Source organism: Zingiber officinale, chromosome 4B (genome assembly GCF_018446385.1).
Source record: "Zingiber officinale cultivar Zhangliang chromosome 4B, Zo_v1.1, whole genome shotgun sequence".
NCBI lineage: Eukaryota > Viridiplantae > Streptophyta > Magnoliopsida > Zingiberales > Zingiberaceae > Zingiber > Zingiber officinale.
This window is the reverse complement of record NC_055993.1, coordinates 130,660,475-130,783,332: the sequence shown is the minus strand read 5'-3', so window position 1 is coordinate 130,783,332 and position 122,858 is coordinate 130,660,475. Positions and strand designations below refer to the sequence as shown.

The 122,858-nt window shown below is 38.7% G+C and overlaps 6 protein-coding genes across 22 annotated transcripts; 3 read left to right on the top strand and 3 right to left on the bottom strand.

The window, feature by feature from the left end:
* Nucleotides 1-47,765: 47,765 nt before the first annotated feature.
* Nucleotides 47,766-51,040, top strand: LOC121976775 (phosphoribosylglycinamide formyltransferase, chloroplastic-like). Its single transcript, XM_042529113.1, has 5 exons — nucleotides 47,766-48,403; nucleotides 49,361-49,472; nucleotides 50,208-50,384; nucleotides 50,468-50,594; nucleotides 50,723-51,040. The coding sequence occupies exons 1-5, from the start codon at nucleotides 48,010-48,012 to the stop codon at nucleotides 50,834-50,836; spliced, it is 924 nt and encodes a 307-aa protein (XP_042385047.1). The 5' UTR covers nucleotides 47,766-48,009; the 3' UTR covers nucleotides 50,837-51,040.
* A 7,207-nt stretch (nucleotides 51,041-58,247) lies between these two features.
* On the top strand, nucleotides 58,248-62,104 carry LOC121976773 (glyceraldehyde-3-phosphate dehydrogenase 2, cytosolic-like). Its single transcript, XM_042529111.1, has 12 exons — nucleotides 58,248-58,311; nucleotides 58,410-58,436; nucleotides 58,547-58,647; nucleotides 59,093-59,208; nucleotides 59,289-59,388; nucleotides 60,041-60,187; nucleotides 60,267-60,327; nucleotides 60,421-60,518; nucleotides 61,086-61,228; nucleotides 61,389-61,472; nucleotides 61,566-61,655; nucleotides 61,839-62,104. Exons 1-12 carry the CDS (start codon nucleotides 58,308-58,310, stop codon nucleotides 61,882-61,884), a joined length of 1,017 nt encoding a protein of 338 aa, XP_042385045.1. The 5' UTR covers nucleotides 58,248-58,307; the 3' UTR covers nucleotides 61,885-62,104.
* Nucleotides 62,105-62,173: 69 nt separating this feature from the next.
* LOC121976772 (pentatricopeptide repeat-containing protein At5g66500, mitochondrial-like) lies at nucleotides 62,174-63,901 on the bottom strand. Its single transcript, XM_042529110.1, has one exon. It carries the CDS (start codon nucleotides 63,850-63,852, stop codon nucleotides 62,377-62,379), a length of 1,476 nt encoding a protein of 491 aa, XP_042385044.1. The 5' UTR covers nucleotides 63,853-63,901; the 3' UTR covers nucleotides 62,174-62,376.
* Nucleotides 63,902-64,554: 653 nt separating this feature from the next.
* LOC121976770 (uncharacterized protein At2g33490-like) lies at nucleotides 64,555-75,891 on the bottom strand. Of its 6 annotated transcripts, XM_042529107.1 has the most exons (13): nucleotides 75,811-75,872; nucleotides 75,562-75,741; nucleotides 74,925-74,997; nucleotides 73,484-73,558; nucleotides 73,156-73,217; nucleotides 72,999-73,067; nucleotides 70,657-70,685; nucleotides 70,332-70,539; nucleotides 70,026-70,259; nucleotides 68,369-69,379; nucleotides 67,128-67,245; nucleotides 65,885-66,041; nucleotides 64,555-64,782 (listed from the first exon to the last, which is right to left on the bottom strand). In XM_042529107.1, exons 2-10 carry the CDS (start codon nucleotides 75,661-75,663, stop codon nucleotides 68,405-68,407), a joined length of 1,827 nt encoding a protein of 608 aa, XP_042385041.1. In that variant the 5' UTR covers nucleotides 75,664-75,741; nucleotides 75,811-75,872; the 3' UTR covers nucleotides 64,555-64,782; nucleotides 65,885-66,041; nucleotides 67,128-67,245; nucleotides 68,369-68,404. The 6 variants fall into 6 exon arrangements, with proteins under 6 accessions (XP_042385041.1, XP_042385039.1, XP_042385042.1 ...); XM_042529105.1 differs by lacking the exon at nucleotides 65,885-66,041 and having other exon boundaries at nucleotides 75,562-75,737; nucleotides 75,811-75,891; XM_042529108.1 differs by lacking the exon at nucleotides 65,885-66,041 and having other exon boundaries at nucleotides 68,338-69,379.
* Nucleotides 75,892-78,722: 2,831 nt separating this feature from the next.
* LOC121976769 (transcription factor TCP20-like) lies at nucleotides 78,723-79,902 on the bottom strand. The gene has a single exon (XM_042529103.1). It carries the CDS (start codon nucleotides 79,755-79,757, stop codon nucleotides 78,810-78,812), a length of 948 nt encoding a protein of 315 aa, XP_042385037.1. The 5' UTR covers nucleotides 79,758-79,902; the 3' UTR covers nucleotides 78,723-78,809.
* Nucleotides 79,903-97,646: 17,744 nt separating this feature from the next.
* LOC121976767 (CTD small phosphatase-like protein 2) lies at nucleotides 97,647-111,421 on the top strand. 12 transcript variants are annotated; one of them, XM_042529101.1, is made up of 8 exons: nucleotides 97,647-97,816; nucleotides 100,254-100,672; nucleotides 102,410-102,519; nucleotides 106,739-106,838; nucleotides 107,970-108,104; nucleotides 108,240-108,479; nucleotides 109,987-110,324; nucleotides 110,930-111,421. In XM_042529101.1, the coding sequence occupies exons 2-8, from the start codon at nucleotides 100,525-100,527 to the stop codon at nucleotides 111,134-111,136; spliced, it is 1,278 nt and encodes a 425-aa protein (XP_042385035.1). In that variant the 5' UTR covers nucleotides 97,647-97,816; nucleotides 100,254-100,524; the 3' UTR covers nucleotides 111,137-111,421. The 12 variants fall into 12 exon arrangements, with proteins under 12 accessions (XP_042385035.1, XP_042385034.1, XP_042385031.1 ...); XM_042529100.1 differs by having other exon boundaries at nucleotides 108,234-108,479; XM_042529097.1 differs by having other exon boundaries at nucleotides 107,970-108,146.
* Nucleotides 111,422-122,858: the final 11,437 nt, after the last annotated feature.

Here is a 122,858-nt window from a genome sequence, read left to right as displayed (position 1 = left end):
AGCCATGATACCAATTGTAGGATCGAAAAGAATTTAGATATCTCCACAATAGCATGATATTGTCCACTTTGGGCCTAGACCCTCATGGCTTTGCTCTTGGGCTATCCCCAAAAGGCCTCATGCCAATGGAGATATCTTTTCTCTTATAAACCCATGATCTTTCCCATGTGTTTTCAATATGGGACTATGTTTGCAACCTTGCAACCCCAACAATCCCCCCCTCAAACAAAGGACCATGGGCTTCCCACGTCCGATCCTCGACCCACCAGGTCTTCCTGCCCCTCGGTCTACCCGACCTACTAGGACTTCCTGCCCCTCGGTCTACTCGACCTACTAGGACTTCCTTGCCTAGACGCAACTAGGACTTCCTGCCCCTCGGTCCACCCGACCTACTAGGACTTCCTGCCTGGTGTCTGGTCCTCTTGATCCGAACATAGGAGCCCCCACTTTTTTTTGTTCGAGGTCAATATTGTACTCACATGGTTCAATCAGACCATAGCTCTGGTGCACAGTCGACGGTTAAACCTTCTGGCAGTCCGGGCTCTGATACCAATTGTTAGGATCCTTTGTACTCGGCTAGAGAGGGGGGTGTGAATAGCCGCCCCAAATCGATCGCGTTTCTTCCTACAATTCGTTAGTGCAACGGAAATACAACGTAGAAAGAAAACAGAAGAAGAAATCAAACCTCAACACGCAGCGATGTAACGAGGTTCGGAGATGATACTCCTACTCCTCGGCGTGTCCGTAAGGTGGACGAGCCCTATCAATCCGTCGGTGGATGAGTCCCCGGAGAACCGGCTAATATCAACTCCTTGTGGGTGGAGAAACCTCGCCACAAACGTTTGCAACAGCAAACAAAGAGTACAAGTACAAAGAATAAGCAAGAAATACAGTAAGAATACACAAGCACTCTACCAATCTTGCTTTCTCATCGACTGGAGTCCGGATGAAGCAGCAGCTTCAAAAACCCTAACAGCAGCAGCTGTTCCAGTCGGGGAAGCTCACGCGAAGCTTGCGAGGAAGGAACTCAACAGAGCTCAACACCAGAACAGCAGCTCTGTAGCTGAAGAGAAGAGGAAAATCTTCCCTGTAGAAGCCCTCAGCCCCTTTATACCTGCGAAGAAGAAACAGCGAAGAAACTAGCCGTTGCGTCGCAACGGCTAGAACCCTGATCGGTCTGGAGACCGATCAGCCTAGGCGCGTGAAGCTTCTGTTTGTCACCTGATCGGTCCCCAGACCGATCAGGTGTCGCGATCGAAGCCCTGATCGGTCTGTGGACCGATCAGGGAACCTCCTGATCGGTCCATAGACCGATCAGGCTTCGGCTCCTCACGCCACTGATCTATGCCTGATCGGTCTGCCGATCGATCAGGCCATGGGTGGATCGGTCAGCAGACCGATCCACGGCTTTCTTCTCGCAAGTTGCGTTGCCTCCTGATCGGTCTCCAGACCGATCAGATTACAATCAGTGAGCCACTGATCTGATTCTGATCGCTGGATCGGTCACCAGTCCGATCCAACTCCTAGGTTTAGAGTGCCCTCTCTAACCTAGTTCGGAGAACGAGCTACCGAGCCCTCTCCGACTCCATATGCCAAGCTTCACTCACTTGGACTTCTCAACACCAGATGTCCGATCACCCTTGATCCATCTGGATTTTCCCTTGCCCGGCTTTACTCACCAGGACTTTCCACCTGGTTTCACTCACCAGGATTTCCACACTGCCTAACATCCCAGTTAGGACTTTCCCACTGCCTGGCTTCACTCACCAGGACTTTCCAACTGCCTAACATCCCAGTTAGGACTTTCCCACTGCCTGGCTTCACTCACCAGGACTTTCCCCGTGCCAAGTCTCCATACTTGGACTTTTCAAGTGCCAAGTCTCCATACTTGGACTTTTCCAGTGCTAAGTCTCCATACTTGGACTTTTCGCGTGCCAAGCTCCCTGCTTGGACTTTTCCGTGCCAAGTCTCCATACTTGGACTTTTCCAGTGCCAAGCTCCCTACTTGGACTTTTCCGTGCCAAGTCTCCATACTTGGACTTTTCCCGAATCAGGTCAACCAGGTCAACCCTGACCTACGGTTGCACCAATAATCTCCCAAACATCTATTCTTGTCCCACATCAAGAATAGAACTCTCTCACGAGTGTCAAACATCAACATGCAACACAACTAGGTCAACCTTGACCTAAGGTTACACCGACAGTTTTCCCAAATCAAACATCAAAATACAACTCGAGTCAAGTCAACTCGAGTCGGGTCAACCAGGTCAACCTTGACCTAAGGTTGCACCAACAATTGGGGGGCATTCCGAGAAATTGGATCAACCTTGACCGAGGCCGCTCTTCATCGGATCAACACCCGTGGGAGCAAAGCTAGAGATGGATCTCTATGGAGAAGATGTCACGATTCAACCCTTCTACGAGTCTCACGACAACTTCACATATTGGAAGGTAAGGATGATGTATTTTCTTAGGACTAATATGTTAAATTGGTTTTGTGTACAAGAAGGGTTTTCCCCTCCGATGGATGAGGAAGGAAAACCTATCAAGAAGAAGGAGTGGACGAAAGAGCAAATCCGACAATCCGAAATCAATGACGAGGTAACGAAAATCATTGAATTTTCTTTACCTAATGATGTTTTGTGTAGGGTAGAAGGATACAATAGTGCCAAGGAGTTGTGGAACAACTTGGCCAAACTTCATGAGAAGAACTCCACTTCAAGTCATGAAGAGGAGACAAGTGAGTCATCAAGTAGCTCACTTCATGGAGATAGAGAATTAGGAGTTGAGGGTTACTCAACATCTAAGGAAGAAGAGGAGGAGAGTTCTTCTTCAAGTTCGGAGCAAGAAGAAGAAGCTTCTACCTCCGGAAGGGATGAAGAAGAGAGCTCGCATCCACCCTCATCCCTAGGTAACTCAAGCATTTTAGTTTCAAATAAATTACATATATTATGCTTTGAGTGTAGGGAGTATGGACATTACAAGAGCAAATGTCCAAAGAGAGTTAGGAAGACTCCACCGGCGCCAAAGGTCAAGGTAGCCGGAGTCCCGACACGCAAGGGCAAGGAGCACGTGGTGTGCTTCCAATGCAAGCGAAGGGGACATTATCGGAGTCATTGTCCGAGGGGGAGGCAACCTCACAAGGGCAAGAGACCGAGCACATCGATAGGGGGAGCTAAGGCAAACCCTAAGGTAACCTCTAAGGTTCATTTTTGCAACTCTAATAAAATGCATGCTAGGAATTTTATTGCACTTGTCGATAATAACAAGCATGATAACCTTAGGAATCAATACATGTGCTTAGGAGCCAAGCATGTTAGCCTAGATAAGAACAATTCTAGAAATGCTAACCCTAGAATTAACTCATCTAAGGCTAAGGAGAACCTAGGTAGAAACCCCAAAACAACTAGACACATGCCTAGGAATACCTCAAAGAAAAATGACAAATCAAAATTGAGGTATTAGAGAAGGAGAATCAAGTCTTGAGGTCAAGACTTGATACTTTGGAAAAGGCTCTTAAGAACTTGGAGAAGTCATCTCTAGGGTTTAAGGGTCAAAAACCAAAGCCCAAGGACAAGAAAGGTTTGGGTCACAAACCTAAGTCCCAAGTGGTCAAGCCCACTTACCACAATGTTCCATTCGATTATGGAATAAAACCTAGGGCTAGGAAGACCATTACCAAGGTTACAAGGGGAGTCACCCCTATAGTTGACCTTGATGAGACCCAAATGACCAAGGCTTCAAAGCCTAAGAGGGTCATTAGGAGGGTTGCTAGGGAAGTCATCCCTAGTGAATATTTAGTGAACCCAATGAGCTCAAGTAGGTATTGGGTTCCTAGGAGCATCTTCTCTACCCCATAGATGGGTTAGAGAGTGTCAACTCCAATAAGAAGGGTAGTTAACCCAACTTTGAGGAAATTGACACTCAAGGAGCATTTTCAAGGTTTTTGGGAACCTTTGAAAATGAAATGAAATAATCTTTATCATTCACTCCTTGGAAGAGTAAAGTGTGTCAAAGTGAGAATATATTAATCTTACTTTAAATTGACACAATTTGGAAAAACCTAGAGAAATATCAAATTGGGATTTTGATATTCTCTTAGGTAATCAAGGCAATCCGGGCCTTAATTTAGAAATGCTACTCTTGTAGAATTTTAAATGGTATAAATCAAACAAGAGATCAAGAAATGCCAATTTGGGTTTTGACATTTTCTTGGAGCACTTTTGGCAATCTAGGATTAGAATTTAAGTTAGCTAAGTGATTAAGGATACTTAGATAGGTAATCTAGGTATTTTATTTGTGTTAACTTACCATGGTTGTTTGCCATATGCCATGTCATGACATCATATTTAATTTATGATCATTTGAAATGTCATGATAATGCTTAGGTTATTATATGTCATGCTCTAGTTAAGTTTCATACTTTATGTCATGACATCATGACATTGACACATGTTTTCCATTTATGATATCATTTTATGTCATGTCATCATCTCTTGCATTAATAATCAATTGAATTGATTTAAGGATGAAAAACACATTTTGATATTGAGATCAAATTTGTGTTTAGAAAATGCATGAGACCTTAGTCTAAGATACCTAAACCCATATCTCACATCAAAATTGACATGGATGTGTTTGATACACTTTAGATGTGTGTGAGATATTAGGATCATGAGTTAGGATCAAGGTGCATAGTTCTTGTACCTAGATGAGCCTAATTCAAGAAATGGAGGATCATAGGGAAAGCTTGTGTACAAGTCATGTACATTTAGCCCTAAGATTATGGTCCTAAATTAAAAGGTTTAAAATCATTTTGAAATTGATTTGTAAAACCTTGATGAAGCCATCTTAGTGATAGCATTCATCATTGAATATTGTGATACAAAGTTGAGTTAAACTTGAAATATTTCAAAGTTTTTGAACTTTGTATCAAGATTGAAAAATGGAAGTTATTTTCATAGAAAACTATTTTTCCATGATAATATATGATATGAGGAATGTATCCTCAAAGTTTCGTAATTTTTTGAATTTTCTGGAATTTTCTAGGAGTTTCTGAATTTCGGGAAGGAAATTTCAGAAATCTGCCTATCAGAGTCTGGATCGATCTGGGGACCGATCCAGGTAAGTCCTGATCGGTCTGCGGACCGATCCAGGGAAGCGTGGATCGGTCTGCAGACCGATCCAGTGAGATCCAGTAGCACGAGTGCGATCTGGTGAAAGGCTGGATCGGTCTGGGGACCGATCCAGAGGGGTTCTGATCGGTCCTGGGACCGATCAGGGCGTGCCAACCTGCTGAATTTCGACTGGTTGTCTGAAATTTCGGCTCGGGAAGTTGGTGCTTTTGGATTTCTAAAGGTTTGGAACTCTCAAAGACATTGTTGGTGCAATGGTCAAGGGGGAGTTGACCTTTAGGGGGAGTTTTACCTAATTGTCAAGGGGGAGTTGACTTTTAGGGGGAGTTTTTACTCCTTAAGACTTTTGAAGATTAGTGATATGAGATTATCACTAAGTTGATTGTTGAGTTTAGTATCAAGGGGGAAATTAAGAGTTTCAATGAAAGGTATGGGACTTTCATTAGGAAGAAACTCTTGACCTTGATGCCCTCCTTTTTCTTTTTGATGTGTGTCAAAAAGGGGAGAGTGTTCATTGGAGAACCCAAGTTAGGTTATCGGGTTAACCTAAGCTAGGGGAAGAATGTCAAGGAATGTTCAAGGAAGAACATTGGAATTCTTTTTTATGTGTGTCAAAAAGGGGGAGAATTATACCCAAGTTAGGTTATCGGGTTAACCTAAGGGGAGAATGTCCGGAGAATGTTCAAGGAAAGAACATTGGACATTGGAAGATGGTTGGAAAACCTAAGTTAGGTTATCGGGTTAACCTAACTTGATTATGGTTTTGTCAAACATCAAAAAGGGGGAGATTGTTGGTGCAACCTTAGGTCAAGGTTGACCTGGTTGACCCGACTCGAGTTGACTTGACTCGAGTTGTATTTTGATGTTTGATTTGGGAAAACTGTCGGTGCAACCTTAGGTCAAGGTTGACCTAGTTGTGTTGCATGTTGATGTTTGACACTCGTGAGAGAGTTCTATTCTTGATGTGGGACAAGAATAGATGTTTGGGAGATTATTGGTGCAACCGTAGGTCAGGGTTGACCTGGTTGACCTGATTCGGGAAAAGTCCAAGTATGGAGACTTGGCACGGAAAAGTCCAAGTAGGGAGCTTGGCACTGGAAAAGTCCAAGTATGGAGACTTGGCACGGAAAAGTCCAAGCAGGGAGCTTGGCACGCGAAAAGTCCAAGTATGGAGACTTAGCACTGGAAAAGTCCAAGTATGGAGACTTGGCACTTGAAAAGTCCAAGTATGGAGACTTGGCACGGGGAAAGTCCTGGTGAGTGAAGCCAGGCAGTGGGAAAGTCCTAACTGGGATGTTAGGCAGTTGGAAAGTCCTGGTGAGTGAAGCCAGGCAGCGAGAAAGTCCTAACTGGGATGTTAGGCAGTGTGGAAAGTCCTGGTGAGTGAAGCCGGGCAAGGGAAAATCCAGATGGATCAAGGGTGATCGGACATCTGGTGTTGAGAAGTCCAAGTGAGTGAAGCTTGGCATATGGAGTCGGAGAGGGCTCGGTAGCTCGTTCTCCGAACTAGGTTAGAGAGGGCACTCTAAACCTAGGAGTTGGATCGGACTGGTGACCGATCCAGTGATATTGCGTTTGCCCTGATCGGTCTGGTGACCGATCAGAATCAGATCAGTGGCTCACTGATTGTAATCTGATCGGTCTGGAGACCGATCAGGAGGCAACGCAACTTGCGAGAAGAAAGCCGTGGATCGGTCTGCTGACCGATCCACCCATGGCCTGATCGATCGGGCATAGATCAGTGGCGTGAGGAGCCGAAGCCTGATCGGTCTATGGACCGATCAGGAGGTTCCCTGATCGGTCCACAGACCGATCAGGGCTTCGATCGCGACACCTGATCGGTCTGGGGACCGATCAGGTGACAAACAGAAGCTTCACGCGCCTAGGCTGATCGGTCTCCAGACCGATCAGGGTTCTAGCCGTTGCGACGCAACGGCTAGTTTCTTCGCTGTTTCTTCTTCGCAGGTATAAAGGGGCTGAGGGCTTCTACAGGGAAGATTTTCCTCTTCTCTTCAGCTACAGAGCTGCTGTTCTGGTGTTGAGCTCTGTTGAGTTCCTTCCTCGCAAGCTTCGCGTGAGCTTCCCCGACTGGAACAGCTGCTGCTGTTAGGGTTTTTGAAGCTGCTGCTTCATCCGGACTCCAGTCGACGAGAAAGCAAGATTGGTAGAGTGCTTGTGTATTCTTACTGTATTTCTTGCTTATTCTTTGTACTTGTACTCTTTGTTTGCTGTTGCAAACGTTTGTGGCGAGGTTTCTCCACCCACAAGGAGTTGATATTAGCCGGTTCTCCGGGGACTCATCCACCGACGGATTGATAGGGCTCATCCACCTTACGGACACGCCGAGGAGTAGGAGTATCATCTCCGAACCTCGTTACATCGCTGCGTGTTGAGGTTTGATTTCTTCTTCTGTTTTCTTTCTACGTTGTATTTCCGTTGCACTAACGAATTGTAGGAAGAAACGCGATCGATTTGGGGCGGCTATTCACACCCCCCTCTCTAGCCGAGTACAAAGGATCCTAACAAGGACTTCTAGACACCTAACCTCCAGTTAGGACTTACCCAGTCAAGTCTCTTGTCATCCCTGACCTACTTGACTTGTCTTCTTCTCAACATGGTCAACCTTTTGACCATCTCCACAACCGGACGATTGCTCTAGCAATCTCCATATATTGTCAAACATCAAAACTCAAATCCTGACTCAAACTTAACTCAACTCAAGCTTAGTCAAACTGGTCAAACATGACCTAGGGCAATTGCCCCAACAATCTCCCCCTTTTTGATGTTTGACAATTCCTCTAAGTTAGGCTAAATCTCATAGCCTTAACCTCTTCTTTATACCAAAGCTAAATCTCATAGCCTTAATCTCTTCTCTATACCAAGGCTAAATCTCATAGTCTTAATCTCTTCTTTATACCAAGGCTAAATCTCATAGCCTTAATCCTCTCATAACAAAGCATGAATGAAAGCTTCCTTCATTCTCTCCCTTTCCTAGAGGGCAAACTCCCTCTGCTTGGGATGAAGACCTAACTTAACCATCCATTCTCTCCCTTTGTCACACATCAAATCAGAAAACAAACTCTTCTCCATAAGAGTTAACTCTTCATTATTTACAACCTCATATATTGTTAACAACCTCACAATAAAGATCTCATATTCTTCATTGTCTCCAAAGCTCCCCCTTGAGCTCTACTTCACTTCACAATACTCATCCTAGAGCATGCATCAACTTCCCAATGAAACTCCCATCCATTGTATCCAATGCTCCCCCTTGAGCAGTAATCTTATTCTCAATACTCATCCAAGAGCATGTTTCACTTTACCAATGAAGATCTGATCCCCTTCATTAACCCAATGCTCCCCCTTGAGCAGTAATCTTCTTCACAATGCTCATCCGAGAGCATTTTCCACTTAACCAATGAAGGTTTGATCCCCTTCATTAACCCAATGCTCCCTCTTGAGCAGTAATCTACTCCACAATGCTCAGTCGAGAGCATTTATCATCCTAGCAATGAAGATAACCAATCTTCCATTGCTCCCCAATACTCGACCCTAAGTATTAATTCATCACGAAGGTTTAACCCCCTTCTAAGATCTTTGAAATGATTTTTATATTTTCAAAGAGTAACTCTCCCTAAAAACATGGTCAAATTTCTATCATTGCACCAACAATGACTTGACGTTCCTAAATAATTAGGAAAACCAAGACTCAAAGTTTTGAGGTTCAAAATTCAATAAAGAAGCTAAACCTCAACCTAAACTTCACCTAAGTCTACCTTAACCAATCCATATTTGCTTTCAACATGAAAACTCCCCCTAAATGGATACAAGTGTATGCCAAAGGGTTAGGAATGGTTAATGACCCTTGAAAACCAAAACTTGAAGTTTTAAGGTTTCAAAATTCAGAATTGAAACTAAACCTTATCATAAACTTCACTTTTGTTTCTTTTAACCAATCCATACTTGTTTTCATCATGAAAACTCCCCTTAAATATCTACAAAGGTATTTCAAGGGGTTTGGAATGATTATTGGGACTCGAAGTGACTTGAAGTGCTGAAATCAGACTTTTCAGGTCAAAATCAGATTTCCCAATCGATTGAAGTTGGGACTCAATCGATTGAAATCACTTCAATCGATCCATTAATCGATTCCGCAAGCTACTGCTCACAGAAATACCCTCTGAATCGATCCACTGATCGATCCAGCCTGGGTCAATCGATCGGCTGATCGATTCAATACCCTTCTGTTCGCGGGAAATGGCTTCCCAATCGATCAGCTAATCGATCGAACCCATCCCAATCAATTAGCTGATCGATTGGGTTTCTGATTTCTTGAAATTCAATTTCAGCGAAATTTAGAAACTCCCCAAAAATTCTATAAAATTCTAAAAATCATGAAAATTCATGTAGACGTTATTTAGGGTATACTTTATCAAGGAAAAATAGTTTCTATGAAAATACTTCTTATTTTCAAAGATTGACACAAATTTGAAAACTTGTAAAAACTTTAGTGTTTTCTTCAAGTTTGTGTCTAACTATTCAATGATGATCACTATCAAAAGATAGTCTTCACCAAGGTTTTCCAAAAGTATTTTAAAAGATTTTCAAAACCAATATCCAACCATGTTCTTTGGGCTCAATGCACATGACTTGTACATTAGCTTTCCCAATGATTGGAAGACACATAACTATGTGTTTTGATGAACCAAAAACTCAACAAGATGCACTAAATCAACATCTTGAGTTTTGTTCACCATCCTAACATCTCACTTGTATCTAATGTGTACTAAAACACATACAAGTCACCTTATGATTCCTTGTGAGATGTATATTTGGTTTTGCCCTAAACTAAGGGATCATGCATATCTATCTAGGCATTAAGAGACTTATGATCATCCACCTAGGATGTCATTTGGTATAATCCCACTTATTGGGATGTTACCATTCTTAATAAATGTCTTTTGTCCTTAATTACAAGGAAATTAACATAATGCATGATAATCAATAGCATACATCAAAATAAGCAATTTTCAAAAGCAAAGCATGCTATAGCTACATGATGTATGTATGATATGATATGGTATTTTTGTATTTTTCATAATAATCATAAATGCAAAAATAAATATGATGTCATGACATATGATGGGCAAATAATCATGACATTTTAGCACAGACAAAATATACCTAGATAATCTATTTAAGTATCCTCAATTCTTAACTAAACCTTAAAATTAAATCCTCGATTGCCCAATTCCATCAAGAATGTGCCAAACCCAATTTTGACATTTCTTTTTCCCTTTCTAAATTTGTGTCATTTTAAACTAAACAAATTCCTCAAAGTATGGCACATTTTACTCTTTCAAAGAGTAAATGAAATCAAATTAAGGCTTAGATTCGCCTTTAGCCTTCTAAAAAAATGTCAAAACCCCAACTTGGCATTTCTTATCCTTTTCTACATTGTGCCAATTTAATTCAAACATAATTCCTTAAGATTTGGCGCATGTTACTCTTTTCAAGAGTGACAATTTGGATTAAGGTTTACATTTCCCTTAATTGCATAAAAAAATGCCGAATTCCAAATTTGGTAACTTCTCAAACTTTGACACATTTTTGCTCTTCAAGGCTTTAATCACATTTGATTAAAGCATGGGTTTTCTCTTAATTCCTTAAGAAAGTATCAAAGTTCTAACTTAATTTTTCTTATACTTTTCTTAAGTGTGTCAAGTTAGATTAAGTTCAACTCTTCAAATTTTGGCACATATATTACTCTTTCAAAGAGTAACCCTACAATCTTTTTCATTTTCAAAGGTTAACAATAACCATGAAAATGCTCTCAAGTGTCAACTTTAACAAGGTTGGGTTAACTACCCTTCCAAATAGAGTTGACACTCTCTAAACCCACCTAGGGTGTAAAGAATATGCTCCTAGGAACCCAAAATCTATTGGTGCTCCTTGGATGCTCTAGGTATTCCCTAGGGATGACTTCCCTAGTTACCTTCCTAAGGACATTTCTAGGCTTCTTAGAAGCCTTGGTCACTTCTACTAGGTCACTCCTAAGGATAACTTCCCTTGTAACCTTATTTGTGACTTTATTAGGCCTTTGGAGCCTTAGTCACCTTTACTAGATCAACTTTAGGGATGACCTCCCTTGTGATCTTCCTTGTGACTTTGTTAGACTTCTTAGAAGTCTTAGCCGCATTGGTCTTGCCAAAATGACCTTTAAGAATTCCTTCCCTAGTATCTTTGACTTGACCTCTAAACCTAGAGTTGGTCTCATAGCTATATGGAACTCTATGAAAGGAAGTCATATTCTTCTTAACTTTAGGTTTGTATCCCAAACCTCTATAGTCATTGGATGACTCTTGTCTAGCTTTCCCTAGAGTTTGCTCATTTTGACCCTTAAGCATATCTTCCATTCTTGCTAGGGTCCTTTCTAAGTTATCAAGTCTTGACCTCAAGACTTGGTTCTCCGTCATTAAATCCATAGATTTGGATTTTTCTTGACCCTTATGAGCATTTCTATTTTTAGGCATATATCTAAAGTCCTTAGAGTTATTGCCTAAATGGTTATCTACCTTCCTAACCTTAGGTGTGGTAGTTCTAGCATGAGGAGGAATGTATTTACCCTTAGTGTCATCATGCTTCCTACTTTCATGATAATTAGCATTAAAATAATAAGAATTATTTCTAGCATGCTTCTTATCATATGTCAAAGGAATAGGTTCATTAAATGATACCTCAGTTTTTACCTTGGAAGCTCCCCCTAGACTTGTGCTTCCTCCTTTGACTTTAGTTGGCTTCTTCTTTTTAGGACATTGACTTCTATAATATCCTCTTTGATTGCATGAGAAGCACACAATATGCTCCTTGCTCTTGTGTTCCGTGGGACCAACCACTTTAGGCTTCTCCTTAGCCTTTATGTCGTTTGGCTCTTCTTCTTAGCCAATTTGGGGCACTTACTTTTATAGTGCTCATGTTCCCTACACTCAAAGCAAATGATATGATTTTTATCTTTAATAATTTAAATCTTTATACCTTTGCTTGTAGGGTTGATGCTTGATCCTCCATTTGATTTTTCTTGTAATGTAGAGATGGAATCATCTTCCATTTCTTCCTCTTCACTTGAGGATGTGGACTCTTCCACTTCTTCATCTCTTGAGGGTGTGGAAGATCTCTCCTCTTCCACCTCTTCCTTCTCTTTCTCTTTCTCTTTCTCCTCTTCCTTTTCCTCCTCGAATTTGATCTCTCGTCAACATCGGATTGCATCTTTTCTTCCTCCTCTTCTTCGGATGTTGACCTCGTGTCAACATTGGATTGATCCTTCTCTTCTTGGACCAATGAGTCATTCTCCTTGGGCTCTTCCACTCCTTGGACTTGTGTAGGGTCTTCATGATAGGCAATGATCTTTTTCCAAAGATTACTTGCATTTGTGGTTTCACCTACACTCAACAAAATATTAGAAGGTAGTAAATTATGCAAAATTCTCGTTACCTCCTTGTCTGCCTCCGATTGCTCTCGTTGCTCTTCGGTCCAATACTGAGGTCGGAGGCGTTTACCCTTCTTGTCCATAGGAGCTTCAAATGGGTCACTCAAGACAACACATTGGTTCCACTCCATTTGGAACCATGTCTCCAGCTGATTCCTCCAAAAGGCGAAGTCTTCCTTGTCATATGGCGGAGAAATCCGGATGTCCCATCCAAGTGGACCTCCCAAGTTCATCTCCTTCTTCCTCTAGCTTCTTGCTCTTTTGGCGGTTAGTCTGTAGAAGAGCGACCTCGCTCTGATACCAATTGTTGGGACCGTTGTGCCCGCTAGAGGAGGGATGAATAGCGTTTTGTCGCACACTTGTGCTTGCTTTGTCTTGATATGCAGCGGAAAATAAAAACAAACACACACAATGCTAACACCTAGGGTTTACTTGGTATCTACCTCAAGATGAGGTGACTAATCCAAGGATCCACACACCGACTCACTCCTCCACTATAAAACACTCCTTCTCGATCGTAGCAGGAGGCGAAGAAGCCTCGTACAAACTCACACAGCACTACAATACTCACACAAGAAGAAAATACACGAATACAAATGAAATATACACTTCTTCTTGCTTACTTGTTGCTTGTTGTGGTTGCCTCTTGAATCTTGGAGATGCACTCCAAGAACCCTCAAGAACTGGCAAGAATCTTGGAGAAGATTGCTGGTGAAAATCGCTGAAGAGCTGCGCAAAAGATCGCAAAGATCTAGCGAAGAAAACGCTCCGCCCAGGCTATATACAGTGCTTCCAATCGATTAAGATCAACCCCAATCGATTGTCACGTCACATCCGCACAATCCTAGCCGCCCATCACCTGCATCCTGCGCAACGGTCGAATCCCAATTGATCGACCGATCGATTGGTAACATCTGGATCGATCGGTCGATCGATCCAGAAGCATTCTGTGCTTCTCGCGATCACGCGAGAACACCCCTGCCCAATTGATCGACCGATCGATTGGCAGCTCCCAATCGATCGCCCGATCGATTGGGAAGAGCTCTGTGCTCATGAAATATGGTCTCAATCGATCGATCAATCGATTGGGTCATTCCTTCCTTCGCAGCACACTCCAATCGATCCATTGATCGATTGGTCTCTGGTTCAATCGATCGCCCGATCGATTGACCAGCCTGGACTTGACTCAAACTCAAGTCCAAACTCCCAAACTCAACTCCCGGTCAACCATGACCTGTTGGGTATCCATGTCTAGCATTTGGCCAACACCCGACCGACCTCGAACTAGCCTTCTAGCTTCCTCCATCAGCCTTACGTCCCTCGGATATCTCCCATCCTTCACGCCTTGCCTTCAGGAGCTTCCTTCGGCCTCATCCTAGTTGTCGGATTATACGTCACACTCGATCAACATCGAACTAGCCTTCTAGCCTCCTCCATCAGTCTTGCGTCCTTCGGATATCTCTTATCCTTCACGCCTTACCTTCAAGAGCTTCCTTCGGCCTCATCATAGTTATCGAGTTTTCCTTGCCAAGTCATACTAGGACTTACCTTGCCAAAACCACATGCTTGGACTTTCAACCTTTGCCAAGATCACACTTGGACTTTCCCAATTGCCTGGCTCCTCACTAAGACTTTCTCCCTTTGCCAAGACCACACTTGGATTTTCCCAATTGCCTGGCTCCTCACCAGGACTTTCTCCCTTTGCCAAGATCACACTTGGACTTTTCAATTGCATGATCTCACTTATCAGGACTTTCACCACCAAGTCTAGTCAACACTGACCTACTTGACTTCTCTCTTGCCTAACCTCTAGTTAGGACTTTCCCAGATGCTTAAACTCCAGTTAGGACTTTCCTATTGCCTAAACTCCAGTTAGGATTTCTAGACACCTAACCTCCAGTTAGGACTTACCCAGTCAAGTCTCCTGTCATCTCTGACCTACTTGACTTGTCTTCTTCTCAACCTGGTCAACCTTTTGACCATCTCTACAACCGGACGATTGCTCTAGCAATATCCATATATTGTCAAACATCAAAACTCAAATCCTGACTCAAACTTGACTCAACTTAAGCTTAGTCAAACTGATCAAACATGACCTAAGGAAATTGCCCCAACACTTAGTAAATCTTATTAAATCACAACATAGTTTAATTTTGAACTCTTTGCCAATATCAAAACTAGGTTCGATTATTTAGTGCTTCCAACACCAGTAATATCTCCCTTTTATATTATAGCAATATAGTTCAAAGTTAAGTAAAGCATATAAAACAAGCATATTATTTTCAACAAGTTATCTTTAAGAACAAGTTAAAGAGTAAGTTTAAGATTTTCAAAAACAAGTTAAATGCTCCCCCTTAGTCAAAACATTAAAAATATTTTAACACAACTTAAAGATTTTCAAAAAGACTCCCCCTAATTAAAGCTCTCCCCCTAAAATTGTCATTTTAAAAAAAAATTGTGAATACTCTTTTGAAAACCTAGTTTAACATTTAACTTTATTTTTTAAAACACTTTTAACTTATCCCCCCCCCCCCCCCCCAACATATATATAAAAAATATTTATTAGAGAGAAAATAGAAGTTTTGGAAATGATGCGGTGATAAAGAGGAGCCTACCTGACACGAGTAAATTTGTGACGATATATGTCAAAGTCAAGGTGGTCAACGCTGACCGCCGGGGCTTAAGTAAAGCTCGGCCGCACCCGAGCGAGAAGTGATTCATCGGTCGATCAAAGGGATCATTGTCCGGTCAGCCACCTGAGTAAACCAATGTCTGGTCAACCCGATCGACAGGAGAGCAAGCTGAGCGGGCTAGGACCTCGAGCCGAGCGGGCTATCCATCCAGCTCATGGTATGGTGTTGGCATTGTACACATAATGAATCAATAAAACAATAAAAGAAGAAAAGATAGATAATTAATAAGGGAAAGAGAAAAACAAAAGAGAACACTTCATTTATCATTAAATGAGAAGAAGTCAAAACACAGATGTCTTCCATCAGTAATTAATATCATTAAATAGAGGAAGGTGGAGGGTCACTGAGAAAAGCATAAAAGAATATGTCAGGTATGAAGAAAGGCAAGTTGAATTTCTATCCTTAGTACTTTCACTTTCTCTTCTTCTTCTATTCTTAACTTGAGCGTCGGAGAGCCAACGCTAGAGACCCCTTCCTTAGTTTTAGTTTTGTTTTGCATAAAGGAGCGAAGTCTTCATTTAGTCAACGGAACTGCCACCTCCCCGGTTTTTTAGCTTCACACTATCGGACAAGATCATTTTGGCGTCATCTATGGGAACATAGCCTGCATCCAAACGAGAAGATGGAAGACGTTGGACGACTCACAACAGTGACACTGACGCAAGAGGATCTCGACACACTAATACAAGCTCAAGTGACGAAGATATTAGAGCAATAACAACAACAGGCGCTAGCTGATCGGCAAGCGCAGGAGCCTACAGCTTCCCCGGCAGGATCCAGGCTAAGCGAGGGGACCGAACGGAACAGCTTTCCATTCGGGACTCGAACAAGAGGTCGATCGGCACCTATGGGGAAGCACCTCATGCGCTGGTCCCCTTGGACCGAGAGCCGTTATGGACTCCAGCAGAAGAGAGGGTCCAAGTGGACAGAGACCGGGGATCTTCCTCGGATGAGACACCCGCTCGAGATATAAGGAAAAGGAAGGCATCCAGAAAGGATAATTCGCCTTAGCATGTCAATCAACAATTTTCGATGGGGATTCTAAAGGACCCTCTACCAAAACATTACACCCCACTGGCGATCGGGAAATATAATGGAGCAACTGACCCTGATGACTACTTGGCTAAGTTTGATAATGCAACCACACTTCACTAGTACACGGGATGGGGTGAAATGCATGTTAGACTAGTTAGGGTCGGCGAGAGGGGGTTGAGTTTATCTATCAAAAAGTAAAACAATACCTTTCTCTATCGTTCAACTCAAATTAGCAGCAATAGTATAATTAAAATGAACAACAAGAAAATGAAGGAAGAGGCATAAGGTTTACTTAGTTACAACCTAGGTGGCTATTAATCCAAGGACAATGAAAGTTCTAAAAATCTCTTTTGGTGAAGACGGAGAAGCCTCTTATACTCATTAATTGCTCAGACTATTGCTAGGAAAAGAATACAAGAGTTGATCTTTATTTCCTAGGTCCAGGGGTCTTTTTATAGCCCCTGAAAAATTTTATCCATGGCTTGAAGGCGCCGACTCGGTCAGCTTGTCCCGACTGATAACCTTACTTGATAGAGCAGAGGGGAGGTAGCCGCCTTCCTTCAGTTGAGTGAGTGTCTCGTCGATAGCAAGGTCGAACAGACAGAGTGCCCGATCGGTGACTTTGTTGTTAAAATTGTCCGAGCGGATGTAGGCCTGCTTCATGAGATCGAACCCACTAGACTCAACTCCCTGATAAGTCTCTAAGGCCACTCAAGAGGCCTTCAGCTCTTCCTTCAACTTGGCCAGCTCTTCATCTTTGGCGTCGATCTGGATCTTCGCTGCGGTCTGCTCGGTCGATCGTCCATCCCGCTCGGCCTTCAAAGCGGCCTCAACCTCTTTTAGGTTTTGGGCCAACACCCGGGACTCCTTATTTTTGATCTCCAAGTCCTCGATGTCCTTGAGCTTCCTGGTGTTGGCCAAATTGAGCTTGGACTTGAAGGAGCTGACCTGTTTATCAAGCCGAGCCAATTGTACAGTCTGCTCAGTGTCTTTTCTCTTCTCCGCCTCCAGCTGCTCGGAGCTCTTACTCAAATCGGCCCTTAATTGAGACATCTCAGCACTCATTTGCTCTAGCTGCGCTTGAAAAGCCCCTATTTGGTCGCTCGGACGCGCAGCTGCTTGACTTCTTGTTCCAAAAGGTGAGTCATTGTCACATGGCCAGGCTTTCTACCCAATACTGCAAGCAAAATAATTTTTAGTCTCGAGCGGCAATCAATAGGAACATGCAAGTAAAGAGCTCACCCCAGTGGACATCTAGGTATGACTATCGGCGAGCACCCCTAGAGGCATGACTGCCGCACGGGCTCGGGCGTCGGCCCATATCTGTGATAGAGCCCCTGGATAATTATCTGATGCTCCGAGGCTTGGGACTCAGCGCTGTTAGAGTCACACCACTCGTCCGTAGGCAGATGGATGACCGTCGTTATGTGGTACTGGCCACTCGGAGCAGACAGTGTTGAGGTTGCTCTGCCAGCCGACTGAGATGTTGACACTGGCCGGATGTAAGACTTTTGAGTCTTCGGCAGTGGAGGTGCACAGATTATTCCGGCCAGTGTCAACATGGGCTGGTCCTTTTGGCAGCCCGGATAAAGATGGCGTTCGATCGGATGAAAGCGAAGTATGTAGGACGGTCATTACTTGCTCGGGAGTAGGTGTGGAGGTTTCACCCCGCTCGAATGAAAGACGTGGGTTGGTCCTGGTTGGGGTCTGTGTTGCGGAGGTAGTAGATCAGGCGGCAATCTCCATGCGGCGCCTCTTTTGGCTTATCAACGGCTCCCCAAAAGAAGTTGATTTCGAGTCCTCGACGACTGGAATTACCGGAAGACACTCGGGCAAGGAATTCACTGTGACAATCTCTTCACCACCAACCGTCCGGCTGGCTACTCCGTCGCTCCCTTGAGCTGGGGCTCCTATGCTCTCTCCGAGAGGATCCTCATGAGAGTTGACCGTCTACAAGCCGCAGGTCTCCAACTCGGCCACGGCCACAGCATTGATCTCTGCATCCGTGAGTTTGGACTTGCCGGCCAGACGTGCATGCAACATGACTCAAGCTGCAAAAGAAAGAGATAAATCAATTAGATTCAAAAGTTAGACTAAGAAAGAACATCCCTAGGCTAAATAGAAGCCTTGTGTGGATCGGGCTCAGGCCGAACATGTAGAGGACACCCTCCAGCAGTAACTTGTGTATATGGTATTTCTGACCGGTCAAGCTGGAAGCTGCATGAAGGTAATCCGAACGGCTCTTGTATTTCTTGAGCTTGGGAGGGTTCGACGCCTCTAATTGCCACCTGGTCGGGAAGTTCGACCGCTCAGGAAAGCGAACAAAGAAATAGTAGTCCTTCCAATACTTGTTAGAGGACAACATCTTGTCAAAAAAGACTAGACCCACTGGGCTTGGAAAAGAAAAGTCCCCGGCTTGGATAATTTGGGATAATATAAATAATAGAAGAGTCGAGGAGTAAGGGGAATATTGTGCAGACGGAACAAAACAATGATCTCATACAGCAACCGAAAGGAGTTCGACACTAGTTGATGGAGAGAAATACGAAAATATTTACAAGCGGTAGAGAAGAAAGGGTGGATCGGGAGCCGCAGACCGGTAGTGAATTGGTCCCTAAAGAAGCAAATAAAATCCGGAGGCGGCTCGTTCGGGCGGTTAAAAGCCGAAGGAAGACCAATTTGATAATTGGAGGGAATTTCAAAGGCATCTTTCAAACTCTTAGCATCGCCTTTGTCGAACCTGGATTCGATGGACGTGTACCAGAGCCCAAGGACAGAGATAGGAGGTTGAGAGGAGCTTACCTTCGAAAATAAACGACGACAAGAAACAATGAAGAAGTTCGATTGAAAAGATGCTAAGAACAACAAATAGAGTTGGTTGAAGGGTACAGAAAGCTTACTAGAGAGATCACTACGACCGCTAGAAAAGAAGAAGAACACAGTGTCGCTGAAATGTTCGAAGATGAAGACGCAAAGTGAGGGAGACGAAAAACGTTGAGTGAGGAAGACAATGTCGCACGCGAGGTTTATAAACCTCACGGTCGATCGACCTCAGCCGTCCGATCCAAAGCTATGGAAACCTAGAAGCAGATCTCATGTTGATTTTGAAAAGGTGCACACCTCGCTACAAGAGAATATCTGTCTGTCACGTCAAGCGTGCGACCGTAGTTAGAGGCACGTGTCCTTCGATCACTGGGTAGCATTTAATGAGCTTAATTAAAAGGGTATGGTCGCGTGCTCGGACATAATTATCAGGGATTTGCATGGTCTTCAAGAAATTTGGATGACGTCAGTCACGATCGATCTCGCCCGAGGACGCATAGGGAAAAAGAAAAACATGTGTCAAGTATTGCTGCGCATCATCCCGATCGGTGCAAAGAACGGGTCACAGTTGAACTTGGCAACTGCAGAATGAAGATAAAAGTGGCATGGGCTTGTAGGCCGATCAGCGATTAAAGACCAAACACATGCCGATCGGCATATGGGCCGAACAGACCTTGAAATCGCCAAAGACACATCTTCTTGTCTAGTCAATCGGACTTGCAACCTCCTTCGACTAGACTTGAAGGGGAGGCTTGTGATGCGGTGATAAGGAGGAGCATATACCTAGCACGAGTCAATTGCGACAGTGTAGATCAAAGTCAAGCCGGTCAACGACAGGGCTTAAGTAAGGCTTGGCCGCACCCAAGCGAGAAGTGGTTCATCGACCGATCGGGGATCATTGTCCGGTCGACCACCTGAGTAAACCAATGTCTGGTCAACCCGGTCGACAAGAGAGTAAGCTGAGTGAGCGAGGACCTCGAGCCAAGCGGGCTACCCATCCGGCTTATGGTATGGCGTTGGCATTATACACATAATGAACCGATAAAATAATAAAAGAGAAAAAGACAAATAATTAATAAAGGAAAGAGAAAAAAAGAGAGCGCTCCATCTATCATTAAATGAGAAGAAGTCAAGATAAAAATATCTTCCGTCGGTAATTAATATCATTAAATAGGGGAAGGTGGAGGGTCACTGAGAAAGGTATACAAGAGTATGTCAAATATGAAGAAAGGCAAGCTGAATCTCTATCCTTAATCCTTTCACTTTCTCTTCTTCTTTTATTCCTAACTTGAGCGTCGGAGAGCCAACTTCAGGGACCCCTTCCCTGGTTTTGGTTTTGTTTTATAGAAAGGAGCAAGGTTTTCATCCAGTCAACGGAACTGCCACCTCCCCGGCTTTCCAGCTTCACGCCATCGGACAGGATCAGGAAACTTTGTTGATAAGATAGGTTTTGAATTCTCTTTTTAAACACAAATAAATTTTGAAAAATTTTGAGGCTAGACAAATTTTGAAATTTTCCAAAAAAAATTAAAGAGAGAAAAAAATTTGAAAGCATTTGAACTCATATTGAAATTTAACTGAAAGTTTTATTTTCAAAGAAATTTGTAACTTAAACAATGGTACTTTAGAATTTTAATACTTGCAATATTATTGAAAAGAAATAACAACACAAGCATGAATACTAGAGTCCAAGCATGATTTATTTGAAAATGAAAAAAATACTAACTTTGGAATATAATATTTTTAAAAGTAATTCATCTATTTTTCCTTAAAAGAATATATAACCTTTAGTTACTAGCTAACAACAATAAAAGAGTAATTTCACTTGGTTAATCAAGTAACAATATTCAGATAGTTGTTTACTATAAAGAATTACTTCACTTAGAATTGGCATTTTTAGCATAGACTTATGATGATGACTAATATAAGTATCTGAAATTCAGTTTGATCCTAAGTATCTCACACCATTCTAAGTATTTTCAATACACAAGTAAGGTAATTCTAATTTTTATGAGATGTTGGCTGCCTAAATCTATAGGTTCATGCTTTCTAAGGGGAGACATAGGCTAAGTCTATTCAAAAACATAGTTTTTGAAAAACATGGTTTTGTAAAACATAAGTTTGAAAAACATAGGTTTTGAAAGATAAGATTTGAAAAACATAAGTTTAAAAAACATATATTTTGAAAAACATGTAGAAAAACATTCTATTTTACTGAGCACATTTCTAGTTGTCTTCTAAGTGTGATAAACTTAGCTTTAGGTAAGGGTTTAGTGAAGATGTCTACTAGATTTAATTTGAATTCAATATAGTCAAGTATAATCTCACCCTTAGCTACATAATCTCTAATAACATGGGATTTTACTGTTAGTATTAGCTCTAAGAGTCAATTATGAGATAATTGATACATCCGGATTAGAATCATTGAGTTAAACTCAAGTGAATCCAACCATATGGATTCAATCTAATCCGAATTAGACTTCATTCACTAAAGAGGATTAATGGAGATTAATGAAACATTAGAAGAGTTAATTTCAAAATTCATTCAATTTCGAATTTGAATTTAAAAATGAAGAGTTCAAAAATAGCCTTAATCGAGTGTTAATGCTCATTAAGTTTCATTAAGTGAATTAATGCTCATTAAGTCTCATTAAGTGAATTAATGCTCATTAAGTATTTTCATTGGATGAAGTACAAAAGTATTTTTTTTCTCTCATTTTTGAGTGAATTCATTCATCTTCTTCTCCTCTCTTTCTTTGGTTGAAACTCATTAGAGGGTTGCTAGCACAATCTTGAGTGTTGGTCTTCTCCATTTTCTTGTGTTCATGTGGATATCGAAAGAGACACGGACACGTGATCGTGCTGAAATCCTAACTATCATGAGATCGAGTACACGTATCAAAGGTATAACTCTCTATCATGTTAAAACCTAGTATATGTTTTTCTTCCTTCGCATGAATCTTCTGATAGGAACTCGATATTTTTCGTCGCGCTTTCTGCGTGTTTAGCGTCCTAGTTCCTTACAATTACTTCTATATGTTTGGTCCTTGAATGGTGAATTAAATTTTTTGTTAAATTAATTGAGTTGATGATTTCAATTAGGACTTTATTTGTATAGTTTAATTGAAAGTCCTTTAGTATATGCATCATCCACAATAGTTGAATTACACATTCCCCATTAATAACTAATTTAGGTTAATGTTCTTTACATGGTGTTATTATTTTGTATTAGTTATTAAGTTGTTAAGTTAAGTTAAATTTAAATTAAGTCATTTGAGTTTTGTTTGAGTTAAGTGTTTAAGTTTAATTGATCAAGGATTATTTAATTAAGGTTTACTTAAGTTTAATTGATTAAGGTTTACTTAAGTCTAATTGATCAAGGATTATTTAATTAATCTTTACTTAAGTTTAATTGATTAAGGTTTACTTTAATTGATTAAGGATTGAATTAAATTGGATTTATTAAATTAATTAATTTAAATATTAAATTAGGATTGAATTAATTGGGTTGGAGTAGTTTGTCTGTGTTTAGTTGATTAAGTCAAAAGTTGATTAAACTAATTTTAAATAAATCCTAATCCATCTCATCCTTTTCTAGATTTTCAATCAAGGAACCTTATAGGTTTGGTGATATTATTATTTTATCTTTATTAATTTAATTTGATTTCTAATGATTGATTCACATTTGAATTAGATTCAGATTTAATCTTTAGTCAATTAAATACATATTTCAAAAATCGACTTCTAGGTTATAGTGAGGCACAAGGGCTTTCTTGGATATCGGAGCAACGATCACTTCTAGACAAAACCTTTTAAAAATATATACACTTAACTTTCTTCTTAAGAAATCCTGGTCTAATTAGTTTAGGATGTGATGAGGTAGATTCGATTAGTTCCACTTAACTAAGTAAACCAAGTAGGGTATGTCTTACCCTACTTAACTCCCTAGATCAACCTTTTCTAATATACTATCATCTCGCCCTATCCTGGTACTAGGTTGAGCAAGTGTTAAACAAACCTAAGTCATTATCTAATCGTTCTAAGTTAAGCAGAAAAATAAGCATACAAAGAAAGGTGTAAATCAAGTAAACATGCAAATTTATATAACAAGAAAAATAATTTTTCTATTGGCTTCCCCTAGATTATAACCTCAATAAGGTCTATCTACATAATGAATGTGACCCTTGGGGATCTAATACTAGTTTGGTCCAACTTAATTAATCAAGATTGATTTGGGGGCCCATGCTTGGACTTTATTTCTAGCAGATTGATTTATAATTGATAAATATGATTTAAATCGAGTCTTAGCTTTGTATCCTTGTTTGGATTGATTGTATATAGTCCTTTGTTTTTAAATATCATATCAAGATTTTTTAAATCCAAAGTGAATTGTTCCAATGATTCTTTGAGTTCTTTAGACTTTTCAAGAGGGAATTCTCTTCCTCAAGCTGTTGGACTTGAATTGAGGTTCCATTGTGAACATGTTCGATTAAGGAACTTGGGTTAGTCTTCTCCTTAAGGATCCAACTTCTTTAATGAGTGACTTTACCCTAACATTAGACTTAGCCAAATTTCAAGTTAAGTGAGAAATCATGCTATATAACTTATCAACTAAAGTAGGACTTATAGTGTGGTTTGGATCTTCTGAACCGGATACGAATTTGTGGCTTGTCTTGAACTCGAGTTTGGACTCATGATCAGACTTAGTCTCAGCCACTTGTTCAGGATCAGACTTAGTCTCAATCACTTCACTTACAAGGACTTTTCAACTTAAAGTAGCACGAAGATCGTTTGAGCATAGATTGATGTTGTTCTTTGCTGCTGGTCGAACACTAGTTTTATAAGGCATTTGGGGCACCTTGAATGACCTAGGGCGGCTCAAGTAAGCCTTACCTGATCCACTATCATTGCTCATTATCTTCTTGATAACATTTTTGGTCCAGGTCGCGCTAGATATTCCGGGGCACCTCCAAGCATCTTGGAGCTCCTCCAATCATCCCGGGGTGCTTCCAAGCAGACCAGGGTGTCTCCAATCCACTAGTTCAACACATCAATCTTTTAGAGGTCATAACTTTTTATTTGGTACTCAAAATCAGGCTTTGTCGATGGTCACGCGTGTAGAATTTGAATATCTACGTATGTCTCTGCAACACAGAGTTAGCATACAAGCATAATATAAAACATATGTAAAATAGTTTTGACAGTCTCGAGATTATCTAGTCTGACTTTTGGATTTCCCATGAAACCCTAGGTCAGACCGACACCTACTGTTCATGTAGGTCCCTTGGCGGCCGGCTAGAGGGGGTGAATAGCCCTGCAAAAGAAAAAAAAAAGTCTTTCTTGAACTTTACAACTTAATTAAATCATACACTTGTATAAAAGAAATAAGAGACTAATTAAAGAAAAAGAAGCACAGATATTTTACTTGGTTTGCAATCAAATGATTGCTAATCCAAGGTAATTGAAGCACATTATCAAAGTCTTCTTCAAGCGGATAAGCCTCTTACAGTGTTGATGGCTCACAAACAAGTATTAGAACAAAAGATAAGCATTTACAAGTGTTGTTTTGACCTTCTAGGACCAAGGATGTATTTATAGCCCTGGTTGAGGCGCTTGGAAGGATTCCAGTCACTCGAAGGGGGATAAACTTTTATCCCCATCACAATGAGATGCGTCATGTCGAGTTTGGATAAAATTCCTGGTTCGGGCGCCCGGAAGGGTTTCGGGCGCTTGGACTAGGTCAAGGTGCCCCAGACTAGGTCCGGGTGCCCGAACCAAGAAAGTCAACATTTTATTGACTTTCGATCCCAATCTTTTGCTCTGGTTCCTCTCGTATTGGTCCAGGTATTCCACTCCGGCTATACTCACTTGGGTGATTTCGGCCATCCAGAATAGGGCTCACCCGACCCCCTTTTCCAGCCTTCAAGCAGTCTTCCACTCCGACTTCTCATCCCTCGGAAATGTTACGTGCCTCCTTCTCATCCGCCTGCATACTCTTCCACAGCACCTCGTCTCTCGGACGCACTGAGCCCATCGACTCTCTCCTATGTCGTCCTTATCGCTAGTTGCGTATTTCGCTCGACTTCCTGCTTCTAAGTTCCTGCACACTTAGACACAAGGGTTAAATACCAACATGACCTAACCTGACTTAGTTGATCACATCAAAACTATCTTGGGGTACTGACCGTTCCCTTTAAGGAAATGCTTCCTCACCTACTTCTCTTAGGAGAAGTTACCTAACTTGCTAAACATCTAGTCTTCCAGACCTATTTGGACTTCCTACTCAACATTTGATCCTCCGACCCTAGAACTTCCTCTCGATGTTTATTCCTCCATATCCATCGAGACTTCCCACCTAGTGTACTCGATCTGCCAAGTCTTCCTGCATAGTCCCACCGACCAAGACTTTCTTACCTAGCCTCAACTAGAACATCCACTTGCCTAGCCACAACTACTTTGCCTATTCTCTACTAGAACTTTTGCCTTGTCCTATTATCCAATCAACTTGACCTACTAAGACTTTCTGGTTGAGTTATCTGTACACTTAGTCAACCTCATTAAATCACAATGTAACTTAACTTTAAACTATTTGTCAATATCAAAATCAAATTTGATTATATGATGTTTTCAGCACTAAAAAAATCTTCTTTGATTTAGATTGCAATGTATTGTATTACATAGCAAGATTCTTTACTTTAATAGGTTTTTCTCTAGTCTATCTTAGGCTTTAATATAGAAGTATTCAGAGCTCCCCTTCTCACACTTTGTCTTACTCTCACACTATGATGGTAAAAGATAAAGTCGTCATCTTAATGACATGACGATGGTAAAAAATAAAGTCGTCATCTTAACGACCATGTCTCTCCGATAGAGAGTCTTGCACGAGTACCAATTTAGTTACACCTATAACGACTTTGTCTGAGTCTCAATTTAGTTACACCTATAACGATTTTGTCTGACTCTGACACAATATATTAAGAAGGAAAAATTCAAAGGTAATTTGTGTTATCATCTACAGGCATTTTATTGGAGTTCTTTTGATAAAAAAAAATTATTATAAGGTAAAGTAAAATTATTTTAATCTGATCAAAATTATTATCATTGAATATTATTGTATTAAACTATTTTTTCCCTAACTTATTTAATTTATTTTAATACTATTGAAGTAGTTTTGTTCAAAACTATTATAATATAGAGCAATTTGATCCAAATTTCTTTAATAGTTTTGGTACTATATATCATAACAATTTAAACAAATCGTTATAATAATATTATTAGAATAAGAATATTTTTAAATAAAAATGATATATATTATTTAAATATTTTAAAAATTAAGATGTCTTTTGATACAAATTATAATAAAAGGGACTCTTTTATTATTATTTTTTTCCATAAATTAAGCTTCCATATTATATGAAACATGAATCTTTTTTTTTTTTAAGGTGTTCTAATTTTGAAAGTAGATGATCTTTCCTCTGTTCGCCTATTAGATAAGTTCATATCACAACTTATATATATTCAAAGGCCGACGTTTAAAATATTTATCATGGGATTTGAATTATAATGCTCTTATTTATTCCTCTTAGTGATTTACCATTGTACCACACCCGTGGGAGCTTGAAATTCATTTATTTTTATATTTTTTTTACATAATTTAGGTGTCCAAGTTTTGCCTGAATAATTTTGGAGGCAGACGATTTCCCCCTAGTATGTATATTAGATAAATCTAAAACATAACTTATGCACACTCAAAGGTTAACCTTCAAAATATTCATCTCTATTAGAATTTAAATCATGATCCTTTCTTCCGCGGGATATCATCTTTAGCATGACATGGATCTCTCTCTCTTTTTTTTTTTTTAGATAATTTAGGAATTCATGCTTCGCCCGATTAATCTTAGAGATAGATGGTTTTCCACTAATTCTGTCGCTAATTAGCAACAGAATATTTTTTCGCTAATTAATGACAAATGTTAATTTCCATCACTAATTAGCAACAGAAATAAACTTTCGTCGATAAAATATAGCGATAGAAGTTATTTTTTATCGCTAATTAATGGCGGAAATTAGTTTTTGTCTCTAATTAGCTACAATAGTTAATTTACGTCACTAACTAGCAATGGAAAATATCTCCCGTAGCTATTTGGGGATACACCCTAATTTTGATTCTGCCTGATCTACTCCTCCCATCATCGCTCCTGGTTGCCACTCCTCTCAATCTTCGGTATCAACTCATCTCCGACAAACTCCTCTCCGTCGGTACGTTAGCTCCTCTCCTCTCAGCTTGGCCGGCCATGAGTTCGCAACCACGAGCTTGTCTGGTCGTGAACTCATGGCCGCAAGCTTGGTCAGATGTGAGCTTGCAGTCGTGAGCTTGCAGTCGCGAGCTTGGCTGGCAGCAAGATCATGGCTACGAGCTTGTCTGATCGGGAGCTTGCAACCATGAGCTTCCCAATCACGAGCCCGTGCCCACGAGTTTGGCGGCTCAAGATCACGTTGACATCTATGGATTTTGTCTAGTCGGTCGCTAATTCTATCAACAACCTCAACTAATCTTGTCCATGATTTTGGCTTATCGCGAGTCCGCGTTATTGTATATCTTATTATATTTAAGGTATTATGGAATGTGATTGATTTAATTAGCAAATTTTGTGGTGTTTTTTCGTTGTCATCGTGTATATGGCATTTTCAGACCTACACGAGTCAAGTTGTGAAGGCGACGCTAGCTTTGTAGGTCAAGTTGTGAAGGCGACGCTAGCTCAACTCTGATCTTTCTCTTTCAGTGCTACTACACATCTTTTAAGGTTCAAACTCAAACTTAATGTTTAATTTAAGTTTAAGTGTTATTAATAGTATTACATGTCATATATGATTGTGGTCGCGAGTGGAAGGAAAAAGACCTCCGCGCTCTACAGTCTTGGCTCCCAAGCGAGAGTCATATATGATTGTGTGATGACTCCTAGGGTCAAGGGTCATCCTAGTAGATCATCTACTGAAGTACAAGTCTTAAGAGAAGAAAATCTAGATTTAAAGAATCGACTCTCAACATTAATTAGAGCAATAATTTGAAGAGTCTCGATAAACTCAAATAACATATGAGCAAATTGGATGAAAAATGTAAGAATTCATGGCTCGAATTAGTCAAACACCGTATGATTTTAACTCTCAGGAGACTCATGACTCTCACGATATTGATCAATAGCTGACTATGAGGTATATTGACCTTTAACTTTTCTTGTTTTAAATTTATTACTCATGAAACATACAAAATAGATTTATTAATTTTCATATTACATATATCTCTAATTGTATTACATTTTTTTCAAGAACATTGTAGATAATGATATATTCTATAGTATTAAGTATCTTTTTTGTAAAATTATGGTCTAGATAACATTTGTTTATTTTAGTATTCACCTTGTTTAGTTTAAATTCAATTTATTGGTCACAATTATGATGATTTATGCTAGTTTTTTTTTATTAATCACCTATCGTATTATACTTTGTATAGGATTAGATACTACTAACTAGTTTTGGAGTGAAATTGGATGTGTTCGCTAGGAGGTTTTTATTATCGTTGATAATATATTTGGATTTATTAGATTTAGATGTTTATTAGTAAAATTTGAGATGTCTTGATATTCCTCTTTAGATTGGATTTGATATATTGTTGGATTGAATTTAATATGTATCATTTGTTATGTTGTTTATGTGTATAATATGAATATGTGGATTTGTGAATGAATTGTGGTGTTATGTTATGAGATTATTGTTTGTGTGGATCTATAAACATGTTGTGTTTGTATAGTTTGTTATGTTATGTTAATTGGTTATATAATGTGAATGTGTTGTTAAAATTATTGTTTGTAATGATGGGTTGATTTATACTTTATATATAAATAGGGAAATAAAACTGGAAAAAAATTATGCAATTTAGTGATGGAGATTTAAATTTCCTTCCCAATTTAGCGACAAAAATTTAAATTTTCATCTTAATTTAGTGACTGATATTTAAATTTTCATTGCAATTTAGCAATGGATATTTAAATTTCCATCGCAAATCATTGACAGAAATTTAAATTTCCGTTAAGGATTTTAACAATAGAATTTAATATTCGTCACTAGAGTTATGGCGGAATATAACATTCCATCTATAAATTTAGTGACGAAATTAAAATTTTATCATTAAAAGATGTCAGTGACCCATTTTATAGTGACAGAAATAATCTATTACCGATCAATTGCTATGCCCATTCAGTAGTCGATTAGCGATGGATATTTTTGTCGGTAATAAGGTTTTTTATAGTGTGTCTCTATTAGAATTTGAATCTTCTTGTTTATTTGCCTATGTAGGTGAGAGTGATTTTATTCCCCAATGAGTTATTACTAAGGATTCTCATGTGGCAGTAGGGGTATCAATTCGGATTGGTTAGATTGGTTTGGGAAAAAAAAATCTCAACCTAAACTCGACCCGAATCCGACCAGAAACTGAATACAATTTGAAACCCCTAAACTCGAACCTGAACCTAACCAACCCGAATAACTCAATTAAAAATGATTTTTTTTACTATTTTTCTTAGAATTTTTCACTTTTATCTTAATATTCCATTATTATTGATCCTGTACGAAAATCGTGAAGAATGTTAGCTAGGGATGTGGCTTCTCAATTGATCTCGCGAAGACTCCGCTCCGATCTGTAACACAAGAAACGTCAGTGTCGGGCCAAGGAAGGGGTCCGCGGTGTTAGCCCTCCGACACTCAAGTCAGTCACTAGAACAGTAGAAGAAGGCGGAACAACGTAGTAGCAATGAAAGCACTAGCGTGAATAATGAATAACACATATCACCGCAGGTGCATGGACCCCCCTTTATATAGTGCTACAGTAGATGACATGCATGCTCCTCAAAGCACGGACACGTTTTTCCAATCGTCCTATGAAAGGACATATCAGAAAAGTGTCTTTGACACCATACCTTAACAGGACATGCAAATCTCTGACATGACCGTAGAAGCTTTTATAGTACGATTTGTCTGTTGACCATGCCCTGCTGTCAGCGGCATAACCTCCCAAAGAGATATTATGAGATATAGGAGGGCCCCACTATTTGGCCGAGCATGGTAGCCACTAGCTTGGCCAGGACCCCCCCCCCCCCCCCTCTCCTGGTCGATCTCAGTTGCTCTTCTTCGTTGTAGTTTGGTTCGGCTGATTGTCTCTAACCCGACTAAACATGAGCTCCGGTCGGCCCGGTACTCACTTGGTCAGTTGTGTGTCATCTGATGTTCTTTCTATATGACCCGTCCGGACGAGTAATATGCTTCGATGAACCTATTGGCCGATCAAACCCTTAGAGCCCGATCGACAGCTGAAGTCGACCTCCACTCGGCCCACTTTTGGTGAGCCCGTGAGTTCCTTGGCATTTGATCGTCTTAACTTTGACATCCACGTCGATTGCTTTCTCTATCTTTGACCCACACTTGGTGGACCCTCCTTATCACCACATCAATTATCATACTAACATTGATATTGATATACATAAAAAAAAAAAAAATCTTAATTTTTAAGATAAAATTTAATTTAATTTAAAAAATCTACTAAAACCTGATCCAAAAATCTTCAATATGAAACCCCTCCAATCTAAATCTGATCCTGAACCTAAAAATCTCTAATATTTTTTTCAAATCTAATTAGATAATCGAATCATATTCATTTTTTACACCTTATATGACAATCTACCATTAAAGTAGCAAATCGGCCATGTCCTTGGGGACGCAGGTGGTGGTCATATCTGACATATATAGTTAAAAGTAAATTGAGTTTTATGATTTCATTGAAGTTGGACTACGTCATGCATGAATCTCCACCAGAGTTATGTTGGTGAAGAACAGTGTCAAATCGTATAGAACATTTTGGCGCTAGTATTTTCTTCGCTAAGAAAAATTGCAAAGTAGTTTTGACTTTTATTATGACAACATTAGATCATCTATAATTATCGCAACATTAGATCTAGTATTATCGCAACATTAGATCTCATCACTCTGCCGCCAGTGTCCAGGTCATCATCGTAAAGAAATTAATTTTGCATTACGCTTCAATTAGAAATTGATCCGTTAATACCTGATTAACTGCTGTGGAAGAGTTTTATCGTTGCACATGAAAGACACTCGTGAAAGAATGAATCAACACTACAAATAGATCCAATGTTAGCATAACGATATAGATAAGTTGTTAAAACATCTGATAATATTAGAATAAGGAAATCACTATCACAATAAAAGGTTATGACCTTGTCGCGCTCTTCTGCGATATGAAATGGATAGAGATTTCTCTCGATAGAGTGACCCTTTTGCATGGGGTCAAATGATCCACAACACATTTCACATATGTTAGGAATCGACCTCATAATCTATTACAGTAATATCATATGTAAACACCAACTATGTTAGTCCATTAGAGCGATCGCTATCGATCATAATTAAAATGGTGAAAGATAATTAAACTATACTATCAATTGTAGCTTTTGTGATAACCCTAACACCGGAGGTCACTCCACAACTGTCTCATATGATTTAAAAGAGAGGTAAATTACAAGATGTTTCGTCCAACACAATGATCGAGCCTTTGCATAGCGTTAAGTAACTCGCGATACATTTCGCACATATTAGGAATTGACCCTATAGAGACAATATCTTTAGAGATAATATCTCATGTAAGCACTAATTATCCCTGCCTGTGAAACTTAAACTAATCATCAATGAATACATGTAATTAAACTAATATAGTAGAGCACATAACAAAAGGTATTATACCTTGGGTAGTGAATTGAAATTGAGAAGGAAAAAAATAGAGCATATCGAAATGTTGATACATCTTGATGATTAATTAATTATTATTATTATTTTATTTAAATATTAGCATGGTGCATTTATTTCAGTGCGCCTCCAACAAATAGATGGAACTTTGATTTAGCAGTTAATGCCCTTCAATTTCATAACGAATTAATTGACATAGTTCAAAAGAAAAAACATTGACTTTGTTAAAGCTTATTCTGTCGTTTACTTAAATTTTCATTTTAGCCCTTTGAATTGTAGAATTTGTATGTCAGTTAAATTATATTAATAATTGAATTCCAATCCTGCAACAAATGAGAATAATTAAAACGGTGTCTTTTTTTATTAAAATCTTTGATATTATTTTATTTTATTTTTCTTATGAAATGAGCGCTTCACCCCCCGTCTTCTGTGAAATGACATATCTATCCTAATATCCGAAGTATACTATTTATTATTATTATTTCATATCACCCATATTAAATATTAAATCGATCCAACCTGTTATAATAGTTATAATTTCCTAACTATTATAAATATTATAGCATACTTAATATATTTAAAAATATTTAAATTTAAAATAGTTATAATTTCGTAGTTACTATAACAAAAATTTATCATTATCTTAGGAAATTAAAATTGATCCGGTGATGAGGACGGGCCCGGTCAACAGGGGGGCAAGGGCATGGTGGAGGTCAAAATCAAGTTGGTCAACGCATCGGTATTATCATCCGATCGGGCAACCCCCTTTCCCGACCGGGAGGAAGAATCGCCGAGCCTACATGAAGCAGATGTTAGCATAGCTCGGTCATGTACCGAGCTTCCGGCGCTCAAACAGACAAGGTATGAGCCGAGCGGCCAGCCCGCTCAAACTCACATCGGCAAAACAGTGACGATCGAGCGGACTACATTCAGACACAGCTCCTTCGTTCTGCATAAACATCGGAGCTCGGACCGTGGGATGTTGGTCGAGTGGTCATTCCGCTCGACCCGAGGACAAGATCGTCCGGGCGGTCGATGGCTGGCCAAGCGGCTCTTCCGCTCGGCCTGTAACCGACGAAAGGAGGATCAGAGGGTATCCTTCTAGGAACCCATGCCGCAGACAAACAGCATGCTTGGCGATATGGTCAAGCAGAAGATCGTACGATAGAAGCTTCCGCTGTCTTATCAGAGATATGCTCGGGTCGTTAGGGTAGGGTGTCAGGGACACTTTTCTGACACGTATTTTCAGGGTATGATTTGAGGAGCGTGCGTGTATTGGGAAGCGTACGTGTGCTCCCCGGGAGTCCTATATAAAGACCCCCAAGCTTCGACGAAGGTATGCATAATCTCTACTGTAGCTATAGTTACCTTGTCATTTTGCTTCCTCGTTTCTCCTACATCGTTGGTGGTTGACTTGAGCGTCAGAGGGCCATCGCAAGGGAACCCCTCCCCGGCTCGGTACTGACGTTGCTATGGTTGCAGGTTCCACTGACGAGAAGTCCACCAACAATCAACAGGAGCGCCACATCCCCAGCATCCATCGCCTCGACTCTAGGACATGATCAAATTTGGCGCCATTTGTGGAAACACACCTGCATCCGAATCAAGAAGATGGATGACGCTGGACGACTTCACACTGTGACGCTCACTCAAGAGGAGCTCAACGCACTAATACAAGCGCGAGCGACAAAGATAGTCGAGCAACAGCAGCAAAAGGCACTAGCCGACCGACTGGCGCAACAAACAACGTCGCCCTCTGGAGGCCGAGCGGCTCACGACGACCGACCGAAACAGTATTCTATTTGGGGGCAAAATAGACTGCTGACCGACATGCATGGAGAAGCTCCACCCATGCCTATTCCATTCCACCGGGCTCTGTTCCAAACGCACTCAGAGATTGCGCAAGCAAATCAGGAGAGGGGATCTTCTTCAGACAAAGCGCTCATTCGGGATGCAAGGAAAGGCAAGGCGCCCCGAGCTGACGCATCTCCCGAGCGGATTAACCTCCAGTTCTCCGAAGCAATACTTCAAGACCCATTGCCAAGGCACTACGCTCCATTGGCAATCGGAGAATACAACGGATCGACTGATCCGGATGATCATTTGGGAAAGTTTGACAATGCTGCTACACTTCACCAATACACGGATGGGGTGAAGTGCCGAGTCTTTCTCACAACGCTGTCTGACTTGGCCCAGCGATGGTTCAGGAGGCTGCCGGATGGATCAATACAAAGCTTCAAGGATTTTCGAACGGCCTTCCTCCACCATTTTGCAAGCAGCAGACGCTACCAAAAGACAAGCGTCAGTCTATTCTCTTTGAAGCAAGGGCCGAGAGAATCCCTCCGAGCATGCATCCAACGCTTCAACCAAGTAGCTATGGATATCCCCTCTGTCTCATCTGAGACCATGATGAATGCCTTCACCCAGGGGCTCGTAGAGGGAGACTTCTTCCAGTCGCTCATCAGGAAGCCACCCCGTGACTACAACATATGCTCGAGAAGACTAATGAGTATATAAACGTGGAGGAGGCTCAGGCAGCCAGAAGGAAGGAGGCACCATCCGAGCCCTCGGTGCCAATCGAACGACGATCGCCGAGCAACCACCAACCGCCAAGGGGGTCGAGAGCTAGAGGCTAACTGCACCAAGAAACGAGGGCACAGGTCGTGCAGCATGTGACTTCCGATCGGCCAAAGATATATAAGGACAAGATATGGACACCTATGTTCTGTTCCTTCCACCAATCGGCATCCCACAACACCCGTGATTGTCATGGGTTGATGCCAGTCGCCCGACCGACACCAAGGGGTTATCGTCACCGATCGCCTTCACCCGATCGGCAACATGGGCATCAAACCGCTTAGCGACGAGAAGATGCCAGGCGATCACCCGAGTGGCAGCACCACCATCAACAGAGGAGCAATGACCATCCCCGAGCTTCACACGAGCAACATAGGTCGTCCGCTCGGGAGAAAGAAAACAGAAGCAATGCCACTTGAGGAGAAATAAGCATCATCGCCGGTGGACCAACCAGCGGTGACTCTAACCGAGTCCGAAAATCATACGCTCGGCGCTTAGAAATTCACACCGTGAGTTGTAGTCAGGAGAAGGCGAGCGGGCCTGAAATCAGCTTCAGACCCCGGGATCTCGAAGGAGTGGAAGTCCCTCACGATGACACCCTCATCATCCGAGCGGTAATCGCCAACTATACAATTCACCGGATTTTTGTTGACAGAGGGAGCTCGGTGAATATAATTTTCAAGAAAGCTTTCGATCAGCTCCAAATCGACCGAGGCGAGCTACTGCAGATGACGACCCCACTATATGGGTTCACCAGCAACGAAGTTTTGCCGATCGACCAAGTCAAGTTGGTCATATCACTCAGAGAGGAGGCGCTCAGAAGGACCAGGACCACGAACTTCATTGTGGTAGATGCCCCTCAGCCTACAATGTCATTCTGGGCTGACCGACCCTCAACGAATTCTGAGCGGTAGTCTCAATGTACCGTCAGAAGATCAAGTTCCTTGTAGAAGACCGGGTTGGAGAGGTCAAAGGCGACCAATTGGCCGTTCGACGCTTTTATGTCGAGATGGTCAAAACCAAAGCCAAGTCCGCTCGGAAGACGCCCCGACTAGAGGTAAGTGTCATCACTAAAAAGCCTCCTACTCTAGTCTATGAAGAAAGGAAGAAGTACAGATCCACCCCTGTCGAGCGGAGGCAACAACTTTCATCGCGTCCGACCTGGGAGCTGAGCAGAAGGCAGAGCTAGTCGCCTGTCTCCAACAAAATCATGATGTATTCGCGTGGTCAATGCACGAGTTCCCTAGGATATCACCGAGCAACACACAGCACGAGCTTCACGTCCAACCAGACGCTCGGCCGGTGAAGCAGAAAAAGAGGGACTTCAGCGCCGAATAAAATTTGATCATCCGAGCAGAAATAGAGAAACTCTTGAAAGCCGACCACATACGTGAGATTCAATTCCTGAGCTAGCTCGCAAATACAGTACTGGTCTCAAAGTCGGGCAACAAGTGGCGAGTCTGCATTGACTTTTGGGACCTCAACAAGGCATGGCCGAAGGACTTCTATCCGTTACCTCAGATCGATCAGATGGTAGACTCCACTGTCGGGTGCGAGCTAATATGCATGTTGGATGCGTATCAAGGGTACCACCAAGTGCCGCTCGCCCGAGAAGATCAAGAGAATGTCAATTTCATCACGACTGATGGAACATATTGCTACAATGTCATGTCATTCGGACTAAAGAACGTTGGTGCTACTTATCAGAGATTGATGAATAAGGTGTTCCGACGGCAGATTGGTTGCAACATGGAGGTATATGTCGACGATATATTAATTAAATCCCTCCGAGCAACTGACCTATGTGCAGATATCAAGGAGACCTACTAGACACTCAGGACGTACGGAATCAAGTTGAATCCAAGCAAGTGTTTGTTCGGCGCAAAGAGCGGACGATTCCTGGGTTACATCGTCACCGAGCGAGGCATCTAAGTGAATCCCAGCAAAGTAAAAGAACTACAAGATATGTCACCGCCAAGGAATCTCAAGGAAGCCCAACGTCTCATCGGTCGGATAACTGCACTATCTTGGTTCATCTCTAAGTCAACCGATCGGAGTTTGTCGTTCTTCAAGATATTACGCCGAGCCACCAAATTTCAATGGGGTGAAGAGTGCGAGCAAGCGTTTAAAGAATTGAAGGAGTACCTCAACTGATTGCCTATACTAGCTAAGCCAATTATCGATGAGCCACTCCGAATTTATCTGTCATCGACCGAGCACACGGTCGGCTCGGCACTAGTTAGGCCGAGCGACGAGGAACAACCAGTGTACTTCTTAAGTCATATATTGAAAGATGTTGAATCTCACTACACTGGTCTCCAGAAGTTGGTTTTTGCGTTGGTGGTCGCCACTCAGAGGCTTCGCCCCTACTTCCTTGCGCATTCCATCATCATGATGACCAACAGCCCTTTGAAGAGGGTCCTTCTCAATCCAGAAGCATCCGGACGGCTAATCAAATAGACGATTGAGATCAGCGAGTTCGATATCCAATACCAACCCTGAACGACCATCAAAGCGCAATCCTTGACGGATTTCGTCACTGAGGTACAGAATCCTGAACCAAAAGCCATTTGGAGAATATATGTAGATGGTTCGGTCACTCGGCAAGGGAGCGGGATCGGAATACTACTCATCTCCCTCCAAGGGGAGCGGATGCAGCTATTCATTCAACTAGACTACCAGGCAACCAACAATGAATCCGAATATGAAGCACTTATAGCTGGCCTACAAGCTGCCCCGCACGTCGGAGCCGTCAAGATCCTCATCCACTTGGACTCGCAGTTGGCCGCTAGCAGCTGGCCACGACGTTCGAGATAAGAAACACGCGGCTCAGGCTCTACGCTGAGGCTTTCAAAAAGCTAAAGGCCAACTTTCAGGAGGTCGTAATACAGAAGATCCCCCGAGCGAAGAACCAAGTTGCAGAAGAATTGGCCAAACTGGCCAGCTCGTTATCGCCAATCGTCATATCGCAGTCAATCAAGCAGGTGTCTTTAGTGGTCCACATTGATCAGATGGAGGGACTTACCTTCCTGGACGACTGGAGGATGGCACTGACGGGGATTTTGCGATCGGGAGCAACACCGTTTGATCCAGAGAAGGCCCGCTTATTAAGAAAGAGGGATGGTCGATTTACCCTGATCGGAGATCAGCTCTACAAGAAGGTTTTCTCTAGGCCCCTACTTAAGTGCGTCGGGTCGGAGGATGCCGACTACATACTACAGGAGGTACACCAAGGGTCCTGTGGAGGACACCCGGGTGGCCGCTGATTGGCAAGGAGATTTTACTTGCCAGATACTTCTGGCCGACCCTCCAAGAGGACGTCGCTCGGAAGGTTGCCACCTGCTTGTCCTGCCAGAAGTATCACAACCTCTCGTACCGGCCGACCGAGGAGATGAGGGCGTCCACAGTGGCTTATCCGTTCGACCAGTGGGGCATGGACATCGTAGGGCTATTCCCCATAGCGACGGGTCAGAGGAAGTTCCTACTTGTCGCGGTTGACTATTTCTCCAAATGGGTTGAAGCTGAGCCGCTGGCGAGGATAACCAAGCAGATGGTCATGAAGTTCATTTGGAAGCACATCATTTGTCGATTCGGGATCCCGTGCCGGCTCGTCTCCGATAATGGGAGATAATTCACGGGTCAGAAGCTCAAGGAGTGGTGAGAATGGTATGACATTCAGCAAGCCTTCACTTCGGTAGCCTACCCTCAGAGCAACGGGCAGGCGGAGGTCGCCAACCGCGAAATACTTTGGATCCTGCACCTTCGGCTCGATCACGTCGGAGGAAGCTGGGTAGATGAACTCCCCAGCGTGCTATGGGTGATCTGCATGACTCCCAAGGAAGGGACCGAGGCAACACCCTTCCACTAGGTATATGGCGGTGAAGCGGTCGTCCCCGTCAAAGTCGGGGTTGAATCCGATCGGATACAGCACTATAACGAATACAACGCCGAGCAGAAGCTTCTGGAGCTGGATTTGGTGGACGAAGCGCGCGCTAAAGCGGTCGTCCGATTAATGGCATACCGACAAAGAATGAGGCAGAGCTACAACCGAAGGGTGATCCCAAGATCGTTTCAGGTCGGCAACTTGGTGTGGAAGAAAGTAAAGCCGGTCGACGACATCACCAAGTTAAAAGCCCCATGGGTTGGACCCTTCATGGTCGTGGAGAATCTTTGTTCGGGTGCCTATTATTTGGAGGATGAGGATGGGCGACGACTGGATCGACCATGGAGCGCTAACCATCTCCAGCCTTACCGAGCCGAGTAAAAGGTGCGCTGATGTAACATCCAAATGTATCTTTATATCCCTATTCTCTTGGTGTGCAGGGCAGAAATAAAAAACTCAAATTTCGAGCTCCATGCTGAATGGCCTAACAAATCGTCGAGCGGCGACGTTAAACGCGGGATCATCATCAAATCGTCGAGCGACGACATTAAACCCTTGTCTCCATTTGTGGTCGAGCGACGACCTTAAAGCCTAGACTTCATCAAACCGTCGAGCGGTGACATTAAACCCTTGTCTCCATCAGAGGTCGAGCGGCGACCTTAAACCCTAGACTTCATCAAACCGTCGAGCGACGACGTTAAACTCTTGTCTCCATCAGCGGTTGAGCGGCGACCTTAAACCCTAGACTTCATCAAATCGTCGAGCGACGACGTTAAATCTCGGTTTCCACCGACGTTCGAGTGGCGACCTTAAACCTAGGAGAAGGTATGAACCTTATTGAATTCGTCAATGGTCGATCGACGACCCACAATTCGTCGGGGTAGACCGAAGACAGGCCATGATTATAGCCGAGTGGAAAAACTGGTGCCAAGCATGGAAACAAACAAATCATAAAGAAAAGCCCTGCTGAGAGGGCAAATCGTTCATTTCACAAAAGGATACTACCGAGCGACAGAAATACATTTAAGCTTTTCAACTTTTACAGGACTCCAGCTCACTCTATATAGTCAAATACATCATCAGGCATGGAGTCGTTCAACTGACTGCGGTTGATAATGTCGTCCGTCAGGGCTTCGGGGAGATGACCGCCCGCCTTGAGCTACTGAAGGGCCCCATCAATGGCTAGCTTGAATGCTCAGACGATCCGCCAGACAAATTTGTCTGTAAACTGGTCAGAGCGGAGATACTCTTGTTTCATCAGTGCAAATCGGTTCGGCTCGTCCTGTTAATAGATCGTCAGGGCAGAACGGGAGGCCTTTAGGGCAGCTTCGGCTCCTGGTTCTTTAGCTCCATGTCGGCGATGGCTCGCTATTTCCTTATGGAGGCCAGCTCGAGCATTTTGTCGTAGGTCTTCTGGCCCAGCCTGATAGCCTGATCGGCCGACTTCTGCTGCTCGGTCACAAGGAGTTGTTGGGCCTTCTCCAGATCGGCCTTTAGCTCGGCGACCGATGGCCCTTGGGAAGAATACGCTCCACCAGAGATCTTGAGCTCGTCCTCTACAAAAGCAAGGCGCTAGCACATGGCCACGCTCTCCGCCTAGTACCGCTAGCACACAAAAAAATTAGTCCCGATCTGAGGTAAGGCGTAAATTGATTATTGAAAAACGTACTCCCGTGGACATCTGCAGATGGTTGTTACCGAGCTGCCCGGGAGACATCGTGGCCGCTCGGGCCCTCGCCTCCTCCCAAATATCGACGAGTGGCCCGCGGATCAGAATCTTGTGTTCAGGGATGGTCGGGCGGGCACACTACTCAAGGTAGTCCTCCATTGGAAGTTTGAGAGTCACTGTCACTGATCGTCGGTCGCTCAAGTCTGACGAGGAGGAGACCGTCGGACCCGAAGGAGCGGCGGCAGATGCAGGATCGATCCTGGACACCAGTGGTCTTCATAGGGTTGGCGGCGACAGAAATGAGACCGGGGGAAGCAACGATGGCCTCTGACGGCAACTCGGCTAGAGATGGTGTCCGATCGGACGAAGTGACTTCCATTATTGGGACAGCCACAGGGGAAGAAGTGCCAACCCGCTCGACGGTACCCACGGGCGAGGTGACGGATCGGGAGGTATTTTCCGTGCGGCGCCTCTTGCACCTGACGAGTGGCAACCCATCATCTAAAGACTCGGTACCTTCGGTCCGAGCGGTGGGTTGTGCTTCGAGAGTTGGGAGCGGCACAGCAACTTCTTCGATGCTGGTTATCTGAACAGCGGTAGGGGTCTCTTCGCTCTTGACTTGTGTGCCTTCGTGGGAATCGATCGACGTCAGGCCAAGGCTCACCATTTCCTTGGCAGAGGCTGCTTCGATCTCAACATCCTTTATCTTCGTTAGGTAGGCCACACGCGCTCGCATCATGATTTTGGCTGCAAAAGAAAAAAAAAAACAAATCAATTAGACTCAAAAGAAAGGAGCCAAGAAATTTCATACCTAAGCCGCTCGGGAGCCTCGTGCGAATAGGACTCAGCCCGAAGATATACATAACACCCTCTAGCAGCAGCTTGTGGATATCGTATTTCTGACTAGCCAGCATGTTCACGGCGTGAATGTAATCCAGTCGGCTCTTGTACTTTTTCAGGTCAGGCTGAGGTGGTAGTCCGACCTGCCATTGGGTTCGGAAGTTTGGTCGTTCGGGTAGTCACATGAAGAAGAGATACTCCTTCCAGTGTTTATTTGAAGTGGACATCTTATTAAAAAATACTAGACCGACCCGAGATTGAAAGAGGAAGGTCCCCAGCTCGGATTGCTTGGGATAGTAAAAATAATGGAAGGCGCGTGGAGTCAAAGGGATGTCGTGCAACCGGAATAGCACCGCAATGTCGCACAACAATCAGAAGGAGTTTGGGATGAGTTGCGCAAGAGGAACATGGAAATAATTACAAACTTTGATGACAAAGGGGTGGATAGGAAATCGCAGGCCGGCCACAAACTGGTCTCGGAATAAGCAGACGGTGTCGTTCGGCGGGGAATTTAGCCGATTGGACGAAGAAGCCAAAATGACCTCATAATCATAAGGGATTCCAAAGGCATTTCTAAGACTTTCAACATCGCTCGCATCGAACCTGGTCTCCATGGTAGAATACCAGAGCTCAGGCGAGGGGTCCGATGGCTATGAAGAACTGGCCATTTCAGGAAAATAAGAAAACAAAGAGTTCGACGAAGAGAAATACAAACAGAAAACACCGCGAGCACGGGAGAAATACAGAGAGCTACGAGGGTCGCAACAGATCGAAGGTAGGAAGCAGAGAGGATTCAGAGAAGCTTACAGAAGAATAGTCGATGCTAGGGAGAGCAAACGGTCGCCGGAGTACTGGTCACGTAGAGGAACGCCAACAGCTATCGCGGAGGATGCAAAGTAAGAAGATGAAACCACCGCCGCAACTTTATAAAGCTTAAGCTCAGCCGACCGGGGCCGTCCGATCTAGGTCACGGAAGGGAGCGCAGATCCAGCCGTTGAATTCAAACCGCCAAACGTCACATCAACGTCTGTCGCTTCGGGCGTACGGTGACGGCGGCAGTGACACGTGGCACACACCTATACCCGAAGATATACATAACACCCTCTAGCAGCAGCTTGTGGATATCGTATTTCTGACTAGCCAGCATGTTCACGGCGTGAATGTAATCCAGTCGGCTCTTGTACTTTTTCAGGTCAGGCTGAGGTGGTAGTCCGACCTGCCATTGGGTTCGGAAGTTTGGTCGTTCGGGTAGTCACATGAAGAAGAGATACTCCTTCCAGTGTTTATTTGAAGTGGACATCTTATTAAAAAATACTAGACCGACCCGAGATTGAAAGAGGAAGGTCCCCAGCTCGGATTGCTTGGGATAGTAAAAATAATGGAAGGCGCGTGGAGTCAAAGGGATGTCGTGCAGCCGGAATAGCACCGCAATGTCGCACAACAATCAGAAGGAGTTTGGGATGAGTTGCGCAAGAGGAACATGGAAATAATTACAAACTTTGATGACAAAGGGGTGGATAGGAAATCGCAGGCCGGCCACAAACTGGTCTCGGAATAAGCAGACGGTGTCGTTCGGCGGGGAATTTAGCCGATTGGACGAAGAAGCCAAAATGACCTCATAATCATAAGGGATTCCAAAGGCATTTCTAAGACTTTCAACATCGCTCGCATCGAACCTGGTCTCCATGGTAGAATACCAGAGCTCAGGCGAGGGGTCCGATGGCTATAAAGAACTGGCCATTGCAGGAAAATAAGAAAACAAAGAGTTCGACGAAGAGAAATACAAACAGAAAACACCGCGAGCACGGGAGAAATACAGAGAGCTACGAGGGTCGCAACAGATCGAAGGTAGGAAGCAGAGAGGATTCAGAGAAGCTTACAGAAGAATAGTCGATGCTAGGGAGAGCAAACGGTCGCCGGAGTACTGGTCACGTAGAGGAACGCCAACAGCTATCGCGGAGGATGCAAAGTAAGAAGATGAAACCACCGCCGCAACTTTATAAAGCTTAAGCTCAGCCGACCGGGGCCGTCCGATCTAGGTCACGGAAGGGAGCGCAGATCCAGCCGTTGAATTCAAACCGCCAAACGTCACATCAACGTCTGTCGCTTCGGGCGTACGGTGACGGCGGCAGTGACACGTGGCACACACCTATACCCGAAGATATACATAACACCCTCTAGCAGCAACTTGTGGATATCGTATTTCTGACTAGCCAGCATGTTCACGGCGTGAATGTAATCCAGTCGGCTCTTGTACTTTTTCAGGTCAGGCTGAGGTGGTAGTCCGACCTGCCATTGGGTTCGGAAGTTTGGTCGTTCGGGTAGTCACATGAAGAAGAGATACTCCTTCCAGTGTTTATTTGAAGTGGACATCTTATTAAAAAATACTAGACCGACCCGAGATTGAAAGAGGAAGGTCCCCAGCTCGGATTGCTTGGGATAGTAAAAATAATGGAAGGCGCGTGGAGTCAAAGGGATGTCGTGCAGCCGGAATAGCACCGCAATGTCGCACAACAATCAGAAGGAGTTTGGGATGAGTTGCGCAAGAGGAACATGGAAATAATTACAAACTTTGATGACAAAGGGGTGGATAGGAAATCGCAGGCCGGCCACAAACTTGTCTCGGAATAAGCAGACGGTGTCGTTCGGCGGGGAATTTAGCCGATTGGACGAAGAAGCCAAAATGACCTCATAATCATAAGGGATTCCAAAGGCATTTTTAAGACTTTCAACATCGCTCGCATCGAACCTGGTCTCCATGGTAGAATACCAGAGCTCAGGCGAGGGGTCCGATGGCTATGAAGAACTGGCCATTGCAGGAAAATAAGAAAACAAAGAGTTCGACGAAGAGAAATACAAACAGAAAACACCGCGAGCACGGGAGAAATACAGAGAGCTACGAGGGTCGCAACAGATCGAAGGTAGGAAGAAGAGAGGATTCAGAGAAGCTTACAGAAGAATAGTCGATGCTAGGGAGAGCAAACGGTCGCCGGAGTACTGGTCACGTAGAGGAACGCCAACAGCTATCGCGGAGGATGCAAAGTAAGAAGATGAAACCACCGCCGCAACTTTATAAAGCTTAAGCTCAGCCGACCGGGGCCGTCCGATCTAGGTCACGGAAGGGAGCGCAGATCCAGCCGTTGAATTCAAACCGTCAAACGTCACATCAACGTCTGTCGCTTCGGGTGTACGGTGACGGCGGCAGTGACACGTGGCACACACCTACAGGGCAGCATCTAATGAACATCATTAACAGGCGTGGGCGTGTGCTCGGCTTTAATGGAGATTATTTACACGAATTCGGAGGGGATTTGGGTGATGCCAGCGTTGATCACTCTCGACCAAGGATACAAATTGAATTACTTGAAGTGCAAATATGCAAAGCGCCGATCAGCCTCAAGGAGCAGTCCCAGGGTCATCCGACACCCTTCGACAAACCGATCGAAGTCCAGACCAGCATCACGGTTGATCGGCCAATCTAACTCAGACTACTTGTCAAGTCAGTCGGATTTATAACCTCCTTCGACTAGACTTGAGAGGAAGACATGTGATCCGGTGATGAAGACGGGCCCGGTCAGCAGGGGGTCAAGGACATGGTGGAGGTCAAACTCAAGCTAGTCAATGCACCGGTATTATCGCTCGATCGTGCAACCCCTTTCCCGACCGGAAGGAAGAATCGCCGAGCCTATATGAAGCAGATGTTAGTACAGCTCGGTCATGTACCGAGTTTTCGATGCTCAAGGTATGCACTGAGCGGCCAGCCCGCTCGGACTCACATTGGCAAAACAATGACGACCGAGCAGACTACATTCAGACACAGCTCCTCCGTTCTGCATAAACAGCGAAACCCAGACCATGGGATGTTGGCCGAGCGACCATTCCGCTCGGTCCGAGGACAAGATCGTCCGGACGGTCGATGGCTGGCCGAGCAGCTCTTCCGCTCGGCCTATAACCGACGAAAGGAGTATCAAAGGGTATCCTTCTAGGAACTCGTGTCGTAGATAGACGACATGCTTGGCGGTATGGTCAAGCAGAAGATCGTACGATGAAACATTCCGCTGTCTTGTCAGAGATATGCTCGGGTTGTTAAGGTAGGGTGTCAGAGACACTTTTCAGACACGTCTTTTTAGGGCATGCTTTGAGGAGCGTGCGTGCCTTGGGAAGCATGCACGCGCTCCCTGGAAGTCCTATATAAAGACTCCCAAGCTTCGACGGATGTATGCATAATCTCTACTGTAGCTATAATTTTCCTACCATTTTGCTTCCTCATTTCTCCTACATCGCTGGTGGTTGATTTGAGCGTCGGAGGGTCATCACCGGGGAACCCCTTCCCGGTTCAATATTGATATTGCTATGGTTATAGATTTAACTTATGAGAAGTCCACCAACGATTAATAAGAGCACCATATCTTACCATTCATCGCCTCGAAGTTCGGACCTGATAAAAAACGATTACAATTTAGATTTGTTCGGTTCAACAACTTTAATATTATAATAGTTTTTGATTTAGTAATTGCTAAAATATATCCGACTGATTCCAGATTTGATACTCATGATAGGAGATAAAAATATAGAACTATTTAAGAATTTTATAAAAAGAAAGGTAAAATACCCTTGATTAAAAAAAGCCAAAAAGGTATCTCCTATAAATTTCAAAAAATGAAGGTGTTTTTTTAATTTTTGCCCATATAATTTTTGGTAGTTTGGAAAGTTTTGATTTAAACACTTTCGACGGTTTAAAACGAACGGTTTGAGTCTGTGATTATCAAAGTTTTTGACGAATAAAATAAAATCAGAATTTTAAAGGACAATTAGGTAAAAACAGACGTATTTTTATTACGTTAATGATAGATCACAAGTGGGGCGAAAGCGACGGAGGAATCACAATTATGCCGCTGTATGATATCTAAAAAAGTCCTCTTAAAAATCCAAATCTATGGAGATTAAAATAAGACATTTATTTAATATAAAAAATTGAAAATTTGAGCAAAATAGAAATTAATATGAAGGATTGAGCGAGGAGAAAATAGATATGATGTCAAACCTTGGTTCTAACCACTGTCAATTAAAGTGTTGTGTCATGTAGTGCAGCTGTTGAATTTTAATCACCTTCTCCAAGTAGAGTTTAAATTAATAAGCTTAATAAAACCCAATTTTTTAGGTCAAAACTTATATTTAAAACTCAATTTACAAGCCTATATATTATTCATGTAATAATTCATTATACAGTTCTTATATGAGGATTTAAAAGGGCATGATATAACATCATATCAGGACCAACTTGGGCCTGATATACTCCCATATCAGGCCCATATTCTGGCTGAAATGTATCGTAAGTTTCGATCGCTTTCGGAGAGATCTAAATCAACAATAGATGACACCGTTTGAGTCCTTGAAGCATGAGAAAGCAACAGAAATTGATTTGGGTGTAATCTGACATCTCTAGGTCCATCAGTGGATTTTGACAAAAATCCATTGATGGATATAGAGTAGTCAGATTTCACCAAAATATCGATTAATGGGAAGGGTTGAGTGAGGAGAAGGTAGATATGGTGTCAAACCTAGGTTCTAACCATTGTCAATGAAGTTCTTGTGTCATGCCATTTGCCACGGAACAGTGCACATGCTAGAATTTAATGAACAACACACACTTTCAAGCTTTAACTTAGAGTTTAAACTCAATTTACAACCCTATTTATTATTCAAGAGATAATTCAACTATACAATTCTCACATTAGGATTTAAAATGACCTGATATGGTCCAATATCAGGTCCACTGTGGGCCTAATATGGTCCAATATCAGACTCAAATTGGGTCTGATATGGTCCAATATCAGGCCCAACGTGGGTTTGATATTTTTCATATCAGGCCCAATGTGGGCCTGATATTGGAACATATCAGGCCCAATGTGGGCCTGATATTGGACCAGATCAGGCCCACATTCTGGTTAAAATTTATCGTAATATTATATCAACTCCAGAGATATCTAAATCAACAATAGATGACATTGATGGAATCCTTGATACATCAGAAAACCACATGAATTGATTTAGGTGTAATCTGACCTCTCTAATCGAATGGACCTAGGGTTTTTAGATATCAACATAATTACAATTTATAACAGTAAGGGTTGAGCGAGGTGAAGGTAGATATGATATCAAATATTGGATTTGATTAAAGAATAACATCCTAGTCTTTCTTGATATTACATACCAATTTATAGCAAATACTATACGTACATAACTAAACTGTATCTCTCTTCTTCTACCAAATGTAATCTTGCTTGAAATTTGTCCTTCCACGTCGATTTTCTTCAAAGCAGTAATCCTTCAAAGTAGCACTTTTTAATGCCTCTTCAATGCCTTACGATCAAACCCAAGCTCTCTACTTACTCTATTGCAATCCGCCGCATAAATGCATGAAGAGGTTCGTATTGAAGTTGTCAATATAAGACCATGAAGAGGAAAGAGAGAGATACGGTGAGACCTATGATGAGATGACTTATATCTGAATCGTACAAATAACTTTTGATTTAAATATCTTAAATTGTGACTCGGATGCATTGAAAAATGACGTTCAGAGAGAGGAATTTTAGGAGGTTGGTGGAAAAGGTAAGAAATAAATGATACTCTATTTGATAATTTTAAAATTAAAAATTTTATTTTGATAAATAAGGAACCTGGATACTCTTTTTCCTAAAAAAAACCGTAGTCTTTAGGAAGAGAATTTAAAATTTTGACGGCGACTTGAATATGAGTCTTTGATTGAACTGGGTTAAAAAAAAAAAAAAATTGACTGATCCGACCCGGATTTTAGGAACAAACCCTAAGAGACCTCGCGCGCCGCCCTCATTTTCGGCGGCGCCAACGCACACATCCGCGGTGCGATGCGCCGCCCTCTACATCTCTTCTTGGCAGCGCACCACCGCGACATCACCGTTGCGCCGCCCTCTGCATCTCTCCTTGGCAGCAGTTTTGGTTCTGGCAGTTCGCTGGCGTAATAAACGGAACGGGTTTCATTTGTCAGGATTAGCTTGTTTTGTTCGTTTCGTTGAATCATGGAGGCCTTGGCGTCGAGTATCAGAATTATACTTTCTTCTCCTCCCGGTTTCATGGAGTCGTCACCCAAATGCTTGGTCCTTAGATCGGCTTCTCGAGATGCTAGCTCTAGTTGTTTGGGCCTGAAACAAAGACAAACTCTAAAAAAGACTTCATCTTTTAATGGAGTGTTGCAGAAGGCCGATAGGAAAAATTTGGGCTTCGAGTGCCGATGTGATGCTTCCGAGACTGAAAATTACGTGGAAATGAAGAAAACATCAGGAAGCTCAGCTCGAAGGAAAAGGTTGGCAGTTTTTGTCTCTGGTGGAGGTTCAAACTTCAGATCTATTCATGAAGCAATCAAGGGAAAGTTGGTGCATGGAGATATTTCAGTTTTGGTTACGGATAAGCCAGGTAAGTCTTTCTCTTTTTTATATGCGATGCTTCATGAGAGGATTGACTTTTTCATGCTCATGACATTCGTTTGCTGATTCACTTTTTGTGGTTGTTCTGTGTCTTTTACGCCTCTAGTTTTTCACTAGCGGCTTTGACAATCTACCTTACGATCCCATGCGATTCTTGATCTTTAGAATGCTCAATGTACATACAATTATCATCATCAAGCTATATTTGTCTCAATTATTTGGCATTGGCTACTTATATCTTCTCCGCCCATTAGCTCTATGAAGTGATTTGCATTACTGCAATTAGTTGCGGTGCATTTATTCTTGTTCAGATGACAATTTTTATTTAAAACGGATGAGGAAAAATCACCATAAAAAGGTTTTTAAAAGGAATAATAGAGGTGTTTGAAAGCATCTATATGGGCTCGTATACTGATATACATTGTGGGCTGATATCAAGGGCTTCAGTCCTTCCATGTTCCTACCGTTGCATCTATGATGAAGAAAAGTTCCTCAGAAGTAAAGAACTGTAGAAAACGAATATATAAATATGGAGTTGTTTTAGTTCCAAACTCGTGCATTCTTTAACTGCTAAATCAACAGTCTTTTCTTTTGCTTAGATTCAGATTGTGGAATATATCTCCTCACAATTGCTCGGTGAGATTATTGCAGTTGGGATTAAAGTAGGTAGTTTGTTTTATTTGTTGATGGCCTCTAAACTAAAAAAGTGCAATCAACTTGCTCTAGCATACTGTGTTGGTGTTTAAGATTCAAGTTGATATAATTTGCGATAATTATAGTAGTATGCATTTGGTGAGATAGAGTTGGTGACCACAACATCGAAATGAAGACAAAGGATGGAATATTATCTTTTCTGGAATTTTTGCACCAGATAACCATGCTGGAATTTGTTTTTCCACTAGTGCTTTAATCACTGATATATTTTTTTTCCTTTGTATGCCTTCAGGTTGTGGTGGTGCTGAATATGCAAGAGACAATCAAATTCCAGTTGTTGTATACCCTCATTTGAAGTCCTCATCTGATGGTGTATCAACTTCTGACCTTATTGCAATTTTAAGGTGAATATTCTTCTAGAGCTCACCAATTCATCTCCTCTTCGTGCTCATACTTGATTGTAGATTTTTCCTGTCTTATCAATTTTTCCTTTTTTACCTGCAACATCACATTCTGTTAATGTTTTGCTGGAGAAAGAAAGAATTGTTTGATTCTCTAATTTAGATGGTGTAAATGGCATAAAATTGGAGGGAATAGAATGAGTGAAGGAGAAACCGATTGTCCAAGTGCTATGACCATATGTCGATAGAAATAAGTCTATTAAATATCATTATTATGCTCATTGCCTATATCTTTTATTTTATCGGCTAATCAAATGACCCTAATTATTATAATTCAATTTAATTAGTTAATTTTTTATCCTGACAGAGGAAGAAGAGGCATGATTGGAAGAGGGTTTGCTTCTCTTTGTAACTTGTAACAAATAAGCTCTAGAACTTAATAGCGTGTTTTTCATTTTGAATCAACTTAGCTTTTGGAACAAAATGCTAATTGTGGCCAGATTGTGAGACTATAGTCAGTTATTATAATGCAATCTCCCGTCACTTGTGCATTCCAGTCACCATCAACAGTGAAAATACTAGATAGTGATAAGATATTTTGCTTAATTACCAGGTTTGTAAAACTTGTCCACTGTTCTCTTACATTGTGTGCTCTTTTCATTATTATCTTTTATTTTCACGAGATATTAAATATAGTGTTTTTTGGCCTTATTTCATGTATTTCCTTACTGGTGACAGGAAATGTGAGGTCGACTTTATTCTTCTTGCTGGTTTCTTGAAGCTGATACCTGTTGAATTAGTTCGGGAATATCCAAAGTCCATAGTGAACATCCATCCATCTCTCCTCCCTGCTTTTGGCGGTAAAGGATTTTATGGCTTGAAGGTGCACAAAGCTGTTATAGAATCTGGAGCAAGGCATGCACTTTAACCAAAAGAAGTCACCAACGCAATGTCACCATGTATTTTTGCAATTTTACCAACTAGAATTCAACTTGCAGGTACTCAGGCCCAACAATTCACTTCGTTGATGAAAACTACGACACTGGTCGTACCCTGGCTCAGAGAGTAGTACCCGTTCTAGCAGATGACTCTGTTGAAGACCTAGCTGCTAGAGTCCTTGAGCAGGTTGTGATGTGATTCAGTGAATGTCATACTTATCGTTTAATTTGATCAGTCCAATTTAAGTGGGAATAGCCATTTGGTTTTGCCACAGATAATATCAAAATTCATAACTATTATTAAATTCATTGCAGGAACATAAACTCTATGTGGAGGTGGTTTCTGCTCTATGTGATGATAGAATTGTTTGGAGGGAAGATGGAGTCCCTCTTATACGCAGCAAGGAGAATCCAGAGAAGCTTTATTAGTCAGGAAGTGGAAGAGGATGCCTTTCAGCAAATCGCATTCCGGATAATCTAATTCAATAATATGAATTTTTTATCTAACTTACCAATTGCAACTCTTTTTATTTGCAGCTGCAAGTTTGCTTTGGTTAATTTGGTTGCTCAGGTAACTGAGTTCCTAACATAATAAGATTTCACACTTGAATCCAAGTATTGCTTTGTTTACTAGGGTACCGACTAATCCTTGATGCTTCTGAGTCATGTGTGTCTTAGTGTTAGCTCTAATATTACTATAAATCGAATACAAGTTACTCTTAAACTATTGTGAATCTTACATATCATTTTTCATTAATAATCCTCTCATTGATGTTATTTGAATGCATTGTAGGCCTGCCAGACATTATCCTAGCAGGCAAATATTTTAGAGATTTAATATTTTTTAAAAATTTAATTTGTATAGCTGTAGAAATGACAAAATCCACTATTTATTATTTGTAAATTTAATTGTAATTTAGTAAATACACAATTTAGTCATGCTGATGAGATATATTTGAATGGATAAGATGAATTAATGAAGTTTATATTTTTTGGTTATTTGTAATTCATTTATATATTTTCATAAATTTATGGTCAATGTTAAGTGAAAGCAGATCTTCTGGTCCGTAAATTGCGAATCAGGAGATGATCCATTATATGAGGATTTTTTATTTAGATGGACCCCATCTATTTAAAGATGGGGTTCATCCAAATCAAAGATCCTTATCAGTGGATCATCCCTTGATTCGTAATTTGTGAATCAGAGAATCCCTGATGTTAAGTACCCTCAAGCTATCAATGGCATTAAGTTTTTTTTTTTTTTTCAAGTAATAGGTTTGATCCACTTGATTCGTAATTTGTGAATCAGAGAATCCCTGATGTTAAGTACCCTCAAGCTATCAATGCCATTAAGTTTTTTTTTTTTCAAGTAATAGGCTTAAGTGAGTGTGTTCTATTTGGGAAATTATATATTATATAATCATTATAGTTTTTGCCACTTCAAAATTTTGAAAATATAATTATTATTACTTAAGACTATATAGTTTTTATACTCTCAATCCTTTTATTTTTTTTAATCGGACTATAGCAATAACAATTAAATTTTTATCTCACTAATCGATTGGAAATATTTATTAGACGTACGTTCAAGTACGGTGGCATTATTTTATATGATATTAAAGTTCATATATATTTTAGATATATATAAAATTGAAAGATAGTTGATATTTGTACGATTTTAGATATATTTTATATGAATTATACTGTGAACCCAAATTAATTATTTGCAAAAATAATATTTGCCCATTGAAAGTTTTATTTGCAAAAAATAGTAAAATTGATATTCTTGAAAATATTAAAGTTCATCCAAAAGAGGATTGCGATGCGTCATATGTTACCTGATTTGAGTCTATTGTTACTAAATTGTTTATATAGGGGCGAAATCATAGTCTGGCTCTTTCAGGTAGCCTTTTACTATTTAAAAGGAAAATAAATCATGGTAAATTTCATCTAATAATAACAACTCATATAAATAAAAATTTAGATAACCAGTGGAACATTAGTAAGACATAGGTCATTAAGTCCCAATAAAATTGAGATCCATTATTATTAAAAAAATAGATTTGGTAACTTAAATTTACGCTTAGACTTTAGTATAATATTTGGTTTTATATTGAAGATTGCTTAAAAATGAAATCATTGATCAAAATTTACAAGTAAAAAACGAATAAGATTAAAGAACATTGGAAGAATGTATTAATAAGAATTATTGTTATAGTCATAAATTTTGTAAAAAATAATTTGATATTTTGTGGTACAAATGAGAAAATTTATCAAAATAATAATGAAAAATTTTTATGTTTAGTTGAAATGATTGTAGAATTTGATCCTATAATGTAAGAACACCTTAAACTATTCAAAATAGTAAAATTCATAATCATTATCTTGGTCATAATATACAAAAAAAAAAAAAAAAAAAGTTAATAAATATATTAGGAAAAGAAGTAAACAATATTATAATTAAAAAAATAATAAAAGCAAGATGCTTTTCAGTTATAGTTGATTGTACTCCCGATGTATGCCATCAAAAATAAATATCTCTTATATTAATATATGTACATATTTCAACAAGTAAAATCAAAATAGTAGAATATTTTATAGAATTTTTAAAAGTAGATGATGTTAGGACCCGTGCGGCCGGCAAAAGGGGGTGAATTGTCTGTTAAAAAACAACATGAACCTTTCTTAATCTTCCAACTCAGATTAGTAACACACTTTATTAAAAGAAAATTAAACAGCTAATCAATTAAAGACACTAAACAGTTACTTGGTTACAACCTAGGTGGTTGTTAATCTAAAACAGAAAAGAGCACTGAAAAGATCTCCTTCATGTAGGTGGTTGTATTACACTCATTGAACGCTCAAAAATATGTTAGAAAATGAATACTGGAGTTGTTATTGATTTTCTAGCTTCAAGGGTCTTTTTATAGCCCCTAAAAAATTCTATCTGAGGCTAGAAGGCGCATCTAACAAGCTGGAAGGCGCCTCCAGCTAGGCAAAAGAGGATAAGACTTTATCCTCTCTAACGATCACTTTTTGCCCATTCTAAGGCACCTTCAAGTGATTGAAGGCACCTTCAAGTGATTGAAGGCGCCTTCCAGGAAGGCTTGAAGGCGCATTCCAAGAAGGCTTGAAGGCGCCTTCCAGGAAGGCTTGAAGGCGCCTTCAATAGTTTGAAGGCATCTTCCGCCAGAAAGGCACGAGGGTGCCTCCAGGAGTTCCATTTTGCTCTTCCGCTACTTCGTTCGCCTGGATGATTTCATCCATCTGGAATTAGGCTCACTCAGACCCATATTCCGATTTTCTTCTCAAGCAAACTTCCTCCCCGGCTTCCCATCCCTCGAACGTCGTGCACGTCCTTCTCGTTCACTGGTGTACTCTTCCGCAACATCTCGTCACTCAGATGCACCAAGTGCGTTGGCTCCCTTCCTGTGTCATCCTTCTCACAAGTTGCGTCTTCCACTCGACTTCTTTTATTCTTAAGTTGCTACACACTTAGACACAAGGATCAAATACACATGACCTAACTTAACTTGGTTGACCACATCAAACTACCACGAGGTACTAACAATCTCCTCCTTTTTGATGTGCATCAACCCAAGTTAAAGTTAGGGTCTAACAGAATAATAACAAGTTGCAAAAAAAAAAAACTTGCAGTATAGAGAATTAACCAAGTTAACAAAAATCAATGGTAAAAAAATTCTTACTCCCCCTTAACTTATACTTATTTCTTCCCTTTGATCACATCAAAAAATATGAAACACTTTTCTAGAGGTATCTTAAAAAAATTTATAACCATTAACAGTCTTAACAGTTAGACAATTAAATGTTAATTTTAATAATTGGCTTCCAGGCTGTGGCTAGGCACTAGGCCTTCTTGGGTATTGGAACAACAACCACTTCTAGACAAAGCCTTTTAAAGAAAATAAATATTTAATTTTCTTTCTGAGACTTCTAGAAAAAAATATCAATTTAATCTAAGCATGATCTTGGAATCCAGTATAGGTTCATATCTACTAGATTTACTAAAAAGTTGGCTGGTACATAACTTCTGGAGATTTTTCTAATTTATCCTCGGTGATTTCTAACGTACCAGTTGATTTTACCATAAGTTGCGTCTTCCGCTCAACTTATTGTGTTCCTAAACTCCTACACACTTAGACATAAGGATCAAATATACAGGACCTAACTTGACTTGGTTAACCACATCAAAACTACCACGGAGTACTAACAGATAATACATTAGGAAAAGGTCTTTTTGATACGCTTATTAATATTATAAAGAAAATTGAACTTAAAGTAAATGACATAAGTAGGCAAGGATATGATAATGGGGCTAATATGAAAGGTATATAGGGATCTTATGCGAAAAACAACACATAACGCAGCAGAAAAGTGGATCCCCTCCAGAAATCCCTACAAATATGATATACTCATTCTTGCAACTCTATCACATAGAATAATTACCTTTGTTGCATGAACAAAGCAATCACAGCAGCAACTTGATTTTGGTAGATCTCAGCATAATTAGAACGTTCATGCCTCTACGGTATCCACACGATCATGTTCTCCATCCATCTCATAAGCTCACTACTTAGAAAAGAAACAACCTTTGTTGTGCTAGCAACAACTCAAGGAAGTTTCGGCCAAAGTAAGAAGAAGACTAGAATACCAATACTCAAAAGTCATCAAAAAAAATCCTTTTGTACTCATCCAAAGAATACCAAAGGTTTTTTGTCTTTCGATCTTCCTTCTTCAATGCATGATTAATTCAGATTAATCATCACTATTCTTCTTTAATGAGTAGATTCAATTGAGTCTAATTCGAATTAGACTCAATTCAATGGTTGGATTCATTTGAATCTAACTCAATGAGTCTAATTCGGATTAAACTCAATCCAATAGTCCAATGGTTCATCATATTTTAGTCGAACTAAAATTAAAACTATCTCCAAATTAACATGTTCTTTATGTGTGACTCAATAGGTTCTTATAACGTTAGTAATGTTTTTAAAATAATATTTTATATACATAAACAATGAGTGACATCTAGCAATACATCATTGCTACCCAAGTGACGAGAATATCGAGATCTAACCTAACCTTTCTGTGCCTATTATATTATATGATTTGGTCCTTCTATTCTCGATATTTAAATTGATCAATGAGGCATAGACTGTGTTATCCTCTTATCAATCTTTATGTTTCTTGATCTCCAAATAGACTCACTTAATCAAATGAGCTCAATATCTCATATTGACTTATTTGAGCATAATTATATGCATTTTAGTAGTTCTACTTAATCAAGGGGTTCACAGATATCACTTCCGTTTTATGGAAGGAATAGATTACATCTACATCACTTGCATCCCTTCACATAACTTATTGCATATCCAGTGATCGACTTTATAATCCATTTTGTTACAGGTGACATTTGCCAATACCAAAGTACACAACTCTTTATGTAGAGAACCGTAGTGACTTCAGGCCTAAGGACTTTTCATACCAATAGTCATTATGAGAATGTTTATGACACTGGTATAACGATCCATGAAACATTATCATAACATGTCAATTTAGTATATATTCTTTAATATATACTCATATGTCAACTTGATATCTTATATCCATGACTTATGAGATTAAATCATCAATTGACCTACATACTATCAACGTACTAATATTATCCTTATATATTAGTGTTTGACTAGGAATAGTTTAGGGTAATGTTCTATATATATTTACAGTCTCCTACTACCAATTCAACCAATTGATATATTGTAGACTAAAACATACTATTCTAAGACATTATTATACTTATTCATCTGATACAGATCTGAAGTAAATATAATAACCATAACCTTTGTCTTTTATTAATGAAATATGATACAATATGTCTTAAGTCAATTAACTTTTGATTGACTCTTAGGGCTTACACTAACAAGGTAAACAACAAGGTATACAAAAGAGATTATTAGATATAAATTTTATAGCTTTTTATACACCATACGGTTATCATAGTCTTAATTTAGCACTATGTGATATAGTTAATTCTTGTCCTAGTGATATAATATTTTTTAGTGTGATACAACGTATTTACTCATTATTTTCTTCTTATACAGAAAGATGGAAAATTTTACATGACCATGTTTATAATTTAACACTTAAACCATTATTACAAACAAGTTGGAAAAGTCAACTTGAAAGTATTAAAGCAATAAAATATCAACCTCCCCAAGGCGTAGCACAGACAGTGGACGCATGACATCTCTGGCCTAATGGCGCTAGGGGTCAATTCTTAGGAACTGACAACCTGGGGTTTACCCCACCATACGCCTAATACCTGTGTACCTCCCTCCATGTCCATGGAGTCGACACTAGGGGGGTCGTTAATATAACAGATCTACATTTTTTATATAAATTTGTAGAAAGTAGTGATGATCCTAAAATAAAAAGTGAAACAAATTTTTTAGCAATATATGAGTTTGAAAATTTTGAATTTTTATTAGGTATGATTATTTGGTATGATATATTATTCGTAGTTAATACTGTTAGTAAATTTTTACAATATAAAGATATTAATATTGTTATTACATTAGATCAATTAAAAGCTCTTGTTTCTTTTTTTATAATGATTATAGAGAAAATTGGTTCATATCTATTATGATTTATGCCAAAGAGATTGTAAATAAAATAAATATAGAACCAAAGTTTTATGAAAAAATATGTAATTATAAGAAATAAATAATTTAATGAGAGTAAAATTAATGAGATGGAATTTTCATTTCAAAAATCTTTTAAAATTAATTACTTTAATTATATTATTGACCATGCTATTTCTTTACTTCAAAGTAGGTTTAAACAATTTAAAATATATAAACATAAATTTATTTTTTATATGACATAGAAAAATTAAAATTGTTTGATGATGATTTTTTATAAATAAAATATTTATATCTTGAAAACTTTTTAACACATAACATGTTGTATTGATGGTTTAGATTTATTTTTAGAATTAAAAGTGTTAAAAGAAATAATAAATTTAAAACTAAAAATCACACTTGAGGTATCGAATCTTATAAAAAAAATTAAAATTTTTTCCTAATGTATGGATAATTTATAGAATATTATTAACTATATATGATAGTGTAGCTTTAGCAAAAAGAAATTTTTAAAATTAAAATTAATAAAATCTTATTTACCTTTAATAATATCTCAAAAAAAGATTAAATAATATAATATTTTTATCAATTGGGGAAAAAATTATTAACAAAACTTGAAAAAAAAAATTAATTAATAATTTTAGGAAACTAAATTTTCTATAAAAATCTATTTTTAAATTAATATTTTTTTAAAAAAATAATACTTTTACATACCCATTAAAAATCAATCTCCGATTTACTTTTATATGAATCAATAACACTTTTGGCTTATTGAAAAACAACAGGCCTTTGGCTTACTAAACACCATTAACAAAGGGCAAAAATAATGAAAAGAAAACGTTTATACGACGTGGCAATCGAACGGTGGCCTCTCTCGGGTTCTCCGTTACGGAAATCAAGTGGAGCGCCTTTCCCGTGCCGGAGGCCCACGCAGGTGAGGCACACGTGAGATCTCGATCTCGACACTTGTCACGAGCAAGGCCCCGCATCCTCTGTCTCTAGAGTCCCTCCGGAACTATGTGTAACTAACTACGTCCTCTCATGTTGATGGCGTCGAATGACTCGCATCTGACGGTGCAAAACGCTTGATCTTGATCTTGACGGCCACCACGATGTTTTAGAGAAGCCCTAGTGGACCTCGCGCCTATATAAACGCTCGCATCAGTATCTTCGCCTCCTGGTCCATTTCTCAACGCTCCTCGTCACTTCCAACTCGATTTTTTCGGATCGCGATAGCTATGGGTGAGATTTCCGAACTTAATTTTTGTTTGGCCTTTTTGGCTCTACCTAGTCGCTTTTGCGTGGATCTCATGTTGTTTTGTTTTCGTTTGTTTTTGTAGCTGGGAAGATCAAGATCGGCATCAATGGTTTGTCTTTGATTTCTTTTATTATTATTATTATTATTGTTATTATTATTATTATTAAGTTAGTGGATGTGATGGCCTCCGGTTGACCCAATCTGATGGCTTTTTGATAGGATTTGGAAGGATCGGGAGGTTGGTCGCGAGAGTTGCACTCCAGAGCGATGATGTGGAACTCGTTGCCGTTAATGATCCATTCATCACCACCGATTACATGGTATTGTTTCATTTTGGTAATCTCGTTGCGGCTTTGTCGAGATCTACCCTTTGCTTTAAGCCTTTAACCATGCTTGCGTTTATTTCTCTTCCTGGGGATTCATGGTGAAATATGTTGTTCCTAGGGTATGTTTTTATGTGAATAATTACAAGGCAGACACTGTCCGTGTTTTTTTTTTCATGCTGATATGCGCCGATCTTTGTCTTCTGATTCTTATATTTGAAACGATTGAGCAGATTATCGTATATTAGACATTTGGTACAATCATGATGCTGTTTCCGTTTGTTTTTATTTTAAGTAGTTCTGATATTGTCTCGTTTATGTTATTTTAGTTATTTTGTTTTTTAGTGACTTTATAGTTCTTGTTGAATATTGAACATTACTTTTCTGTTCTTTGGATAATAGTTCTCAATCTGATACTTTCGGTTGGAAAAATGCATTGTAGACGTACATGTTTAAGTATGATACCGTGCATGGATTATGGAAGCATCACGAGATCAAAGTGAAGGACTCAAAGACACTTCTTTTTGGCGAGAAAGAAGTTACTGTTTTTGGTGTGAGGTATTATTTCTTTGTTTAAAAAGAAGACGTTAAGCTTTGTTTGAGATTTGTTTGTGCACTGAGTTTATTATTTGTTTCAGGAATCCTGAGGAAATTCCTTGGGGTGAGACTGGTGCTGAGTATGTTGTGGAATCCACTGGTGTCTTTACTGACAAGGACAAGGCTGCCGCTCACCTAAAGGTAACTCTTGTTGGTTTTACTATTACAACTACTACTATTCTTATTCACTAATAGGACGGATAGTTTTTGTTTGCTGACCAATATATGGTTCATATGTCTCTCAAAGGGTGTTGTTTAATTTGTATATATGAAATTTCTTTTATGTTAGTGCATTTGTCTGTTTGATTCGCCACTGACTGATAGTCTTGGTTAGATCATGCTCCACTCCGGAAGCTGTATGTTCTAGCAAACAATGGATCTCCAAATCTCCCTACATATTGTATTTGTAATTTTTCTTATGTATGCAACTGTGCAATCTTGATTTTAAAATTCATGTTTTCATATTTTATATTTGAGAAACAAGTAAAATGTCAATTTAGAACAAAGAAAGATAGTTTAGGTGTAAAACACTTTTATCCTTTTCTTCCATAACCTGGATCATAAATATTGACAATTTGACAGAAACAAACTGTGTTGATTCGGATTTGCCTTTACTTGCAAGTGAATTATTTTGGCTCTACTAATGCAGCTTATGTTGTAATATTGTCATCATCTCAAATGTAAGGATTGTGCTGATTACTATTGGTTATCCTAATTTCAATGCACGACTACATAGTTTGAAGTAGTGGTAGTATTTGGTTTTTCATGATGAATTCTTGCGGTTTAACTACAGGGTGGTGCCAAGAAAGTCATTATCTCTGCTCCCAGCAAGGATGCCCCGATGTTCGTTGTTGGAGTAAATGAAAAGGAGTACAAGTCTGACATTAATATTGTATCAAATGCCAGTTGCACCACCAACTGTCTTGCTCCTCTCGCTAAGGTAAATTTCATTATATCTACATATGCCTTATTCGAATTTGAATTCAATATTGATAAAATGTGAACGTTTCTTATGCTAGGTTGTCCATGACCGATTTGGAATAGTTGAGGGTTTGATGACAACTGTTCATTCTATCACTGGTAATTGTTGCTTCAGTAAACATATGTATGACCATATACTGATGCACAGCCAAATGTTTCCTTCAAGTTGTTAATATGACTTTGTGTCATCAGCTACTCAAAAAACTGTCGATGGTCCATCTAGCAAGGACTGGAGAGGTGGACGTGCTGCAAGTTTTAACATTATTCCTAGCAGCACAGGTGCTGCCAAGGTATATTTATTAACAAATATTGTAAAAATTTACAATGCATTTTAAAATAATTTCATCTGCCCAACGTTTAGACATTGTATGTCTGTATCTATCATCTTTGAGTTGTATAAATACAAGCTTAAACAACATACAATAACCAAGCCTTATCTCACTAGTTGAGGTCGGCTATATAAATACATGCCTAATTGTAGCATATATTTCCAGAAGTATAAGCACATTTGGAAATTCAAAACAATTGCTAGTGAATATTTATCAGTTAGTAACTGAAGAATATCTGATTTAAAGCTCTAGTTCACTGTTGATGAGATCCTTCCAACTAAAGTCTCATGCATAAGATTTTCCCAGGAAAAGTGAAGAGTGGTTGTGCTCTTTGTGAATGATGCATCTCTACGATGCCTTTTTTTAAAAAAATTTACTTTTTTGGCATGTGTAGTATATAATGATTATTATATATTTGATATGTTCTGTACCACATTGGTAATTGCTCTTTTTTTATTGACCTATTCTATTTGATGAATTACTATTTACTGTGAGGTTTGATATGAATGCACTATGCCAATGATGCAGGCTGTTGGAAAAGTTCTTCCTGCATTGAATGGAAAGCTAACTGGCATGGCATTCCGAGTTCCCACTGTAGATGTGTCCGTTGTGGATCTTACTGTCAGGCTTGAGAAAGCAGCCACCTACGATGAGATTAAGGCTGCAATTAAGTATGTAGTGTTGGTGATTCAATTCTCTTAATTACAAAGGATACCAATGACCTGGCTACTGATTAGGACTCTTAAGTAGTTGCATAATTTTTTTAACGCACGACATAAGACCTATTATTTTGTGTGTTCGGTATGCTACAATTTCTTTGTTGCATTCCAGGGAGGAATCTGAGGGAACCCTCAAGGGAATCCTAGGATACGTGGAAGAGGATTTGGTTTCCTCCGACTTCTTGGGAGACAACAGGTACCATCTGTGTTTGGCTTTCAATTTTAGAACATTTTACATTTGATTGGTTTTGCAACGCTAATTGACTGATTTGTTTACTGGCAACTCTAGGTCAAGCATTTTCGACGCCAAGGCTGGAATTGCCTTGAATGGGAACTTCGTCAAGCTTGTGTCTTGGTACGATAACGAGTGGGGCTACAGGTAATCAAGTCTTGTTCACCATCTATTTCCATGGATTTAAGTTAAATATGTGATCCTGGATTGCTTTATGTTCTGTCTTTCTCGTTCACCATCTATTTCCATGGATTTAAGTTAAATATGTGATCCTTGATTGCTTTATGTTCTGTAGTCCAATTCGAAACTTACCTTCTTTTTTTTCTGCAGCTCGCGTGTTATTGACCTGATCCGCCACATTCACAAGACTGAGTGATTCATCGGTAATGCTTTAATCGTTCCCTCTGTGGTCTGTAGCTTCTGGCATCCTTCTCTTCCAGTTCTCGAATAAAACAACTGCTTACTATTTTCAACCCTCGGTCTCAAGCATTGTACTTCAGTTTTGTTTTCTTCTTTGGTTCAGCTGAATACGAAGCCAGAAGTGTAATTTGACTTGGTCTACAAATTTTCAAGTGTACTCAGTTGCGTTGTCTCTATGAATGAATGTGTTAGTAGTCCTAGTTCAGCATTATCTTTGTTATGGGGAGGGGGTTAGCTAAAACACTCGAAGTTACTTGATTTAAGATGAGTTGAAAACCTCAATTGCACCGGGTCTGCATGATTCTGAAATGCTATAGAATGTGACATTACATTTACTTCCAGCTATACTATAGCTACAAGTACAAAGATTAAAAAAACATTAAACCGACTAGAAATACAATTAAAATAAGATCTAGCCATCATCCGATTTCAACTGCAACTCATGACATCAAACAAACTGGCTATTGCCTACCTCCTTTTTCAACTGTCTATTCCTCATCGCCCTTCTTAAGCTCTCCGCTCTCTCCCACTTCCCGGCAGCAGCATAAAAGTTCGAGAGAAGTATGTAACTTGCAGGATTACTGTCACCTAACTCTAGAAGATGCTCGGCCACCTGCTCGCCTCTCGCTAAATCCATGCTAGCTCTGCAAGCATTCAGCATAGCTACACAGACAGCATTCGTGAGCTTCTTCGAACTCCTCCTCCTTAGTTCGCCATAAAGATGCCATACCTCCTCGATTCGACCTGCCCGACCTAACAGGTCGATGAAACTAGAACAATGCTCGGGTCCTGGATCGATCCCGTACTTGTTTCTCATCGCGAAGAAGCTCTCCCGCCCTTCGTCCACCAAGCCTGAGTGTCCACAGGCAGACAAAACCGAAAGGAACGTGACGGCATTCGGCGAAAGTCCATTGCTCGATTCTTCCTCTTCCATCTTCTTAAACAAGTTCCAAGCTTCGACACCGTGCCCATGACTGCCATAGGCTTCGATGATGCTCGTCCAGGAAACGACGTTCTTGCGATGAATCCGTTCGAAGGCGAGACGGGCAGAAGATAGTTCCCCACACTTGGCGTACATATCCACGATCGCATTGCACAAGGTGGTATCGGAATCGAATCCGTGACGGATTGCTGCACAATGCGCCTGCTTTCCGTAGTGCGGATTTGAAGACCGAGAGCATACAGAGAAAGCACAAGTGAGCGCGACTGCATTGGGCGTCGCCGATCCTAAAATCGAGAATGCTTCCTCGAACCGCCTGTTCTTGACGCACGCACTGATCAAAGAATTGTGGATGGCAGCGTCCTTGTCGCAATCGACTCCGGCGAACACATCGAACGCGTTCTGAATCAAGCCGCAGGCAGAGTAGAAGTCGATGAGAGAGGTGGACGTGATGAGGGAGTCATCGCCTTCGCGGATAGCCCGAGCGTGGATCTGCTTGCCCAGCCGAACCGCGCGAAGCGATGCGCAAGCTTTCAGGGCGGCGGACAGCGTGACGCCGGTGAATGCGACTCCGTCCTCCGTCATTCTGCGGAAGGTCGAGAGGGCGTCGGCGGCGAGGCCTTGGCGGAGGAAGCAGGAGAGGAGGGCGTTCCAGGCGATCGGGTCCCGGAGGGGCATTTCGTCGAACACGCGGAGGGCGTCGCGGAGGAGGCCGCGTCTGCCGTAGAGATCCAGGAGGGCGGTGGCGGTGGCGGGGTGGAGGTCGGCGGCGGACTTGAGCGCGAGGGCGTGGATTTGGCGGGCAAGGGAGGGGAAGGAGCGGCAAGCGGCGAGGAAGGGTGGGAACGCATCGGCGGAGAGGGCGGCGCATCGGCGCTGCGCGCGACTGAGAAAAAGGCGGAGGGATTCGAGTTGGTGAGCACCGTGCGGAAGGGAAGAAGGCGAGAGGAGGCGGGAGACCGCAGAACCAGAACCCTTCTTCATGCACACAAAATCGAAGACTACTCTACAAAAGCGAACCACTTATTCGATAACCCCTACTATAGCATACACTGCTCTCTTTGTTTTTTGAAAATAAATAAATAAATTACATTTAAAAATATTTAAATACAAAATTTCAAGTTATTGACCAACTCAAATTTAAGTAAAATACAAATTTTTAAGTTATTATCAATATCAAATCACAACTTCTAAGCATGGTTTCCAAATTCCAAAGTTGTCTATACTCATTCAAATCTTAAACTTCTTGATAATTAATTTTTTTAGGATGGTACTTTGATCTTCGTGGTGCTCATTCAAATCTTGAACATTCGAAACACGTCTCAACAACCTTTAGATATATTCGCTCATATTTTATGATTCTTCATTCTAAAATCTCAAATTGGCATGCCCAGAAGCGTGCACCTTCCAAAGCGATAATAGTTCAATTACCATTAACCAATACTTATGGTATAAAGATAGCATTTGTACTAATTATGAACATCGGAATGAATCAGCACTGGTGTTATCTGTATTGCCCAACTTCTGCATACAAGTTAAAGACAGTCATCAGTTCCACAAATAAGTGATATAAATATATAACAGATAACACTTGCACAGCACGAAGGTAAAACAAAGTTTCTGGTAAGATTTTGCTTTATTTAGGATGCTGAAATTTTCTAATAGCGCGGAAAAGAAGGCCGATCATATTAACAAAAAGGATATTAACAACTAGGAACATCCAACATTTTCCTTGACATAGCACTGCAGTTGCAAATATGAACTCATGAAGTTGCCAGAAGACAACTGTTAACAGATTCTCAACCGCGTTAGTCAAAAACACGCACGGCGAGATTAGCCACTACTTTAGGTACATCACCAAAGTGAGGAACACATCTATCGACTTGAGCAGTACAAGACACTACAAGCATGGGCCTGCACCAAAAGCAGAACAATCAAAGTGGAACATATTCAAACTGAAACAAGTGAATTACGATGAATGAAATATACCAAAACAACAAGGACAAGCTATGGGTACTTGGAACCGACAGTTTAAATTTTATCATGTCATTTCTGTTAAAAGTTTATGATAATATTTTCTTTCATGTCCCATATCCCTATCAAAATATCTAAAGTATTCAAGAATCTGATCGCTTATTTTACTTGAAAATGTTATGATTGGTCTGCAAAATTCTAGTACTACATGTTTATGCAAGAATCTGATCTCTAAAGTATTCAAGAATCTGACTTCTTATTTTCTATGCAACATCAGTGATACATTGTAATACATCATCGTCAAAATATCATTATAATTTTATCAAAAAATAGGTAAGAGGATATGAAATATAATGGAAAATATTAAAAAATCGCATATCACGATCTGTGAAGTTTATATATTATAAGGGGTATAATTGACCCAAAATTATAGGAAGAATACAAGAAAAAAAGTTGGCAAAGAATCTAAATGTCAGAATAAATGAATAATTCCACATAATTCTTTTATTAGAAAATTATCTAAAAATAATAACTGCTAAAATATTCTTGAAGCCCTTACTGTGAGATTTTGTGGATATCACTAAATACATGAAAATGTGGAAAGAGTAATTGAAAAGATATATTTGCAAAAAAAAAAAAAAAAAAAATCTGAAAACTAATATTCAGTATTGAATAAATATAGATGAAGACTTTCACTAAAAACTATAGATAATAATATAATTAATAAATTTAAAAATTAAGATAAATTTAGAGATTTATGTGACAATCAAGTATACAAATAAATTAACTAAACTCATGGCGTTATTATATATTAACACACTGATCATTTACTTTTGAGTATCAGAGTCTTTGGAGAGGATAGGAAGTGTATGAGACATCAACTTCACCTATATGATCATTTAAAATTTAAGAGAACAAAAATTTGTTCATACTGTCATGTCATTGACGAGCTTGCCACTCACGTTGCACATGGGCATGTTCAATGTTAACCACTTAGTCAGCATGCAACGTATATTTTTTTGTAAAAACAGGAAAAATCTACCTGACAAGCCTCTAATGGCGCTCAAAGTTCCTGGTGTGAGACTCTACATGTCTTCGTTGCAAGGACACATGGCATCCCTTGCTTCACGGTGAAAAATGCAAGCACATCAAGCAGAACAAGTCATTGAAAAATTTGTCCCTTGCTTCGCCTGAGAGGCCTGCTTCACAGTGAGATCCTTGAGAGGCCTACTGTAGAATTTATATGGTAGAATCATGTTGGAATTCACATTATCGTCAGTTAGCCAACCAATCTCCCACTGTCCAACAGTGATCAACAAGTTGCTGAAGCAAATGTTATCAGGGGTGTGATTGGAGGACCAACATGGTGATGTCATCAAAGAAGCCGTTGAGGGGGATAAATTAAGATGTTGATAGCAAAAAAGGAAACTGTAGCCGCTGAAGAAGTATGATTTGGGACATGATCAGCGATGTGGGTAGAGGCAACATGGCTGTCAGCAGGAGATTCAAAACATTGAGGTTGAGGGGGATGGTGTTTCATTGAGTCATCCGCCAAAGTCAGCAAAATGCAGTTTAGATATACTTGAGAGAGACTTTAGTGAAAAAAATGGCCAGAGGATTTGATGGGAGGTGAATAGAAGGGGAAGGATTTGGGCCATTGGGATAATTAACGCTGTAGTGATAAATGGGAAACACATGGACAGTGAAAGGATATTGAATAAAAAATAGTAGCGTGGAGAAAAAAAAAGAAAAAGAAAGGAAACCACCAGAATGAAAAGGAAAAAAAAGCACCAGAAATTTGCAACGCAAAAAAAAAGACCAAAGTCAAAATTTCTTTTATAATGGTAGCAATATTGCCAAGAGCACATCCATAACCTAAGTTCTACAAATTTCCACGCTTAGGTAACATAAGAGACTCTTGAGACAGGTCTAGGTCTTAAATCATAAGCAATATGTAAGATACTCTATGTTATAGTGTTTCACTTGCAAAAGGATAAAGAACAATAAGAAAAACTAATTTCATTTTTTTCAAAGATATAGAGTTCTGCACATCCTTGAAAGCTCTATTACTCTTACCTTAATGTTATCATGCAAGCAAAGTGTACAAAATTCCAACTAAGCCAACCTAAAGCCAACCCAATCAGAACAGCCAGATCTAATCAAACTAAAATTTATACAAGACAATGAATCTGGAGAATAGGCATAAAAAAAACGCTAACTTATCTCCTTCTGATCTTTTGAACAAAAAATATATAAATCTAAAAATCAAAGAATTTGAAACTAACCTGGTCATACTGGAGATATAAAAAGGACTAAAATTTCCCCAATTAGTGAGGCATTTTTTCTGAAATCAAAAACACGAACTCCTGGTGAATTTCTTAGAGAACTGCCACCTTTACACCTCTAACCAAACAGAAGAAGAATGAATAAGCAAGCATACATACAACTGAACTTTCGGATTAAATGGATAATGATTTCAACAATCTACTTAATTCTAGTTTTTTTATGGCAATAACTGAAAAATTCTCCTACTAGATCTTGTTATGAATACATAAAATGAACATCATGAATGTCAGTTAGAGGTACTATGACATCATAAATTTATGTGTGATAACTATCTTAACCAGTACTAACTTCATAGAAATAGTTATCTCAAAACTTCCAGTTGTTCCATAATTCTCAAATAACTTGAAATGGTCATCTCCAACATGATCTTTATTACTTTAGATGACAACTAATCTTAATGAACTTTTAACCTACAACTAAATCCAATCCAACCTAGTACCATACACATACTAATCATAATATCCTCTCAATAATTCCAAATAAGAAATACATACAACCATAAAATTTAAAACATAATAGATAATAAGTCATATTAATCAATAATGTAGAATACATCAAATAAGCAGAATGCAAATAATTGAATACATGCAAAATGTGTTATATTAATGCTTACAAATTACCCCCAAATAATGTCTTTTATGGTTAGAAAAGCTAATCCTATGCTGAGATGAAACAACATCATAAAAGCACTTATTTATAATCAGGATAAGTAATAATGAGTTTCTCAAACTGGTTCTAATGCACCATAATTTTGTTTTTTTTCATGTCTGCATGTGAAGTCACATAAACCACTTGATCTTGCATATTAAAGCCAACCACACATGCCAAATGTGATACTCTCTTGGCACATACACATGAGTGGTCGCATATCAAACTACTTTTTAAAACCTTGAAAGTGAAATTCTCAAATATTATAAGTTAAAAATAAGATAAACCAGTAACTAGCTTTCCAAATGATTCTTAATATTAAGCCCTATTCTGTGTGAGATTTGTTTCAACGTGTTGCATCGATCTACCTCCACCATTTAAGAAGTGTGTTGTGACAAAATACCAAAATTAAGTAAATACAAATTGAAATAGCTATTAAGCATCCAAGAAACATAAACAGACTTAGAAAGTAAGCTAACATTATAGTTTACAAAATGATACCTAGTTTGCTATTTGAAACCCTCCTCTTTACCTTTAGTTTTGTAGGTGCAACTACTCTGACTGAAGCTCAGGCTAATTCATCATTTACCAAAGGTGTATGAGTAGATGAAGTGTGTGTAATTGTCTTTTGACTATGTGGAAGATCCAACGGCTTAGCAACCTTTGAATTAGATTTTTGAACAGTAGATGGAATAGAAAAGCTGCGAGCCATAACACCAGGGGGTTTGGGCAGTGGTGCTGCTGTGTATGACAAAAAGGATGTTGGTTTGCTTGTTGCACAAACCTCTTGACCTCTAGATACCAGAGGAGCTGAATGACCAATCGAAGTGGATGATCTATGTTTTGCATAATCAGTCGGAGGCCTTGGAAGTTCATGAAGCTCATTTATTCTCGGTGATGTTAGTGGAGAAGAGGCATTTGGAAAACCTTTCCGTGGTACAGATAGCTTAGGTGTTGAAATATTTTTGGGTTTTGCAAATACTTCAGGAAGCACTTCCATTGATGACATGGACTTGGATGCAAAGAGAGCTTGTTTGCTTGATAATGGTTTGCTAGTCAATGGAACTGAAAAAGTTTGTGTCTCACTTAGTTTTGAATCAAATTCATTCATTGGAATCAACTTAGATAACACTCCTTTGCTGATAGTAGATGGCATTCTGGTTGGGTTACTAATACTGTTGCTCTCTTTGAGCACTGAAGGCTCTCTAGAAAAACTGGTAGGGCTTGGAAGCTCAACATCTTGGCTGTCTTTGCCGATCATATTTGGCGGCAAAGGGGATGAATGCCAGTGTTGCGTTGTCCGACCACCTTTAGATTCTGACAAAGTCCCATAGAGTGAATTGCCTGAACTAGTTGAGGTTGAGCTCCTAACATCCAGAGGAGTAGGTAGAGCATATGTGTAGGCTGTCTTTGCTGAAGGATAGATCTGAGTTATCCTTTCAGATGGTTTACTTGCTTTAGTGGAGAAAAGAGGTGCCGATATACTGGAAACTCTTGGATTGTTGCTTCCAAGATAATTGTCTTGAGCTCTCTCTAAATTTTCCTGAAAAGAAAGTTGGGCTCTACTAATTGCATGAATATAATGAAATGGCTGGGAAATATCATTTTCAAACAGCAATTTCAAGTAGTTTGCTAGAGGGAGAAAATAAGTATGCAAAATGGTCACAATAGATTCTAATGGCAAAAAGAACCAAAACAATCATTGAATGAAAATGTTCAAAACTTGTAACTAATTGTGGAAACTAAATCCTAGGCAATCTGTAGAGGATAATTAAATCATCAATTGAGCTGAATTTTTTAATCCACGAATCTCTCAACAGCTTAAGTTTTCAAGCAAATGTTAATGAGTTTGAATCCAGATCTCATTCTTATTTTGTTTATTCACCCATCTTCACATGTTCGAGCAAAGACACGTGTCTTTAGTATGCACTCTCAATTGTGGTTTAAGCTTAAACTTAAAATGTCAAGGGAAATTTATCTATGAATCTAAAGATTTGTTATTTCTTCATAGCTTAAACATTCTAGTTAATCCTTTCAAAGACGCTAAACAGAGAAGCAAAAGTGAAAAGTTGACTCTAATAATTGTTGCATCAAATAGCATACTTAGAAGCTCCTAAAGGTTAAGCAAATTATTTTCAGAAGTATAGAACCTCATGAGGCTGACTATGAACAACTAAACATTTACTTACCTCAATTGAGTTTCTAGAAAAAGAACTGACGTCACGATGTTGATTGTGATGTTCATAATCAAAACTCAACTCTCCATCATTGTCATTAGGATTGCATTCATGATCAGCATATTCTTCCAATTGATCATCCACCAGTCCACTAAACTGATAGTCAATGTGTTGTTTCTCAGCTATAGCTTTGACACACGACTCAAGAACTTCAAGAGATTTAACTCCTCTCCGGAAGAAGTTCAACTGATTCAACAAAGAAAAACTATACAACAATGATCCTTCTACAAATTATGAGCATTGGAATTTTGAAACTACCTGTGATGCATAGTGCCTTGCAGCTTGAGTCAAGAGACTCCGAGATTGTCCTTGCTTTAATGATTTCAAGCGAAAGAGAAAAAGAGTTGCCTCCTCTTCATAATCATTTTGAGCTGCCTGCAACTGCTGTAGGGAGAAACTTTCACCTTTTGCATTTTTTGACCTTCCACTTTCTCTTTGTGAGGTTAACATTAACTTATAAATGTCTCTGAAGAAAGATACATGAAGCAGACTAAAAGTTCTGTACAGAAGCATTCTCTAAAGAGACAAAACAGATTAACAAGTATTTCTTCATGAAGAATATCAATGAACCCCAAGGACACACCTTTTATCATCACATTGACGTTTCATTTCCTGCATATTGGTGCAATTCATGTTAGAAACATTGAGTAATTATCATATTATAATTACTGAAGGGAGGAAAAAATGCGGACTCCATAATAGTTAGAGTTAAAGAATTAAAGATTGTAGATGGTAAAAAGATGAGGGCATTTGAAAAGTTAAACACATTCTAGATGGCCCATTAATCTAAATATGGATAATACATAGAACATAAATATGGACTAGAAGGCCAGTTAGCTTACAAATGGCATGCCAAATGTCACTAATATTTCATTAAAAAAAAAGTAAAGGCATTTCATCAAGCAATTAGTGGAGGACTTAATGGTGATAATCATGCCAGGGGTCCTCCTCAAGCTACTGCAGTCCATAAACACCAAGACTCAAGTCGCTGGCAAGCACTGCTATGCCTGATGCAAGCAATAAACATCATACTTTCAGCACTCTAAGCCACCAACTCCACCTGCATCATCCTCTTCGACCCTGATGTTTCCTCTTGAACAACTCTCAGCTCAGCCTGCCAGTCACATGGACCACCTCTAGTTCCCCTAGCCTTGTGTCCTTTTGCCTCCACCATCCAAGGCACTCAGATCCATCCATCCAATGTATCCCAAGGACCCCATTATCATTTGCTTCTCCCTGACCATTGAAGCTTTGTAATTTAGCTTATCTTAGTTGCTAACTTTAGCTCTCCCATCCAACTTCCATCTACGGGAAGAAAAGAAAAGGAATCGTCTGCCAAGAACTTGATCAAACCACACTGACAATATATAAAAGCCACAATGGTTCTTGTCTTCCCCTTAACAACACTATCTTCCAGCAAAGGCAAGGTGAGATCACTTTGACACCAATGACAAATATAGGTCAATACACAGTGGTGAAGCATTCATGAGCATCATCAGCAGACATTGCAAAATAACCTAGCAGCGCTATGGGGAGTTTTACCTAGATGTATCCACTCACCTTCAAGGGTGACAAGATCCAACAGGTCGGTCATTCCGCCTACAATAGTGCTTGGTAGGGAGAGAAGGTTACTCTAGGGGGTTCTAAGGGGCTTGTTCAAATTTATTCTTATTTATTAAGAGAGAGAGAGAGAGAGAGAGAGAGAGATTATGGAAGAACATAGCAATCAAAAGGAGATTTAACACAAGAGGGAAAAAGCAGAAATATTATAAAAGCCACAATGGTTCTTGTCTTCCCCTTAACAACACTATCTTCCAGCAAAGGCATGGTGAGATCACTTTGACACCAATGACAATTATAGATCAATACACAGTGGTGAAAGCATTCATGAGCATCATCAGTGGACATTGCAAAACAACCTAGCGGTGCTATGGGGAGTTTTACCTAGATGTATCCACACTCACCTTCAAGGGTGACAAGATCCAACAGGTCAAGGTCATTCCACCTACAATAGTGCTTGGTAGGGAGAGAGGGTTACTCTAGGGGGTTCTAAGGGGCTTGTTCAAATTTATTCTTATTTATTAAGAGAGAGAGAGATTATGGAAGAATATAGCAATCAAAAGGAGAATTAACACAAGAGGGAAAAGGCAGAAATATTAAAGATGGCCTTGGAAAAGTGGGATTAAAAAGGAGATTACACCAGGAAAAAAAAACAGAATATTCTCAATCCCTCCCAGCTAGCAATCAAGGTTTTGAAACTACAAGCCTCTCTTTATTTCAAACCAAAATATGCTCGGCGTCTTCATGGACTCTCTTCCATCCATGGAAGACAAATCCAGCCCCTCAAACTTGTTTTTCATACCTGTACTTGTGCCATGTCATTCATGTCGACCCAAAAAGGAGGAAAAAAGACAAGTCCAAGTAACACCACCTCCTAAAAATGAGGATCTACCAGAATAAATTTTTGCGACGTGTTAAAACTTAAAAATTTAGAATCCCTAATCTAAATTTGCATCATTGAATGCTCCCATGCATATCGCAATGTGGTAACAACTACTAGAAAGAGGGAAACTATATGGAAGAACAGTGTCATAGACACATCTATGTAAAGTCAAACTGCATCAGGTGTTTGAACCCACTTCATCTGGATAGCTTCATCAACATTTTGCTAGAATCTCATGTCAAGGGAAGACTGAGAAAATAACAGAACCTCCAAATACAAGCACATGGTCTCCTTGATGATAAATGTATGTCCAAATACAGAATACAAATCCCAGCATTTCTACCAGGCACCATATTTTTAACATTTGAATGATCTATATTTCTCAGGCATTCTGAAGCAATAATGAACAGGTTGTTAAATTGACTATCAAAAACTACAACTTTAGCAGCTGTCAATTGTAAAGTAGATCCAAGGATGCGAACCTCTACAATGTGCAGTTCCTTGAGAAGAGATTCTGATGGAGTTGTGATAGTCTGGACAACATGGGCCCTCTGGGAATGAAATAGATAAAAAGTTATTGTAATTTAAAAATTAAAATAATGGATAATTTTTAGAGTAGTGAGTGAAATTAAGACTCACATAGATATTAGCAATTTTTTGAAGTTCAAGCTGTGCTTTCCCAAGCATTGACAAAGCTTTACCTGCATGCATTTATGAGAAAGCATTCCATAGTGTGCAAAGTAACCAATTATAGTAACAAATTGCAGGTTCGCCAGTCATCTAGTGCATTCAAATAGTAAAATCTTTTTTAAAATTTAATATATGCATCTTGAAGTTATTTTTATGGTTTAAAAACTGAAATACAAAAATATGCCAAATAGATATAAAAATGTGGTTGATTTAAGAGTAAATGTTTCAATAAAACCTAAGAATTAGATTAATCTGTAGAATTATTATGCATACTCACCACTTGTTTCATCATCATTAAGCGCAGTTTTCTCAAGCAGACAAGTGCCATACTCCCCAAGGGCTTCTGAGAATTCTGGGGAAAAAACAACACTTAATTTTTTTTCTATAATAGGCAATGCCACCTATCAATATATCTTCTGTAAAAAAATTTACATATAGTTCCAAATCAGAACAATCATATAACCATCCAAATGATATAGAGATGCATTACGATTTAGCTTTCTGGTGTAGACTGTTCACCGTAGATCACTTCTCAACTTGCATTTTGATAAACACCAAAACCTAATCACTATAAGAAAGAAAGTTCAAGATAGGAATGAAGATGGACCAACCAAATGTGGAGATAGTGTATCTAGTCTCCAGACAGTCGTATTCTGAAAAAAATTGATGCATAACAACTAGGGAACCAGTGAAAAAAGAAAGAGATGGTTGAAGAAAAGTGGAGGATCAAGATTCAAGAGAGCATCATCAAATCATATGTTGTTAACGATATTTAGAAAAGAGCAACTAATTGCATCACTTGGATGGAAGGGATGCTTAGATTAGAACACAACCAGATAAATCTGCATACATAGATAAAGGACGATAGACACAGCTCAAGATCCTCCTATTAGACTCAGCCAGGCATAATTATTCCTTGGTAGTATTATGACATCTGTTTGGACATGTACACTTGAAATCCAATGGCTTAGGCAAAAAAATCAAGACAATAAGCAAGAATGCCTTAAATATTATAGACAAACTAATCAAGTCCTAAATCTTAATATGTTCAGATTGACTCAACAAATGCATGTATTCATGCTTAAGAAATTGTCTCTTGAAGAACATCAGCTAAGGTTTTCTTTCTGTCACATGAATTTTAGATTGGCTGTTCTAGTGCGTTCTTTTTCTTTTTTTAATAATATTCTATAACAAACATGACTACATAACTTGATTGTATTTGATGACGAATACATTATTTAAATGATAAGAACATTGAAAATTATATATAGCATTGGCAACCAGCCAATTAAAATGCATGTTATGATCAGTGATCACATATCCCACTTACTAAAGAGAAGTTATCAGGTATTTTCATAATCATATGGCATGTTACACCAAAAGATTGTTAGTAAATAACCTTTTGGTGGTCTACTTCATGAGCAGCTGATTCTAGTAATCATCCATATCTAATCAACTATCCCTGATAACATATCCTGTAGATGATAATATGACCATGTGTCTGATTCACGATTCGGAATAAGGAATCACTGCAAGGTGATTTACTCAAGTCCATTGTAGACAGTGTAAGGATCATAAGAGAAATTAACTAGGCATCAACTATCTTAGTTGCACTGGTCATGTACAGACCAACAATCCATTAAAAAAAATCTCTAAGTAGAAATCCAGAATATTTACAGAATTCAAAAGAAAAAACAAACATATAACAAGAATACTACCGTATGCACTATTTGTTGCAACTGCTGCTGCAGACAGTAAGCTGTCATAGAAGCTCCTAATGCCATGAATATCCTTAAAAAGACAATGAGCATGATAAGTACAACACTGATCATTGTAAATAGCATATATACCACTAAATCTTCAAGCAAAAAGCAACCATTTAACCACTATTATGGTACGATCTAGCTCTAAAATGATTTACTCCAATCATCAAGCAGAAAACTATTTCCATCTCTAGACAGTAGAAACTTAATATTTTATGACATTTTTATCAGAATTTCCACCCTAAAAAACAAAACACTCAGGCAGAAAATAAAAATTATAATAATAATCAGAGAAGAAGCTACATTAATAATCTCTCCATCACCAGCTATCCACGCGGATGCTGAGGCAAACAAGGCCGGAGGATTTAATGATCAGGATCTTAATATCAACCAAAAGCCCAAGGCAGATCTATATATGCCAAGTGAGAAATGTACACAAAAATGAAGAAGACTCTTTCACATAATTTTATACAGAAAAAAGAGTATACGAAGGCAACCAACTGCAGTGAAAATCCTCAGCAGCGACAAAGGAAAACTCTTAACCTAGACAGAAAATCTAGAAGGACGGAAGGTAAAGGGAGTGAGACGATACCTCGGCGGCTCTGAGGAGCTCGTCCTGATGCGCTACTAAACCTTCCTCCCTCCTCTTCTTGTGGAAACCGAGACCCCTTAATCGTCTCAGCGAAGACTTCATCCTCTCGACGAAAAAATAAAACACGACAGGAAGAAGAATCCTCAAGCCAAACCCAGCCCAAATCCCTGATTGATCTATCTAAATCCAACTATCGAATTAACTAAAAAAACACACGAGAGAATAGCCAACAAAAAACTAGAAAGATACCTGAAAACACCAACGATCGATCACTCCCTCTCCCTCTCCCTCTCCCTCTCCCTCGCCCTCTATCTTTCACTCCGGTATTTCCTCAGCGGAGTTAGTGAAGCAATAGATCCATTAAGAAGGCGGAGAAGAAGATAAAACTTCACTTTGCCCCTGAGTTTACTTATCCTTTCATTTTACCCCCTCATTTTATTAAATTAAAAGCTATTATTGTAAAGGGTGCGATCATACTAGAAAGAATTATAATCACTACACTTCTTAATAGACATTTTTATTAAAGCTATTTTTTAGTATTTATTTTTTGTCAGGTAGCTATAATAGATATTTTTGCCCATAAAGGTGTCTTCATGATTATAGAATTAATGATCGAGTCTTCAAGATTGTTGGAAGAGACACAAAAATCAAAAAAAAAAAAAAAAAAAATGGATGTAAAAAAGTAAATACTAAAAATTTAGCTAACCCGAGAAGAAATATGTGAGGATATATTCAATCTTCAAGGACAAATTATTTGTTGAATAACAATCTATTAAATTCCATCTTTGATTTGCGAGAAGTCTTGATAATTGACCATTGAATTCTCTTGTTGAATTCTCTAGATTAAATTAGGTCTACGTCAAACCCACGTTATATAAAATTTTATCGTATGACAATTCATTGAAAAGTTAGACAAAGGAAGTCGAAAAGCCCTATATTTTTCTCATACTTTGAACTAAATATTTTTTATATGATTTTTCAGTATGAAAACACAAAGATGATATATTCCCTTAATCTAAATCCACTACTGTGATATAATTTCACTATAGCGATGCTTTATTATTATTTTTTTTTTATTGTAATGGTGCCCATCATAATTACCAAATACAATATTATAATAGCTGCTATAAAATTTTAGCCCAGATAAATTATAGTAACTATGATTTAATAGTTACTATAACAGTTTGATGTGTGGTTTAATCATATTATAGTAGGTACTATTTTATAACTACTTATTAAACCAGCATATTGTAACAACTAGAACATGACACTAGTAGAAAAATAGTTTAGAATTTTTAAAATTTTGACAGGAGGCTACTGTAGTAGAATATATATATATATATATATATATATATATATATATATATATATATATATATATAGTCATTTTAATAATAATTTCCAGAGAGTGGCAAAAAGTCCACGGAGAAAATGACAAGATGGAATTAAAAGATCAGAGTTCATGATTCTACAGAATTATTCAAAACGAGATAATTGTCAATCATTGGTCAACATCAGCTATTGCTAGTCGTCGGCCTTTTTTTGGGTCAAAGTATAGAGGACAGCACTACCGCAGCACCCATTCAATCAGGAAATTTAAGAATTGTCAGCGTTTGAAAAGGAGACTCTCATAAGAGTCAAAACATGAACAAGTTACAAGTCAAAGGATCGCAAGGATACAAATTACTATCACTATTGTTGGATGGGAAGAACATCGATCTGTTACCGGTTACCGGTAAATTACATGTGATTACTGACCATTAATACAGATGGTCAAGATATGAGAGAAATATATTTGGACATGTCGAATTTCAAAATTCAAGATCTTATATGAATTTCAAATCCAAGACCTTATATGAATAGCTCATGTCTCCATCATCGCACCACCCCTAGAGAACGTATCGATCATGTCATAAATCAATTATTTTGTCATGCTCACTGCCCAAAAATTTAAAATAGTTGTTTTCAGTAAAAGACCTAAATGAGCATCCTTTTGCAACGAACTTGAGTCGATACAGAAGACTATAAGAAACTCTACGAATGTTCTAATAAACCGGGTACAGAGAAAGTCCATCAAGGCATTGTGATCCAAACGAAAACAAGGATATGCCGCTCTCGAACCCATCAGAATTCAAGCGATACTCGTACAGAAAGATGGAGAAAACAAATAGAATCTCACTTCGAGAATTCTCGAGCAACAAAAGCACTTGCTAGAAAGATGATGCTCCTCACAATGATCTCCGAGAGTTGACATGCGCAAACTAAGGAGCCACACAAGCTCATCACTTCACCGTAATAGAAACCCGAGTCGCTATACTTGCGAGAGCATAAACTCTTAGTAAATCGTCTCTATGACAACTTTGTTTTCACGTAACAAGCGAAATAGAAACTACAAAAGAGCTTTTGAACGCGTCCTCAGAAGGTCAGCAAAGAACGATCAGCGTCGAAAGGTTCCAACTGAAGTGCCGATATTCGATAAGCATTGCGGTAACTAAATACATGATACAACTTATTCCGAACAATAACAAGAAATGTATAAATTCGACTAACCCCTTTTAGATGATCGTCACCGAGGACTTTGTCGTCAGTCAGTCCCCTTTTGGTATCGCTGAGACCGACTTAATATCGTCTCAAATGTTAAGGTAGATCCAAGGGTTGAACGAAATTGTCCAGCTCATATGCTTATGACTCATAGACAACCATCACTCAAGATACAAGCAACCTTCTACTCAAAATAGGAGCACTCAACAGTCAAGATTCAATAGCAAGTGATAACTAAAACAAAAGTATGAACTAGCAATCTAGTATTATCATGTTTAGCTCAACCAACAAATGCAAAACTTAAAGGCATCTAGATGTTATTTGATACAAATCATGCCAATCATCGATATAAGATTACTATTACAAACCTTGAACTAGTTTTAACCTCGCAGAAATCCTTCCAATGGATTCAAGTCCACTGATAATATACACTCACCTGCACGTTTGATCCTGGACCATATCATTCGTTAGGGAAGATTGACAATGTCAAGATTTAAGATGAACAACAGAGAAAAGAATACCTGAATGCAGTGAATAATGGAAGGAAGCTGCCAGTGCGATCTCACTTTCTTTGACGTCAATTTTGAAGGCACACGCAGAAGCAAACTAATGTACTGAAATAAAAATGAAATCTTGCTAATCTCGTTGGATTGATAAAGCGATTTCCTTACTACTCGGGGACGAATTCAGCTTTTGAACTCCGTTTTCTACTCTTCGGATCCCTCGGAATCGTTCTCCGGCGATGCAACTTGTTTCTGCTGCCGTTGCTGTTTGTGATGATTGTGATGTGGTTGTGCATTTGCACTGCCGTCGGCAGCGTCTTCTCCTCCCTGCCCTGGCTGCGCATAGAACTGGCTCAAGATCGGAGGGTTCAGTGCTCCGATATGGCCTTCCTGGGAGAGCCCCAGCTCCAGCCCTGGCAGATGCTGCCCGTGCCCACTCAGCATCTGGGCAAAGCTCATACCGCCGAGATTGACGCCGGCGAATTCGAGTCCGTGCGCTCCGATTCGCTGCGCGAAGCTTCCTACCGGCCCATCGACGCCGCCTCCGGCCGCAAGATTCGAACTTGAAGGCGCTGCGTGCAAGAATCCGGAGCTGAACCCGCCTACCGGGGGAGGCCACATGCCAGGGTAGGAGCGTCCGAGGCCGGCGGCCGCCGTCACGGCCCAAGCGGTCCGGGCGGCGCCGGCTCCCGCTTCCTGACCTAGGTCGTCGAATTGCTTCTGGTGGAGACCATCAGGGTCTGAGGCGGCGGCGGCGGCGGTAGCTAGGGCTGACGCGGGGATGGTGCCCGTGCCAGTGGCGGCCACGATGGAGGGCTCCGCTTGCTGGAGCAGCCACTGGATGGTCTCCCCTTCGGATTTGTGGCCCAGTTCCCTTGTGAGCTGGAAGATCCTGGCGGCGCAGAGGGCGGGCATCCTTATCCTCCGCCCTCTACCCTCGACTTTAGTGTGCCGGTCCTTGTTCGAGCTCCTTTTGGGCGCGGGCGCAAGCTGCTTCCTTTGTTCACCCTTCCCCACCGCCGCCACTCCCAGCCCACTCTCTGCCGGCAAAAGGTCTCTTCTTTCCTCCGCTCCCGCGGTGGACGGCAAGGATTCCTCTTTATCCAACTGCCGCCGGGGCTGGAGCAACTTGGAGGCGCCCTTGCGATCCATGAATCAGAGGAGGGAAAAAAAAAGGAATTTTGGAGAGGAAAAACGCGCAGACGAGGCGGAAGCTAGATTCTCATGGGTGGTACTCCTCGCCTGAGGAGGATGGTAACAAACACAGGGGGAATCAATCAATACAGAGTTGAAAATCGGCAAGAAGCACAGACCCATAATAAAGTTTGGCAGGCAAAAGTACTTTCTCTTATTTTCTTATTTCTTCAAAAAAAATTTGAAATCTTTTATTGAATTTATAAATAAAATAAATAAAAATAGAATCAAAATAACTAATTAATCAAATAAATTTAAGGACAACAATCAAAAATACCCTTTTCATAAAATAAAATCAAAACAGCATAAATCATCAAAAGGGCATCCTTAAATATTAAAAAAAAAAAATCAAATGATACACAATTAGAAATTTAATTTTCGTAATACCTCCCATCTAACAATGTTGTAGCTATTATCTATAGCTACTACAATAGATAAAATTTGCCCCGGTATAATAGTAGAGTATTCATACTATCATCCAGATATTCGTAATTCGAGTCCCAGTTATGATGAATTTATAGAAATTTTTCCTCCAAATGGGGCACGCAACTAAAGGATGCTTGACTCCTAGGTTATCCACTGCGAGCGCTTTCCGATTTATCCTGATGGTCGGTGGAAAACTTCTGTGGGGCTGGGTCGGTCACTCTAGGCTCGACGTTACCCAGCTTGGTTAATCATTTTTTTTACAATAGATAAAAGTTACCCCGGGGCTATGGTACAGCGGCAGGTATTCAAGTTGTCACATAGGTACCCGCGATTCGAATTTTTCCTCTTATAGAGCATGCAACTAAAGGATGTTGGACTCCTGAGTTGTCCGCTGCGAGCGCTTCCCGATTTATCCCGCTGGCCGGAGGAAAATTTCTATAGGGTCAGACTGATTATCCCAGATTCGACGTTACCTAACCTGATTAATTGTTTTTTTACAATAGATAAAAGTTACCTAATAGCTGTTAAAATTATTGTCAAATGATTTTAGTATTTAGGATATATGATTTAGGGTTTAAGGTTTGATTTACACTTTAATAATTATTCTAAAACAATTTTAGTTAATTTAAATGATTTTTAATTAAGTTTAAATATTTTTTATTGGTAAAGAGAATTTTGATATAATAATAATTATTATTATTTATATGCAGTAATTTTGAATAAATTGAATAGTTGAATTTTACATTTTAGTGTAATCAAGTACCTTGTTAACCATTGGTAGTTGTTATATAGTGATCCGGATCACAGGTGATGGCATAGAAGGGATTAGGGAGAAGAGAGGGGGCATATGGGTCATTTCTGAGGTGGAGGGTTTTGGGGGTATTTGGTAGCCGGTTCGTGAGAGAAAAGAGGGGTTTTTTTCTTTCCGCCGCCAGCCATGGAAAGGCTGGCTCCTCACGCACTTCGCCAGCTAAATCGCCGGCGCTACCGCCCTCCTCTTCTCTACCTCTCTTCCACTCCCACACTGCCGCCAGAAGAGGGGAGAGAGCCGTGTTGGACCCCCGTGGTAGTTTTGATGTGATCAACCAAGTTGGTTAGGTCCTGCTGTGTTTGATCCCTGTGTCTGAGTGTGCAGGAGCTTAGGAGCACAGGAAGTCGAGCGGAAGACGCAGCTAGCGAGAAGGACGACACGGGAAGGGAGCCGACGGGCTCGGTGCGTCCGTAGGACGAGAGAGCTGCGGAAGAGTACTCCAGTAGGCGTGAAGAGCGTGCGCGGCGTTCGAGGGACGTTAAGCCGGGACGGAAGGCTGCTCGAGGAAGGCCGGGAATTGGGTTCGGGTGAATCCTATTCCGGTTGGCCGCAATCACCCAAAAGAACGGAGCGAAGGAAGCTGGAAGCTTGGAGGCGCCCTTGAAGGTGCCTTCAAGCCTGTTGAAGGTGCCTTCAACAGGTCAGTTTTGACCGTTTGCGTGCGGATAAAGTTTGATCCGCTGACCGAGCTGGAGGTGCCTTGAACCTTGTTGGAGGCGCCTTGGACCCTCGGGATAGACTTTCCAGGAGCTATAAAAAGGCCCCTGGAGCTAGGAATTTAATAACAACTCAAGCATTCAATCTATAGTGTTTCCTAGCAATAGTTCTGAGCTTTTGAAAGTGTAAAAGGCTTCTCCGCCTTCAGCAAAGGAGAGTTTCTTTTAGTGCGCTTCTATTGTCCTGGATTAACAACCTCCTTGGTTGTAACAGGTTAATTCTTCTGTGTCTTTCTTTTACTGTTTTATTATTTTGTTAACTATTGCACTAACTGAGTTGAAAGTACGAGAAGGGTTTTTTCGTTTTTGTTTTCAGCAATTCACCCCCCCCCCTCTTACCGGTCTCCGCTGCACCAACAAGTGGTATCAGAGCATGATCGCCTCAGAAGGACTAACCGCCAACTGAAGCACTACGATCAAGACGATGGCCGGAGCGAACATCCATCCCCCGAAGTTCGACGGAGACTTCGCCACATGGAAGCGCAAAATAAAGGTATTTTTTAAAACGGATTTTGATATTCTTATTACAATGAAATATGGTTTTTCAGCACCGAAAGACAAAAAAGAAAACGCATGGAGCAAAAAGGAGCAAGCCGATTTCGTCGCCAACGGAAAGACAGAATTCCACCTGCTCAATATACTGCCACCACAAGAAGTAATCGGATCAGAAGCTACGACTCAGCAAAAGATCTCTGGGTAAAATTCCTGGAGCTACACGAAGGTACTTTCGAAGCGAAGCGCGACATCCTCCGGAACCAGTTAACGAACCTCCGGATGAACCAAGGCGAGAAGGTAGCGCAACTCCAAGCGAGAATCAAGGAGCTGATAACGCAACTAACGAACCTTGGAGAAGAGGTAACCAACCGGGATTCCATCCGATACGCGCTCAATGCCTTCCCGAGAACGCCAGAGTGGGCCTCCTTAGTAGATGCGTATTACATCTCTAAGAACCTCGAGGTAAGTATTTTAGAACAATTATTTTCCACTTTCGAACTTCACGAGTCTCGAGTTTCAGAACCCAACGGAGCAGAGAAGACAAGTCAGAATATTGCCTTAAAGGCAAAGATGAACAGTTCTGACTCCGAAGCCTCAGTCGACGAATCCGAAGCGGCACTACTGGTAAGACGCTTCAATAAGTTTTTCAGTACTAATAAATTTAAACCGTAGAGGCATCATCGAAAGAAGAGGACGGTTCGCTGCTATAACTGCAACGAAGAGGGGCACATCAAAGATGACTGCCCAAAGCTAAAGAGAAAGGAGAAAGAAAGGGAAAAGCCAAAATACAAGAAGCCAGAACCCTTCAAACACAAGAACCTAAAGGCAATATGGGATGATTCATCATCCTCTGAATCGGAAGTCGAAGAATTCTCGGGACTAGCACTGATGGCCGACCATCAGCAAGAAGAAATGTCCAGCTCAGAGATGAGCATCGACGAAGGGGGAGGAACGTCAGAGGAAAGCAGCAGTGAAGGGGGAGCGTCACCAGACCAGGTAAGTAAGGTACGCAATCTAACCCCAACTCAATCTTTTAAATTTATCAAGTCTCTTTCTAAAGAGTTAGATCGATTAGAAAAAGAGAATGCTGAACTAAAGTTGAACCTAGCAAGAGCATGCCCGTTAGAAATGTATGATCATCTAAAATTAGAAAATGAAAATTTGAAATTAGAAATTGAAAAACTGAAATATGTTGCATGCTTAAATCAATTTCCAAATTCAAAATTAAGAATTTATGGTAAATTAAATTGGTATATAAGGAAGCATCAAGGTCAACTTAGAAAAATACCAAGAAACTATGTACCCCCTAGATTTTTGAATAATCCTGTAGGAAGAAACCTCTATTGGGTTCCAAAATCTGTGCTTAATTAATTTTTCAAAAATTAAAAAGCTTACAGTGAGAAAATTAAACATTGAAATTCTCTATGGAAGCTTTGTCTAAGGAAGTGGTTGTTGCTCTAATAACCAAGAAGGCCTAGTGCCTCGCCACGACCTGGAAGCTAAAATATTGAAAAAAGAATATTTAATTAACTTTCTGAAAAAACATTAAACTAGAATTAAATAATGCTTTAAAAGTTTTTAAATATTTTTAAAATTCTAAAAAGTCATATTGTGAAAATTCAAAAATTTAAATTTGACTTAGAAATTTTTTTTAACTTAGATTTTTTTTTTTTTTTTTTTTTTTAAAAATTCATTTTGACTTAGAATTTTTTTTTTAATTCATATTGAGATAGAAAATTTTTTTCTGAAAATTCAAATATTTGACTTAGAAATTTTTTTAGAAAAATTTATTTTTAACTTAGCAATTTTTTTTCAAAAATTCATTTTTAACTTAGAAAATTTTCAAAAAACTTCAATCTTACTTGAATATTCTTAAGACCTCATTTTTGCTGTGATCAAAGGGGAGAGAAAAGTACAAGTTGAGGGGGAGTTAGAGAAAACTTAAAATTTAATTTTTATTTTTTTAAAAAAAGTGTTGCAATTTTACTAATTGCAAAAATTATTCTTAACTTGTTAGTTTAGTAATTTTTCTTTAAAATTACTGTTTTTTTGTCTATTTTTAACCCTAACTTGAACTTGGGTTGATGCACATCAAAAAGGGGGAGATTGTTGGACCCCGTGGTAGTTTTGATGTGATCAACCAAGTTGGTTAGGTCCTGCTGTGTTTGATCCCTGTGTCTGAGTGTGCAGGAGCTTAGGAGCACAGGAAGTCGAGCGGAAGACGCAGCTAGCGAGAAGGACGGCACGGGAAGGGAGCCGACGGGCTCGGTGCGTCCGAAGGACGAGAGAGATGCGGAAGAGTACTCCGGTGGGCGTGAAGAGCGTGCGTGGCGTTCCAGGGACGTTAAGCCGGGACGGAAGGCTGCTCGAGGAAGGCCGGGAATTGGGTTCGGGTGAGTCCTATTCCGGTTGGCCGCAATCACCCAGCGCCCTTGAAGGCGCCTTCAAGCCTGTTGAAGGCGCCTTCAACAGGTCAGTTTTGACCGTTTGCGTGCGGATAAAGTTTGATCCGCTGACCGAGCTGGAGGCGCCTTGAACCTTGTTGGAGGCGCCTTGGACCCTCGGGATAGACTTTCCAGGAGCTATAGAAAGGCCCCTGGAGCTAGGAATTTAATAACAACTCAAGCATTCAATCTGTAGTGTTTCCTAGCAATAGTTCTGAGCTTTTGAAAGTGTAAAAGGCTTCTCCGCCTTCAGCAAAGGAGAGTTTCTTTTAGTGCGCTTCTATTGCCCTGGATTAATAACCTCCTTGGTTGTAACCAGGTTAATTCTTCTGTGCCTTTCTTTTACTGTTTTATTATTTTGTTAACTATTGCACTAACTGAGTTGAAAGTACGAGGAGGGTATTTTCGTTTTTGTTTTCAGCAATTCACCCTCCTCTTGCCGGTCTCCGCTGCACCAACAAGTCGCCGCCAGCATGAAAACGGGGGAGAGGTTTTCTTCCTCCCTATATCGCACTGTTTGCCGGGACCATCGCCGGGCATCGCCGCCTCGCTGTTTCCCGTTTCCCTTCTTTGCTGAGCACCCGGTAGCTACCGTGAGAGAAAAGGGGGTGGATTCGTGAGGAAAGGAAGGACGGCGACCAACAACAGTAGATAGGCCTTGCTTTCTACTCCCCTCATCGCTGTTTGCTCCACCGCGGCCACAGCTGCCGCCGGCAGCCACTGCTGCCTTTTTCCGCGGCCACAGCCGTCGCCAGCAGTCACCGTTGCCTTCCCCAGCGGCATCTTCCATCACCACTGCCGCCTTCGGCGAGTGTGAGTGACGCCGCTGCTTCTTGTAGCAGCCCGTCCCCCACGGGGCAGTCGTCATTCGGCGGACTCAGGTTTGTTTATTCCGGGCATCGAGCCGAGGTGGTTCCGGCCATCGAGCCGTTGGGTTTTACTCTGTGCATCTCTATAATGATTATGAGCTATCTGTGTTATCCGGCCTGCGTGCCGCGTATCGACCTAAGAGCCATTATGTCTCGACCTACATGCCGCTTTCCGGATCCAGGTTGCATCAGATTCCGTGCCGCCCCCATTATATTCGGCTTCTTAGCGGGTTCACACCCATCCAGTTGTCAGGGTCGTGACGACTCGGTCAGTATCCCGACCAGCTCATCCATCCATCCGAGGGCGCCCCCCCGGCCCAGGGTACGTCATTGCACTCGTTTCATGCTTATTTTATTATCATGTTATTATGCGGCTGCTTATGCATTTGTGGGATCCGCCTCGAACACCGAGGTACCAGAGACCGGGGCAACCCGGTCACTGGCTGCAGGTACAGTTGCCCGGAGGACTTCAGACGACTTAGTCAACGCAGCGGGCAGCTCACCACCGGATCATGAGGATGCGGTCCACATTCCAGCCATGTCACACCCTGGCAGGTTCGTCTTCTCAGCTTCCCGACAGGATCATATAGTTATAACTAAATCCTAAATCCTAAATTCTAAATTTTAAATTTTAAACTTTATTATATCAAAATATTTTTTATCAATTTAGTAAAAATTATTTAAGCTTCATCGAAATCACTTTAAATTAATTAAATAATTTTAAAATAGTTGGTAGTAATTATAACTTCTACATATTACAATTAGGACTAGGGGTGACTCTACTAAAGGACAAGAGGGGCAGTCGCCGCCCCTAAATATTTGATATAAAATTACTATAATACTCTTATATTTTAAAAATTTTACACATAAATTATAATTAATAAATATCTTCCTAAGACCCCTAAACCCTAATGCCCAAATTAAACAAATTTCTTGAGAAATGCTCGGTAGTCTTCATCAATTGAAATTTTTTCTCTTCTAAATTTCAATGCACGCCTTGCTATTATATTCCCTTAAGGATCGACTGGTTGAGATTTTATTCTATAACATGGAATCAAGTATATAAATTCGAACATTAATTTTTTCTTATGAACATTTCTTAGTTGTTTTAGGATTTTGTTATATATTTGTTGATTGTAGTTATTGAGTTTTATTGTTTGCGTCTCTAATTGATTGAAAAAAATTAATTATTTTGGACGATATGTTTAAATGTTTTAAAAGAAAAGGAGAAGAAGATGTATGCTCGAAAGAAAGTCCAATTGTGGAATCAATATGTAGTGATTCTTCCATAAAAAAATCATGTAGAATTTGATTTACTTGGACTTCAATCAGATCCAAGAAAGAGACTCAAGATTATTGATTTTGATTAAAATATTAATGAAAGAGTTCAGAGAAAATACTATTTAGATGGTGCTTTCCAACCTTACGAACATGAATTTCGACAAACATTAATCCATGGAACTTTGAGAAGAATTAATCGTGCGTGGTTTTATGAATTTAAATAGTTGAGATATAGCATAGAAAATGATGCAACATTCTATCTTTATTGTTATATTTTCAAGAATGAGTTGAGTCACCATCACCAAGGAGGTGGTGATACTTTTGTGAGTGTGGGTTTCAGAGATTGGAAAAATAAAAACAAACTTCATAAACATGAGGGAGGACATAACAATGCTCATAGAAAAACATTGAGTAAATGTTAGAATTTACTCCATCAAAAGCAACAATTTAACTAATCAACCGAGCAAAGCAGACTAAATTATATAATTCGGCTAATTGAAGTAATTGATTGCATTAGATGACTTAATCCTTTCTTGTTTTTACTTGATGAGTCCCATGATGTGTCAGTGAAGGAGTAAGTTGTCGTTGTTTTGAGATTTGTATATAGAAAAGGATGTGTGGTTGAATTTTTGTTGGGCTTTAAGCATGTAGGTAGTACAACTGCTCTAGCACTTAAATGTGCCCTTGGAGATTTATTATTGACACATGGATTAAGCGTCGATACGTGGACAAGGATATGATGGGACAAGTAATATGTAAGGGGAGATCCATGGACTAAAAGCTCTTATCTTAAAGGAAAATGAATGTGCATGTTTTGTTCATTAACTTCAACTTGCTCTTGTAGCTGTGGCAAAGAATCATATTAACATTGCCTCATTTTTTCATGTGCTTTGTAATATTGTTAACGTAGTTGGAGGCTCTTGTAAGCGTCATGACGCTTTGTGAGAGAAACATATTGCTAAAATTGTACAAGCCTTGGAAAATGAAGAAATCACCAAGGGTGGAGGCTTGAATCAAGAGAGTACACTCATTAAGCCAAGTGATATACGTTGAGGATTACATTATGATCTCTGTTTAGATTGATTCAAATGTTTTGCTCTGCAGTTGACATGCTTGATGAGATTATGGATGATGGATCACTTCGGATCAAAGAGTCGAAGCATTGCGCTTGGTAAAAGATATGCAATCATTTGAATTTGTGTTTAATCTACATTTGATGAAATCAATATTAGGAATAACAAATGATTTGTCACTGAGACACTAACACTGCAACCAAAAGACCAAGATATCAGGCAAGCTAGTTGCTAGTTGGTATATGTAAACAAATAATTCAAAGACTGTGGGATGATAGATGGAGTTTATTACTTGAAGAAGTTTTCAATTTTTTGTGAGAAGTTTTATATTGATATGGATGATTTACAAGTTAGTGAGAGAAGATCAAGGCAAAAAGTTGAAAAGTAACAAATTCACATTATTATCGTGTTGAATTATTTAACACAATTATCAATATGCAATTGCAAGAGCTGAATTTCCATTTCAATGAGGTATATACAGAATTGTTGCTTTGTATGGTATGCCTAAATTTATCAAATTCATTTACTTCTTTTGACAAACAACGATTGGTTAAATTGTCTCAATTTTATCCAAAAGATATTTCACCTATTGACCTTTTGCCACTTCCGGATCAACTTGAGAATTTTGTGATGGATATGCATGTGAATGTTGAATTTTTGAATTACAAGGGCTTGATGATATTGTTAGAAAGATGGTTCAAATAAGAAGAGATGTGATGTATCTATTAGTTTACAAGCTTGTGACTTTGATTTTATCGGTGGCAAGCACTACAGTGAAGAGAGTATTTTATGCTACGAAGATTATTAAGAATCATCTTCACAATTGAATGAAGGATGAATGATAATTTAAATACTTTGTAGCTTGTCAAATGAAATTATTATTATTAATTATTTTTAGAATATGTCAAATCATAGGGGTCAATTGTAAGTTAAATTTGAAATAAAAAAATTATATATTTTTTTATTATATTTGAATTTTTTTATTACGTGATGATTTATATAAATATCTATGATATTGGGCTCTTTGCTCCCTTGATAAAAATTTTTTATCCACCCCCGATTAGGACTACTTGCTCCAATAACATTGGAGGTAAGGAACAATGATGGGATATTTTGTTGATTTTTTTTTAAATGAGACGTCCTCCTGATAATCCATATAATTTACGATGCCCTTATAAAAAAAACAATCAAACAAACTCGAATTAAACAACTAAGGGTGTGTTTGGTTTGCACATTTTTCATTTTCATTTTTTTGAAAAACGCGCATTTCTGAAAAATAGTGTTTGGTTTGCATTTTTCGTGTTTATTTTCTAAAAAAATAGCTACCATTTTCTGAAAAAATAGATAATGACTAAAAGTTATTTTCTATTTTATATAAAACACGAGTTTTTCATAAAATAAAAATGAAACATGTGTAAACCAAACACACCCTAAATATTTAAAAAGAGTACCCTCAAACCTAAACTCACGCCCAAACAAGACATTTTAGATAACTCTTAGATTATTTTTTGAATTTTTTGTATGCATGTTGTCAAATTCAATAAATTATAAACATCTACGACATCCACCATTAAAAGAATACAGTGTGCCCTTGCCATTTTTGTTAAGCCTTACTGTTTTGATTGTGTTTCTTTTATTTTCGTATCAACTTAGTTTTATCTATTGTTAGGTTATTCGTGGGCACAATTCATTTTATCATCATAAGTGATTGTAGAAATGATTCGCTTCAATCGATTAGCATATGATTGGATGAAAAAAAAAATCGTATTGGGAATATGTTATAAAAACTTCTTAGAAAGAAAATTTATGTGAGGATATATTTCAGATGTGCGAATTAAACTTACGAATGATAACGCAGATGATTATGTAAAGTTGTTGGATGTTTGGGAGATCGATAATGTGAAAATAATTATGTGGATCAATAATTCTATTCACACTCCATTGGTGCTCAATTGACAGTATAAGATAGCCAAAGCGGTTTGGGATCATCTGACAATATTATATATAGAGTTTAATTTTGTCAAACAATATAAAATAAAAGTAGATATCCCCGCGCTTTGATAGCAAGATATATGCATCCAACACTTTTATTCTGCCATGACAGAACTATGGGACAAGTTGACACTCACAGGATCCTCATAATTGTGAGCATTCCCTGCTCATGTCACTCGTAAAAAAGAACAACATCTGATTCAATTCTTGATGATTTTGAAAGATTACGTGGGATAATTTTGCATCATAGTCATCTTTTTTTCGTTGATTTAGTTGTACATGAACTGCTAAGTGAGGAGATTCACCTTAAGTCTCAGGTTGAATAGAGGACTATTGCATCACCTACATCGTCAGTTTTGGTAGTACCACAGTGGCCTCCGCCTCATAACCGAAATATATTGACTTCAAAAGTTTATAGTGATGAGTGCACTTATTGTAAAGAAAAAGGACACTGGAAGTATCAGTGTCTATTATTGTTGAACAAAGGTAAATTATCATAACAACATAAACTGCCACCATAACAACAATATTAGTAGTAACAACCTCAACAGCCATCATTTCTACATTACAATACTTTATAGAAATATGGTAATCAACCACAACAATTGTTGTATGGACTACCTCAGTCTATTAATGCAGGCATTGCCCTCTCTTTAGATCTGTTGAACAGTTTCAATAGTTCTTTACTTCACAACCCTTTGTAATGTTTACTTCTTCTCATATAAGTTTATCATATTCTGTTACATCGGTTATACCTTCCTCTTTATAGATCTTATATTTTGAAGTTTCTCATCATATATCACCTAACTTGTCATCTTTTATCTCATTGTTTTTCATCTTTATCAATTGTAACTGCTGATGGAACTCTGATGTCATTAATAGATGTTGGTTTTATTGTTATAACGTGTTTGTCTTTTCATGATGTTTATTATATTTTCAGTATGACACTCAATCTTGTCTCTATTAGTCAACTGTGTGAGTCTGGATATGCAATCTTTTTTTCTTCATCAAATTGTTATGTGTAGAATCTGTGATCTCGGAAGATGATTATGACAAGCCATAGGCAAGGGGGGCTCTATGTCTTGAATAAACTCAAAGTACCAAATGATATAACTTCTAGTGTCGATCTGTCATCTTTTCGATTGAGTAATTCTTTTTCTGATTTTTATTTGTAGCATACTCGTCTAGACCATATTTTAGCGTCTCGTTTATAATTTTTAGCTTCATCTGGAGTATTAGGAACTTTAAAAAATCATGATATTTTTTATTGTAGTGGTTATAAACTAGTAAAAAAATTTGTGTTAACTTTCAATAAAAGTATATCCTTTTCTTCTAATCCTATTGATTTTGTTCATTCTGATGTGTGAGAACCTTATTCTGTTACTACAAAAAGGGATCAAGATATTATATTTCTTTTATTGATGATTGCACTCATTATGTTTGGGTTTATCTTATAAAACACATATATGATTATCTTACCAACTTCAATGACTTTAAAACTCTTATCAAAACTCAACATTCAGTTGTTCTCATATGTTTTCATTGTGATTTGGGGTCGAGTACACTTCCAATATTTTTTCTCATTTATTTGCATGAGGAGATACCATACATCAAACCTTGTGTCGAGAAACACTTGAATAGAATGAGGTTGCGGAGAGAAAGCATAGACATCTTGTTGAGACAGTCTGCTCATTCTTATTGTATGCGGATGTTCGTAGTGTTTTTGGGAAGAAGTAATTCTTATTGCTACTCATGTAATTAATAGAATTATAACTTCTCATAATTCAGGTTTATCTCATTTTTTAAAAATTGTATGGTCGTGCTTCTGATTATTCCTCTTTATATAATTTTGGTTGTACCTGTTTTGTTCTCTGACCAAACGTCAAGCGTGAGAAGTTGTCCTCTAGGTTTGCTTTGTGTGCCTTTTTTGATCATGATGTTTGTTAAAAGGGATATTGTTGTTTTAATGCAGTCAGTAAAAAATTATGTGTCTCCCATCATATTGTGTTTCTTGAATATATTTCTTTATTCTCCGTACCTCTTTTACCGTATAACATAACTTATATAGATCTTATTCGCATTGGTCATTTTAATACCAACACCAATGAAGCCTCCCCTACGGCTACTATTCCTCATGACATCTTCATTGAATATGATATTCTCGAGACATTTCCTCATCTTCTCAGTGGCGGACCTAGGGGGGAGCGGGGGTGTGCTTGAGCACCCCCTTGCTCCTGGAAAATTCCACCAATATGCTGCAGTTCGAGGGGCAACGAGAAGGAAGATAAGCTCCAGCTCCCTTCATTGAGCACCCTCTTCCCTTTTGTCTGGATCTGCCACTGCCTCATCTCCTCCTACGATTGTTCCATCACCTTGTGAGATTGCGGACAATTCTATTTGTCAGCCTACATGTTCTCGTAAGTCTACTAACTACATGATTTTGTTGGGTTCTTCGGGCCGCGAAAACCGCTTTTTCGCGTCGCGGAAACCCCGAGTCACCCAAAGCCATGGATCTCGTGCAAAGATTCGTAAACAAAATTATCGAAAAACCTTTTCTTGTACGAGTTTGTAAAAACTTTAGATCTACACTAAAGTTAAGATCATTACCCTTGTTGCGAAGCCCTTCGCGTTCCCGCTTATCCAAGATGTCGCCGGATCTCTAGTTGTCAAAGTAGACAACCTCTATATGTATCCACACGGACACAAGTAGAAGGAGATGACCAAAACACAAGGTGTGCTAGCACCAATGGAGTGTTCGGCCAAGGAATGGGAGAAGGAGAAGAGTGAGCACCCAAGGGAGAAGAAGAGTGAATGAATCAATGAGAGGAAATTCAAAAAAACCCCTTAGCCATCAAGTGGCCGGCCACTCTAGGAGGTGTAACCCCCACATTAATTCCAATTAATGTGGAGACCATTAAGAGTTGTAACCCCCATGAGGTGGCACTCTAGGATGATGTGGATCAACACTATTGGTCCACATCTTGCCACCTCACTAAATGACATGGCAACAAGTGTAACCTCCTCATTTAATGTGGGCCGACCACATTAAATGCTATGGAGGCTTGTAACCTCCATGAGGTGGCACACATTGATGATGTGGAGCAATCCTATTGGTCCATATCTTGCCAACTCACTAGTGATGTGGCAAAAAGTCAAGTCAAACATGACTTTTTCTCTTCCTCTCAAATCAAGTCAAACTTGATCAAATCTCTCTCATGGTTGATCTAATCCAACCATATGATTCAAGTCAACTTAATATAATGAATCTAATTCATTAAATTAAGTTGATTTAATAAGTCATAATCTAAATTAGACTCATTGAATACATGAATCAACTTGAGTCCAACTCAATTAGCCCAATTTGGATTACTCTTAATCCAATATGATTCATCAAATGAATCTAATCCTCTTGGTTCATCATATGAACCAAATCTCCATCTAATTGTCCTTAGGGTGTGACCCTATAGGTTCTTGTAACGTTGGCAATGCCCTAAACCCATTTAGGAGCATAAGTAATGAGCGGTATCTAGCAACACATCATTACTACCAAAGTTACAAGAATGTCGAGATCCGACATCACCTCGTGACTACCAATTGTGACTCCTCACAAAATATGTCAAATGTCCTTCTATCCTTGACATCTAGATTGATCAATGTGAGGCATAGACCGTGTCATCCTCTAATCAATATAAATCTTGAACTCCAAGTAGACTCACTCGATCAAATGAGCTCAACATCTCATGTTGACTCATTTGGGCATGGCCATGCACTTCGTGGTCTAACTCTATCAAGAATATTGATGTCGCTCCCGTCATATGGGAGGGATAGATCCCATCTACATCACTCACATCCCTCTGCATAATTTATTACATACCCAGTAATCGCCTTTATAGTCCACCCTGTTACGGGTAACGTTTGACGAAACCAAAGTACATAACTCCTTATGTAGGGATCCATGGTGACTTCAGGTCAAAGGACTAATAGTCATACTAATAGCCACATGAGAAAGTATATGACACTCATATAACGATCCATGATACTTTCTCATGGCGGGTCATTCAGTATACATTCTCTAATGCATACCCATGTGTCAGCTTGATATCTCTATATCCATGACTTGTGAGATCAAGTCATCGAGTTGACCTACAGGTTAGTCTTATTGTATTAACATTGTCCCTGAATGTTAATACTCGACTAGGAATGATTTAGAGTAGTGTTCCCTATATCATCTCACTATCGATTCAACCAATCGATTGATATAGGTAAGAACTTTTCTACTCTAGGACGTTACTATACTTATTTTATCTGACACTAATACAAATAAGCATAATAACCAAAAACCAAATGCCTTAATATATATACATGAATATTATATACATGAGTCCATACAATTATCAAATGATTGGCTCTAGGGCTCTAACTAACAGATTTTGTTTATTCTAGTTCCTTTGCTTATTATTGTTATTCTAGTTTTTTGCTTCTTTTGTTACGTATGTTCATCATCTTTTCGAGTCTTTGTCCTATGGAGAAGTTGTTGGTAACTTTCTTGGGCATAATGCTATGGATAATGAATTTAACTGTTCTGCATTATACTCATACTTGGGATTTGATATCTCTACCACTAGGAAAACACATCATTGGTTATCATTGAATATATAAGATCAAAATTAAATCTGATGATTTTGTCAAATGGTATAAAGCTCATCTTGTTGCTAAAGATTATTCTCAGAAATATGACATAAATTATGAGAAAACTTTTGTCTCTGTTGCTAAAATGATCACTGTTTGTATGTTAATTGTTATTGTCTCTATTCGTCGATGGAAAATATCTCAAATGGATATCAAGAATATCTTCTTGAATGATGATCTTCAAGAATAAGTATATATGGTGCTTCCTCTTAGAGTTGCTCACTGACCTAGTGAAGTTTGCAGTCTTCGCAAAGCTCTCTATGGATTCAAACAAGCACCACGTGTTTGGTTTGCGAAGTTCTCCATGGTGATTACCTTGCTCGACTTTCGTTTCAGTAATCATGATTCAACTTTATTTGTTAAGTGTACGCGTGCAGGTCATATACTTTTGCCTTTATACATGGATGACATGATAATTATTGTGATAATTTTGATGGAACTGAGTATTTGAAGTTTGAATTAGCTCGTTGTTTCACTATGAAAAACTTGAGTTTATTACACTATTTTTTGTGGATCGAAATCATTTATTTATCAAAAGGTTATCTCTTGTCTTAGTTAAAGTACATAGTTGATCTATTTGAGCATGCACATCTCACTGACAACAAGATAGTTGATACTCCTATTGAAACTAATGTTTGATACTCTTTATTAGATAGTTCTCCTTTGCCATATCCTAACCTCTACCATATAATTGTAGGAAGCTTGGTTTATCTCATTATGATTCGTCCTGATATTGCGTATGATGTATATGTGGTTAGTCAGTTTGTCATTGCACCGACCACAATTCATTGGGTTGATGTTCTTCGTATTCTCTGGTATCTTTGGAGAACTCAGTTTCAGAGTCTCTTATTCTCTTCTACTTTCTTGTTAGAGCTGTGTGTATACTTTGATCCTGATTGGACCGATGATCATATGGATCGTAAGTCGATCACTAACTTCTGCATTTTTCTTGGAGATTCTCTTATCTTTTAGAAGAGTAAAAAGCAAGATATTATTTCCAGATATCCACAGAAGCTGAGTATCGTGGCATGACTATCACCACTTGTGAGATTGTTTAGCTATGTTGATTGCTTGTAGATATGAAAATTTTTCTTCGGCAACCTATTGCTCTTCATTGTGATACTCAGAGTGTCATTCAGATGGCGTATGATATATTTTTTCATGAGAGAACGAAATATATTAAGATTAATTAACATCTCGCTCGTCGTCATCTACAACTTGGTACGATCATGCTGACTTTTGTTCCTTCCTCCCTATAGATAGCTGATATGTTTACTAAGGTTCATTCTGTTTCGTACTTCCATTTTTTGTTTAACAAGCTCTCAATGTCTTTAGTTATAACATCGTGAATTTGAGAGGATGTTACATTATATGCATTTATTAGAATTATTTGTTTATAGTTTTTGGAGCAATTAGTCTTTTTCCTACTTTTCCTCTTCTCAATTTCTACAATAGTATTCAACATAAAAAAAATTTAAATGAAAAGTTTTTTAGGTACTCACAAGGTGTGAGACATAACTCGCAAGATGTGTAGGGTAACAAAACTCTCTCTATATATACTTATGTTTTAATATTCATCCATGTTATTTTTTTATAATTCAAATGTCTATGACATAATTAATATTGGAGATGGCCGATCTTCTCTTGGTTCATCTTCTGAGTAAATTCGTAAATATAAGTGGCTCCATGTTTAATTGTCAGTATATTTTTCATCTTATCATAGGAAAATCTCCAATACACTAGAGTTAAGATTTCACCCTAAAAACACTCATCCATGTCATGCCTAGTTTAGGTATACCCAATTAACCCCTCTAATTTGCTATCTTTATTATATATTCAGCTCCTCTAATTTCTAAGTAGTCCCGTACTATCGAATCTCAAATTTGATTTAATATTTATTTTGATTTTTCAATTATTTCATCCAAATTATGTGTATTAAGAGATACGATAGTACAATGTGTTTTATTTTATGCGATTAATTCTAATCCAAATAGATTAGATAAGTACAAGCATGTTATAGTGTGCTATTCCTAACTATATTTGTTTATTTAAAAGTCATCTAATCCCTCGCATGCTAAGAATGAGTGACACCGCACCATCATTTCTCCACTCTTTGCCTTGTTGAAATCCTCTTCATTCTTCCACCATCTAAATATTCATTATTTTCCCTTATTTTGTCTCGCCTCATGCTCAACTCCATCTCTTCCCTCGCTACTTTAGAACACCTTCTCGGTATCTCATATCTTCTACTTCTTGTGTACAATATATCAAAATACAATTCCCCGCGATCCCTCCCCCAATCAGTGCCTTTGTGGTGCTCTTTAAGGAAAAGGAACTCATATTTGCCAATGCTACTCAAACGCATTTACAACTAACATGTCTTCGGCAAAGTGATGTGACTCATTTTAATCAAATTTTCACCATAATAAACGAGGGAGAGCTTCAAAAGCGAAGGTAAATGAGCCCTTAAGCAATTGTAAAGGATAAATTATGACAAAAGGAAAATCATAAGCAAATCATTGACATTTCTTTCTCGGTCTACATTAGTCTTGTTCTTTACCAAGACACATTCCCTTAACTAAAGAAAAGTACCGAGCTCATGAAAAAAATTTGTTTGGCATATTTTAAAAGCCAATTTTAAATACATTTTTCTATAAGTCATAATTAAATGCATTCTCTACATCGACGGCCAGGATCTCGATCAGGAGACAGCCACGTGTCCCTTTTCTCCCGCTCAGATTTTAAGTTTTCCGGCAGGCGAAAATTTAAAATCCCCGCCGCTCCGCATCCCACCGTCAACGAGCCCGGCGGCCCTCTTTCCGTATCAAATCGCCACTGCCTCACGATCCGCTCCAATGCTCCATGCAACGCTGCGCAACCATCGAATTCCATTCTCGTCTCGACACGCGGACTCGGGTTTCGAGTTGGGAGTAGGTCTACCGCACATCATCGGGGACGCGGATCTTGACGCCCACGTGAGCCTGATCGTGTTGCTTGCGGTAGAAGAGAGCCATTTATATTTACTATTTTTATTTTTACTTCTCCCTCGCTGCCCCCCCCTCTCTCTCTCTGTCTCCGTCTCGCACTCTCGCTGCTCAAACCCTCAAAACCCTCGTCGCCCGCGATTCGGCTCACGGGAGGCGAATCTCCATTCCCCTACTCGCGAAAGTCTAGTACTCCGATCGCTCGTCCCTGGCTCCTTCTTCAGATCTGTGGAAGTGGTCAGTTATTGCCTTTAGGCGCTTCTAATTGCTGTCTTTTTCCGGGGCAGCTTGCCGTTTTAACTTCGTGATTTCTTGGGTTGTTCCTTGCGGTAATTATCGTGATTATTTGGAATAGATTTATTTTCCGAGGTTTGTTTTACCTGCTTGCTTTTGCCGCTGTGCTGTATAATGATCTGTGAATCTGTCTGTTTACTTCTTCTGCGCTGCCACGCTACTTGCCGACTGTCATGTCCTGATATTGTTCCATCGATGCTCGTAGATAACACATCCGTATATCTCAGGAAGCTTTGAATTTCTTGATGGTATGTAATAAACGTCGCTGTAGTGGTCAACTAGTGTATGCCAAACTTTTGTTAAATAGCAAGATAAGAGGTAGAAAAAGTTCATGCTTTATCATGACATTATTTATCTCAGAAATGCTAATCACTATTGACAGAGATGATGATAATGATTCCAAACTTTTGTGCATCACTTTGTTCACTATGATCCTTTGTCTTCTTAGTTCATCTGCTTCAAAGAGAACTGTTTTAAGAGAATGTGATATGTTTCCAAGTAGAATATGTCAATTAAATATAATTTGATTGATAATAAGAATGACTACTTATCTATGGATAGTCTCCAACTCACCTTGATTAGGTAGGTAGGTAGGTCATATTGATGCGATGAAAACAACAACTAAGCTTTATCTGATTAGGTGGGGTTGACTATATGAATATTTTTATGTTATTGGGTTCTATCCCCTATTATATCATCATCTATATTTAAATAATTTATATCTTGTTTTATTGTTGCTAACTAAGTTTTTTTTTTGATTTCCTTCTTCCTTGTTTGATGTGCGTGCTTGTTATAGTGTCACATCGTCTAACTGGAGCATTTATTGGTTATCTAAGTACACGTCCCTATCATCTTAAACATATCTCTCGGAGTTTTTCCTCGATAGATGTAACTATGACTTTTTTTTTTCCAAATGTTTTCATTTATTATTTTGTATATCCTCGTATATCCATATCCACCTTAATATCTTCATTTCTGTAATTCTCATCTTTTGCTCATTTGTTTTAGTCACATGCCAACATTCAACTCCATATAATATAGCAAGTCTAATTAGGGTTTTGTAGAACTTTTCTTTAAGTTTTAGAGTTACTTTTCTATCACATAAACATCTAACACTATCCTTGATTTCAACTATCCTATTTGTATTTTATGTAAGATATCTCTTTCAATTCCTTCATCGTTTTGTAAAAATGATCTTAAATATTACTTCCATTGGTTTCACATACTCATGAGATGAAAACAAGATGTAAAATAAAAAACTACAAGTAGGACAAGGATAGTGAGATGATTTTATGTATTACTTGCCTATACTACCTTATAGAAAATTTATTAAAAGACTAATAGTAGATATGCCTATATTTTAAAATACTTTATTTATTATTTGTTAATCTCGGCCTCAACCTCTCTTCTTATCATGGACACAATGTAATGGGAAGAGGATTTATACTTCTGCCTTTCCCTACTATATTTGCTGTTACAGAATTTGACAGTAAAATAGTATTTTATTTCTACGCAATAACTTGTTTGCTTGTATATATCTTAAGTACTTGAGCATGTCATATAAATATTCATATATTTCTTTCATATTTTTTCACCTTGCTCACCCTGTGATGCTTTGTGGAACAGGAGTGGGAAAAGTATCATGTATGATGATTCTTGCCACATTTTACTTATGATGCAAGGAAGAATAGGAATTATATATTCCTCCAATCATCCATATTACAGTTGCTCACTAATAGTTGTTGATATATATTCTTGCTTGATTAGTATTGAATATGAGCAAAGTCATAGATTTTGTTCTCCACATTAACATACTCTTGATGTAGCTTTATCTGAGAGCTAATCACATTATTTCTTATTTTTTTCTTGTCTCTTAAACCTTGTCTTATTATAGAGTGGGTGTGGATATTCTTGTATATAACAACAACTAAGCTTTATTCCACTAGGTGAGACCGGCTAGTGTGGATACTATTGTATCTAAAATAATAAATCCCGGTGACAGTTTATTCTGTTTTATGCTGTATAACCCTAGTTCTTTTGTTTCTTTTTCACCCAATCTATTATTTTTTCTTTCTATCTGCCTGTATTATTAAGTTGACACAAATTTTCTATGACTGTATGTCGAAACTGAATATGGATAAGTACCTATTATTGGATTAACCTCTTATTGTACTTGTACAAGTACCTATTATAAGAATCCTTATAGTTGAATTTTGATTTTCAAAATTTGTAGATGTGTGTGACATAATGAATTTTGTCCCAGAACATGGTTTTTACTTTCTCACGTCATATTTTTGTCCCTATGGTCACATTTGCTGATGCTATATGATTTAGTTTTCTAATGTTTGTTTGAGAAAAACTGAATACTCTTTTCCCTTAGACATGCAGGTGTTGTCAACACTCTTCAACTTTCTACTCAGTTGCTTAGATGCACAAGTTTGAGAAGTCTGCACTTGGATTGTGATTGATCCCCCAAATGTTTGTTGGTTGAGTAGTTGACAACTTCTGAACTGATTGGATATTACTGCCTATTGAGAACGTTTGAACTGTTAAAATTGAAGGCTGTTCTCTGGAACATATTATTTCATCTTCACAATTATTATTGAGCTATACTTTACATCTGTGGAAGACGAGCTGTTTTTGTTGGTTATATGATGCCAACTCGTAAAAAAGCTCTTCCCAAAAATTCTTCTAGAGGACATAGTAATCCACAAACTTGTAGAGTGGAAAAAAAGATAAACATGGTATCTGAAAAGAAAGTTTCAGAAATGATTACATCTGCAAAAAAGACAAAATCTGGTATGCCTCCTTGATTCCATTAACTTTTTTATTGCACAATGCAAAAAGGTTTTAGTTATTATTGGATAGTGATATGAAGTGATACAAGTGGCTATAGTTATTACCATATCTTTCTTTTTTAAGAATTTATATGAACATTTTTGAAAGAATAATAATGTATTATTGGTTGCAATAATAGAATGGAAGTAATGAAATGTTTCAATCTATGTTTAATCCTTTATTGTCTAATTCTTCTAGATAATTTGATTTACATGACCTATATAATGTGTTTTGTTTCAGGAAGTCCAATCTACCTCATTTGATGAACCTGATAGGCTTGCCTAGCTCACTTGGTTGGACCATCTTGTTTGTCTTACATAGCTTAACTAGTTCGAACACCCTATCTATACACCTAGCTTGTAAAGTTTGTCTAATTAACCCAATCAATTTGCTCAACCCAACTAGTTTGCTTAGTTCAACTAACACTATATCCATATGTGCCTGGTTTGATTGATGCAATGCTTTGCCTAGCTCTATCAACTCTTGGCTAGCTAGCTTGGTTTGTTTGGCCTACTTGTCTCACTCATTTAGCTTGGCCCACCCAACTAGCTCGCTAGACTTGCTTGCTGGCTCAGCTTGCTTGGTTTGCTTTGCTTGCATGGTTTGCTTGGCTTACTAGGCTCACCTATTTGTTTGGTGTGATGAGTTTACTTGATCCTCCTAGCTTGCTCGCACAAGTGACATTACTAGCCGATTTGACTCATTTAACTTGGCTAGATCACATGATGTGTTTTGTGGGTTTGACTTGTCTGATTGGCTCAACCAATTTGCTTAGCATGCTCGATTCACTCATTTTACTTTATTTAAATTTTAGGATGCTAACTTGTTAACAACTATCATGATTGTTAGAGGTGGAATGAAGTTACTCTTTTTTAAAGTATGAAATTGATTGAGCCATTGCTTGGAATTCATCAAACTCCCTCAAAATATAAATCACTGAAAGAACATTCTGATTCCATTCCAATCATGCATACCAAACACAATGTCTTAGCATTTAGGACAGGTTTACTTGTATGGGGGATGAAATGGAAAAGGAAAGCAGTAAAAATGTATATGTCATCATGATGCTTCACCTCTTATCTTTCCATCCAATGTAAACCAAGCCTTAATGATGCGTGATTTGGCTATGTAGCACTACTTTGCAGAAGCTAATTTTAGGCTTGTTTTTTTCCTCTTCTGGTTTTATGGTGTTTTCTTTTCTAGACCGATACATTCTTGCATGGTTAGGAATGTCGTATCGTGCCATGAAATGATTGAAACGTATAAATTATTGAAATTTAATACTACTTAGTACAAACAATGTTTTCTTCTTCTGCTTTATTTATTTCCTCCAACTTTCAATTTGCCACCGGCGCAATGCGTTGGAATGTCGGCATGGTATTGAAACAATTTTGTTCCAGTCAGTCTGAAACTTTGGCATAGTTCAAGATTTTGAACTTTGCATCATTGTATTAGTGTAGTTGACTCGTGGCTAATCAAATTGGTTTGAAATTTTGTGATATTTAACATCAATTATGATACTGTTTTATGTATAAACTGCCTATTGTTGACAGGATATATGTTGTTGACTGCATGAATTTCTATTTCTTCTCCAGATGCACAAAATATTTTTTTGAAATCTATTTTTATGTTATATACTTCTTTGTTGTGTTCTGAGTGCTAATACTTGCTGATTGTATTACCTTTTTTTAATTTCAGTTGGAATCACTTCAAAGCAAAACACATTTGCAAAGACTGAAAGGACTACATGCTTGGACAATTGTGTATCTCAAAATGAGAATCAGAGCTCTCGCTCCTTCTCTGTTAAGGTTTCTTATCATGATTTTGTTTCTGTTGATATGTATAATAATTTTTTATGCTCTGCTCAGTCACCATCACTTTGATTGAAATAAGGGTGTTTTCTGGTTCTATATGGTATATACTATTTGTTGATGAAATTGGTGCAAATAAACCTCTTTCTTAATTGTACAATTTATCTATGTTGCCAATAGTCCCATGATCTATTTTTCTTGTAATGAGCTGTGTTATGATCTTCTCATACTTTTTCAATTTTCAGTGGTATCACATGTTTTGATAAATTGTAAATTTTAGTATATATCCTATATGTTTCCCATTATCTTGCACTCTCATGTCTTGAATGATTATTGATAATATAAGTATATATTTTGAGTATCTTATGTAATTGTAACTCAATGACATAATGATATCTCTTGCTGACTTAACACATTTATGCGTTCTTGTATGATTTTTTTAATATTCTTTTCCTACTCTATCTTTCTATATTTCTTGCATTTAATATTGCCCAAAGGTCTAAAGGACACTTATAGTACCAAATATATATTAAACCATCCAAGTCTTTTTTGTGTAACATTTTCAATGGCTAAGGTTACAAACTCCATTAATACACAACCAAGATGTCACGATTGCATTTAGGCAATGTGGGTTGTTATTGCACAAAATTTGCTCAATGAATGTATATCTTGTCATTATCAATGAGTTAATTACCAATATTTGTTAGATAAAATCAAGGTTTAAAATTTCGACTCGTGTCGAGGTTTTGGTCCTGGACTAGAACGATACGGTTTTGATATTGTATTGTGTCGTGCTGATATAGTTTTGGTATTTTTTAAATATAAAATATATTAATTAAAAACTAAAATATTTAACATAAATATTTAAAAAATAAACAAGATAAAAAATAATCTTTTTAAAAAGGAAAAGATATGAAAATAGATAAATACATAAATAAAAATTTTATTATAATTTTTAAATTAAAATAAATGAAATATAAAATTAATTAGATAATTTTATTAGGGTTTAATAAAGTCTCTTTAGATTATCTCCATCATAATTAGGAGTTGATTAAAAAAAAATTAACCTAAGTTTAATTAAAAAAAAAAATTGAAATCCGACACCACTCGCGAGCTCGCATGATTTCGGTGCTGTCGCAGGGTTGCACGACCAGCCATGGTCGTGGTGATTGCCTGACTCCTTTGGCGCGACCACGTTGGTCGTGCGCCCCCTCTGCAGTGACCGCAAGGTCGCACGATGCCTTCACGGCTGTAGCGGAAGGGTTATGCGACCTCTCCGCTACTGTTGCAGGGTCGAGCGATCTCTCTGTTGTGACCACGGGGTCGCGCAATATGTCCCACCTGTCGTGGGTTTGGTGCTGGAGTCGTGCGGTGTCGGTCGTCGAGCGGAACGAGACGTTTTGCCCGTTTCGACTGTTTCGGCACGACACTTTAAACCATGAATAAAATTATTAAACATATGCGAGTTGAAGACATTCCTAGTTATATGCTTAATTATATGTTGAATAAATTGTGGCTATATATTTATAAATTTATATTCTAATCCTGTTTGTGAATGAGAAGATATTATGTTTCACATCTTGGTATTGAAGTACATTCAATTTTATTCTCTCTCCCGAAGAAACATGTTTACCTCTCCTTTGTTATTCTTCCTTCTTCCTTCTTCCCTTTGTTTTCCTTGCCTTTTCTTGGTTCTCATCGATGCCTTTGTTTGCCTTTCCTTTCTTGTTTGAGTTATGTATCTTTAGGACACATTTGACCATGTGTAGATTCTGTGAGTTGCCTTGTTGCCTCTCTCCACACCACAATTGTGGAATATGTCTCATGGCATATCCTTGCTACCACTTGAAATTGTCTTTAAAGGCAAGACGAATTTTTATTTATAATATTGAAGAAAATGAAATTTATGTATTTCTAGACATCAAAATAATCAATCAATCTAAATATAGGTAAAATATGTAACAAGGTAAAATTATCACTGTTAAATAGTAAAAGAATATTTTTTTTTGACAACCTTCGTTAAGTTAGAGCCTAGATATCTAATTAGTATGTTGCCCAATTTATTGCATAGAGAAAAATCAAGTAGTAGAGAGAAACTTGGTAAAATGTTATTATTTTTTTTTTCTTTTTTGAAGAAGTGACTATAAAATGGCAGTTGAGGCGGCCGTCTAGGCGCCTCCTAGGTAGGAGGTGGACCTCAACTGCACCACCTTGAACCACACCACCTTGTGTTTAGGTGGCGGTAAAGTGTTTTCGATTCAGATTCAGGTGACGCATCTGGACGCATTGCTTGGCTTGGGTGACATGTTCGGACGTGCTGCCAGGCTAGACGACGGGTTCAGATTCATCATCGGGCTTAGGCGACGGGTTTGGACGTTGAAACACCGAAGCCGATCGCAAAATAGAATATGTTTTTTTTTTTGAATTTAGGATTTAATTGAAACTTTAGATTAATAATTTTAATCATTATTGGAATAATTTAAATAAGTTTAATTAAAGATCAATAAAATTGTCCTATTAATTTAATATATATATTTAAAAAATTTATGATTATTTATTTTTGAAAGAAATATTTAGATTCTAACTTTTTTATTTTTAGTTAATATATTTTATAGCATATATATTTTTTTAAAATTTTGGTCCTTTATTTAATTTTTGATCCTTTAGTTAATATATTATCTAATTATGTATAAAAATAGTAAAAAAAAAAAATTCAACTGCCTAGGCATTGCCTAGGCAGTCAAGGCGGTAGGCGGTCTACCGCACCGTCACCGCCTACCGCCATTTACAACATTGCAATATATCAATTTTCTTATTGCATGTAAGTCTAATTACCTATGTTGCCTTGCTTATTGCTTGCTAATTTTCTTAGACATAAACACATCACGCATATAGTAAGTGACAATATATTTCAATTTATTTCTTGTGCTTGTGGAACTTCTAAGAACACATTGTGAATAAAGTGATAATATGTTTCAATGTATTTGTGTGCTTGTGGAACACTAAATTGTTCCCAGTGTAGATAGATGCATAATTTTCAAAATGCAGATCCATGGTTTTGTAATTTAAAGCTAAGGACTACAAGAAGTGGGTTTATCTACATCATTTCATTGATTATATTTTTAATTTTTTTCTATTCTGCTTTAACACTAGATTGTGTTTTATTTTACTTTTATGTTTTTCTCTGTTAAAATATTGCTTCTAACATATGTACAAAATTTTGAGGTGGATATGCTATCAATGTTTGGTCCAACATAATCAACATTGTTGAAGTCATTCATATTTAAATGTCCATGCTTGTGTATAAGCCTTTTTTAAAGATCCTTTAGTATAGTGAAGGATTTCTGTATAGCAAACCTTTTTTTGGAGATTCTTACCACTGCATCCTAATAGCTTTTAGCTTGCTATATGAATTGATGTACAATATCAACTATAATTTATTTGACTCAGTAATTGTGAATTAAATGATTGTATATACTAGTATTTGGAAGTCATTATACTTTGACCATGAATTATGATTTGGGATAATTAGGGCTTCTACTACATCTAAGCATACCAATCTTTGTAAGATACCCATGCATATTTTTTGAGATAAGGATGATCCTTGAGAGTTGTAAGGATGGTTTGAAATTTTGTACCTTGTCAGGTATTGGTTCTTGTGAGGCCTCTAACTTCGGATTTATAAAACAACAGTAAGAAAACATAAAACTTTCCTTGATATTTTATTTTAAAATTTTGATATTGTAAATTAGTTAAGTTTGTTTTCCTAGAAACCAAAGTAACATGTGCAGTTACAGGAGTCTTGAATATAATTTTTCTCCTCTCAACTTCATAAAAGAGTTATAGATCTCTGATTTTTAGTATCAGTTTGGAGGATCTTGAAACCATAATGTGAATATGCTGATTGTTTTACTAAATTGACAGATATGTCTGATTATCTTCCACTCGAATGTCTGCTACTTGGATTGATTTTAATTTCAGCAATATGACTGAAAAAATTAACTAACATAAGTCAGTCATTTCCATTGGTTTAGTAGAAAATTTCTTTTAGGATCCTTCAATGCCTACCAAAAGTAGTTAATTTCTCTGAATAGGAATTCCTTGCATTGATAAAGATTAATTGTCTTCTTTGTTGGCTATTAATACCCATGATTTCCATCCTTTTAGTTTAACCATTATATTTTACATTTTTGACTTTTGATTGGGTGCTATATAGGATCTGTCTCATGATACCACTGCAAATTGTATGTCAGAAATCATTTTTTCTCCTGCTTTCCATCACCACAAGGATAATGCAGCCGGCATTCCTGATAAAGGTATTTCATTTTGTCATTTTCATAGATTAAAAAGGCTTTTGCTTACTTCTTTCTTTAAAAAGGTTTTGCTAAATTTTTTCTTTCTCTATGTATTTTTCTATCTTTCTGTATATCTATGAATGTATTTATGCCAAACTGACTTAGTTCTTGCTAGCCTTGTTCATCATTACAACTTGTTAGTTTGAAGTTTCTTATTGATGATTTTGTACGAATTTATTTTAACATAATAAGTTAGTTTCATGATCATGATTATAGCCTGATTTTGGGTAAATTTGAATTTCTAAGAATATGAACCACATTCTGTCTGCATAAAAGGGATTTCTAGAATTCTGTTCCAGTGTCATTGATTTAATATTTTCTGTGATTGAAAATGTTACTGTTCTAATTAATTTGAAGCGATGTGTCTAATATCCTCCCTGTATTTTCTACTTATAACATATTTGCTAAATAACATAGTTGAGAAAATGTTGAACTAATAAAAAAGTTGACTTGGAGGGCGAAACAAGTTTGAATTTGAATAACCCTATATGTAGAGTATTAGTGCTGAAAAATTGAAAAAACTAAGATGAGCATGAGAGTAAAATTTGATATAAAATCATAAAATGTAGGCTGTCTATCAGTCAGAAAATGAAATGTTTGGCAATTAACAACCATCTGTGTTGAAATTACTATTTTTTGTAAATTACTCTCTCAGAAACATAAAATAATATATTAGTGAAAGTTTTCTTCTTTATTATTGTTGTTTTATACTGCTGTGGCTTAAAGCCTCATAAGAGCCAAACATTAAGACATCTGCAGCTTTGAGAATCTTTATGTAGTTGATTTTTGGTAACCATCTTCTAATGATTAGAACAGTACCTCTTACGTAATTATGATTTTATAAAATAATTGTGTGTTATTGCCGCTGGAATTAATGTAAGATTTAATGCCTATTTTACTTTTTTTTCTTTGGATTAAACCTTGTCCTTTCTGGTCTTATGTGATTCAACATGTCTATCTTGGTGATCCTATGTTCCTTTTCTCAGTGACATAATTGTTCTTCTTGACGCCTTTTGCGCAAGCAAACATTCTGTCTCTTCATGTGAGTTTGATTTTAGTAAATTTGTCCCTTTTTTGCCACTGATTTTGTAGACTCAAAGATCAAGAACAATGAGAGCCATCGTGGATTTGAAGTTGAAGGCTCAAAATATGGTTCCTTTAATTCTGTTATATTAGAAACACATAATGAACATATGAAGATCAGGAATGTTGTATGTGAAAACTCTGGTAATTTGGCACTTCATGAAGCATCAGATATTGACAACTCTGGTAGTCATATCTACAATGTAGGGCCAAAATTTGCAAAGTCATTATGCAATGATGAATATACTGATTTGGGAAATGTTTCTTGTGAAGTTTCAGCTATGTATCTTGCCATGCAGAATTCTAAGCTAGAATGTATGGATGAACAAAGTCAAGACTCAATGTCAACTGATGGTTCTGTTGAACCGGATGAAAATGATGAATTTGATGATTTTGATCCATATGTGTTCATTAGAGATTTACCTGATTTGTCAGTTGTGGTTCCTAAATTTCGGCCTTTTCTCCTTCCTAAACAAACACGAAGTTGCCCATCTACAACTCTTGTTTTGGATCTGGATGGTATGACAGATTGATTTTCAATAGCTTAACTGCCTTTTTTTCAGTTGATTTGCTTAATTTTTTTTTCTCCTTTTGATAAGCATATAAGCACATATGTTAGTGTCTGTTTATGCATGTACATTATATGCGCACACAGTGTACTCATATGTATTAGACATCATTATATCTGTATTTTTTTGTTGAATTCCAGAACAAATTTATAAGCCTCATTGGATATTGATTTGTTTTTCTTATGCTAACTAATTTATGGTTTAATGATTAAATTAGGCTATATACTTGTGCTCACATTTGCTGCTATCAACTACTGCACATAAACAAATTTTTTTTTTTTTTGGTGTTTATCAAAGCATGATTCCATATTTTGGTAATGGATAGTTGCAGAATTATAGTAATTTAATTGTTATACATTGATTAATTTGTCAATCATGGTAGAATTTATTTTTGGTTAATTGTATATCTGTACACTATTAATTTGACTAAGATGTATTTCCAATAGACTGTATTCAGACGTCAGTCCCAAAACTGATTTTGGGACGTGAGCTAAATGGATAGACATGCATCTTTTGACATCGTGGTCGAGTCAACTATTCAAGGTTTAATCGTACATTCTGATTGGAGATTTCCAGACTAAGTAATAGTCCCAAAACTGATTGTGGCAGTGAATTAAACAATTGGTCGGTTGACTCTGAGGTTGAGGCAACTGTTTGAGCTTTAATAATACATTTTGATAGTGATGATCGGAGTTGGCACAGTGATAGGTTCCATAATTGGGAAATATAGAAAAACTATACAATGAATGGTTAATTAAATGTTAATTGATATTGATGGATGAAGAGCAGTTTGAGAAGTGGAGATTCCTTCAATCAGGTTCAACTGATAATAATTATTATGTTATCTTTAATATATTTGACAAAGGTAATGTTGTTATTATATTGATTGACAAGAACGTGGGGTAGACTGGACATTTAATAAATAGTTATTGCACTACTAGCTTATCAGTAGTAGTGTAATTGGTGGTAAACAATAAGGTAAGACTAAAGGGGCTGATACCCTATTGGTTATTTAGTAATATAGCATTTAAATTTGATATGTAATCGGTGAAGAAGATTTGATTAGTGATATTAAAATTATTAAGATTTATATTATAAATATTTGATTAATATTCTAATAAAGTTTTTGAAGTACTTAATATTTATTTTTTTAAATGACGATATGCCCAATCATCTAATTATATCAATTCCTATTTGATTGCTATCAACTTAAAAACGCTCACATCAATTCATACTGAATCTAGATTCATTATGACTCTTGTGATCACCTCTTCTTTAACTGTTGGTTAAATTGGCTGGGGGCAAAAGTCCACAACCTGACGTTTCATATGATTGTTTTTTCATCATATTTTGTCATTGCGTTGGATATCTTGCATAATTGACATTAATATGATATTCCATAACTATTTGTTTAATTTATTGAGCTTGTCAATAGCTGATCTGTGCTACCTTTACAGAAACATTGGTGCATTCAACACTTGAACTATGTGAGGATGCAGATTTTACTTTTCCTGTCAATTTCAATCTTAAAGAGCACACAATTTATGTACGCTGCAGACCTTATCTTAAGGACTTTTTGGAAAAGGTTGCAAGCATGTTTGAAACAATTATATTTACAGCAAGTCAAAGTATATATGCTGAACAGCTACTAAATGTAATTGATCCAAAAAGAAGATTATTCCGCCATCGTGTTTATCGAGAATCTTGTGTATTTGTAGAAGGTAATTATTTGAAGGATCTATCAGTACTGGGTCGGGATTTGGCTCATGTTATTATTCTTGACAATTCTCCCCAGGTAATTTCTCTCTTATCATTGTATAAGGAAAATTTGCAACATTTTAACAAGTTTATGATTTGTGTACAATTTTATGAAGCAAGCTTGGTTGATTGCAATTTCTGATGCAATCTGAACTGCTTCATTGCACATGAAATTGTGATGTTGACATTTATGGTCACAATACCCTGATGAATTTGTCTTATGCTTCACATCATTGCTGAAGCTTATTTATCATCTTGTTTTCCTTCTAGTTGCATTTAGGTGATTAATCTTGAAGGATCAAGGAGCAGACATAAAATGAAAAATTCAATTAATGTAATGAATAATGATTTAAGGGGGTCAGAACATCATTAATAATATAGTCTTGTCTCAAAAGATCAGTTGAGCTATAAAAATTACTTTGTTGTTTCCAAAAAATTGGTACTAGCATGATCTATTTATGATGATTAGTGGATCTAGTCTTTCTGTGTTCAATTTCCTTGGTGCAAGGCAACATGTGTTATGGAAATTTAGTCTGGTATATCTCTTACCTAATACATATGTTGCTTTAACTGTAATTGTTTCTGTAGTGGAAAGATGTAGACTCATCTTAGATTTTTGATTAAATCTATTTATTTTCTCAGGCATTTGGATTTCAGTTAGACAATGGCATTCCTATCGAGAGCTGGTTTGATAACCGTGATGATCGTGAATTGCTTTCATTGCTTCCATTCTTGGAGAGCTTAGTTGGTGTGGATGATGTTCGCCCGCTAATAGCTAAGAAGTTCAATCTCCGTGAGAAGGTAGCTTCTGCCGCTGCGAATTGCTTCTCAATACATTTTAAACGGTGACTTCTGCTGCAACCTGTTTATCTTTCGTTGGATTTCAGATGGCAGCTGTGCCATCCTAAAATACCTTGTGCCAACATGGAAGCTGCATGGTGACGTTTTGTATGCTCCCCTCATCTTATAGTTTTGCTTCCCCCGTATACTTGTAATATTCGGTTGTACTGTTAGAGTATGTATGGAAAAGGGAGGGGGGACTTTCATTGTGGATACTTAAAACCTAAATTCTCCCAATTCATGAATAGCGTCACCATTCAGTTGATAATGAAAGGTGTTCATTGCTAGTTATTACTCTTTTCCCGAACTCTCTTTTCTAATTGATCTGATCGATCATGTTGTCTCCAATGCACCTATTTTTTTCTTGTTGTCTTCCTAGTATGCTACTCTTATTTTCTTGCGCATGTTCTAACTTGTGTTGCTTTGCCAGGAGGCTGTTGTTTGGCTGCATTGTCCATGCGTGTTTGTATCGTGTAGAGAACTTAAAACTTACATGTATGTTTGTATTCTGATGGTTATTATAACAATTTTCCTGTTGCATTAAGACTTCTTTATACTCCATCGATTGCTTCCTTATACATATATTGCTTGAACTTCTGCAGCAATTAATTAAGTGCCTCAAACAACAAGAACAAAAATTCTCGAGATGCACCACGCCTCTTCAATTCATGATTTTGTTTTTCATTTTCAAAAAAATATAGTGGAATCTGGATCACCCTTCAATTACCCTAAGCTTCAAAATCTTCAATTCCCCATTGTGTCTCTGTGCTTTGGCCTAGATTATCCTTTTTTCTTGTGTTAGCCAAGTCCAGTGCTTTCTCATGCTGTATCAACGCCAGTGTTATCGAAGAGACAGTGAACCCTAAGCAATGTAACCACAAGGTCAGTGAGGTTCATTCAAAGACTCCTGCATCAGAGTGCAAGCAGTGTTAACATGAAAGCTACCTCTAAGCTGATCACTTGTTCTGTTGTATCTTTTATTCTGGATCCTACGACTCGTGATCATAATCACAAGTCACAGTCGGACCTGGTCGATTTAAATTGTTAACGCTTTGAGTTAACATGAAAGCTACATGTGTTTTTTCGCTCGATTTCCTATGTTCCTAAATTCTTTAACACTTAGACATAAGGTATCAAACATACACAGGACTTAACTTTATCTATAGGTATATAATATTGATTAAGTCATACTTACGTGGTTAGATATGTTGGTGCAATATCCCCTGAGTCAAGGTTGACCAGGTTGACTAGGCTTGAGTTGACTCAAGCCTGACTCTTGATGTTTGAGTTTTGATGTTTGAAAATATGTAGAGATTGCAGGTGTAATCGTTTGATTGGGGAGATTGCTGGTGCAATTCTCCTCTGGTCAAGGTTTGACCAGTTTGGTGTGAAGAAGAGTCAAGTAGGTCAAGGCTGACCGGATACTTGACTGGAAAGTCCTGATGAGTGAAGCCAGGTGAAAAACTTAGTGAGTAAAGTTATGTAGATGTGAAAACCTTAGTGAGTGAAGCTAGGTGAAAGTCTTGGTGAGTGAAGCCAGGTAGATGGAAAGTTTTGGTTAGTGAAGCCATGTAGATGGGAAGTCCTAGTGAGTGAAGCCAGACATATGGAAAGTTCTGGTGAGTGAAGCTAGGCAGATGGGAAGTCCTAGTGAGTGAAGCTAGGCAGATGGAAATTATTGGTGAGTGAAGCCAGACACGTGGAAATCCAGATGAGTCAAGGTTGACCGGACACTTGGTGTTGAAGAGTCCAAGTAGGTCAAAAGGTTGACCGGATACTTGACATGAGGAAATCCAGATGGGTCAAGGGTGACCAAACATCTGGTGTAAATCCAAGTGGGTCATCGAGGACCGGACAGTTGACACGAGACGGTAAGTCCAAGTGGGTTAAGGTTGACTGGACACTTGGCACGAGGAGAAAAGTCCAAGTGGGTCAAAGGGATTGACCAGACACTTGATGAAGGAGTCCAAGTAGGTCAAGGTCGACCAGATGTTAGACATGAGGTTACAACAGGTCACGATTGACCGGATGTTGGATTTGGGAACCTTGGACTTGATTTAGGCAAGTCAAAGGTGGGTCAATCGATAAATCGATCGATCGAACCGTAGTTCAATCGATCAGTTGATCGATTGGATGTGTGCCACGAAGAAGGTTTGGCCCAATTGATTGGACGATCTATTGGGAACAAATGTCGTGAGGACAAAACCTCTCCCAATCGATCAGCCAATCGATTGGGCATCTCCAATCGATCGGCTGATTGATTGATGACTGTATTTCTTGCACGCAGATGCGAGAAAGAATGGATCGATTGGTCGATCAATTCAGCCATTACCAGAGAGCACAGAGGTACTTTGAATCGATCGACCGATCGATTCAAAGCCTCCCCAATCAATTGAGAGCCATTCAATCGATTGGGATTCGACCATTGCACAGGTTTAAAGTCGTTACGAGCGATTTCTTCGACACGACTTCGAGCATATCTTCTCCTGATCTTCACACGACTTCTCCGATTACTCACCACCTGTTCTTGGAAGCTCTTGGAGACAAGTGTTGTTGCACTTCCAAGGTTCAAGAGGAGTCTACAAGCATCAAGTGAGTAATAAGAAAGGTTTTTTAGTTGTATTCTTTGTATTTTCTTCTTGTGTTGAGTTGTATGCTTGGGTGAGTCTTGTACGAGGTTTCTCCACCTCCGTTAGTTACCGAGAAGGAGTGTTTTTGTTAGTGGAATGTGTGTCACGTGCAGATCCTTGGATTAATCACCTCTTCTTGAGGTGGATACCAAGTAAATCCTTAGTGTTAGCGTTGTGAGCGTGTTTCTTGTTGTTTATTCCGCTGCATGTCATCGAAGAAGCACATCGACAAGTGTGAAGAGCTATTCCCCCCCCCCCCCCCCCCCATCTTTAGAATATTTCGACCATAACAAGTGGTATCAGAACAAGGTCACTTTTCACCGAAATCATCGCTGGAAGGGGCAACAAGGCTAGAGGGTGAAGAAGTTGAAGCAAGTTCATCAAAGTCAAAGAATTAAAAAAGCTCAACTTCAAGATGAAATTTCGAGATGGACTCGGATTCGACATAGGACCAAGAGAAAGATGTCTCTGAGGTTGAGAGGTGCTCAACATCGGAAGAAGGAGAGGAAAATCCGTCCTCAAGAGGGCATGAAGATAAAGGCAAAGGGGTGTACTCCTTATTTCATGTGCATGAGGATTCAGAAGTTGAGAGATGCTCAATATTCAAGGATGAACAGGAAGAAGCCTCCACCTCTAGGATTGAGGGGGGAGCGTGGACCATCATTGTCGGATCAAGAGGAAGCCTTTACATCCGTATCAAAAGGAGAAGATGTCACCCCTACCAGCAAAGACATAACAATTTCAATTGTTAATAATAAAAATCATATAATTTACTTTGAGTATAGGGAACATGGGCACTATAAAAGCAAGTGTTCTAAATTGGCCAAGAAGAAGGACCAAGTGGCACAAAAGGGTAAGGAGAAGCTCAAAGAGACCGCCCCCACAACAAAGAAGAGCAAGGAGCACATTGTGTGCTTTTCTTGCAACCAAAAAAGACATTATCGTAGTTAATATCCTAAGGGGAAGAAAACGGTCAAAGTCAAAGGAGGAAGCACGAGTTAAGGGGGAGCTTCCAAGGTAAAATCTAAGGTATCATTTATTGAGCCTATCCCTTTAAATCATGGTAAAAAGCATGCTAGTTCTAACTTATATCATTTTAATGCTATTTACCATAAAAATACGAGACATGATAGAATTAATGAAAATCATGTGGCTTTTTATGCTAAGACTACCTCACCTAAGGTTAGGAAGGTAGATAAACTAGGCAAGAACACTAAGGACCATAGTTATAAGCCTAAAAATAAAAATGCTCAAAGACTAAATAAAAAATCAAAATCTAGAGATTTATGGAAAGAAAATCAAGTCTTGAGGTCAAGACTTGATAAAATGGAAAAAATTCTAAAAAGGATGGAAAATATCCTAAAAGGGTAAAATGAGCATAACCTAGGTCTAGGAGTACAAAAGTCATCCAATGACCATAGAGATGTAAGATACAAACCTAAGGCTAAGAAGGATGTGACTTCTTACCATATGGTTTATATAGTTATGGAACCAACTCTAGGTCTAGGTGTCAAGTCAAGGATACAAGGGAAGTTATCCCTAGGAGTATCTTTGCAACTACAAATGTGACTAAGACTTCTAAGAAGTCTAAGAAAGTCACTAAGAAGGTCACAAGGGAAGCTATTCCTAGAATTGACCTAGAGGAAGTGACCAAGGCTTCTAAGAAGCCTATAAAGGTCATTAGGAAGGTATCAAGGGAAGTTTTCCCTAGTAAATACCTAGAATATCCAAGGAGCACCAATAGGTGTTGAGTTCCTAGGAGCATCTTCTCTACGCCTTAAATGAGTTAGAGAGTGTCTAATTAGAAGGCTAGTTAACCCAATCTTAATGAAATTGACACTCGGAGAGCATTTTCAAGATTATTGTTAACCTTTGAAAATGAAGTGGATTATCATTTATTCTTTGGAAGAGTAAAATGTGCCAAAACTTGAGAAATTGGAATTCAATTTAAATTGACACAATTGGGAAAACCATAAGAAATACCAAGTTAGGACTTGAGTATTTTCTTAGGAAGTTAAGGGACAATCTAGGCCTTCATTTAAAACGAGTACTCTTTGGAAGAGTAAAATGTGCCAAAAATTTGAGAAATATGCTTAATTTTAAATTGACACAATTAATCAAGAGGTCAAGAAATGCCAAGTTGGGTTTTGACACTTTCTTGAAGAAAAAGGTGGGCAATCTAGGATTTAATTTTAAGTTAGCTAAGGATTAAGAATACTTAGATAGTTAATCTAGGTACTTTATTTAAGCTAAATTACTATGATTGTTTGCCCATTATATATTACGACATCATATTTAGTATTCATGCTTATTATAAAACACACAAAATACTATGACATGCCATACATACATCATGTAGCTATAGTATATTTTCTTTTGAAAATTATTTCTATTTTGATGTATGCCATAAATCATCATGCATTATTTTAATTTCCTTACAACTAAGGACAAATGACATCCACTAATGGGTGGTGAATCCCCTAACAAGTAGGATCCTAACAAGTGACATCCTAGGTGGATGATCATAACTCTTAAAATGCTTAGATATATATGTATGATCCCTAGTTTAGGGCAAAACCAAAATCTATATCTCACAAAGATTATGAGGTGACTTGTATGTGTTTTAGTACACGTTAAATACAAGTGAGATGTTGGGATGATGAACAAAACTCAAGATGTTGATTTAGTGCATTCTTTTTGAGTTTTAGGTTTATCAAAACACATAGTTATGTGTTTTCCAATCATTAGGGGAATTAATGTACAAGTCATGTGCATTGAGCCCAAAGAATATGATTGAATATTGGTTTTGGAAATGGTTTTAAATATATTGTGGAAATCCTTGGTGAAAACTATCTTGTGATAGTAATCATCATTGAAAAATTAGACACAAACTTGGAAGAAACATTGAAGTTTTTACAAGTTTTTAATTTTGTGTCAATCTTTGAAAATAAGATGTATTTTCTTAGAAAATTATTTTTCTATGATAGTATATATCCTAAATAGTATCTATAAGAGTTTTCATGATTTTTATAATTTTATAGAATATTTAGGGCATTTTTGAAATTCGACTAAAATTGGATTTTAGAATTTCAAAAACTTAATCGATCAGCTGATCGATTGGGGAGCCTCAATCGATCAGCCGATCGATTGAGATGCGTTTCTTCATGAGCAGAGCCTCGCTAGATCGATCAGCCGATCGATTCAATCTGTTTGGATTGATCAGTGGATCGATTTAGAGGCAATTTCCATGAACAGAAGCTCGCAGAATTGATCAGGCAATCAATCGAATTGGTTTCAATCAATTGAGACCTAACTTCAATCGATTGGGAATGTTGATTTTGGTTGGGAAAGCCTGATTTCAGCATTTTGAACCATTTTTTAGTTTAGATAACCATTCCTAACCCCTTGAAACACATTTATATAAATTTAGGGGGAATTTTCATGATGAAAACAAGGATGAATTGGTTAAAGATAACTAAGTAGAAGTTTCAGTTGAGGTTTAGTTCAATACTGGATTTTTAAACCTTAAAACTTCTAAATTTGAGTTTCCTAAAGGTTTATGGATTCCAAGTCAGTATTGGTGTAATGTCAGAGGTTACGTGCATGTCTTTAGGGGAAGTTATTCTTTAAGGATATGAAAAATAATTTTCCGAAACCATGGAAGGTGATATATCCTTCTTTTGGACAAATGCTTAAGGTTGAGCATTAGAAAACAATGGAGAGTGGATATCTTCATTGTTTAGATGTGTAATGCTCAAGGGTGGGCATTAAAGATAATAAAGGGTATGAGACCTTCATTGTTGGATTGGCTAATGCTCAAGGGTGAGCACTGGAGATAATGAAGGGTATGAGACCTTCATTGTGGTGTTGTGAACAACGAGTGAAGTTATGAACAATAGTGAGTAACTCTTCAGGGGGAGAGTTTTTGATGTGTGCCAATAGGGGAAGAATGTTGGGTTTAAGTTAGACCCTTGCTCCTCTAGGAAAGTTAGGGGGAAAATGCAGGGTCTGCACTATGCCTTCATTACCTTAAGAGCGAGTTTGCCCTTTAGGAAAGGGAGAGAATGAAGAAAATCCTCATACATGTTTTGACATGAAGAAGATGTTGAGGCTATGGATTAGCCTAACTTAAAGGTATTGTCAAACATAAAAAAGGAGAGATTGTTGGTGTAATATCCCCTGAGTCAAGGTTGACTAGGCTTGAGTTGGCTTAAGCTTGAGTCTTGATGTTTGAGTTTCGATGTTTGACAATATGTGGAGATTGCATGTGCAATCGTTCTATTGGGGAGATTGCTGGTTCAATTCTCCTCTAGTCAGGGTTTGACCAGTTTGATGTGAAGAAGAGTCAAGTAGGTCAAGACTGACCGGATACTTGACTGTAAAGTTTTGGTGAGTGAAGCAGGTGAAAGACCTAGTGAGTAAAGGTAGGCAGATGTGAAAACACTAGTGAGTGAAGCTAGGTGAAAGTCCTGGTGAGTGAAGCCAGACAGATGGAAAGTCTTGGTGAGTGAAGCTAGGTAGATGGGAAGTCCTAGTGAGTGAAGCTAGGCAGATGGAAAGTCCTGATGAGTGGGAAGTCCTGATGAGTGAAGCTAGGTATATGAAAAGTCCTGGTGAGTGAAGCCAGACACGTGGAAATCCATGTGGGTCAAGGTTGACTGGACACCTGGTGTTGGAAAGTCCAAGTAGGTCAAAGGGTTGACCAGATACTTGACATGAGGAAATTCAGATGGGTCAAGGATGACCGGACATCTGGTGTAAGTCCAAGTGGGTCATTGAGGACTAGACACTTGGTACAAGACGGTAAGTCCAAGTGGGTCAAGGTTGACCGGACACTTGGCACGAGGAGAAAAGTCCAAGTGGGTCAAAGGGATTGACCGAACACTTGGTTAAGGAGTCCTAGTACGTTAAGGTTGACCGGATGCTAGGCATGAGGTTACAACAGGTCACGGTGGGTTTGAGAACCTTGTACTTGATTTAGGCAAGTTAAAGGTGGGTCAATCGATCAACCGATCGATCAAACCGTAGTCTAATCGATCGGTTGATCTATTCGATCAGGCGATCGATTGGGAACAAATGTCATGAGCATAGAACCTCTCCCAATCGATTAGCCGATCGATTGGGCATCTCCAATCGATCGGCGAATCGATTGGGGATTGAATTTTTCGCGCGTAGATGCGAGAAAGGATGGATCGATTGGTCGATCGATTCATCCATTTCCAGAGAGCACAGAGACATTCTGAATTGATCGACCGATCGATTCAAAGCCTCCCCAATCGATTGAGAGTCATTCAATCAATTGGGATCCGAACGTTGCGCAGGTTTAAAGCCGTTGCGAGCCATATCTTCGACGCGACTTTGAGCATATCTTCTCCCGATCTTCACACGACTTCTCCAACTACTCGTTGTCAGTTCTTGGAAGCTCTTGGAGATAAGTGTTGTTGCACTTCCAAGGTTCAAGAGGCGTCTACAAGCATCAAGTGAGCAAGAAGAAAGGTTTTTCAGTTGTATTCTTTGTATTTTCTTCTTGTGTTGAGTTGTATGCATGGGTGAGTCTTGTACGAGGTTTCTCCACCTCCGGTAGTTACCGAGAAGGAGTGTTTTTGTTAGTAGAGTGTGTGTCGCGTGCGGATCATTGGATTAGTCACCTCTTCTTGAGGTGGATACCAAGTAAATCCTTAGTGTTAGCATTGTGAGTGTGTTTCTTGTTGTTTATTCCGCTGCATGTCATCGAAGAAGCACATCAACAAGTGTGAAGAGCTATTCACCCCCCTCGCATATTTCGACCCTAACAAGATACGCTTTCGGAATCCAAGTTTTACTTTGATTTTTATTTTGGTTAACTAATGATATAAAGGATTTGTTGGTTGAGCTGGGCTTATATTCGAGTCCAGACTTGTTGTACACAGCTCTTTGTGATCCAAGTATCATGTCAAGGTACTTGGATCTAGTTGTGAATTTTTTAAGTAATTTCTTTAGTTTAACTATTTCATTTTTCAATTTGAAATTATCCTCCTCAAGTTTTGCAACTTGAGTTGGGATTTCAGTTTGAATTGATTCAGTTATTGAGTTTAGTTGTTCATTAAGTAATTTTTTATCTTTACTTAGATTGCTTATTTGATTTTTATAAGTAGTTAATTTCCTATTTAAGAATGTAATGATTTTAAAGAACTTTTTATTTAAACTAAAATATACCTCATCGCAACCTTCGGAAATGAGTGTGGACTCGTGGCTTGATTTAGGTTCGGATCCGTCTTCTGATTTGCTCTCCGATTCTGATTCGTACGCCATTAGTACGATGGAGTTGGAGTGATTCGCTTCTTCGCTGTCTGATTCATCTTTGGACGACTCGTCCCAAGTTGCCTTGAGTGCCTTCTTTCTGGTTGTTTTAGATTTGTCGTCTTTCACCTTTGGGCAGTCGTTCTTGTAGTGCCCTTTCTTGTTACATCCAAAATAGGTCACATTCTTGTTATTAGAGTTGGAGGTGGAGTTGATCTTCTGCAAGTCCTTGTTGGTGAACTTCTTCTTTCTCTTGGTGAACATTTTTCTTACTAAGTTCACCAGGTGTTCTTTATCATCTAAGTTTGGGTTAGACTCAACTTCAGGTTTAGGTTTGGTTCTAGATTTTTCTTTTGAGGAACCTATAAAAAGAGCAACACCTTTCTCGACCTGCTTTGAGTTAGTCTATTCATGAAGTTCAAGTTCATAAAATAATTCATCTAATTTTAATTTAGATAGGTTCTTCAAAATTTTGTAGCCATCTACGATGGATGCCCACAGTGCATTTCGAGGAAACGGGTTTAGGGCATATCTTATCAGGTCACGGTTCTCCATCTGGTGGCCGATGGTGTGATGTCCGTTGAGAATGACGTCCTTTATTCTTGCATGAAGTTGACTTACAGATTCTCCTTCTTGCATTTTTATGTTAAATAGTTTATTTAAATAAAGATCCCTTTTTGTTACCTTAGCATCGTTAGTTCCCTCGTGTAATTCGATGAGTTTATCCCACAACTCCTTTGCGTTTTCGTGTGGGCCGATGCGGTTCAGTTCGTCCCTCGTTAGCCCGCATTAGAGTGTGTTGAGAGCCTTGAAGTCGATCCGAGCTTTTTTCTTCATTTCCGGATTCCAATGTTCCGGGTCCATTGGAATTCCGGCGTTGTCGACGGGAGCTTTGTAGCCTCTGGTGATGCTGAACCACTGGTCAAAGTCGGTCTTCAGGTATACCTCCATCCACTTCTTCCAGTATGAGAAGTTGTCATCGTTGAATAGGGGAGGACGAACGGTGGTGTACTCTTCAAGTTGTGCCCTTTCACAGTTGTAGAAAAAAAACTAAAACATGGTACAAAGACTTGGTCTTGGATTAGTTGTGTTTGAGATATATTTAAAAATGTAGAAAGATTTGAGAGGTGTTACACCAATCTCAAATTAAAACCGAACGAAAAAAAATTATCTGAATGAGTAAAGTTTTACCAATTCAAATAGAATGCGAAAAACGAAGAAATCTGAAAATGATTCCCCCGGCTTGATTGTTGGTTGCACTAAATCAGAGCAAAACTTGCTCTGATACCACTTGTTGGATCGTTTGCGCACATGAGAGGAGAGGGGGGGGGGTGAATCATATGGTTTTCAAAACTTTGTTTTCTATTTTAAAATTAAAGTACGAACATAGCGGAAAAGAAAAACAGAAATCAAAAGGACAATTAAGAGAAATAGAAACATACACAGTCGAATTACTTGGTTCAGACCCTTCAGCGACTCCTACTCCAAGACCCAAGTCCCGCAGATCTATAGACGGGTAATCCGCTAAAAACTTTTTTCGGTACCTCCGGAAAGAAGAATCAAGTACAATAAGGCTGAACAAGTGCAACACACTGCACTTGTGCTTTTTGCAGTAATTAATTACAAAAAAAAAATTACCGACACTTAAAGATCAAAGTGGGAGCGCTCGTGTCGATGTCGGTCTGCTGGCTGTGATCGGAAGTCTTCGGAGCAGTCTTCAGAGCAGTCCGGTCTTGGTTTTCTTTTCTCCAATCGTTTGTGACCTATAGAGATTTGTGTCCTTCATATGGTTATTTATGCATTTTGTAATGTATAATATCTTGAATACCTGTTAGTTCGATATTGATTAAACCCTAAGTGATATATGATTCATTAAAGATATTCCAAACACTGTAATCTAATTTCTTGCAAATTGGATTAATTTTATCTCACTCCAAATACTGTTATCCAGGTATTCCAAAATATGGTGTGTCATAAAATTTAGGTATTTTAATGCAAATTGTAGCTACTTTGAGTGAAGTTTGTCATATATTTCATAAAATTGTGTGATTTTCCATTACTTAAGAAAATTTCTATTGTAGCTTAATTTTGTCAAATTTTACTTTTTAAATTGCTATTGAATGACATCATTAAGTAATAGCAGCATCAATCATACTAAATATGAAATTGTACGATGCAAGGACTACGGACTAAGAGCATTGGTGCTAGTCTCTAGATCGATCAAGCATCAACCATACCTATTTGAGTTTCCATTGGCGTTGGTGCTGATGTTTCAAGACTAGCACCATGTTGGTGTTACCAAGACTAGCACCACGTTTTTCCTCCGCCCCTTCTCTCAATGGCGCATACCTGCCACCATATTGATATGAATGAGCATCCCAAGGTTAATGCAACATGACTAATGGAAACTCAAATGGTTAATCTGTATACAAAAAAGAAATGGCTAGAGTTTCAAAGTGAAATGATCAAGAGTCATAGTTATTATGTGCAACAGACATTTGTAGGAGTTGCCTCAGCGATTTACCACGTGATGAAATTTTGAAGTTCTTCTTCATCAAAATCAAGAGTGCTTATGCGTGACAAACAAAGGGAATACATATCATGTAGCTGCACAAAATTTGAGTTTGAGGGCATTCCATTTAGACATATGTTAGTTTTTTTTCGTATCAACCAAATGTTTCATTTGCCTGATACGTATATACTCAAACAATGGACATGAGATGTAAAAGTTGGAGCAATATATGCTTTAAGAGAGCAAAATGTCATTGATGATCCGGATTTAGAAAAGTATTTGATGTCGGGCCATTCGAGATTATCCTATA

What these genes read in the sequence shown, in the direction of transcription:
- LOC121976775 (XM_042529113.1), top strand. Translation starts at nt 48,010, where the DNA reads ATGGAGGCCTTGGCGTCGAGTATCAGAATTATACTTTCTTCTCCTCCC. An exon ending in TTTGGTTACGGATAAGCCAG is followed by an intron (nt 48,404 to 49,360) that starts GTAAGTCTTTCT and finishes GTATGCCTTCAG; the next exon opens with GTTGTGGTGGTGCTGAATAT. An exon ending in GTTATAGAATCTGGAGCAAG is followed by an intron (nt 50,385 to 50,467) that starts GCATGCACTTTA and finishes TTCAACTTGCAG; the next exon opens with GTACTCAGGCCCAACAATTC.
- LOC121976773 (XM_042529111.1), top strand. An exon ending in TCATCACCACCGATTACATG is followed by an intron (nt 58,648 to 59,092) that starts GTATTGTTTCAT and finishes AATGCATTGTAG; the next exon opens with ACGTACATGTTTAAGTATGA. An exon ending in GAGATTAAGGCTGCAATTAA is followed by an intron (nt 61,229 to 61,388) that starts GTATGTAGTGTT and finishes GTTGCATTCCAG; the next exon opens with GGAGGAATCTGAGGGAACCC.
- LOC121976772 (XM_042529110.1), bottom strand. Translation starts at nt 63,852, where the DNA reads ATGAAGAAGGGTTCTGGTTCTGCGGTCTCCCGCCTCCTCTCGCCTTCT.
- LOC121976770 (XM_042529105.1), bottom strand. Translation starts at nt 75,663, where the DNA reads ATGAAGTCTTCGCTGAGACGATTAAGGGGTCTCGGTTTCCACAAGAAG. An exon ending in TGCAACAAATAGTGCATACG is followed by an intron (nt 73,559 to 74,924) that starts GTAGTATTCTTG and finishes TTTTTTCCCCAG; the next exon opens with AATTCTCAGAAGCCCTTGGG. An exon ending in AAAAAATTGCTAATATCTAT is followed by an intron (nt 73,068 to 73,155) that starts GTGAGTCTTAAT and finishes TTTCATTCCCAG; the next exon opens with AGGGCCCATGTTGTCCAGAC.
- LOC121976769 (XM_042529103.1), bottom strand. Translation starts at nt 79,757, where the DNA reads ATGGATCGCAAGGGCGCCTCCAAGTTGCTCCAGCCCCGGCGGCAGTTG.
- LOC121976767 (XM_042529093.1), top strand. Translation starts at nt 100,525, where the DNA reads ATGATGCCAACTCGTAAAAAAGCTCTTCCCAAAAATTCTTCTAGAGGA. An exon ending in TGCAAAAAAGACAAAATCTG is followed by an intron (nt 100,673 to 102,409) that starts GTATGCCTCCTT and finishes TTTTAATTTCAG; the next exon opens with TTGGAATCACTTCAAAGCAA. An exon ending in CTCGCTCCTTCTCTGTTAAG is followed by an intron (nt 102,520 to 106,738) that starts GTTTCTTATCAT and finishes GGTGCTATATAG; the next exon opens with GATCTGTCTCATGATACCAC.